A 144,179-nucleotide genomic window follows, 5' to 3' on the forward strand; every position below is an offset into this window, starting at 1 on the left:
TCACAGCAGTTAATACATGTTAAGTATTAATAGTACTACTGCTAGATATTTGTATAATGAAACAAAGGAAGTCAGAAGACAGTGGGATAAAACAGGTGAAGTACCAAAATGTTATAAATAAAGATCAATCAGGAAGTCTATATCTAGCAATGCTATCTTTCAAAAATGAAGGGAAAATAAAGACTTTCTCGGATAAACTAAAAGTGTATATTTTTCTCAAAGATCCAGGTGTACCTGGATCCAGGAGCCACCTTTGCCCAGCAATGACCTTGATATAACACAATTTATTGCCATCTTTTCCTTTCCAGTCCCGCTCTCACTACTCCTTCCCAGAATTATCTCCCAAATACCTGCAGATAATTTCTTGTCTTATCCGGGGCAATGGATCTAAGACAAAGGCATTCCCCAGAACTGAGGATCAAATACTTCTCCTTCAAACCAACATGAGTTTGCATATGGCAGGAGAGATTATTAGAAAGGCAAGACTGGAGCCCAGTGGGTATGACTCTCCTGTGTTCTTACTTGGATCACATTGCCAGATGGTCAGTTGGCACCAAAAATGCACTAGATTAACAGACTGATCTTGAAGAGCTCTCCAGCTACATTTACAGTTACTGGTACCTGCTCACCTTTGTTTTACTGTGTGGACATAAGGCTAGGACTCCTTACAGTACTAATGAGGAAAGATCTCTAGTGCTTAAATCCTCAGTCTGTGACTCAGTAGATATCTCTGGACCCGCCTCAGTTTCCACATCTAGAAAGAGAGGATAATAATTCCACCTTCACTAAGTTACTGTAAAAACAAAATGAACATCATATAAATAAAAGTACTTTATAGATTGTAAAAGACTTAAGAAAACATTGAAGTTGCCACAGTATATTCATTAAGGGTATTAGGAGTAAAGCTACCCGAGTCCAACTTACTAGATGTATAACTTTGGGTAAATCGCTCTTTGTGCCTCAAATTCCTCATCCTTTAACAGGGACAATAACAATACCTACTCCAGAGGGTTCTTGAGAAGATAAAATGAGGTGATGCGCATAAAGAATTAAAACAGCACCTGAATCACAGCAGTTAATACATGTTAAGTATTAATAGTACTACTAGTAGATATTTGTATAATGAAACAAGTTATTAAGTACCTAAAAATAAGCAAAGCTTTACACAGAAAGGATTGGGTCATTGTATTATAAGCAGCTAACGTTGCCTATCCTGGTGAATACAGCTATATACTCAGATATGTATGATACCAAGCAGTATGTAGAAAATGTTGGTGGAGAGTTGGAGTTGAGGTGGGCAGGCACTGAGGGATGGTTTCTGTCTTGGTATATGAAGATGCAGGGGGTAAGTATTTTAGTTAGTAAGAGGTACATAAGCAAAGTCACAGATATGGGAGTGTCCTGGGATTTAAGGCTAGACTAATGTGTTGGATTCAGGTTGTGAAGAGTCCAGAATGGCAGGACCTAATTCTGGATTCTCTCTGGAGTGCAGGAGAGAGCCACTGAAGGACTTTTGAGCAAAGTGATATGAACAGAGCACCACATTAGGAAAATTAATTTGATGGTGGTTTGTGTAAAACAACAACAGTGGGCAGCCTTAGATACCAAAAGATGATTGGGAGGAAAAGTGTGGTACTCCAGTAGTGAAGGGATAAGGGCCTGAATCAAAGTGGGGAAGTGGCATCAGAAAAGTCAAGACAGATGTGAGAAGCATTTTGTTGAAGAAGTCAAGAGGGTGAGTGGTTCTTTATGTTTCACTCACAGGAAAGAGCTTACCTATCTGTTTACTTCAACACATAACAAGCAATATACAAATAACCAGAGATTTGTACCCAGCTACACAGAAGACTCTTGAGAGTCCCTTGGACTGCAAGGAGATCCAATCAGTCCATTCTAAAGGAGATCAGTCCTGGGTGTTCTTTGGAAGGACTGATGCTAAAGCTGAAACTCCAACACTTTGGCCACCTCATGCGAAGAGGTGACTCATTGGAAAAGACTCTGATGCTGGGAGGGATTGGGGGCAGAAGGAGAAGGGGACGACAGAGGATGAGATGGCTGGATGGCATCACCAACTTGATGGACATGAGTTTGAGTGAACTGTGGGAGTTGGCAATGGATAAGGCGGCCTGGCGTGCTGCGATTCATGGGGTCACAAAGAGTCGGACACGACTGAGCGACTGAACTGAACTGAACACAGAACATTTATCCTTATGGAACACTTTTGTGGGGGTTGCAAAAGGTCACCTTTCCACTAGAAGGCTGATGCTTTATCTTTCTAAAGTGCTTTGAAAAGTGACCTGGAAACATAAACAATGAGTTAATAATAGATAGCGGCAAGTGCACACATTCCTTGAGAAGTAACTATTATTTATGAACTATCCATGAAGTTAGGTTGATCCTGTAAACATTACTACAGAATAGTCTGTGAGAAGTACCATTATCCCTGTTTTACAAACGAGAACATAAAGACACAAAACAAGAGTTTTACAAGCTCCCTTTAGAGATCCAATCCATCCTTCCAGTCTGAGCTGGCATGTCATCTCTCCCTGAGAACTTTTCAGAACCGAGAAGCAATATGAACTCCTGAACACTTGTTTAGAGTCTTTCGTGCTATTTAGAGTTTGTATTAGATTCATTTGTGTGTATGTTTGATCTCATTTATTGCATCGTAAGTTTCTTTAAGAAAGAGGCTATTGTAGCCATCTCTGTATTCCCCATAGAGCATAGTCCTAGTGCTGGACACATAGTAGGCAGCTCAATAAATGTTTGTTGAATTGAGTGACATATGAACACTAATAAGCCCTTGTCTGCTTTCTGTGTGTACCTGTGTGTAGTTGCTCAGTCGTGTCCGACTCTTTGGGACCCCACAGACTATAGCCTACCAGGCTCCTCTGTCCATGGGATTTTCCAGACAATAGTACTGGAGTGGATTGCCATTTCCTTCTCCAGGGGATCTTCTCAACCCAGGGCTCGATCCCAGGTCTCCCGCAGTGTAGACAGATGCTTTGCAGTCTGAGCCACCAGGGAAGTCTCTTGTCTGCTATGGGTATGTTTATTTGAATGTGTAATTGGTAGTTTCCCCATGGATCCCTTGAAGAGTGTGTTGATACCTTAGCTGCTCTTTGAAGTTCTGGTGAATTTAATTAAATGTATAATCTTTATCATACATTTAATTAAATGTATTTAATGTAATATACATTTAACAGAGGATAAGATGGTTGGATGGCATCACTGACTAGATGGCCGAAAGTGAAGAAGAACTAAAGAGCCTCTTGATGAAAGTGAAAGAGAAGAGTGAAAAAGCTGGCTTAAACCTCAACATTCAAAAAATAAAGATCATGACCTCTGGTCCCATCACTTCATGGCAAATATATGGGGAAACAATGGAAATAGTGACAGACTTTATTATCTTAGGCTCCAATATCACTGCAGATGATGACTGCAGCCATGAAATTAAAAGATGCTTGCTCCTTGGAAGAAAAGCTATGACAAACCCAGACAGCATATTAAAAAGTAGAGACATTACTTTGCCAACAAAGGTCCATCTAGTTAAAGCTATGGTTTTTCCAGTGGTCACATATGGATGTGAGCTGGACCACAAAGAAAGCTGAGCACCGAATAATTGATGCTTTTAACTGTGGTGCTGGAGAAGACTCTTAAGAGTCCCTTGGACTGCAAGGAGATCCAACCAGTCCATCCTAAAGTAGGTCAGTCCTGAATAGTCATAGGAAGGACTGATGCTGAAGCTGAAGCTCCCATACTCTGGCCATTTGATGTGAAGAACTGACTTATTGGAAAAGACCCTGCTGCTGGGAAAGATTGAAGGCAGAAGGAGAAGGGGATGACAAAGGATGAGATGGTTGGATGGCATCACCAACTTGATGGACATGAGTTTGAGCAAGCTCCAGGAATTGGTGATGGACAGGGAAGCCAGGCGTGCTGCAGTCCATGGGGTTGCAAAGAGTCGGACATGACTGAACTATTGAACTGAACTGAATGATACATCTTTTCATGGCAATTTTGCCTCCTCTGCCCAAAGAGATGCATGAACACGTCCTGAATTTTAAATACCAACGTGTTTTCCTCATTACTAGTGAGAGTGAAATGGCAATCCACTCCAGTGTTCTTGCCTGGAGAATCCCAGGGACGGGGGAGCCTGGTGGGCTGCTGTCTATGGGGTCGCACAGAGTCGGACATGACTGAAGCGACTTAGCAGCAGCAGCAGTGAGAGTAAACCTTCATAAATTTTGTTATACATTTGCCTAGTTTTCCATTTACCTGAATCAATGTTGCCTCTATTAGACTGCATATTCCTGAAATTCAGGGATTTCCATTTTTTTGCCTTGTCTTACAGAAAAATGCTGCACAAATGCATATTAAATGCAGAAAAATATGATGCTGATGTTGGTGGTAAATACAATAGAACTGACAGGCTATTATATTGTCTTGTTTCAATAAAATTCTCTCGATCCTGAGGTATATCTGCCTGATTCTTTTCCACTTCAGAAACAATTTAATGTACAGTCTTTATCTCTGCATTTCAATTTTAAGAACTTTATGTGTGCTGATTTGTCAAGCAAAACTTTTAACAAACAACTCCTGGAAATTTAGAATACAGAATTTTGAGGCATTCATTTGCTTTTCTTGGCATTTACTTCCTTAAAGAAGTCAAGAAATTACTGAAGCATGACTTTTTCATTCCAAAGACTACATTGGCTATCCTTAATCAAGCTGTGCTTTTCTCAATGTTCCCCATTTAATCTCCTAAAATACTTCCTAAGACTTTGCCCCCCACAATGGAATCAAAACTAAATGGTCTGTAATTTCCTCAAGTGTTCCCAGATCCTGTTGTAAATAATGACATTGTGCTGGCCACTTTCCAGTCTGAATGAAGTGACCTTGTAAAAATGTCTGCTCACTCTTCTATAATGTCTTTTTCTACTTTCTGTAGGGCTCTTGGATACGGCTTGGCAAACAATACCTATTCCAAGAAACACCATTCTTCACCTCAGTCATGTTATTTCCTTCATATAGGCAGTGCTGTATCCAGAGCTAAAGGACTATGTTTAAAGTTAATTAATATTTTAAAATAAGGAATTATAGGTGCACTGTGGCAGAAGGCCAGACCAGACGACCTATGAAAATCTGAATCGACAGAAAGAAAATCTATTGTTGTTTTGTAAACTCTAAGAAACTGCTAAACTTTCATTCAGATAGCTTTTATTGTAATCATATTCAATACCTCTTTTTTTTTTTAAAGGAAAGAAACCATTTCCTACTTTATAATACAAATGCATTTAAAATTATTTATTTGAGGCTAATGAAAAAGGAGGATTTCACCTTATTAGTAAAGATATTCTGAACAATTATGTTGCATTCAAATGAGAAATACATGATGTTCTGGTCGTCCCCATGGTTGCCCTCTGCAACCCCCATAGGTCAAAAAAAAGAAAAAGAATTAGGACATCTGGCAAAGCCCAGGGAAAAGCAGCTAAACTCACTGAAGGGACAGGGTACTTCTCACATGAAGACAGACTAAAAATACAAAAACCTATTAGTGTGAAATAACAAAAGCTGAAAGGGGAAGAGGTAACTGGGACCTCTGCTGAATTCCCAGCTATGCCAGACCACCAGCTCAATGAGCTAATTAAAATCAGAAACCCCATTTTTTGTTTATGGCTTACATGTATACAAGTTTTATAAATTACGTACAAGTACTGCAACTAAAAGTAGTTTAATAGATAAAGATACTGGGAATTTTCAACCAGATGGCAGTGATTTTTTTTTATTATTTTAAGAAAAACTAAGGGGTAATCAACTTGGGAGAGTATTTTGAACTTCAGAAATCAAACAAAACTTAAGGATATTTTTAAAGAAGAATTTGTAGAGTTAGCAGATAAGACAGCAAAATTTTTTCCTTTTAACATAGGAGCAAAGTAACAGTTATTCTAAAAAGTGGTTGTTCGGTTTTGATTTTGAGTAAAGCAATTGCTTCTGCTTGTGCTTTCGTAACTATAAACATCACATGCACTAGTGGGGGGTCACTGTGTACACATTTACCTTCCCTGGCATTGTTCAGCTCTAGCAAACACCTACAACACAGTATGCTCCATTGTAGGAGACTGGCAGCGAGGTCCCATTTAATTAACTAATTAGATGGCTACATCTAAATTAGATCTTTTATAATGCTTGTTGAAACATTGCAAATTAATTTTCTTACTGGCTATGACCATCATTTGCTGCTATCACAGTATTAAGAGATAATGCCATGCACAGTAGGAAATCTCTATCGGCAGAAAATGAACATGGTCATCCTTGGATCACCAATTAGGAAACCTATTGTGTAGCAAAAACATCATTTTCTATGCTGTAATATGATCAAATAACCATTAATTACCTTCACTAGTGAGAATTACCTTCTTTGTTGGAGAAGTATTGCATTCCATATTATAGTTCAAAAATGTCAGGAGAAACCAGCAACAAAAACATCAATTTCTAAAAATGATACATGTAATCCAAATCATATTAACCTAACATACTCATGTCGGGTTAAATTAACATAAGCTTTGTTACTGAGCCTGAATAATATAGCTTACCTCTTATCCTAGATGTATTGATTAAATAGGTCATCCTCACCTGCCTACAAATACAAATATAATCAAACTGTACTGTTCTCCAGGGAGCCAAATGGCAAAAAAAAACCCTGATAAATATCCAATCCAGATTCATGATAACTGAGAGCCTGTTACAAAGACGACAGAATGAAGATAAGCAAGTCCCTGGAGCACGCATGTGTGTGTGTCCATCTGTGTGAATATACATACTTCCTATGGCCAGATTCCAGGAACTTTCATGAAATTCTCAAGTCAATCTATGACGGACTCCCCACAGCTCCCATCCCCAGCAAAGTGCACGGCTTTAGAAGGCTCATGTGTAAGCAGTCACTACTTGGGTACGATAGCAGTACTTAGCAGCCATGAATGAACCTGAGTGCTGACGACGTTAGGCCTCAGCCTTGCTCAGCATGGTTGTTACAGCTGCAGTGGGTGGGGGTATAATGTGATAGTCAGGAAAGGCAGCCCTGAATTAGGTTGCCAGGGTTTGGTATGGTGTGATAGTCAGAAGAGGCAGCCTTGGATTAGATTGCCAAGGTTTGGTTCCAAATCCTACGCTTTACAAGCTGTATCCCCTTAGCAAAATGCCCAAATTTCTCTGTGGCTCAATTTCACTCATCTGTAAAATATCACTCACTTAAAAGTTTGCTGTACCTACATATATTCTCAGGGGTTTCTGAGATGGTAAAACCCCTGTTGTGTTGGTGATCTACACAACAGAAACCATAAAATGAAATACTAATAAATTTGTCTATGCAAAAATTAAAGTCACTGTGGGACTAAATTATCAAAGCCAAAAAAATAACATAAAATGATATCTTTACTTAAAAATAATCCTGCAGGGCAGAGGGACAGCAGTAATGCAGGAAGAGCTGGTAGTATGTGAATTCAGTTTGTCTATATATTGATAATGGTGGGTATTCGGCCCATAAAAACTTATTAATCTACCCTATTTTTGTATACATTTGAAATTTTCTGAGATAAAACATCTAAAAAAAAAATAAAAACAAAAATACCACAGACAATATCAGAAAAAATGATGACAAATTAAGGGGGAAATGTTTGTAAGGCATATAATAATAATGGGTTAATTCCCCTAACATATAAAGAGCTCAAACAAACTAATTTTAAAAGGCAAAAAGCCGACATAGAAATAGAACCAAAATAGAAAATAACCCAATTACAGAAAAAAGGGAAAACTATATATAATAATAATATATACATCATTTTATCTTTATAAAACATTTAATAGTATTGCTAGTATTTAAACTATTTAAACTCTAAATTAAATTTTAATTAATTTAAATATTATAAATGTAATTTATATTTTATGAAAGAAAATTTGATTATATTTAAAATTATCAAGTAATGCTCATTTTACTCAAAATAGGAGAATTACAAATTAAAACAACAGCAAAAATCCATTTTTGACCTATCAAATTGGCCAAGACCAGAAAGCTTCATAATACATTGTGGGTAAGAATATAAAGTAGAATAACTTCTTTGGAGACCAATTTTACAAAATCTGTGAAAAGTTAAACTGTACATTCCCTTTAATGCATCAATTCTTTCCAGGAATTAGCTTACAGACATACTCACACGTGAATTAAAAGCAAAACATCTAAGGATATTAAATATAGGTGTTTGTAATAGTAAAAGATTTGCAACATCCTCAATATGTATTGGGAAGGAACTGGTTAGAGAGATTACAGCACATCCATATAATGGAATACAAGGAGGCAGTTTAAAAGAAAGAGAGTCCCAGAATATGAGTTGATCTTTAACACATTAAAAATGAAAAAAAAAGAGAATAGCATATTAGTACATGACCAATTGTGTAAAAAATTATATATTTATAAATATATATGCTTCCATATTGGAGAAGGGAATGGCAACCCACTCCAGTATTCTTGCCGGGAGAATTCCATGGACAGAGAAATCTGGCAGGCTACAGTCCATGGGGTCACAAAGAGTCAGACATGACTTTGTGACTTTCTCACACACACACACACACACACGCTTCCATATACACAGAATAGGGCTGTCTAGAAGGATATACAGAGAAGGCAACCCACTCCAGTACTCTTGCCTGGAAAATCCCATGGATGGAGGAGCCTGGTAGGCTACGGTCCATGGGGTCATGAAGAGTTGGACACGACTGAGCAACTTCACTTTCACTTTCATGCATTGGAGAAGGAAATGGCAACCCACTCCAGTGTTCTTGCCTGGAGAATCCCAGGGACGGGCTAGCCTGGTAGGCTGCCATCTATGGGGTTGCACAGTTGGACATGACTGAAGCGACTTAGCAGCAGCAGCAGCAGCAACAGGATATACAAAACAACAACAGCAGAGGTTGCTTCAGGACAGGAGAAAGCAGGTAGATGAAAATACAGGCAGGGAAGGAGTCCTACCTTCACTGTCCACCCTTCTGTTACTTTAAACTGTTACCATGTATTAGCTATATTAAAAAAAATGTATATTTTTGCATTTAAGTGTTTAAAATTGAGTTGGCATGTAATAAATGCTCTGTAAATGTTATTTGCTTTTATTATTGTTACTTCACTTTTACTCCAGCCTCCGTTTCAGGTCTTACCTTCCACTACACCATTGCGCATACCTTCTTACAATACCAAAGTCAACAATAACTAGGCATCTGGTCCCATCACTTCATGGGAAATAGATGGGGAAACAGTGTCAGACTTTATTTTTGGGGGCTCCAAAATCACTGCAGATGGTGACTGCAGCCATGAAATTAAAAGACGCTTACTCCTTGGAAGAAAAGTTATGACCAACCTAGATAGTATATTCAAAAGCAGAGACATTACTTTACTGACTAAGGTCCGTCTAGTCAAGGCTATGGTTTTTCCTGTGGTCATGTATGGATGTGAGAGTTGGACTGTGAAGAAGGCTGAGCGCTGAAGAATTGATGCTTTTGAACTGTGGTGTTGGAGAAGACTCTTGAGAGTCCCTTGGACTGCAAGGAGATCCAACCAGTCCATTCTGAAGGAGATCAACCCTGGGATTTCTTTGGAAGGAATGATGCTAAAGCTGAAGCTCCGGTACTTTGGCCACCTCATGCGAAGAACTGACTCATTCGAAAAGACTCTGATGCTAGGAGGGATTGGGAGGAGGAGAAGGGGATGACAGAGGATGAGATGGCTGGATGGCATCACTGACTCGATGGACGGTGAGTCTGAGTGAACTCCGGGAGATGGTGATGGACAGGGAGGCCTGGCGTGCTGCGATTCATGGGGTCGCAAAGAGTCGGACACGACTGAGTGACTGAACTGAACTGAACTGAACTGAAATGTGCCCTGTGCTTTGCTATTTCCCTACTTATATTCATGTGCTTACCTCCTCTTTGAAATTCCCTTTTCATCTTGTCAAAATTCTACTTACCCTTCAACTCAAATACTGCCTCTTCCTTAATTATATAACGGCTGTGTGATCTTGAGAAATGTATGTAACTGCTTAAGCCTTGGTTTTCACATCTGTTAAATGGAAGGTAATAGAAATCGTAAGGATTAAATGTGATAAGACAAGTAAATCTGCTTATGCATTCATCCAACATATAGTTCTTCATCACCTATTTTATGCAGGCATTGTGATATGCACTAGGGCTAGAACTGTGAAAAAAAAAAATTGATAATATCTTTGCCTTTGTGAAGCTCATAGTCCAGAAAAGAAATTTCCAGTCTTAATAGATGCTATGGGACAGGGTATGAAAGTTCAGGGGAGAGGCACCTACTGAAAAAATTCAGACCTGCAGGGGAGAAAGAGTTGAGTTGGAAGACCCGACAGCTTTATGAAAGCCACCACCTAAACTAGTTGGAAGAATGGGTACTAGTTCCAATAAAAGCCAATAAGATCCTTTTGACCCTAGAAATCCTTCTGATAGAGGTTAGAGAAAGGTTTTGCTGGTTCACACAGCCACAAGTTGAATCATTTCTCTATCAAGAATTTGTTTGCCCTTTTCCCCCCACACAGTAAACAAATAAACAAAAAGTAAACAAATAAAAAACCCACCTCTGAGCCAAAAATGAAAGTCTGTGATTCTCCAAGGAAACCGGAAGTAAGCCTAGAGGTCCCCACATGACATCCGTAACCACGCCCTGCTGAAACAATAGATGAGAGGCTTTCATTCGTTTTGATCAAGTAGTATGAACTGGAGATATGATCAGGTTTCACAACACAGAGAATCGTATGTTGTCCTAATGACCCCTGCCTGGGTAGGTGAGGAGACACCAGGAGGCCTCAGTCTGCCTTTGGAGAAGGGGGCTGCCCAAAGCCTCTCTGAGCATGTGCAAGGCAGCAGATTTATGCTGCCCTCTGCTGGTGAGCAGCTTTACTGCAATTTTTTTTTTTTTTTTTTAACAAGGGCACTAGGACCTGAGTAGGTAGACGATTGCCACATTCCCAGAAACCTGAAAGAGAAATAATCTGCTAAGCTTAGAAGCTGAGGAGGGTGGGGCTTAGATGAGAGTGGAGTGAAGGACAAAATAGGCCAGGAGAAGCAGGAAGACCACACACCGGATATATGTCATAATTAGAATCCAATATAGCTCACAGAGTTATCTGTGTATTTGCTTTGTGGAGAGAAATTTTCATTTGAACTCTTGTGACATTCAAGTTGCTTAGTACTGAATGCATTTTGTGATGTATTTAGAAAATGCATTTCACTAATGCTTCCCTAATTCATGGAGGCTGCTGTTTTACCAGTCACCATGATCCTTAATCAGTAGAGTTGTATAGCATGTAGATAGTTTGTAAAAGTGCTTAATAAAAATCATTTAATTCTAAATTACATGAGTGCACTTAACCCTAAAGATATTAAAACTGATTGTTTGATGTATTGCCATGAGTAGGTAGAAATTCAAAAATAAAAGCTTCCTGCACTTAAATCAAAGAGCACCAAGCTCATAGCCACTCAGTACAAGCACATGCATCAGTGTCATGAGGCTGAGCTATGATAAACTCACCCATTTTAGGCTTTTAAACTGTAAATATGAAGTACTTGAATTTGATCAGTGATGAGATACATAAGTGAGTTTTTCCCGAGCAAAGCACTGTATGTGACCTGATCGCCTGTTAGAATCCTGTGGAGATCACCTGTCACTTATTTGCAGTCGTAGTGAGGGCAAGCAGTGGTGGGGCCAGCCGCTGGTGTATGGCAGGGCTAATATGAGATGCTTGTCCACACTCTAGCCTAGAGGCAGTTCTGGTCTAAGTCAATAGGAAGGCAGGTATTTTCACTGACTTCACTTTTCCCCTTGGGATTTCACCATAACTACATTCATACCTGCTTGATGCCTTTAGTACAGCCCTCAGCACAAGACTATGGCTGTGAGAGAACTTAATTGTGGGCTTGATTATGGGTCAAAAATAAATTTTGGATATCCCTATCCAATTTGCATTCGTCTTAACTAATCCTCCAACAATTTGCTACTTTTTTCTCAAGTTGTCTGGTTAATATGATGTCATTAATATAGTGAACCAATATGATGGGTGGAATATCCTCATTTTCTAGGTACCTTCAGATTACATATGGCAAAGAGGGGAAGAGTTAGCGTTAAGTCTTGACCAAGAAGGTAAATGTACACTGTTATCTGTCCCACACAAATGCACACCACTTTGATCTCACTGATCAGATCACTGGGTTCATACCATGTACAAGGCTGTGCTAATCTCCCCTAGCAAGGATTCCTCATCAAGCATAGCAGCTGCAGTTGACACTACTCTTTGATTTTGTCATAGTCCGCTGTCATCTTCTAGAATTCAACTATTTTTTGTATGGAGCCAGACTTGGGAATTAAATGGAGATATGATGAGGACTGGGCTTCCCAGGTAGCTTTGTGGTCAAGAATCTGCCCGCCAGTGTAGGAGATGTGGGTTTGATCCCTGGGTTGGGAAGATTCCCTGGAGAAGGGAATGGCAACCCACTCCAGTATTCTTACCTGGGAAATCCCACGGACAGAGGAGACTGGCAGGCTATAGCTCGTGAGGTTGCAAAGAGTCAGACACAACTTAATGATTAAACAACAAATGATGAGGACCACTGCCCCTGGATCCATTATATCACTAGTTCAGTTCAGTCGCTCAGTCGTGTCCGACTCTTTGTGACCCCATGAACCGCAGCACGCCAGACCTCCCTGTCCATCACCAACTCCCAGAGTCCACTCAAACCCATGTCCATCGAGTCAACGATGCCATCCAACCATCTCATCCTCTGTCGTCCCCTTCTCCTCCTGCCCTCAATCTTTCCCAGCATCAGGGTCTTTTCAAATGAGTCAGCTCTTCACATCAGGTGGCCAAAGTACTGGAGTTTCAGCCTCAACATCAGTCCTTCCAATGAACAGCCAGGACTGATCTCCTTTAGGATGGATTGGTTGGATCTCCTTGAAGTCCAAGGGACTCTCAAGAGTCTTCTCCAACACCACAGTTCAAAAGCATCAATTCTTTGGTACTCAGCTTTCTTTATAGTCCAACACTCACATCCATACATGACCACTGGGAAAACCATAGCCTTGACTAGACAGACCTTTGTTGGCAAAGTAATGTCTCTGCTTTTTAATATGCTGTCTAGGTTGGTCATAACTTTCCTTCCAAAGAGTAAGCATCTTTTAATTTCATGGCTGCAATCACCGTCTGCAGTGATTTTGGAGCCCAGAAAACTAAAGTCAGCCACTGTTTCCCCATCTATTTCCCATGAAGTGATGGGACCGGATGCCATGATCTTTTCTGAATGTTGAGCTTTAAGCCAACTTTTTCACTCTCCTGTTTCACTTTCATATCGCTAAGGGTGACATTAATCTCTGCCATTCTCCCCAGGATGTGATGATGCTGTTGACTTATAGCTTGATAGGGGAGGACGCAGGTTCAGAGGCTTCCTCTTGGCTTTTCCAACTGTGACAGATCTTACTCCACAGAAGAATGAACCAAAATGAAGGTTCCCAAATATGTTCATTACAAATATACATTCAATGACTAGCGAAATGACCACTGGCTAGATCTCTGTTCTTGGTCAGGACCCATTCTTTGTCTGGTTTTAACACAATCTCCACTAGTAAGAGTCATTCAAATACTTCAGGTATTAGTATCAATTGAAATCTTGTGTCGAATTGTCATCAAAATGTCTGGGAGTGGGGAATTCCCTGACAGTCCAATCACTAAGACTCCATGCTGCCAATACAAGGGGCAAGGCTTTGATTCCTGGTCAGGGAACTAAGATCCCATATGCTATGCAGCACAACCAAAAGATTTTAAAAGAATTATCTGGATGTTCCCTATTATCCACTCTACAATTACCTTAGTGAATTGCCATTGGTCCCCCTGGGGAAGCGGATCATTATTCTATGTACCAGTCACGGTTATACGGGGTCGTAGCCTCCGGTTCAATGAATGGATTCAGGATCTGAGAACCGGCTCAGGTCCAGAAAGTTGGCAAAGGATCACGGCTTTTTGTTTTATATTTGGGTGGCTGCTCTTAGCCTCTGGATTATTCATCCTTGATTTAAGTGTATAAATTAAGAACTATCTTTGTCAGCTGCCCATCCATCCTGCCCCTTGGGAACATCATGTTCTATAAACTATCTTTCTAGCTCTCTGAACTTCAGACCAGGCTGGCTGCCAATCCAACCTGACTGCTCATTACAAGAACTACGGTCATCTTGCTGTTGACAGTTAAGTGCCACCATCTTGCCTCTCTCTGTATTTACAGGATATGATCAATCCCATTCTACTATGGCCAGTTTTATAATAAATTGTCTACCATGAGCCATAGCCTACAGAAGACAGCCATCCCTGAGCTTCTCAAAAATGCCAGTGGCCTCCCCACCAGCACATAGCTTTATCACTTTGATAAATAGTGTCCCCCAGACCCCATCCATGACTGCTTATTTCCAGTCTTAGCATATCTGTTCTAGCATGCCCCTTTCTCTATGTATTTGATTCCATCTGTCATGGACTTCACATTTAAATGTGGGCTCTTGCTTTTTCCAGGCTTCTGTTGTGGCTCAACTGGTAAAGAATCTGCCTGCAGGGCAGGAGACCTGGGTTTGATCCCCGGATTGGGAAGATCCCCTGGAGAATGGAAAGGCTACACACTCCAGTATTCTGGCCTAGAGAATTCCGTGGACTGTACAGTCCATGGGGTCACAAAGTGCTGGACACAACTGAGTGACTTTCACTTTCACACTTTTTCCAAGCTTCCTAGATCACACTAGCACTGTCTCCTGGGGTCCCTGCCAGGAACAAAAATCTATGTCCCTGGTGAGTATCCTTTTATTGACAAATTCTTCTTTATCCAACTTTACATTCTGCCCCACCTTTTATCCAGAATCTTTAGGCTCCAATCACATAAAACCACCCTGGCTAGGTCCCAAAGATCCTTCTGCATCTAATTCCTTTCCTCCCTTCCAGGCCTAGTGCTTCCCCAGCACTTGGGCTGTACTGTGACTTGATCCTAGTGATTGGTCTGGTGGCCAGGAGGGAAAATGAGCATAAATCCTCCGTAGGATTTCTGAGATCTAGCAGGCAGAGACCTCTGTATAATCTTTGGGGGATTGTGGGAAGGAATACTAGCCTTTAGCAGTAAGGAGTGGCTCTCTTCTGCAGTTTAGAGGGTTCAGACTCCTCTGTATATTGAAAGTTCTTGAGTACAGTGACCCAAGTGTCCCCATCTCAAGTCCCAGGATCCCAGTCCTTCTCCACCAGGACCCTGACCTTAACATAGGAGACTTGCTGTGGTTAAGAAGTCAACCTTCTCCTTTTACCCTTAAAATTAAATCCTAGATCTGATCCTCAGCATTTTCTGCCCTCCAGCTACAAGAACAATCAAAGAGGCCCTCTGACTTTCACAGTTTGCCTTTAATTGGTGATAATTTATTTCTGCCTTTCATTGTCTTTCTCTAAAGTACTGATAATAGCCAGCAATAGTCAACCAATTCTATAGTCTTTGTAAGGAGCACTTTTCCTATTCCTTGACAACGCCTAAGATTTTGTACCTGTCGGTACATCCCCTTCCACTGGCACCTGCTCCAGTTCACTAGCTGTAAAAGTTCTAACAATCACATTAGTATCATGCCAGGCCTATCCGTCCTTCACTTAGCACCAGTCATGGGATCCTAATTACCAGCTGGACAGTTCATCAACCAACCTCAAAAGCCTATTGCAGTTTCCTAGGACCATTCCTGGTGCCAACTGTCTTGGGTTCCTGAGAATTAAACCCTGAGGTAGAGATTTGCTTGCAGGATGTTTATTGGGGAATTTATCAAAACAACACCTATAAGAAAGTGAGGGAAGCAGGACTGGGCAGAAGAGAAATTAAACTGCAAGGCAGGTGCCACAGAGACTTCCGGCAATCCTGTGAGATGTGCTGGTGCTGGCCAGGCCCTTCTGAGTTATTCCAAATCAAGGCAAAGGGTTCAGGGCTTTGCAGCACTGCACTGGGTGTGGACTGGCCCTGGGAAGGAGGTGGAACACTGGGCAAGACAGCATCCTTTGGCCAGGTCAGGATTCCTCCACAGTGACACTATTGCATTTTGGACCAGATAATTCCTTGCTGGCTGGGAAGAGCTGTTCTATGTATTATAGAATGGTTAGCAACCTTCCTAGCCTCTACCTACTAAATGCCAGTAGAATTCTCTCCCTCACCACTGGTCAATCAAAATCCCTCCAGACATTGCCCATGTCTCCTAGGGGCATAAGTACTCCCAGTCCAGAGCCACTGAACTGAGGGCATTTTACACAAGGAATGCAGCTGTGAGCCATTGGCAGTCAACAGCCCAGAAAGTGGGGAAAGAGTACCTGGGTCCTGAAGGAGGCACATCCACCCCATGCCCCAACCAGCCAATAAATGCAGGAGGGAAACACAAATTTCAAATAATGCAAGGTTCCAACACTTTAATAACTAAATCTTTAATCCATTTGTAATTTATTAGGGTATGATGTGAGGCAGAACACTAACTTCATTTTTTAAATTTCAATTAATTATGTAATATTTTTAATTGACTAGGTCATCACTTCCTTGCTTATTTGAAATGTTCCTCATCATATTGTAATCTCCAGTATACACGTGGGTCTGTTTTTTAACTTCTTATTCAGTTCTGAAGATCATGTATCTATCTTGGTACCAATACCCTGCTATTCTGAAATTATGAAGTTAGTTTTCTTTTCAATGTAAGTATATTGTTCTTCAGAATTTCTTGGCTATTATCACCTATTTATTGTTCCAGATAAAACTTAACATTAACTCATAAATACCCTAATCTCCAAAAACAATTATTTGAATGTTTATTAAAATTGTATTACATTTATAGGCTATTTCAGAGAGCGTTGACATATTCACAATATGAAGTTTTCCCTCTAGGAGCCTAGTATTTTGCTCCAATTACTCAATTTTTACTTTATGTACTTCAGCAAAGTTCTATAGTTTTCTTCAATACAAATTCTGATGCCCATTCTTGCTTGTGTGTGTGTTGGGGGGTCACTACTGTGGGTGAGTTTTTCTCTTATGTACAATAACCTCCACTTATTTTTTGACATGTTTGATGTTTTACCAAAAATGATTGATTTTTATATTTGTACTGTTTATCTGTTCATTTTACTGAATGTATTAGTCTAATTGCCTTTAGTTGATTCTTTAAGGCTAAAGAAAAATATCATCCTTCCCTTTGCAAACTTTCTACATCTTTTTTTTTTCCCCTTGTGCATTGCCTGGATTCTTCAGAAGACCACCACCTTTGTTTCCTTCCTGTTTAAAAAGAAGGCCTCTAACATTCTTTTATCGTTAAGTTTGATGCTTGTAGTCTCTTCCTGATAAATACATCATTTTATCAACATTTTCATCTCTTTCTAGCTTATTATGAGTTTTAATTAGCATGCATATTAAATTTGATCAATTGCCACTGGGATATTAATAAACTCATTATTGATCTGGAAGGTGACTGGCAGAGTACTACTCATACCAGAAGTATACTGAGCATTATGTTGGGAAAGTAATTACCTTTCTGTCTTTCTCAAACGCCTACCAGATATAAACCCCAAAATACGAAAGAGCATGTACTTCAACCTGAACACTAGTGGGAAGGAACTTGTAAGGAACACGCTTGGGAAGGATGGAGAAAGGCGACTGTGCAACCACAGACCCGTTTGAGGGCAAAGGAACACCAAGAGATACAGGCAGGAGTATCAGCAGCCAGAGATGAAGAAAAGGGGTCAAGTTGCAAGAATATTATTTTGTGAGCACACTGGCTGCCTGGTCAGGGAAAGGGCCCTGGGGCTAGCTGGGAGAGAACCTGTGTGCATTTACCAGGGTGTTAGATGATACTGTGGCAGCCACACATAGTGCAAGTCCCGAAATAACTGGTAAATTTCAAAACTCCAGCTCCCCTCCTGAGCCTTAGAGTCCATGTCTGGAGAAAACAGACTTAGAAATTGAGACTAAAGACAGCCTTCTCAAGGAAACAGCAAATGAAAAGTGAACTTTCAAGGAAACAATGTAAATAAAATACCTGTGGGCACCACTAAAGCATCTTTAGCTGAAGCTCACTTGAAACGTAGGCCTTTAGTATCTTGCTTACATTTCCATTTACTGTTTATACTTAACCTTTCCATATACTGTCAGTACTTAATGAATTTGTACCTTTCTATGACTAGGTTATGCAATCTTATGAGTTTCCACAAATAAAGAAAGAAAGAATAGCTGTTATGTTTGCAGGGTGAACAAATATCATTTTTACCTCTTCTATGAAAAATATAAGCCCTAAAAATCAACAAATAAATGAACTATGACAATAATAAGTCCCATACTACCTAAGCAATCTATAGATTCAGTGCAATCCCTATCAAATTACCAATGTTTGTTGTTTCTTTCCCCACAGAATAAGAACAAAAAATGTTACAATTTGTTTGGAAACACAAAAGACCCTGAAAGACCAAAGCAATCTTGAGAAAGAAAAACAGAACTAAAGTAATTAGACTCCCTGACTTCAAACTATACTACAAACTATACTACAGTATTCAAAATAATGTGGTACTGGCACACCAAAAAAGAAATATAGATCAATGGAACAGAATATAAAGTCTAGGGACAAACCCATACAGCTATTAGTTGAGCCACCATAGGACAACTAATCTATGACAAAGGAGGCAAGAATACACAGTGGAGAAAAGACAATCTCTTCAATAAGTGAAAAGCTGGAAGCTACATGTAAAATGAAATATTGAACACTCCCTAACACCATACACAAAAATAAACTCAAAATGGAATAAAAATCTAAATGTAAGGCCAGACACTATAAAACTCTTAGAAGAAAATATAACAAAACTCTCTGACATAAATCACAGCAATATCTTTTTTGACCTACCTCCTAGAGAAATGGAAATTAAAACAAAAATAAACAAATGGAATCCAATTAAACTTAAAAGTTCTTGCACAGCAAAGGAAATCATAAAGAAAACAAAAAGACAACTCCCAGAATGGGAGAAAACATTTGCAAATGAAGCAAATGACAAGGCATAATCTCCAAAATATACAAACAGTTTGTGTAGTTCAACATCAAAAAATCCAGTCAAAAAATGGGCAGAAGATCTAAATAGACATTTTCCCAAAGAGGACATACAGATGGCCAACAGGCACATGGAAAGATGCTTGACATCACTAATTATTCAGTTCAGTTCAGTCGTTCAGTTGTGTCCAACTCTTTGCAACCCCATGAAATGCAGCACGCCGGGCCTCCCTGTCCATCACCAACTCCCGGAGTTCACTCAAACTAACATCCATCAAATCGGTGATGCCATCCAGCCATCTCATCCTCTGTCATCCCCTTTTCTTCCTGCCCCCAATCCCTCCTAGCATCAGGGTCTTTTCCAATGAGTCAACTCTTCTCATGAGGTGGCCAAACTATTGGAGTTTCAGCTTTAGCATCAGTCCTTCCAAAGAACACCCAGGACTGATCTCCTTTAGAATGGATTGGTTGGATCTCCTTGAAGTCCAAGGGACTCCCAAGAGTCTTCTCCAACACCACAGTTCAAAAGCATCAATTCTTCAGTACTCAGCTTTCTTCACAGTCCAACTCTCACATTCATACATGACTACTGGAAAAACCATAGCCTTGACTAGACAGACCTTTGTTGGCAAAGTAATGTCTCTGCTTTTTAATATGCTGTCTAGGTTGGTCATAACTTTCCTTCCAAGGAGTGTCTTTTAATTTCATGGCTGCAATCACCACTAATTATTCAGTTCAGTCGCTCAGTTGTGTCTGACTCTTTGCGACCCCATGAATCGCAGCATGCCAGGCCTCCCTGTCCATCACCAACTCCCGGAGTTCACTCAGACTCACGTCCATTGAGTCCGTGATGCCATCCAGCCATCTTATCATCTGTCGTCCCCTTCTCCTCCTGCCCCCAATCCTCCCAGAGTCAGAGTCTTTTCCAATGAGTCAACTCTTCGCATGAGGTGGCCAAAGTACTGGAGCTTCAGCTTTAGCATCATTCCTTCCAAAGAAATCCCAGGGTTGACCTTCAGAATGGACTGGTTGGATCTCCTTGCAGTCCAAGGGACTCTCAAGAGTCTTCTCCAACACCACAGTTCAAATGCATCAATTCTTTGGCACTCAGCCTTCTTCATAGTCCAACTCTCACATCCATACGTGACCACAGGAAAAACCATAGCCTTGACTAGACGGACCTTAGTCAGCAAGGTAATGTCTCTGCTTTTGAATATGCTATTTAGGTTGGTCATAACTTTTCTTCCAAGGAGTAAGTGTCTTTTAATTTCATGGCTGCAATCACCATCTGCAGTGATTTTGGAGCCCAAAAAATAAAGTCTGACACTGTTTCCACTGTTTCCCCGTTTATTTCCCATGAAGTGATGGGACCAGATGCCATGATCTTCGTTTTCTGAATGTTGAGCTTTAAGCCAACTTTTTCGCTCTCCTCTTTCACTTTCATCAAGAGGCTTTTGAGTTCCTCTTCACGTTCTGCCAGAAGGGTGGTGTCATCTGCATATCTGAGATTATTGATATTTCTCCCGGCAGTCTTGATTCCAGCTTGTGTTTCTTCCAGCCCAGCATTCCTCATGATGTACTCTGCATATAAGTTAAATAAGCAGGGTGACAATATCCAGCCTTGACACACTCCTTTTCCTATTTGGAACCAGTCTGTTGTTCCATGTCCAGTTCTAACTGTTGCTTCCTGACCTGCATACAGATTTCTCAGGAGGCAGGTCAGGTGGTCTGGTATTCCCATCTCTCTCAGAATTTTCCACAGTTTATTGTGATCCACACAGTCAAAGGCTTTGGCATAGTCAATAAAACAGAAATAGATGTTTTTCTGGAACTCTCTTGCTTTTTCCATGATCCAGCAGATGTTGGCAATTTGGTCTCTGGTTCCTCTGTCTTTTCTAAAACCAGCTTGAATATGAGGGAGTTCACGGTTCATGTATTGCTGAAGCCTGGCTTGGAGAATTTTGAGCATTACTTTACTAGCATGTGAGATGACTGCAATTGTGCGGTAGTTTGAGCATTCTTTGGCATTGCCTTTCTTTGAGATTGGAATGAAAACTGACCTTTTCCAGTCCTGTGGCCACTGCTGAGTTTTCCAAATTTGCTGGCATATTGAGTGCAGCACTTTCACAGCATCATCTTTCAGGATTTAAAATAGCTCAACTGGAATTCCATCACCTCCACTAGCTTTGTTCATAGTAATGCTTTCTAAGGCCCCCTTGACTTCACATTCCAGGATGTCTGGCTCTAGATGAGTGATCACACCATCGTGATTATCTGGGTCGTGAAGATCTTTTTTGTATACTTCTTCTGTGTATTCTTGCCACCTCTTCTTAATATTTTCTGCTTCTGTTAGGTCCATACCATTTCTGTCCTTTATCGAGCCCATCTTTGCATGAAATGTTCCCTTGGTATCTCTGATTTTAAATCAAAACTATAATGAACTCACATCAGTCAGAATGGCCATCAGCAAAAAAATCTACAAACAATAAATGCTAGAGAGGGTGTGGAGAAAAAGGAATCCTCCTACACTGGGAATGTAAATTGGTATAGCCATTATGGAGAATAGTATGGAGAGTCCCTAAAAAACTGAAAATATAACTACAATATGATCCAGCAATCCCACTCCTGGACATATAGAACCATAATTTGAAAAAAATATATGCACCCCAATATTCTCTGCAACATTATTTACAATAGCCAAGATATACAAACAACCTAAATGTCCATCGCCACGAGTAAATAAAGAAGATGTGGTACCTAGATATAATGGAATATTATTCAGCCGTTAAAAAGAATGAAATAGTGTCATTTGCAGCAACATGGATGGATCTAGAGGTTATCATACTAAGTGAAGTCAGAGAAAGACAAATATCATACAATATCACCTATGTGGAATCTTAAAAAATGGTACAAATGAGCTTATTTATAAAACAGAAATCAAGTCACAGATGTAGAAAACAAATTTATGGTTATTAGAGGTGAAGGGAGGGGTCTAGGGATAAATTAGGAGACTGTGGTTAACATAGACATACTAAGACATGTGAAAAAGATAACTAATAAGTGTAGGGTAAGGGAGTTAGAGAAGGCGAGGTTTGGAAAAAGAATGAGACCGGCACTTTACAGAAACAGATCACCTTTAATGACGCGAGAAGGGGCAGCAGTCAGATTAGTGAGCTGCTGCACTAACCCAAGAAAAGAGTAAGTATATATAGGCATATATGTGGAAAGCTACTGTCTTAAGGGGGCCTGTTCCTCTCCAAGGTTGTTCGGAGTAGTTATCTCTTAAATGGATGGGGCAAGGAATTCTGGAGATCAGCCAGAGTCTGGACCAGCTGGGAGCTGGGCATAATCAACCTTAATGTCCTTTTTTTTTTCCCCCTTCCAGTGAGAGTGCTCTTTGTTTTGCACAGAATGGTGGGGAGGATCTGGAGGGGAGTTTTAACTCCAGGCTATTTTGAGCCATGTAATTTTCCTTCAATAAGGACCTGCTGTATAGCACAGGGAACTCTACTCAATATTCTGTAAAAACCTATATGGGAAAAGAACCTAAAAAGGAATGGATATGCATAACTGCTTCATTCTGCTGTACACTGGAAACTAACACAACACTGAAAATCAACTGTACTCCAGTTTTTTTTAAAAAATGCAAGCCAGCCTGGTCTTTTCCTCACTTGGTGAGGACTCAAGGCAGCCAGGAAGCTCTGGGAAGGCTGGGACACCTCCACTCTGGTTCTGTTCATTTTATGCAACTGTGGTCAGGATTGCAAGAGGGAACTTAGGAAAGGTACTGGAGGAAGTGAGCTTTAGAGTCCCTAAAAATGCCTTTAATAGAAGGAAACTGAAGCCTCTCAGAAACAAAACCCTTTATCAACTCTGCTTTGGAAGTCCTCATAAGAAGACTTTTTGTGTTCTAAAGTGGGGGATAATAAGCAAACAAGAAATCCAGTGCTCCAGCTATGATCCTGGGGCAAGAAACAAGGGTCATGGAAGAACCAAGTCAGTTCATAATGTGCCTCTCTAAATATCTCCGGCAATCATCTCCCCTTCCCATCTGAATTTCCACCACCGTACTTCAGACCCTGCTCACTTCTCACCTTACTTATTCAACAGCCAACACTGTACAGGCTCAGAAGACCTTTCCCTGTCCACCTGCCTTGGGTTCTCCCAGTGTCTTTCTTCAGTACAGACATGATCAGCTCACTGCTTAACTAACCCCATGCCCTTACCTGCAGTAGCATTTTCCCAAGTAGGGTCTGCATTAGTCACCAGGGGTGCTGATTTTAAATGCTGATTTCAAGGCTTCGCACATCAGGATCAAAGTCTCTGGGTGTGTGATATTTTGGAAAGCTCCCCAAGTGATTCTTCAGCACATTATGATGAGAGGATTCCTGAACTACAGCCTAAGCGCATACTCCTCAGGGCAGGAGAGATCCATCCTCAGAGCCTCATCTCCTCCACTCATTCCCCATTTTTATTGTTAGAGCTGCAGGCAGCTGAATTACATGTGTTGTGTTGAAGCAGGCCAGGCATGCCTCACATCTATCCTCTTTATAATCGCTGCCTTCTTCTCCTCGGACTGCTAAGACCCCTGTGTATCCCACTCCCTCTCCCTTGAAGCTGTCCCTGACGATGCCTCCACCTGGATGTCTTTCTTTCCTTGGGGCTCCTGAAGCACTGTGCACACTCTCCTCTTCCAGGACTCACCCCAGGCTACTGCTCTATAAATACCTGCCTCTCCCCTAGACTGGGAGTGTCTGAGCTGAGTTTGGGTCTTATCTATTTCAGCACATTAGCTGCTCACTGACTATAATGGTACTCACTCCAGACTACTGCTGTCCAACTGAAGCATACACGAAGGCATGAATATAATTTTTAATTTTCTAGTAGCCGTCATGAAAAGATTAAAAAGAAACAAATGAAATTAACTCTAATCATATTTTTTAACTATGTAAAACATTACCATATTAACATATCCACATAAAAAACGATTGAGGTAGTTCACTTTTTTTTTTCTTATACTACATCTTTGAAATTTCACTGTGTATTTTTTTACTTAACATATCTCAAAACAGGCCAGCCACATTTCAAGCATTCAGTTGGTACATGTGACTGCTGCTGCTGCTGCTAAGTTGCTTCAGTCGTGTCCGACTCTGTGCATCCCCATAGATGGTGGCCCACCAGGCTCCCCCGTCCCTGGGATTCTCTAGGCAAGAACACTGGAGTGGGTTGCCATGTCCTTCTCCAATGCATGAAAGTGAAAAGTCAAAGTGAAGTTGCTCAGTCGTGTCCAACTTCTAGCAACCCCATGGACTGCAGTCCACCAGGCTCCTCTGTCCATGGGATTTTCCAGGCAAGAGTGCTGGAGTGGGGTTAGTGGTTCCCATATTGGACAGCACGATTCTGCAAGGAGATGAAACCAGTCAATCCCAAAAGAAATCAGTCCTAAACATTCATCGGAAGGACTGATGCCGAAGCTGAAGCTCCAATATTTTGGCCACCTGATGCAAAGAGCTTACTCACTGGAAAAGACCCTGATGCTGGGAAAGATTGAGGGCAGGAGGGAAGCAGGTGACAGAGGATAAGATAGTTGGATGGCATCACCGACTTGATGGACATGTTTGTGCAAGCTCTGGCAGTTGGTGATGGACAGGGAAGCCTGGTGTGCTGCAGTCCAAGGGGTCACAAAGAATCAGACACAAATGAGTGACTAAACAGCGGACTAGAGAGGATGCTTATCCACATCTATGTGGGAACTGCTGCACATAAAGAAAGCTACAGTCGAGTCCAGGGTTCATCCTTGGTGGTTGCACGGCACTGGAATGGTTTTTCCAGGACCTGGTTACCCTAGGTCTCCCTGTGTGCTGCACAGAGCTGTGAGACCAGGTCTGGCCATGAGGGTCCTGCATGTGAGCTGTGCCCGGCCAGCAAGGAGGCTTCAGGACCGTCAGCAGCCAGCAAACCTTTGCTACGAGGCATTGAGCTGAAATGCACTGTAATGTGCTCCTTTCGGGAATATTAAAGTTGTCAAGTGAGAATGCTGAGTTCTTTGGCGTGCAAAGCCACACCCTCCATGCCATCATCAGGAAGGCTTGGGTCACCAAAAGAAACCCGCAGAAGAGTAAATACAGCTCATTTGTAGACGCCTGGGTAGAGGTAAGCTCCAGATATCCACGCCCTCTAGGGACATCATTCCATCTGAGGGAGGAGACTTTAAAAAAATGTCTTAAGCAGGAAACTTAGAACACTTCCAAGATGCAGGCTGTTTGTCTTGCTCAGGCCTGTCTGCTGGCTCCCTCTAACTCAGACGCAGGGAGTGTTTGCTGGGCCCAACCTCTACTCTCTTGGGGTCAGAAATAAGAAAATGAGTCTCTGTCTCCTGACCCCACACTCTAGTGACCTCGATTGAGAAGCCTAGTGCCAGCTGGCACCCAGAGTAGGGTAGAGCCAAGTAGACTTGGCACTCCCAGCCTGGCACCCTCTCGGTGGGCAATAACCCAAAGCAGTATTTCTCCCTGCTCCCCCCTTGTAGGCCCTACTTTCAATTAAAACAGTCAGGTACACAAATTAGCATCAGAACCAAAATGGTTTCCTGGGAAACTAATGACAAAAATCCCAGTTTTAAAACACTTTCTTTACAACCTAGAGAGCAAAGCCATGCCTTTCACGAAAACAAAAGCCCTGAGCCAAAGAACTCCATCTCATAAAGAAGTGTCATTGACCAAAGATTCTGGAATAGATGAAAAGTGCTATTGGAAGCTTTCAGGACATGCTTTATGTCATTTCCTATACCTTGCTCCCATATAATCCCTGCCCACCATTCACTCATGCCTATTTTCCCTGAAGTGAAATGTTTCCTTGTTAATTTCTTTTCCCAGCAGTTCTTCTTGCAAGAAGCTGAACCCTTTAGAAAGTAAGCAGATGAGGATGGTCAGATATTTTTGCCCTCATCAGGTAGAGAAGAGTCAAGATCATACCTCTAACCATTAAAATATATTGAATCTGATACAATATCACATTTCTAACCATTAAAATACACTGAATCTGATTCAGTATCATACCTCTAACCATTAAAACATACCCCTAGAAAATTATCTGTGAAAACTTTGCCAGTAATAATACCAATGTGCATTTATGCAGTGATTAATAGTTTATAAAATGCCTTCACATATAATTTCCTCAATTCAACTTCATAATAGTTGCAGTAGAAACAACATGTTCCGCCTTTATGTGAGGTCTTTCCTAGGAGAGACCTAGGAAGGATGAACGAGCTGAGAGCTTTCTGGGTGCAGACTTGTGGGATGAATAGAAAATATACAATTAAAATTCACGTAAACCTCTGACAGAGGTACACATCATGCTATGTGAACACATTAAGAAGGGCCCTCAGTGAAGAATTTTAATATCAGATAATCTTTTAATCTGAAGAAACTACACTCCTTTATAATGGGATTTCTGGAATCCTAACAAGCTAGTAAGGGAGGTATTGCTAGAGAAGAACACCCAAGGACCCGGGAATTGCACCGTGCTGGCTGTGTCTTTTTACCTGGAAGGTATAACTATAGTATGCATGTAACATGTATGTATTATATATGTAGTGACAGGATGAAACTAGAGTAGTGTGGTAGTCATAACATCAGGTATGGCTTGAAATGGACAGGCTTGATTCTTTCACGTTATACCACGTTCCATGTGCTCTTAGCCTTGGATTCCCACAGTCTAGTGCTAACTTCTGAATGTAGCCACTGCGTAAAATATTTTACAATTCCCCTTTACTGACCTTTTCTCCATATGTCCTTCATCTTTCCTCTTGTTTTCTAATTATAAAAGTAACACCCATATATACTCATGGTAAACAATTCAATATTACACAAATATGAAATTTCAAAATGAAAGTCTCCCACAGTCACTCACCTCAAATATTGCTTCTACTTTGGGGGAATATCCTTCCAAGGTTTTTAAAATATATGTATTTACATATATATTTTAATAGGAATGAGACCATATTATGCATAGTATTTAACAACTTGCTTGAGAAATAGCTCTTTTAGAGATTGTTCCATGTTTGTATAGACTGAACAATCATTTCCCCTTTATGGATCATAGCCTTGTCATGGCAAACGGGCTTGGGTAACTCAATGAAGCTATGAGCCATGCCATGTAGGGCCACCCAAGATGGATGGGTCAGAGTAGAGAGTTCTGACAAAATGTGGTCCACTGGAGGAGGGAATGGCAAACCACTTCAGCATTCCTGTTGCAAGAACCTCATGAACAGTATAAAAAGGCAAAAATACATGACACTGGAAGCTGAGCTCCCCTAGGTCAGAAGGTGTCCAATATGCAACTGGGAACATCAACATCTTAGGAGTCAGTGAACTTAAATGGACAAGAATGGGCGAATTTAATTCAGATGACCATTATATCTACTACTGTGGGCAGGAATCCCTCAGAAGAAATGGAGTAGCCCTCACAGTCAAAAAGAGAGTCCAAAATGCACTACTTGGGCGCAATCTCAAAAATGGTAGAATGATCTCTGTTCATTTCCAAGGCAAAGTAATCAACATCACAGTAATCCAAGTTTATGCCCCAACCACTGATGCTGAAGAAGCTAAAGTTGATGGGTTCTATGAAGACCTACAAGACCTTCTAGAACGAACACCAAAAAAAAGATGCCCTTTTCACCATAGGGGACTGGAATGCAAAGTAGGAAGTCAAGAGATACCTGGGGTAACAGGCAAGTTTGGCCTTGGAGTTCAAAATAAAGCAGAGCTAAAGCAGGGCAAAGAGCTTTGTCATGAGAACATATTGGTCATAGGAAACACCCTTTTTTTAACAATACAAGAGATGGTTCTACATATGGACATCACCAAATGGTCAATACCAAAATCAGACTGATTATGTTCTTTGCAACTGAAGATGGAGAAGCTCTATACAATCAGCAAAAACAAGACCTGGAGCTGACTGTGGCTCAAAAATCAGACTTAAATTGAAGTAGGGAAAATCACTAGGTCATTCAGGTATGACCTAAATCAAATCCCTCATAATGATACAGTGGAGGTTATCAATACATTTAAGTCATTTTATCTGGTAGACAGAGTGCCTAAAGAACTATGGACAGAGGTTCATAACATTGTACAGGAACCAGCAATCAAAACCATCACAAAGAAAAAGATGCAAGAAGGAAAAATGATTGTCTGAGAAGGCTTTACAAATAGCTGAGGAAATAAGAAAAGCGAAAAGCAAGGGAGAAAGGGAAAGATATATCCAACTGAATGCAGAGGTCCAGACTAGCAAGAAGAGATAAGAAGGCCTTCTTCAATGAACAATGCAAAGAAGTAGAGGAAAACAACAGAATGGGAAAAGTTAGAGATCTCTTCAAGAAAACTGGAGATATCAAGGGAATATTTCATGCAAGGATGGGCACAATAAAGGACAGAAATAGTAAGGGCCTAACAGAGATAGAAGAGATTAAGTAGAGGTGGCAAGAATACATAGAAGAACTATACAGAAAAGGTGTTAATGACCTGGATAATCACAATAGTGTGGTCACTCACCTAGAGCCAGGCATCCTGGAGTATAAAGTCAAGTGGGCCTTAGGAAGCATCGCTACAAACAAAGCTAGTGGAGGTGATAGAACTCCAGCTGAGTTATTTAAAATGTTAAAAGATGATGCTGTTGAAGTGCTGCACTCAATATGTAAGCAAATCGGAAAACTCAGCAGTGACCACAGGACTGGAAAAGGTCAATTTTCATTCCAATCTCAAAGAAGGACATTGCCAAAGAATGTTCAAACTATGATACAGTTGTACTTATTTTGCATGTTAGTAAGGTTATGCTCAAAATCCTTCAAACTATGCTTCAACAGTACATGAACCAACAACTTCCAGATGTACAAATTGAATTTAGAAAAGGCAGAGGAACCAGAGATCAAACTACCAACATTTGTTGGATCATAGAGAAAGCAAGGGAATTCCAGAAAAACATCTACTTTTGCTTCACGTTAGTCTTTAGCATAATCAAGGAAGCATAGACATGAAACAAAGGACTAGTTCCAAACTGGGAAAAGGGTACATCAAGGCTGTATATTGTTGCTATGCTTATTTAAGTTATATGCAGAGTACATCATGCAAAAATGCTGGATTGCATGAAGCACAAGCTGGAGTCAAGATAGCTGGGAGAAACACCAATAACCTCAGATTTGCAGATGATATCACTCTAATGGCAGAAAGTGAAGAGGAACTAAATAGCCTCTTGATGAGAGTGAAAGAGGAGAGTGAAAAAGCTGGCTTAAAACTCAGCATTCAAAAAATTAAGATCATGGCATCTGCTCCCATCACTTCAAGTCAAATATAAGGGGGAAAAGTGAAAGCAGTGACAGATTTTATTTTCTTGGGCTCCAAAATCACTGCAGATGATGACTGCAGCCATGAAATTAAAAGACGCTTGCTCCTTGGTCTCCTGACAAAGGTCCATATAGTCAAACCTATGATTTTTCCAGTAATCATGTATGATATGAGAGTTAGACCATAAAGAAGGATGAGCACTGAAGAACTGATACTTTCGAACTGTGGTGCTGGAGAAGATTCTTAAGAGTCCCTTGGACTGCAAGGAGATCAAACCAGTCAATCCTAAAGGAAATCAAGCCTGAATATTCACTGGAAGGACTGCTTCTGAAGCTCCAATACTTTGACCACCTGATGTGAAAGCCGGCTCATTGGAAAAAAGCCTGATGCTAGGAAAGATTGAAGGTAGGAGGAGAAGGGGATGATAGAGGATGAGATGGTTGGATGGCAGCACTGACTCAGCAGACATGAATTTAAGCAACTCTGGGAGATAGTAAAGGAAGGAGACCTGGGGTGCTGCAGTCATTGAGGCTGCAAAGAATCGGACACGGCTTAAATGAATGAGCAGCAACAGCATTCAGTTATGACTGCATGGCTATCCACTGTATAGATGCACTATAATTTATTGAAGTAACTTTCTACCGATAAATACTGGGCTGTTTATATAATTTTTCAGTCTTATGAATAATGCTGTAATTAATATCCTTATAAATATTCATTAGCATATTGGTTTGCGTATTTCCAGAAAATAAATTTCTAGAAGTTGATAGCATATCCTCAATAAGGGCGAAGCTTTAAGATCTAATAATAATAAATTCTGAAAATATTTTTGGTCAAGATAAAACTTGACAATAGGTGAGGAGGAGAGAGATTTATTGAACGGCTGCTTTGTACCAGGCATGGTGCTAAAAGCCTGCATTATCTCATGTGTTGTGCTGTGTTTAGTGGCTCAGTCATATCTGACTCTTTGCAACCCCATGGACTATAGCCCGCCAGGCTCCTCTGTCCGTGGAATTCTCCAGGCAAGAATACTGGAGTGGGTTGCCATGCCCTCCTCTGGGGGATCTTCCCAACCCAGGGATCGAACCCAGGTCTCCCTCATTGAAGGTGGATTCTTTACCATCTGAGCCACGAGAGAAGCCCAAGAATACTCGAGTGGGCAGCCTATCCCTTCTCCAGCAGATCTACCCAACCCAGGGATCAAACCAGGGTCTCCTGCATTGCAGGAGGATTCTTTACCAGCTGAGCTACCAGGGCAGCCTACATTATTTCATAACTCTTTGAAATTCTGAACACTGCGATTCATGGGGTCGCAAAGAGTCAGACACAACTGAGCGACTGAACTGAACTGAACTGACATTATTATTGCTATTTTAGAGAAGAGGAAGGTGCAGTACAGAGGCTGAACTTTTCCAAGGTTACACCATCAGCAAATGGCAGAACCAGGATTGGAACTTGGGTCTTTCTGATTCTTTCTACTGTCTACCACTGCCTCTAAGTAGTATAACATCACATTGCTGGCTTCTTGGTTTAAACTTCAGTTGACTCTGAAAAAAAAATCTCAAAAATATTTTAAGCAGTTTCAGAACTGCTGAAATAAATATATATATCTTCTCAAACTTATATATCAAAGACATTACTCCTCGGAAATGTACATTTTTCACATGTTAATTATAAAATATCTCATTAATTTAGTCTCTTCTTTTTCCTTTTCTTACTGAATAACAGTGCTCTACATAAAAATAACGCATCTAAAAATACATACATTTCTTTGTTCTTAAATCCTTCTGCTCTGGGTTTATGCAAATTCTGTTGTTTAAAATAACAGTAAGGAAGCAAGCTCGTTATGAAGCCAATTTAGCTACGTGCTTCATTGTACTTGAGTAGAACTAACTTGTCATCTATAGGGTCTATTCTTTGCTTATTAATTACCACCTCTTTTTTTTTTTTTTTCACCTGCTTTCGAAAAACAGGACTTCCCTGGTGGCTCAGTGGTAAAGAATCCACCTGCCAATGCAGGGGACATGGGTTCAACCTCTGCTGTGAGAAGATCACAAATGCCTCGGAGCAACTAAGCCCATGCCCCACAACTATTGAGCTGTGCTCTAGAGCCCTCGTGCCATAACTCCAGAAGCCCCTGTGCCTAGAGCCCATTCTCCACGAGCTCCACAACGAGACAAGCCACTGCCATGAGAAGGCCATGCACTGAAGCAACAGTAGTCCCTTCTCCCCAACTCTCCATAATTAGAGATAGCCCACACAGAGCAGTGAAGACCCAGCACAACCACAGCTAAATAAATAATAACAAAAAGAAAGAAAACCCACAAGTTCTATACTCTTTTTAAGTTTTTTTTTTTTTTTGCTGGGGCAGTTTCTTCTGGAAACAAAATACACAAACCATGAGACAAGATGGTTGGGGGAAAAAAGTGAAACCAGGAGGCCAAAAAAATTAATAATACTCAGATACTCTTCTCTAAATAGTGGTGTCTCGATTGCTTCATTTTGGATTGTCAACTCACAAGGCAATAGCTATATTTTCCATTGTACTATTTCACTCATAAATGACTTGCTCATCAGCACCGGGTTTGCCCTCTGGTCCAGACACCATCCTTCTCTACTCTCTTTGCACCTTCTGCATACTCCCATCAATTCAGTTGTCACTCCCAGGCTTCCCCATCAGACTGAAGGTTTTTGATAACAAAGACCAGCTCTCTGTTATCACTGTGCCCTTGGTTCCTGGCAGAGGACCCAGCACATGTAAATGCTCAGTAAATATCTGTTGCTTGAATGAATAACCTCCAAAGCATTGCTTTCCCTAAACTTTCTACCTGACACAACTTCAGTCAAAGAAGCAGACTCTCAAGGTGGCCTGATTTAAGGCAGGGATGTACAGTCACAACAGAGAATTTCAGGAAACTCAATGGCAGCTTCCCCAGATGTAGCCTTTGTTTTTATCTTTCACCAGTATTAACCCAGAGCTCAGTTCTTTACAGTCCCCCTAAAGAGATTCATTCACACCACAAGCATTAGTAGTCAAAGTTGACTTCACTGAAGATTCTGATCAATATTAGGGAAGGGCGGACTCCTTAACAATCCTGATCAAACACCTCTGCTCCCAAAGGTTCTTTCTTCCCCAGCATGCTTCAACCTCATAAGCCTCTTTCCTGTATCACGCAGAACAATGTAGCCATTCCCCAGCTTCTGTCTCCAAACTTCCACGCTCACACCTATCAGAGCCCACAGTAGATGCAAGCCTTTCAAAGATGGTGGGCCAGTGTGCGTGTGTGTTAAAAATAACATTTTCCTCTTATATCAGCATTTGCAGTTGTTAGTATTTAAATTTGATTTTCATATCATTTTAAGCAACCTAACATAAGCAAAAATCATGCCTTTTCCAAGTGTACCATTTTAAAAGTTATCTTCTACCTTGCCACTCCAAGGAAGAATTAGTAGTTCCTTGGTGACTCCAGCTCATGGGTCAAGCAAGGCCCTTCCCACTCGGCTCTTAGACTGAACTCACCCCATCATCTCTTGCTGCTTCACAGTTCCTAGTCTTTGGTAAAAGGACCCCCTGGCCCGAGGCCCTGAGGTCACCACTCCAGCTGAGGCAGAAACTTTTCTCACCTGACAGCTGGCGTCTTCCCACTGTGGTCTCCAGGAAATTGTCTTTCCCTTATTAACTTTGATCGTTATAATGCAATTATCATGCAATTTATTGACCCACTACAATGTGCCAGGAACTGTGCTGAGCACTTCTTATATGTTACCTCATTTAATCTCTAGGACCACCCTATTAATGATGATGATGGTGATTGCTTTTATCTCACAGATAAGAAAACTCAGGTTAATAGAAATTAAGTAATTTGTCTAAACGTGAACTCACAAGGGGCTTGAATGCAACAATGATTCTAAAGCCTGTGCATCAGCTTTGCCTCCATGCTCTCTTGATCCAGTGTTACCTCCTTACAACCAGGGCAATCTGAACATCCCCTCCTACCTTTCCCTCTTGTGTTGATATCGGCTACTTAGAGGTCTTAACCTTACCCTTGCCCTATAGACCACCTGCGACCTGGTCGACTGTCTTGCTCTTAACTCAAGCTGTGTGGTTTCCACCCTGGCCATTGGCACAATTGACTCTGGACCCGCATTTTTTTCCTCCTTTTCTTCCTTGCTGTGGCCTTGGTTGATTGGCTCCCATTTTTTTGTTCCTCTTTTTTATTCTTACCAGTTACTAAATCTCTATTGAGAAACATAAGGTACCTAACTTCATCTACGTCCAGCCTAAACCTAATAAACTTCCTATTTTTCTTTATTAGGCCATCTTTGACAGTTCCCAGCAATTCCTGAATGTCCCCCAGTACGTTTTTGCTATTCTTAAAAATCAATAATTTTTATTGAATGTTATTAAGAAAAGATCTCTCAGTCATATTGTTACATGAAAAAGGCAAAGTGCAGATAAGTGTATATGCTATAATACTAGCATGTAAAAAGGATTTTAAAAACTACTTGGTTTTGGTCATTTGGGGGTGAAATGAAGATTTTTACTGGGCAAATGAGGCACCAGGATGGAAAGAGATTTCACTATATATCTTTTATAATTCGTGGTGTTTAAACCATATGAATTACCAATTTTAAAAACAGATGAGTGATTTAAAAAAAAATGCAAGCAGCCTTTCTGGTGGGCAGGAGAGGGTGTTATCTACAGTTGCAGGTAAGCAATAATAAAAAAATAATAAAATAGTTTTGAGAAAGAACACAAAGAACCTGTTCCAGAAGAATGTCCAGTGTAACCCAAAACACCCAGCATTATTGGCCATCTGGGCAATAGTCTGAAAGTAATCAGTTGGTAAACGGAACATACTGATACAGCTGTATGTGTCCTGCTTCTTGAACTGCACATGCCTATAGGTCAGAACTTTCTCATTCAGGTAGAACTCCATAATGCTTAGCAGTAATAGGTAAAGATTGCCACATAGATTCGCTTTAACTCTAAGAGGAGCAAGAAGCTATTTCAGCATGATGTGTTGAGTCCTAAAAACTCACAGGATCTTTTGGGGCACAGTAGAGTTGATATCAACTCAATCTCTTCTTAATAGGATGAGACAGAGGGCAGTCTGTGCCCTCATCCGCATTCCTAGGCTTAGTCTTAGAGAACAGATAACCTGCCCCAGGCCAGCTCTACCCAGCTCCCAACACAAGTGACAAGGAAGCTAGACTTGTTAGCTTTGTAACGTCTTAGGGTAGAATAAATTCCTCAAGGCCATCCTTAGAAGTGGCTGGCCTTCTTAGTTTTCTTTGGTTTGCAGATAACCAAGGGTTGACACCCCCTGTCCCCTACCCTGAGATCAGAATGGGTTGGACATGACTTCAGGCTTCTCAGCATTCAGATCCATGTCCCCGGTGACCAGAGCAACCTGAACATCCCCTTCTACCTTTCGCTCTTGTGTTGATTTCAGGTTACTTAGAAGCTTTAACCTTACCCTTGCCTTACAGGCCACCTATGCCCTAGGTGACTGTCTTACCCTTAACGCAGGCTGTGTGGTTTCTACCCTAGCCATTCACAAAGTTGACTCTGGACCCTTCTTTTTCCTCCTTCTTGGGAGCAGGATAAATGGCAGCTCTTATAGCAGTTTATGTCATGTGATGCTCATAGCAGATGGGATTTCATCCGGATAGTATTTTAAGCATGATTTTAGAATCTTAAAGTGACTAAAAACAATGGGAGCAATGTGAAGCTAACTTTCAGCTTTTGCCAATTCTAAGAGCTGTAGACAACCTCTAGTCGATTTGGTGAGTCCCAAGTTATTCCAGGGTGGGATCACATGGAGACTGGCAGCGGATATCTGGGCCCTTTCATTCCAGGAGCCTAAGTCTGAGATAATTATTACGATATCTGATCATCAGTCTGACTTTTTATGTTTTTCTTTTAAGAAAGATTTTAAACACTAAAAAAGAAAAAAATCTTCTAAATCTACCTTGGGTTGCAGGCAGGTAGTTGATCTGGAGAATGCTCTCAGTAACAAAACCTGTGAGGGAATGAGGGAGGCAGAACAGGGCGAAAGGAGAGGCTGAACTTAACTAGTCACAACAGACTTCAGCTGACTTCACCTGGGGAGCTTTGAACCTGGGGTGGTTTTTCAGAGCTTTTTAGAACTGAGATAAGAGGGTCTCCTATCTCTGCATAGACCAGGCACTGGATACAGGCTACCAGAGGGAGGGATTGTGAGCTGCTGAGGTTGCTCCCTTAGGCTGCAGGCAACTCCTGAGGAAAGATTCATCTACAGGTAGTCAGCAAGGCAGAGTCCTAGCAGCTGAGAGAATAACTACCTCAGCCCTCCCAGGGGACCTGGGTGGTGCGAAGTAGCACCTACTACATAATCAAACACCAAAATGAATACCAAAAAATGCATCACAGCTCTGACAGTTAGTCCCAGGGAATAAGGTAGTATGAAATTTGATGGAGCCATGTCCTGGCTGAATATGTTAGGAAAGTTCTTGAAGCCATAATCGTCTGTGTATGATTACCTTCTGACTCTGAAATTGCCAGTTCAGTAAGCAAAAGGAGGCTGATTAAAAGTCATCTATATTCTAAAGCCCTTAGAGGCAGGGCCTCTTGGGGCCAATTCAGGGAATTCTTACTAGAAATTCTTTGGTATTTTTTCCATTTCTGTGCATTCCCTGAGCAGGTGGCCACTACCTGCAGCTGATAATTACAGGCCTTATGTATGCTGCACTGTGAAAGGAATGTGTCTGTGTTGCCAGGGCTGATGGGGAAGTACACAGCATATGTTTGACCCTGTGAAAAGGGAAAAATATCCTATTGTTATGGGCTATAGGGTTTTCAAGGCTGCTATCCATGGCAAATGTTCACCATGCTTAAAGGCTAAGGGCCAAGCATACAACCTTTCAAAAGCCTGTCAGCAGAAAGTCCATTCACTGGCAGCCTTGGCTGTCCCAGCGATCGGCAGGCAATCAAAGCCACATTGTGTTCCCCCTTTGTAAAACGGTAGAAGTTCTATGCTTCCACCACTGAAAATATTTAATGTTGGACCTTTATTTTCCAATGATAATAGTAATAATAATAATAACAGAGAAAATGTTGCCATGGACTTTGTGGATAAAAATGGATATTTGGATCTTCGGTAAAACATTTTCTCTTCTGCGATGGAGCAGGGCCGCCATTTTGGCAATAGCTAGGAAAACAACCCAGCAGTTCTGGGCAGGAATACTGCAAAAGTTCGGCTGAAATTACAAGAAGAGTTGAAACAAGGGATTGGCCCCAACCTGGGTAATTATGTCCCTTTCCTTTTATTCCACTTCCAACTCACATCCACTGACAGCTGGCAAACAGATATTTACTTGATGATCATGAGGATTGAACCATATCGCAGCATTATATTACTATCACGAGAACTGTTTTCATTATTGGTCACTGAGATCATTTATAACAAGGTGCTCATAATCTAAAAACTGGGTCACAAAGTGATAGTAGGAGAGAGTAGAGTGACTGTTTTCCCTTATGACAGTAATAGTTTTGGTCCTCCTGATTTCAAAAATGATTACTTGCGAATAAGCTTAAAAAAATCACAACTTATTTGTTCAATCATATGAACATTTTGGTATTAGAGACAAAACTGTAGAAATAGAGGTTACCTCCGAGGTTACTGATTACAAGTTCAACTTTTACAGATGAGGAAGAGGCCAAGAGAGACAGAATTTGGCAGGGTCTTACCTTCAGAACAAAGATCCAAGCCTCCTGAACCCCTGCTATCTTCTTTCCACTGGAAGAAACACATGCTCTGGTTACTATTGCATGTCTATGTCAGTGGCAATTTTTTATTGACTAAAAGAAAAGGAAGGCCTAGATGCCTTTTGACTAGAACAAGTTTAGGATTGTGTCCTATGTCCCAGAGAAAACTGGATTTGAGACTGTGAAACCCAGCTTGACTTGAGCTGATTATATAGTAACTTATGAAGCTTGTCAGCATATAATCAGCCAGGCTGGGAGTTCCAGCATTCTGGGGTTTAATATCACTGTGTCCAGAACCCTTGCAGACCTTAGAGGGTGGTATGACAGCAGTACCCAGTGAGAGCTCTAAAACCCCTAATAGATATGGATACACTTGACGATTCAGTGTCCCATTTGTTCAGATTCCCACATAATGGCACACATTCACAAACTGATGACTTGCAGACATTCTCCTACAAAGAAGAGTGGAATCATTGTGTTCTGCTAAAGCGAAGCCAACAGATCTGGCCCTACATACTCCAAGGTCCTAGAAGAGTGGAAAAAGCCACTAGAGAAGTCAGAAGGCAAGTCACTTGTGTGAAAAAGCTCCAATTTTATAAATGTAGCCTTGCAAGTGGTATAGAGCTCTTCAAAAATAAAGCATCAGCCTTTCTTACTTTTATTTCACAAGGCTTTTCCATGACTGCTGATTGCTGGGGATGGAAATCTATTTCCCAATTCTTTATATGTCTTGAAAGTTTCAGTGTGGGCGTGGAGGTATGAATGCAGATCAGAGATCTCCTTTAGAATGACTTGCAGCTCATCCTAACTAGTCCAATGCAGGACATCAATATATGTTGATTTGTAAACAATGTGTTTCTTTCTTAAAATGAGGGTGTTGCAGATCTGTGATGCCAGGACCTACCAGCTGATGGCTGGTGCAATACCAATTGAGTTCATGTTAAGTCTGAAAATGCTGCCTTCATGTACACCTCCTTTCTGAAAGGCTGTATGTAGACCCTCACAAATATCCCTTCATTTTCCTTCCCTTCTTGCTTAGAGATCTTCATCATGGTGGGTCTCCGTATGGAAAAAAAGAGATCCCTGAGAGAGTTTCATGACTTGTAAGCGTGAACCACAGCCACAGACCTTTCAGCTGTACCTGAGTTAGGGATGGAGTTGGGATCTTGGCATTAGGTTTTGTATTAGTTATCTAAGCCCACTGTAACAAAGTACCACATGCTAGGTGGCTTCAACAACAGAAGTTTATTGTCTCGCAATTCTGGGGTTAGAAATCTAATATTAAGAAGCAGGACTGACTTCTTCTGAGGGTTGTGAGGAAGAAATGGTTGCATGGGTTCTCTCCCAGCTTCTCCTGGGTGGGTGTGTGTGTGTGTGTGTGGGTGTGTGTGTGTGTGTGTGTGTGGGGGGGGGGTGTGTGTGTGTGGGTGTGGGTGTGTGTGTGTGGGTTTAAACTTCCCCTTTTTCAAAGCACAAAGTCATTTTGGATTGGGGCCTACTCTAATAACCTCAGGGGCTTCTCAGGTGGCTCAGTGATAAAGAACCTGCCTGCCAATGCAGGAGACGCTGGTTCAATCCCTGGATTCAAAAGATCCCCTGAAGAAGGAAATGGCAACCCACTCCAGTATTCTTGCCTGGAAAACTCCACATGGACAGAAGATCCTGGCGGGTTGCAGTCCATGGGGTTGCAAAGAGTCTGACATGATTGAGCACACAGAGGACTGTGACCCAATAACCTCATTCTAGCTTGATTACATGCAAAGATCATATTTTTCAAATAAGGTCACACAGGTACTGGGGCCTGGAACTTTAACATCTCTGGGGAGGGACATAATCCAGTTCATAATTGGGCTTCTAATGTAGATCCAAGCATTGGATTGAGCATATATAGTGCTAATCTCTCCCTCTTTATGCCATCTCACTGGGAGCTTCTTCATTCTCCAGCCTGGTCTAACTGTCCCCTGGATGGGCTTTCTTTTGGAAAGCTTAGCCCTATTGGCCTAGGCTGGAGTGGAGCTTCCCTCTGTCTACTGAGCTCCTGGGCCTGCTGCTCAGAGTGTAGGCCTGGATTTCAATGCTTCTAATACACAGCATCTGCTTGGGCTTCTGATCCCAAATTTAGATAAATTGTCTATGCTGCTGGTCCTTTACATCTAAATTTGTAGACGAGGCAATATTAGGTAAGGGTTAACAACATAGGCTCTGGGACTTCCCTGGTGGCACAGTGGATAAGAATCCTCCTACCAATGCAGGGCACAAGGGTTCCATCTCTGCTCCAGGAAGATTCCCTATGCCATGGAGCAACTAAGCCCATGGGTCAAACTACTAAGCCCAGACTCTAGGGCCCACAGGCCACAACTACTGAAGCCCATGTGCCCCAGAGCCCATGCTCTGACAGCAGGGGAGCCACCACAATGAGAAGCCACAAAAAAGAGCAACCCCACTCACTGCAACTAGAGAAAGCCTTCACAAAGCCCCAGAGACCCAGTGCAGCCAAGAAAAAAAGAGAATCTAGGCTCTGAAGTGAGACTCCCAGCTCTGAAGCTTAGATGTGCCTCCTGGACAAGCTGCTTAAACTGTCTGTGCCTGTTTCCTCATCTATAAACCCATCACTCCAAGGGATGTGAAGATGATAACATGAAATAATTCATGTAAAGTACTTAGAACAGTGCCTGGCACATAGTAAATGCCCACAGAAGGGAGCTGCCATTATTATTAGCATACCCCTGGTACAATAAGCTAGTCTTCATTCTTGGAGAGGAAGGGAGGGCAACGGTGATGGGTCAAGTGGTAAATAGAGAACTGGGCTCCAAGGACAAGCAATGGAGGAATCAAGCCCTTGAAGGGCAAACATCTACATGGAGGATGGGAGGAAGCCAGGACTCATCAATAAAGGAGTAGATGAGAGGGCACCAAGGGGTCCAGAATTGTCTGGGCAGCAGACTCTGAGAGGCAGTCAGGCAAAGAATCTGGAGCAATAGGTCAGGGTCTGTTGTTTGTATCCTCCACTGGAAGCAGAATGATCGCAGAGTGTGGGCAGGCTTAAGCCTCAGCAGGCACAACCCACACAGGGAGGTAGACCAGTAGTACAGGATGGGTGGATGGGAGGGTGGGTAAGCGTGTGACATGGGGAGGTAGACCAGTAGTACAGGATGGATGGGTAGGAGGGTGGGTGTGTGTGTGAGGGGGGTGTAGGCTCAGTGGGGGGGGTGGGGGTGTATGTGGTGTGGGAGGTAGGGGTGTGTGTGTGTGTGTGTGTGTGTGTGTGTAGAAGTCACCAAGAAGTTCCTCGTCCTCTCCCTTCAAGCCTCTCCTCTGGTTTCTCAGTGTCAAGTCCATGCCTTTCATCCAGAGCAGCTGCCGCCACCAGTAGAGGTGCTCTGCTTGCAAAATTCTCTGTTTGGTTGTCACTGTTTGGCTATTACCCCACTGCAAAGGAACAACTCAACAAATGAGTTTAAACTATTCGCTTTTCAAATATTAGGTTAAGGCTATCTGAAGTTTGATCAAGATATGGTGGATAAGAAATCACTGCCCCTCCTAAAAATTTAGGTTATGATTCAAGTGCTCTTTCAAGAAGCAGTTCAGAATGTTGACTGTATGCATTATCCCAGTGCCCAGCAACCGCAGCATAACTGCATTTCGTCAGCCTTTAGTGATGAAAGATGTGTAAGGGTGAAGCATTTGGTCATTCAAAAAAGCACCAACCTTCTCCTGACCCTGCTGTTCCTTTAAGGCACCACCCTACCTCTCGCTTTCCTTCTACCCCCAAATTGTTAAGAAGCTAGCCCATACTTGTTTCCACTACCTCACCACCCAAATCACATTGGACTGTATAATCCTTAGCTCTTTGCATCCTCACCACTCAGCTAAAATTGCTCATCGCAAGCTGTCATTACCAGTCGCATCACCAAATCCAATGGCTGCATAACAACCTTTCACCTTCCTGAATTCTCTGCAGTATTGGGTATATTTAAGAATTTTCTCCTCCAAGGCTTCCATGACGTTGAGCTGCTCTGTGCTTCCCGTCTCTGACGGCTATTCCTCTGGATCCCTCTTTAACTAATTTTCCTGTCTTCTTGCCCTTCTCCTCCCTCTTGTACCCTCTCTTTGGCTATGTCTAGTTCATGGGATACTGAAGGGCCTCCAGACAGTGCGTTGTTGGAAACAGAATAGCCAAGGCTAGGTATGTTTAGCCATGGGATTGTGCAGAATCTCCTAGCAGGAAATGAGAGCAGGCATTAGCCCAAGCACCAAAACAGGAGGAACCAGCATAGCAATGAAGTGATGGGGTGCCACACCTAGATGCAAGGCAGGACAGGGGATGGGCACCAGGATATTTGACCACAGGACAAAGGAAGGGTTCAAAGAAGTTTTAAGCTAGCATGATTGAAGAAGCTTATTTCTGATGGTTGTTTATAGTTGCTTTAATGGTGTTTCTGATCTCTCCATAGGGGTTAGATATCCCTCTTATACATCCCCCATCAAGACCATATTGCATTGGATATGGCGTATTGTGTATTTAGTAGTCTATATCCTCCTGTGGGGCTTCCTGGATGGCTCAGCAGTAAAGTATCAACCCGCAATGCAGGAGACACAGGAGACATGGGTTCCATCCCTGAGTCAGAAAGATTCCCTGGAATAGGAAACAGCAACCCACTCCAGTATTCTTGCCTGAGAAATGCCATGGACAGAGGAGCCTGGTGGAGTACAGTTCATGGGGTCTCAAAGAGTCGGACACAACTGAGCCCAGCATGCACACACACACACATCATCCTCTGGTAGACTGAAAGATCTGAAGAGCAAAGACCATAGATATTTTTACCATTGTATTTCTAACACCCAGACCAGTGCTTGTCCCATGCTGCTGCTGCTGCTAAGTCGCTTCAGTTGTGTCTGACTCTGTGCGACCCCATAGATGGCAGCCCACCAGGCTCCCCCATCCCTGGGATTCTCCAGGCAAGAACACTGGAGTGGGTTGCCATGTCCTTCTCCAATGCATGAAAGTGAAGAGCGAAAGTGAAGTCGCTCAGTCGTGTCCGACTCTTAGCGACCCCATAGACTGCAGCCTACAGAAAGGGCCAAATAAATATTTGTTGAAAGAGAGAATTAACTAAATTTTTAAACTTGGAAATTATGGGAAAGAAATCATATGTAAACCAAGAAAAATCTGGACAAAGTACATGCCATATAGTCACACAGCATCATTAGCGGTAGGCTGCAAATTCCATTCTGAACTACCTAACAATCAAAGCAAAGGAAAAAAAAATCAAGTTAAAAATTTGATAGTACCTACAGGATTTAAAAAGAAAAGTTGCTCAGATGAAGCATAACCATCCCTGTATTGGCTTAAAAGAAATGTCCCCATGAAGTCTTCCAAAGGGTTGCTGGCTGAGCTACAGACAGTGTGTTCTAGGAAATACCTGTATTAAATACAACAGTAAATTCTTTAGGTCTATTTCTTTAATGTCCTTCAGTATAGACTAATTAAAGTAATTCTATGACAGAGAGACTAGAATAATGTAGCCAAGTACCCAGAACACCGATGAACTGACTTGATCCAAGGATAAATTTAGAATATCTAGAATAAGGTATGTTGTGAGGAACATGAGCAGTCCTTGTAATATGATTACAACAAAGATCTCTGTGGCCAAGTATATTTGGGTAATGTTGCATATCTTTATTAGACCTACCCTTATAGATATTTATAAGTACATTAACATGTGCTAAATGCTCTAAGAAGTCCTTCAGTAAAGAAACTTTAATCCAGAGTTTTACCAAAATAATAATTTGGTCCTTTCATTATATACTACCTGTTTACATTTAAGGGAAATTTAAAGATGACACTTTGGGAAACAATCATATAAGGAAATTATAGACTACATGTTTTCAGGCAACTCTATGTGAATATTGTTTTTCATTTCTTAAAAAAATTCTGTTTTATCAAAGTATAGTTGATTTACAATGTTGTATTAATTTCTGCTGTTTCAGCAAAGTGACTCAGTTACACATATATAATTCTTCATCTTCTTTTCCATTATAGTTTATCACAGGCTATTGAATATAGTTCCCTGTGCTATACAGTAGGACCTTGTTGTTTATCCATCCTATATGTAATAGTTTGCATATGTTAACCCCTAACTCCGTCTCTCCCCCTACCTCCTCCCCACTTGGCAACCACAAGCCTGTTCTCTATGCTTATGAGTGTTTCTGTTTTGTGGATAAGTTCATTAATGTCATATTTTAGATTCCACACGTGTTATTACATGGTATTTGCCTTTCTCTTTTTGACTTACTCCATTTTATAATTTCTAGATCTACCCATGTTGCTGCAAATGGCATTATTTCATTATTTTTTATGGCTGAGTAGTTCTCCACTCAGAGAAGGCAATGGCAACCCACTCCAGTACTCTTGCCTGGAGAATCCCATGGACGGAGGAGCCTGGTAGGCTGCAGTCCATGGGGTCTCAGAGTCGGACACGACTGAGCGACTTCACTTTCACTTTTCACTTTCATGCATTGGAGAAGGAAATGGCAACCCACTCCAGTGTTCTTGCCTGGAGAATCCCAGGGATGGTGGAGCCTGGTGGGCTGCCATCTATGGGGTCGCACAGAGTCGGACACAATTGAAGCGACTTAGCAGCAGCAGCAGCAGTACTCCACTGCCTGTATGTACCGCATTTTCTTTTTCCATTAATCTGTCAGTAGACATTGAGGTTGCTTTCATGTCTTGGTTACTGTGAACAGTACTGCTATGAACACTGAGGTGCATGTATCTTTTCAAATTATAATTTTGTCTGGATGTATGCCCAGGAATGCGATTGCTGGATCATATTATAATTCTATTTTAAGTTTTTAAAGGAATTTCTATACTGTTCTCCATAGTGGCTGCACCAATTTACATTGCCACCAACCGTGTAGGAGGGTTCCCTTTTCACCACACCCTCTCTAACATTTGTTATTTGTGGACTTTTTAATGATGGCCATTCTGATCAGCGAAGTGGTACCTCATTGTAGTTTTGATTTGCATTTTTCTAATAGTTTGTGATGTCAAGCATCGTGCCTATTGTCTTCTTTGGAGAATTGCCTATTTAGGTCTTCTGCCCATTTTCTGATTGCATTGTTTTTTGTTATGAATATTGTTTTTCAGCACTAAATTCTTAAGTAAGAATCTGCCCACAGAGTGTTCTAAGTTATTTCACCTGGCAACAACATGGGAGTGCAGATATTTTGTACTGTCAGATACAAATGGACTATTTTGCTTTGACAGTCATCTAAATGACAGGTCATCCCAGGAAAGTAAAAGCTCCTCATCAATCGCTGTGCCCACACCCTCCCTAGGGAAGGCCCAAAGGCAGGATAAATATTGTCTTCAGAAACAGTAATGACTCCCATCTATTTTAAAAACCAGCGACATAACCTAAATTATCTTAGTGGCAAGCAATCTGAAAATCAAAGTTAGTGTGAACTGCAGTAATGGGATTCTAGAAGTAGTGAGGAACTCACTGCTATTGCTACTGAAAATAACTTCCAAAGATTATCTTTCCAGTGACTCCTCTCTTCACAGGTTAATGGGCCAATAACTCCAGCTGCTCGACTTTCTCCACTGAAACTAAGATTTAAATCACTAGATCACAGAAAAATTATACATTAAATACATTAAATGTATTTTTAAAATGTATTGTGGGCAGGCATACTTCAGACTAACAATAGTGGCTAAGTGTAATTTCTGTGGCAAGAGGGAGCAGAAATGAATTTTGTGTCCTGGTATATTCCTTCTAGGCAAATGCAGTATGTCAGAAAAAACTTTAACTAAATGAAGGGACCAGAGATTTTCAGAGTCCAAATCACCCAGCCTAAATGGGAGAGAGTCCTAAGAAGGAAGAGGAAGACATACCTTTGTTTCTTTTTTCTGTTACTAATCTCCTTAAAATGTCTAAGATATTTCCCACCCTAACTTACCAGGTTTTGTAAAGCATCTTATAAACGTATCAGATAAGTGAGCTAATATCAATTTCACATTTCATTCTGGAGTTCATTATATTTTTGGCAGCAAGTTTATCTCCCTAATTATATTTTGCTTAGGTTGAAATTAATCTTAATTGGTGTTTCCTGTGAACACACTGAATAGGAAGCAGGGAAATTTCCTGAGATTAAAAGTTGACCTTGAAGATTCACATTCACCAGGGATGACCTATTCATGCCTATGACTTGACCTGTCTGATGTTTTAAGGGCTCCCCAGTCATCATTTCCCCTCCAACCTCTCTCCTGAGCTAAGCAGTGCCTCCCATAAATGCTTCCTCCATCCATCTGTGACATGTGCAAGGAGAGTTCATCTTTCCTACCATCTGTCACCTCTGCTCCCTCCTCCCCATAATCCCAGCCGCAGCGATTCGAACTACCTCCCGACCAACTGCCCAACCAAAATCTAGAGACCATCCCAGACTCCTTGTTCTCACCACTATCTTTCTTGAGACAAAAACCCAAATTCCTTGATAAGACTTTGAAAGGCCTCCATGGTCCAGCCTAGTGTTTCTCGATGAAGGCCCTGTTGGCTTTGTTGTTGTTTAGCCTCTAAGTCACATCCAAGTCTTCTGCAACCTCGTGGACTATAGTTTGCCGAGCTCCTTCTTCCATGGGATTTCCCAGGCAGGAATACTGGAGAGGGTTGCCAATTCCTTCTCCAGGGGGTCGAACCTGTGTCTCCTGTGTTAGCAGGCAAACTCTTTCCCACTGAGTCAGCCGGGAAGCCCCCTATCGGCTTTGAGACACAGCAATTTTCCTCTTTGTGCACAATATCTTTCTCAGTAACAATCCTTAATCACCATGACAACCAAAAAAAAAAAAAAAAAAGATCTTCACAGTTCCTAATGCTCCTTGTTGGGGTCACAAGTCTAGCCCTCTCTAGCTTTCCAGCCTCATCTCTTGCAAGCTCCTCCACAGACTTGGCATTTCAGCCACACAGGACGATTCGCTCTTCCTGAACATGGTGTGCTATCTCAAGCCAAGCCTCTGGGCCTTTGTATGTGCTGTTTCCTCTGTCTGTAAGGCCCCCTTTCAGGACCTCTTCTTCTTAGACTGGTCAAAAGTCTATACCTCAAGATCCAGTCCAAACCCCTTTGTCCCTGTGAAGTCTCCCAGCCCCACCTCAACCACAATGACCCATCATCTATGCAAACTTAGGTGGGAATTATTCTACGTTTCTCCCCTTTGGACATGAAACATTCTTCTGTACACCAGAAACTAACATAACGTTGTAAATTAATTCTACTTCAATAATAAAAAAAAGATGAACCAGACTCATTAGATTCTCTCTCTCTCATTTCTAGTAAGAAAAACAAATAGAATGAGCTGTTTTGTATTGTCAGGAGCTGCTATCACTGAAAGATCACAGGGAGAGATGAAACCAGGAGGAGGTTACAGTCAAAGTCTGTGTGGACCATAAGGGGCACAGAGGACGGAGCAGAGTCGTACTGGGAGCACACAGCCTGGGCTCCTCTCCACCATCGTCCCACCAGTCCTGGCAGCACGGACAATGATACTGGGAAACCCTGAGAAGAAGCACAGAGGGAAAGCAGGGTACCAGGAGAACTGAGCAACAGAGTTACTCCTAGGGCAGGGGTGATGCTTGCCTCTGATCTGCCTCCAAAGACCTTTCCAACCCCAACTGTCATAGGTCTGATTTTTCTGCAAGGCACTGACCAAAAGGGAAAGGCAGGCCAAAGGCAAAGTCTGTTTCTTCGTTCAGCTTCCACTGATCACAGTCATCATGGTCTCAGGCAAGTGTTTCTGGAGCTTTTTCTTTCTCATTTATATGATGGGAATTTTAGTATCTGCCCTGCCTGAGGTTCTTCTCAATGATTGACTGTATGACCTTGAGCAAGTCATTTGGCCTCTATGAGTCCAGTTTTCCCAATTTAAAAATAAGATCTATAAAACCTACTGCACAAAGAAGATACAATAATCAAAATAGATAATACATTTAGAAAATTATCTTGTAAATTGGTAACTGCTATATAGATTCTTTGCCATCTGGGGCATTAGGGAAGGCCCAGGAATACTGGAGTGGGTAGCCCTTACTTTCTCCAGGAGATCTTCCCAACCCAGGGATCGAACCTGGGTCTCCCGCACTGCAGGCAGATTCTTTACCATTTGAGCCAACAGGGAAGCTCATATGTGTATACACGTGGCTATTATAATTTCCTTTTCCCAGGAAATGGCAAGTAATGTCACAGAAGATATTTTTAGATATTATATATTCACGAGCATTATTCTAAAATCTTACTCAGTTGTACTTTCCTGGTGTTACTTAAATCTTAAACCTCATTTTATACTATTTTGTAACTGAAGCTTATCATTTAAGTTCAGCAGTCTGTCAAATAACGGACTGCTAATACTTCCAAAAATCATTATCACTTGCTTTTTATCATCACATTTTGCATTTAGATTCCTTGAGACCCAACCTTAAAATAATAACAGATGTTTATGGTTCTGAGCAGAAATGCCACGGAGTGATGTGAATACAAGCTAATGATTTATTGTCAACAGATGCCTCACATTTGATATTTTGCTATATGGAATATAAAGGGGGGAAAAAAGTATGATATAGCGGCCGTCTTAGGTAACTCACATGATCCGAGAAGCCTGCCTCCCTTCACTCTGGTGGGAAACCTCTTTAGCGGTAAATTCCAGAGGTGGCTTGTAAGAGATATTCCTACTGAAATATCAAGTTTCTCACACTTCTTCCAAGTCATTAACAGTATGAGCCCTACTTATTTTATGTGCATTTTACTTCTTTTAAGAACTTGAGGTGATATAGGCACACGTACACCATGAGATCACAAGTGAAATGAATAAGGAAGTAGAAGTAAAGGGGTAAGTAACAAGGGTTAAAGAATAAGATGAAGCTGGGAGTGAATGATCACACAGTTTCCAATGTCTTCAGTTTCACTGCTATAGGGCAGAATGCAATTTGTATATGGTTGTTAGGAAGATTTGCTATTATTTCCACATTTTGTGTACCGGTGTACCCTCAGTTAAGAAAATAACTAGAATTTATCCACATTTTTCCCCTAATTTTGTTCCTATATTCCTAAAAGTAGACCCTAGCTGATACTACTATGAGCATTTGGGTCATTAGGAGTAAATATTCTTTTCAATTCTTCTGTATTTAGTAAACATGGTTGATGAATTGAACTCTGATAATAGTCTCAAGTCACCAGAATGACATTCCCTGGTAAGGGTAAAAGAAATGTGATTCTGTCAGTTGAATAATTTGATTCTCCCAACGCATCTGGCCAGTGTGCCCAGAGCTCACGATTCCTGACATGGGGGTATTGTGCTCTGCAGAGCAGATGCCTCTGTGCTGCCCAGGCCACCTTTCCTAACCCACCAAGGCTCACAATTGTGGCCATAGGGTTAAAGGTACCGTAATGGCAATGTCCTAGGAAGCCACTAGGTGGAAGGGATTTTTTTTTCTTATTTCATGAAACCTTTTTTTTCTCAACCTAAGCCACCTCCACAGAGGACAAGCATTTTAAGTGACTTGTCTTCATTTTTTGCCACTGTACCCTCCAAGTAAGTTTGTGGTAGTTGTTGCTTTCTCTTACAAAGAGACTCATTTTACGGTACCAATGAAACTATTTGCAGGGCAGGAATATAGACACAGAGGTGGAGAACAGACTTGCAGACACAGCGGGGGAAGGAGAAGGCGGGATGAACTGAGAGAACAGCACTGACATATCCTACCCTGTGTAAAACAGCTAGCTACTGGGAAGCTGCTGTATAGCCCAAGGAGCTCAGTTAGGTGCTCTGTGATGACGGGGAGGGGTAGGATTGGGGTGCGTGGGAAGGAGGCTCACGAGGGAGGGGATATAGGTATACTGATAGCTGATTCATGTCGTTGTACAGCAGAAACTAACACAACATTGTAAAGCAATTATCCTCCAATTAAAAAATACATCCTATGATAAACCATTATGGAAAAGAATATTTTAAAAAGATGTATATATATGTATAACCAAATCACAATGCCGTACAATAGGAGTTAACTTCCATAAAAACAAATAAGGAAAACAAAACAAACAAATTTTAAGAACCCTACTGTATAGCATAGGGAAGGCTACTCAATACTCTGTAATAACCTATATGGGAAAAGAATCTGAAAAAGAATAGATGTATGTGTATGTATAATTGAATCACTTTGTTATATACCTGAAACTAACATAACATTGTAAATCAACTATACTCCAATATAAAATAAAAATTTGTTTAAATATAAAAAAGAGACTCATTTAAAGGGCACATCGTAGCATTCTCCCCAGTTACCTGAAAAAGTGCAAACATTATATCTGAAATGAGCAGGGGTAATTATCCTGATCTGCTTCTCATGTGTTGGAGCCATGGTCAGGACAGTCTGTTGGGTTAAAGTCCAGCAGACAAGTAGGTAGGTAGATAGGTAGGCGGGAAGGTGGGTGGGTAGGAGGACGTGTGTGTGAGAACGAGAGAGATCTGGGAAGATGGGATCCTCATGGCCAGGGGATCAAGATGCAGTGGAAAACTGCCTCAGGGTATTTATTACCAGTGTGTTCAAGAACACTGACTAATGTGCATAGTATTAAGTAGCAACATGAGGATAAGGCAAGAGCAAGTAGCCAAAGATTTATTCTTCAGCGAAGGAAAGGAGAAGTGAAAGATGTTGCCCACTACTTGTACTCCCTTCCCCAACAACATTAAGAACCCTAAGGCAGCAGCAAGGCTCAGAGGAACTGTCCTGTATTGTAGTTTGGTTCAGTGTGAGGGTTTAAATCCCAGTCTAAGGAAGCTTTATCTAACTTGTTCAGAATACAGGCAGTTTCCCCAAAGTTCTGCTCTACATCCTAACTTTTTACCTTAATAGTGGTCAACCTACCTCTTTAATAAAAAAGGGGGAATCAGGAGGGGGAATTAGTGGAGTTAATGGAAATGGAATGGCAAGGCTGAGAAATGTTCAGAGCAAAGATTTCTGCACCCTGTTGAAAGCTGGTGACACTTCCTTAAAAATTCACAGCCTCCCAGTTCACCTGATTGAATCAGAAATGACTAGAGGACTTTTTTTTTTCCAATTTAAAAAAATCGTAAAAATAGAGAATATACTCTTCTTATTTTTAATAACATTTGACAAGCTGAGTGCACCTAGAAGGGTATTTGAATATTGGTTTGAGATGCTTTCATAGAATATCTTGGTTTTAAAATTAAGACAAAGATGTAGAAGGTACAAGAGAGAAAAAGCATATAATGATTCTCACCTCTGGCCCCAGCAAGTGTCCTGATGACTACCTGCCTCCCTTTCCCTTCTGTAAAAAAAGGGGACCACGTGCTGACCTTATACAGTAGTATCAAGGTCTGTTGACTTTGGAACACTTTTAAGTAGCAGCCTAAGCTGTTTTCTGGGAGAGAGGTGGTATTATCATTACTAAGGGCTTCCCTAGTGTTCTTGCCTGGAGAATCCCAGGGATGGCGGGAGCCTGGTGGGCTGCCGTCTATGGGGTCGCACAGAGTTGGACACGACTGAAGTGACTTAGCAGCAGTAGCTCAGATGGTAAAGAATCTGCCTTCAATGCAGGAGACCCAGGTTCAATCCCTGGGTCAGGAAGACCTGCTGGAGAAGGGAAAGGCTACCCAATCCCATAGTCTTACCTGGAGAATTCTATGGACAGAGAAGTGTGGCAGGCTATAGTCCATAGGGTCTCAAAAGAGTCAGACACGACTGAGTGACTAACACTTTCACTTTTCATCATTACTAAGACCCTAAAGCCCCTCAGGACCAACATGAAGGGCTGGGGTGGGAAGCGGTCTACTTCTTCAGGGAAGGCAGTAGAGAGGATTCAAGTTGCGGCTGATGTGAACAGAGTACCCAAGCCAACCTAGACATACTTGGGGCTGAGGTTTATCCAGAAGTCTGATACTTCAGAAAGCTGCCCTGAAGCCGTTGCCAAATCAGAGTCCTGAGTCCTGTTGAATTCAGGGTTGTGGCAAGTCAAATGAGCCAAGACACCAAGTCCAATGAGGCTCACTTTGTATGAATGTCACTGTGGGTAGCAGAAAACAATCTCCTCTCTCCTTCTGCTTCCAAGTATGGGAAGTGGATCTGGCTAAGCAACAGGAAGAGGCTACAAGGAATTGGGGGAGGGAAGGGGGGGAGGCTCCTGTGCAGTGAGGCCTGTGCAGGGATCAGCTTAATCTGTACCACTGGAGACTTTCCCACCACAACCTGCATCTGGCCAGTGTGCCTTGCCTTTCTCTGTTTCACCTCACAGGGGTACAGTGCTCCTATATTCTCAAAGCCTAGGGCAGGATAGGGGGCATCCAAAAGCTGACCACAAGCATCCAAGAGCTCACTCTAGTCAGAGCCTGCAGGCCACTGTCATCACAAATGTGTTGTCGCTCAGTTGTGTCCGACTCTTTGTGACCCCATGGACTGTAGCCAACCAGGCTCCTCTGTCCATGGGATTTTCCAGGCAGGAGTACTGGAGTGGGTTGCCATTGCCTTCTCCAGGGGATCTTCCTGACCCAGGAATCTAACTCAGGTCTCCCGCATTGCAGGCAGATGCTTTACCCTCTAAGCCACCAGGGAAGTCCAAAAGTCATCACAAAGAACACCAGTTATCATGGCTTATGATCACCACACCTAAGAGGGATACAGAAATAGCCGAAGGCAAAATGCTTGCTCTGTAAGAGTTAACAATCCAGCTAGTGATGAGGAATACAGCAGAGACCACAATCTAGGACCATGTAAAGTCAATGCAAGGGGGTTTCCCAGGTGGCACTAGTGGTAAAGAATCCACCTAGCAATGCAGGAGATGCAAGAGATGCAAGAGGTGTGGGTTCGATCCCTGGGTTGGGAAGATTCCCCTGGAGGAAGAAATGGCACCCCCCCTCTAGTATTCTTGCCTGGGAAATTTCATGGGCAGAGGAGCCTGGCGGGCTACAGTCCATGGGGCTGCAAACAACTGGGCACAACTGAGCAACTGAGCACAAAGTCAGTGCCAACAGTGCAAGCAGGCTAGTCCATACACGCAAATATGAAATGAAGCGAATCACAGGAAAGTTCCCTCGAAGGTGTAAGTTCTGAGCCATGCTGTGGAGGAGGACTCAGATGGGGGCAGGGGACTTCTTGGGGCCAAAAGAGACATTGCCAGCATGAAATAGAGGAAAGCTGAGGGTGGGGGTTCACCCTGCCATGGCACAGAGCAACTGCTTCTGGGGTGGAATCAAAATGGACCCTAGAAATGAAGCTCTAGCCCTGCTGACCACAGATTCACAGGTTGAAGCCAGAAGCAGGAAGGGTCTAGGCAGAGTATCGCCCAGCATTAAGCATAAATAAGAGTTCTGTAGCTCTTTTTGGCCTGGTGAAGTGGGAGAGAGGTCTATGTTGAGAAGCAATAAAAACGGAGGTCACTGTGCAGTTAGAAGGCAGACCTGGTTAGATGAATTTTGATTTTAAATGACTGACAGCAGGAAGCCCCTGGAAGTTCCTGAGAAAACAGTGATATGATGCAAAGAGGTTTAAAGAAGACTATTCTAGAGACTGTGTCCAGTGAGTCACAGAGGAGAGACTATGTATGGGGCTGAGGTGAGGGGGCACCAGTTTACAGGCCATATCTGTAGCTCCAGAGTACTGCTGTCTGATCCTAAGGCAAGTTTGCTGATTTGGAACTAAAATACAGTATTAAGCTTCCTGGTCTATTACATTAGGTGTCAACATTTCAAGTTAAAAAAAAAAAAAAGATTGATGCAGTCTATTAAGCTTTTGTCTCAAGATATAGTTCACAATAAAACAAACAATACCAACAACAAAAATTACTGAAATTGAGGCCTTTCGGTGTTATCTATCCCTTGGGTCAGATTAAATGTTATTATAGGGCTTGAGTTATCCAGAGGGGATAAATGACCTCACAAAGAGATTACAGGCTTGAATTAAGACAGAGTTCTACCTTTGCTGGTGTTAGCAGTATTTTGGTCAAAAGTAGTATTATTTCAGGAATAAACCCTGAGCAGAGAATTTACAGACAACTATATTCTGTATATGCAATCAACCAGTCAGACACCTTGTCCCTGTGGTGTGGTACACAGCCCATTGACACTTAGCAGGCCACAAAAGCCAAGGATATTATGATGAGGGCATTCAGTGCCTGGTTTTGCTTAGACTAGTGATTCTCAGCCTGACTGGGCATCATAATCTCCTGGGAAGCTTTTCAAAAAGGAAGGATGCACAGCTTATACCAAAGGATGGAGCCAACATTTGTCTCTATCACTTTTTTCTTAGCTTCCCCACATGCTCCAGTCGTGAGCCACTGGTTTAGATTGTGAAGCTGAAATACGCTCACATAAAACACACGTGTGTGGGGGCACACACATAGACACACACACCTTCTGTGATAGCCTGTCAAGCTTACACATTTTTTTAAATTTTTTTCCACAGACAGAAGTGGTCACAGATACTCTGGGATTATCAGGGTATCAGAATCTCTAAATCAGTCCATTAATAATAAGATCAGTCTCCAGAGTTTTCTTAAATCCAGTCCTAATTGATTATATAGTACTTTCCCAACTACCATGGTGTCTTAAAAAGCAGTTTTCCTAAGTGAAGATGCAGTCAGCTAGAAACAAGACCTGGAGCTGACTGTGGCTCCTTATGGCAAAATTCAGGCTGAAATTGAAGAAAGTAGGGGAAATCACTAGGCCATTCAGGGATGACCTATATAAAATCCCCTATAATTATACAGTAGAAATGACAAATAGATTCAAGGGATTAGATCTGATAGACAGAGTGTCTGAAGAACTATGGACAGAAGCTCGTGACATGGTACAGGAGGCAGTGATCAAGACCATCCCCAAGAAAAAGAAATGCAAAAAGGCAAAATGGTTGTCTGAGGAGGCTTTACAAATAGCTGAGAAAAGAAGAGAAGTGAAAGGCAAATGAGAAAAGGGAAGATATACCCATCTGAATGCAGAATTCCAAAGAACAGCAAGGAGAGAGGAAAAAGCCTTCTAAAGTGAACAATGCAAAGAAATAGAGGAAAACAATAGAATGGGAAAGACTGAAGATCTCTTCAAGAAAATTAGAGATACCAAGGGAACATTTCATGCAATGATGGGCACCATAAAGGACAAAAATGGTATGGACCTAACAGAAGCAGAAGATATTAAGACGATGGGCAGGAATACACAGAAGAACTATACAAAAAAGTTCCAATGACCTGGACAACGATGGTATGATCACTCACAGAGAGCCTGGCATCCTGGAGTATGAAGTCAAGTAGGCCTTAGGAAGTATTACTACAAACAAAGCTAGTGGAGGTGATGGAATTCTAGCTAAGCTATTTCAAATCCTAAAAGATGATGTTAAAGTACTGCACTCGATATGTCAGCAATTGGAAAACTCAACAGTGGCCACAGGACTGGAAAAGGTCAGTTTTCATTCCAGTCCCAAAGAAGGGCAATGCAAAAGAATGCTCAAACTACTGCACAATTTTACTCATTTCACAGGCTAGTAAGGTAATGCTCAAAATCCTTCAAGCTAGGCTTCCACAGTATGTGAACTGAGAACTTTCAGATGTACAAGCTGGATTTAGAAAAGGCACAGGAACCAGAAATCAAATTGCCAACATCCGTTGGATCATGGAAAAAGCAAGGAAATTTCAGAAAAACTTCTGCTTCATTGACTATGCTAAAGCCTTTGACTGTGTGGATCACAACAAACTGTGGAAAATTCTCAAAGAAGTGGGACTACCAGACCACCTTACCTGCTTCCTAAGAAACCTGTACACAGGTCAAGGAGCAACAGTTAGAACCAGACAAGGAACAAACTGGGAAAGGAGTACATCAAAGCTGTATATGCCACCCTGCTCATTTAACTTACATGCAGAGTGAAAAGTGAAAGTCAAAGTCACCCAGTCATGTCCAATTCTTTGCAACCCCATGGACTATACAGCCCATGGAATTCTCCAGGCCAGAATACTGGAGTAGGTAGCCTTTCCCTTCTCCAGGGGCCTCCCCAACCCAGGGATTGAACGCAGGTTCTCCTGGTGGATTCTTTACTGTCTGAGCCACTAGGGAAGCCCTGTATGCAGAGAACCTAATGTGAAATGCCAGGCTGGGCGACGCTCAAGCTGGAATCAAGATTGCCATAAGAGATACCAAGAACCTCAGATATGCAGATAGTTCAGTTCAGTTGCTCAGTCGTGTCCACTCTCTGCGGCCCCATGAATCGCAGCACGCCAGGCCTCCCTGTCCATCACTATCTCCCGGAGTTCACTCAGATTCACGTTCACCGAGTCCATGACGCCATCCAGCCATCTCATCCTGGGTCGTCCCCTTCTCCTCCTGCCCCCAATCCCTCCCAGAGTCAGAGTCTTTTCCAACGAGTCAGCTCTTCGCATGAGGTGGCCAAAGTACTGGAGCTTCAGCTTTAGCATCATTCCTTCCAAAGAAATCCCAGGGTTGATCTCCTTCAGAATGGACTGGTTGGATCTCCTTGCAGTCCAAGGGACTCTCAAGAGTCTTCTCCAACACCACAGTTCAAAAGCATCAATTCTTCGGTGCTCAGCCTTCTTCACAGTCCAACTCTCACATCCATACATGACCACAGGAAAAACCATAGCCTTGACTAGACGGACCTTAGTCGGCAAAGTAATGTCTCTGCTTTTAAATACACTATCTAGGTTGGTCATAACTTTTCTTCCAAGGAGTAAGCGTCTTTTAATTTCATGGCTGCAGTCACCATCTGCAGTGATTTTGGAGCCCAAAAAAATAAAGTCTGACACTGTTTCCACTGTTTCCCCATCTATTTCCCATGAAATGATGGGACCAGATGCCATGATCTTCGTTTTCTGAATGCTGAGCTTTAAGCCAACTTTTTCACTCTCCTCTTTCACTTTCATCAAGAGGCTTTTGAGTTCCTCTTCACTTTCTGCCAGAAGAGTGGTGTCATCTGCATATCTGAGGTTACTGATATTTCTCCCGGCAGTCTTGATTCCAGCTTGTGTTTCTTCCAGTCTAGCGTTCCTCATGATGTACTCTGCATAGAAGTTAAATAAGCAGGGTGACAATATACAGCCTTGACATACTCCTTTTCCTATTTGGAACCAGTCTGTTGTTCCATGTCCAGTTCTAACTGTTGCTTCCTGACCTGCATACAGATTTCTCAAGAGGCAAGTTAGGTGGTCTGGTATTCCCATCTCTTCCAGAATTTTCCACAGTTTCTTGTGATCCACACAGTCAAAGGCTTTGACATAGTCAATAAAGCAGAAATAGATGTTTTTCTGGAACTCTCCTGCTTTTTCTATGATCCAGCGGATGTTGGCAATTTGATCTCTGGTTTCAGCGAATTCACGCTGGGGAGAAGCATTATAAATGTACAAAGTGTGGCAAACCTTTAATCAGAAGTCACATCTTACTGAACACCAGAGAATTCATACTGGAGAGAAGCCTTATAAATGTAAAGAATGCGGAAAAGCTAACACCACACTTATGGCAGAAAGTGAAGAGGAACTAAACAAGCCTCTTGATGAAAGTGAAAGAGGAGAGTGAAAAAGGTGGCTTAAAACTCAACATTCAAAAAACTAAGATCATGGCATCCAGTCCCATCACTTCATGGCAAATAGATGGGGAAACAATGGAAACAGGGACAGACTTTCTTTTCTTGGGCTCCAAATTCACTGCAGATGGTGACTGCAGCTATGAAATTTAAAGATACTTACTCCCTGGAAGAAAAGCTATGACAAACAGCATATGAAGAAACATAGTCATCACTTTGCCGACAAAAGTCCAGATAGTCAAAGCTGTGGTTTCGCCAGAAGTCATGTATGGATGTGAGAGCTTGACCATAAAGAAGCCTGAACATCAAAGAACGGATGCTTTCATACTGTGGTGTTGAAGACTCTTGAGAGTCCCATGGACTGCAAGGAGATCAAACCAGTCAATCCTAAATGACACCAACTCTGAATATTCACTGGAAGGACTGATGCTGAAGCCCCAATACTTTGCTCCCTGATGCTGGGAAAGATTGAAGGCAGGAGGAGAAGGGGGTGACAGAGGATGAGATGGTTGGATGGCATCACTGACTCAACGGACAAGAGCTTGAGCCAACTCCGGGAGACCGTAAAGGACAGGGAAGCATGGTGTGCTGCATTCCACGGGGTCGCAAAGAGTCAGACACGACTGAGCGACTGAACAACGAAGTGAAGAAGAGCCCTCCCTCACCACCCAGTGGAACACCTGGAAGCTCTTTTCCTTGCTGTCCTCATTTTAAAGCCAATACTTCATTTGCTTTCTGTCCTCCACTCAGCAGTATTTGCTAAGATTCACATTCCTCGTTGATTTCTTCCAAAACATAGAAAGGGGAGAAGGGAATTGTTTCTAGAGCCTGTGGGGAAGAAGTTGCCTCCTAGGAATGAAATCACAGAAGAGCTCCTGAATTCCTTGAGTAATCGCCATTGAATAAAAACACAGAGGGAAGCTAATTTAATTAGCGAGTGATGCCTTGTCCTAGAATAAACTTCTTGGACAAGAAAAGGCACAAGTCCTGTAAGGGCTGGTGCCTAGACTGCCAACAGGGAAAACATTGGCAAAGCTTGCAGTCTGCCACCCAAAGGGCAGTGGTTGCTCACTTGAGTATTTTTTTATTGAAAAAGAACCAAAGCGTTAGGCTCTTTTAGGACACAGAGTTGTGTTCACAAGATAAAGTACACTGATACAACACGGAGAAAGAGAAGGGATAAAAATATGCTTCAAGGAAATGGAAGTCTAAAATCCAAAGGTGAAGAGCTTTAGAGAAACATTTCACATTCTGACTTTTAAGTGAATTGAAAACAATTCTTGAAAGAAATGCATCTTGAGAGAGCACTCAGTGTAGAGCAAAGAGTTCTTACAAGACAATTTTGGAGGGAAGGTGGGGTTGCTTCTTCAACTTCTAATGTGGTATCTTGCATGTGATCAGTTCAGTTCAGTTCAATTGCTCAGTCATGTCCGACTCTTTGCGACCCCATGAATGCCAGGCCTCCCTGTCCATCACCATCTCCCGGAGTTCACTCAGACTCACGTCCATTGAGTCCATGATGCCATCCAGCCATCTCATCCTTGGTCATCCCCTTCTCCTCCTGCCCCCAATCCCTCCCAGCATCAGGGTCTTTTCCAATGAGTCAGCTCTTCGCATGAGGTGGCCAAAGTACTGGAGTTTCAGCTTCAGCATCATTCCTTCCAAAGAAATCCCAGGGCTGATCTGCTTCAGAATGGACTGGTTGGATCTCCTTGCAGTCCAAGGGACTCTCAAGAGTCTTCTCCAACACCACAGTTCAAAAGCATCAATTCTTCAGCGCTCAGCCTTCTTCACAGTCCAACTCTCACATCCATACATGACCACAGGAAAAACCATAGCCTTGACTAGACGGATCTTAGTCGGCAAAGTAATGTCTCTGCTTTTGAATATACTATCCAGCTTGGTCATAACTTTTCTTCCAAGGAGTAAGCGTCTTTTAATTTCATGGCTGCAATCACCATCTGCAGTGATTTTGGAGCCCAAAAAAATAAAGTCTGACACTGTTTCCACTGTTTCCCCATCTATTTCCCATGAAGTGATGGGACCGGATGCCATGATCTTCATTTTCTGAATGTTGAGCTTTTTCACTCTCCTCTTTCACTTTCATCAAGAGGCTTTTGAGTTCCTCTTCACGTTCTGCCATAAGGGTGGTGTCATCTGCATATCTGAGGTTATTGATATTTCTCCCGGCAGTCTTGATTCCAGCTTGTGTTTCTTCCAGTCCAGCGTTCCTCATGATGTGCTCTGCATAGAAGTTAAATAAGCAGGGTGACAATATACAGCCTTGACGTACTCCTTTTCCTATTTGGAACCATTCTGTTGTTCCATGTCCAGTTCTAACTGTTGCTTCCTGACCTGCATACAGATTTCTCAGAAGGCAGGTCAGGTGGTCTGGTATTCCCATCTCTTTCAGAATTTTCCAGTTTCTTGTGATCCACACAGTCAAAGGCTTTGGCATAGTCAATAAAGCAGAAATAGATGTTTTTCTGGAACTCTCTTGCTTTTTCCATGTACCAGCAGATGTTGGCAATTTGGTCTCTGGTTCCTCTGCCTTTTCTAAAACCAGCTTGAACAGCAGCGAGTTCATGGTTCACGTATTGCTGAAGCCTGGCTTGGAGAATTTTGAGCATTACTTTACTAGCATGTGAGATGAGTGCAATTGTGCGGTAGTTTGAGCACTCTTTGGCATTGCCTTTCTTTGGGATTGGAATGAACACTGACGTTTTCCAGTCCTGTGGCCACTGCTGAGTTTTCCAAATTTGCTGGCATATTGAGTGCAGCACTTTCACAGCATCATCTTTCAGGATTTGAAACAGCTCCACTACAATTCCATCACCTCCACTAGCTTTGTTCCTAGTGATGCTTTCTAAAGGCCCACTTGACTTCACATTCCAAGATGTCTGGCTCTAGATTAGTGATCACATCATCATGATTATCTGGGTCATGAAGATCTTTTTTGTACAGTTCTTCTGTGTATTCTTGCCACCTCTTCTTAATATCTTCTGCTTCTGTTAGGTCCAGACCATTTCTGTCCTTTATCGAGCCCATCTTTGCATGAAATGTTCCCTTGGTATCTCTCATTTTCTTGAAGAGATCTCTAGTCTTTCCCGTTCTGTTGTTTTCCTCTAATTTGCATTGGTTGCTGAAGAATGCTTTCTTATCTCTTCTTGCTATTCTTTGGAACTCTGCATTCAGATGCTTATATCTTTTCTTTTCTCCTTTGCTTTTCGCCTCTCTTCTTTTCACAGCTATTTGTAAGGCCTCCCCAGACAGCCATTTTGCTTTTTTGCATTTCTTTTCCATGGGGATGGTCTTGACCCCTGTCTCCTGTACAATGTCACACACCTCATTCCATAGTTCATCAGGCACTCTATCTATCAGATCTAGGCCCTTAAATCTATTTCTCACTTCCACTGTATCCATAAGGGATTTTATTTAGGTCATACCTGAATGGTCCAGCGGTTTTCCCTACTTTCTTCAATTTGAGTCTGAATTTGGTAATAAGCAGTTCATGATCTGAGCCACAGTCAGCTCCTGGTCTTGTTTTTGTTGACTATATAGAGCGTCTCCATCTTTGGCTGCAAAGAATATAATCAATCTGATTTCAGTGTTGACCATCTGGTGATGTCCATGTGTAGAGTCTTCTCTTGTGTTGTTGGAAGAGGGTGTTTGCTATGACCAGTGCATTTTCTTGGCAAAACTCTATGAGTCTTTGCCCTGCTTCATTCTGCATTCCAAGGCCAAATTTGCCTGTTACTCCAGGTGTTTCTTGACTTCCTACTTTTGCATTCCAGTCCCCTATAATGAAAAGACATCTTTTTTGGGTGTTAGTTCTAAAAGGTCTTGTAGGTCTTCATAAACCTGTTCAACTTCAGTTTCTTCAGCGTTACTGGTTGGGGCATAGACTTGGATAACTGTGATATTGAATGGTTGGCCTTGGAGATGAACAGAGATCATTCTGTTGTTTTTGAGATTGCATCCAAGTACTGCATTTCAGACTCTTTTGTCGACCATGATGGCTACTCCATTTCTTCTGAGGAATTCCTACCCACAGTAGTAGATATAATGGCCATCTGAGTTAAATTCACCCATTCCAGTCCATTTTAGTTCGCTGATTCCTAGAATGTCGACGTTCACTCTTGCCATCTCTTGTTTGACCACTTCCAATTTGCCTTGATTTATGGACCTGACATTCCAGGTTCCTATGCAATATTGCTCGTCACAGCATCGGATCTTGCTTCTACCACCAGTCACATCCACAGCTGGGTATTATTTTTGCTTTGGCTCCATCCCTTCATTCTTTCTGGAGTTACTTCTCCACTGATCTCCAGTAGCATATTGGGCACCTAATGACCTGGGGAGTTCCTCTTTTGGTATCCTATCATTTTGCCTTTTCATATTGTTCATGGGGTTTTCAAGGCAAGAACACTGAAGTGGCTTGCCATTCCCTTCTCCAGTGGACCACATTCTGTCAGACCTCTCCACCATGACCCGCTGTCTTGGGTTGCCCCACAGGCATGGATTGGTTTCATTGAGTTAGACAAGGCTGTGGTCCTAGTGTGATTAGATTGACTAGTTTTCTGTGAGTATGGCTTCAGTGTGTCTGCCCTCTGATGCCCTCTTGCAACACCTACCATCTTACTTGGGTTTCTCTTACCTTGGGCGTGGGGTATCTCTTCACGGCTGCTCCAGCAAAGCACAGCTGCTGCTCCTTACCTTGTACGAGGGGTATGTCCTTACTGCCACCATTCCTGACCTTCAACGTGGGATAGCTCCTCTAGGCCCAGAAAAATGTTTACTGAATAGAACATTATTTCAGTATAGATTGGGGTCATATTTTCACTCTCTTGAATTTGAAAAAGATACTCAGAATATTAGAGTTGATGCTTTGATCTTGATATTATAAACACCTCATCCAGAGTCCCAGTGTTACTCTATTTAGATGGGATGAGCAGCTCATGGTGGGGATGGGAGGGATGACACTGAGTTTTGCTGCTAAAGTTGTCCTCTGTAGTGGGCTCTGAATAATCTTGAACAAATCCAAGGGTTTGGGGGGCATGGTTTGGAAGCCTCCAATCTAGCACCTTTGTCTTTATAGGTGTTTCCAGTGTTAATCGCTCAGTTGTGTCTGATTCTTTGTGACCCCATGGACTGGACCCCACCAGGCTCCTCTGTTCATGGGATTCTCCAAGCAAGAATACTGGAGTTGGTTGCCATTCCCTTCTCCAGGGGATCTCCCAACCCAGGGATCGAACCCATATCTCCTGCAGTGCAGGCAGATTCTTTACTGTTTGAGCCACCAGAAAGCCCATTTTTATAGGTAAGGAAACAAATTCAGAGTGTCGGAGCTGGAGCCAAGTGCTCTTTCCACCACACCAAGGTGAAGTCCTACTAGAAGGTCCGTTTCTTTTCCATGCCTGTGAATGTTTTGTCCTGGGCCTGTGATGCACAGTGAAAGAGCACGAACTGGGGGTCAGACATACCTGGGTCTGAAGGTTGACTCTATACTTATTCGCCCTGTACTCTTGGAAGATTACTTAACTGCACTGAGCTTCCACTTCACTTACCAAGTCGGGATAAAATGCACATTTTAGATCTTAGCCATGTACAGTAAGTGCCTGCTGTATGACCTGGGCTCAGTATATGTTAGTGCCCTCTTTCAGGCAAGCAATCGAATATTTGAATAAAGTGACAAGAGAGGTGGAAGGCACTGTCATAATCATAATAATACCTAGCACCAACTATTTGTCACATGCTATTCTTGGTACATCACTTATGTTAACTCATTCAATCTCAAGAACATCCCCATGCTGGAGGTACTATATTTTATCCCCTTTTTACAGGGAAGGAATCTGAGGCACAGATGGGTAAGATAAGTTGTTTAAGGTCTCACAAAACTAACACATAGGTAAGTTAGTATTAAATCCCAGCAACATGACTCAGAATCATGCTCTTAATCAACATAACATATCTGGGCAGGATAGGAGACAAGGGAAGACCAGAGTAGAGATATATGGGAGGGGTTTGGTCCATTTAGGTAATTGAACCATGAAGATCTGGCATTAAAGGGCGTGTTTACATGGAAAGAGATACCTAGGAACAGGTATCTCAAGGTTCTAGAGCGAGAAACTGAGCTCTCCCTCTTTATATATACATAAAATTTGGGCTATTTCATATAAATATATATATGTATATAAACACACATACCCACACACACACACACACATATATATATGTTACACTTTCATGCATTATCTAATCTCCACAACAGTATCCTATGAGACAGGGCTGATACCCAGAAGGTAAAATAACTTGCTCACAGCCATATGCTTTCTAAATCATGTTGCTAGTAAGTGAAACAGCTGGTGGACCCTTACTGCTGCATGGGTTCCCAAGCATTTTTTTCCTACACCAGTTATGAAACTACTTTTTATAACCCTTCTCTACCTTCAAAGGATTTGTTACCCACCAGCATTGAAGTCAACTATAGTTATCAGTGGGCATGTAATTCTTCACTTGTGGCCTTTCAGGCTCTTTTCTAAGTTCACAAATGACATCTTGGTCTTTTCCTCCGCAAGAAGAGCCTCTCTCAGGGGCCCACAGCAACAACTCTTTAAACATCTGACCTCTGCCCTGTCGTCACTCTTTCATATAGCACCACAGTGGTGCAAATCAGCTCCCCTGTCCATAAACAACTGCACTTGTGAGGCAGAAATGACTACTAAAAAGAATGGTGGAGACCCCCTGTTGAGCGCTCTAATAGGCTCGGCCAGGGACCAGGGAGAATTTCTATCACATCCATATGTGTCCTCTTACGGGGTCAGCCTCATGCAAACAGGCACAATACCAGCTTCAGATAAAAGCCAGGGGTGATACTAAACTCTTTATCCCAGGAGAAGCCTTTCTCAAAAGGCCACCATATTCTTGATTAGGGCCAGCAAGCCAAAGGGGAGGAATGGATTTGAGATTTTTTTTTTCATTTTTAAAACTAGTGAAATTAATTTGCATACACTCCCCCAGGTTTTTTGTTGTTGTTGCTGGCTTTTTTTTTTAACTGGGCATTTTAATTTGGAGACTCAAAGTGAGGGGATCATCTTTACTCACAAAGCCTCTTCCTTTCACCACACAGAGTATAGCAGGAAGCGTTCCTGCTGTATACTTTCTGAATGAGGCAGTCAAGCTAAAAGCCCTGCGTGTTTATGACTCGAGTGATCAGAGGCCAGGTTTCCAAAAAAGTTTTTGAAAGATAAAGCAAATTTTTTTGCAGCCTGGTTAAAAAGAGTATTTTAAAAAGAGTATTTGTTTGCTACGTACGGTGTTAATGGTGATGACAAATTGAAACCCGAGTGACATCTCCATTTCTATGGAACACATGAAGCAATTCCACAAGGGCATTTTCTATGTGGATTCTGTTTTCTTTTCTGTTGCCAATGAGTGTAATTTTACTTGTCGTGTGTCAAAGTTTATACTCTTGCTTTAGAGCATCTCTTCAACTTGAACAGCATGAGTGAAATCACCCAAGTGTATGGCCTCACTGGTAATATGGCTTTCAAAATATAAGCCCTTCTCCTTTATACCCCTTGTCATTAACTGGTAAATTACTAATTTATTTCCTATTAGAATTTATATAGTTTTCAGCAATTAAGGAGAAAGGCATAATTGCTGACAAACCCAGGGCACTATTTAAATCACTTCCTTGTTGACAACATATGTCTCTTTCCTTAAACTGAATGTCACTGAAATCTGATTTGTGCAGAACCCTTGCGGACGAGCGCACTGCACCTGTCACCTGGGCGCTAGCATTCTGCTGAGGATCAATTTACATAACCTCATTTAATGGTTCATAAATCATACCCATTAAGCCCAGCTAACAGGAACCGAGGGTTCTAATTTATGCTGCCTTTCATAGCAGAAAATTGGGAGGCTGGAGCCTGTGGATAAAGAACCCAGGTCTTGCCTTTGATTGTTGATTGTGATGGTAAATGTATGGATGATGAGAACAGATTTTCACTTTATTGATTTCCTGCCAAAGCACAGCATGCTTTATTGTGAAAAGGCGCCTTTTGGCAGCAATGCTAAAAGTGGCAGTTGTTTAGGAGCCCTTTGCCAAGATGAGGTCTAAGACAATACAGAGTGGTAAATACTAAAATAACATCAATCTGAAATGGTATTCTTTGGAAGGAAAAAAAAAGCATCTCTAACCTTTTGGAAATCAGTGACCTTTTCTCCTCAGGAGCACCTCCTCCCATCACTGACCCCCCAACCCCAAAACATGTGAAGCCAAGAACTGGGACAAGATGTTTTTAAGAAAAGGAAAAAACAATGCTTTTCCTCCCCGCTTTCTTAAGTTACTTGCGGATGGAGTCTCATGCAAAATAATGCAGATGTCTAGAATCCTTCAGATAATGCCATTTCAGCCAGCATGCTCTACTGGGCCAAGTTTACAGCCTCTGCACTCTCTCCCTCTGCCATGTACTGCTTTTTGGGTGAATACCCAGAAACACCATTTTTCTCTCTATTTCATTTTTCCCCTTTAGGTCAAGATATTGTATCCAACTATATATAGTTCTCTGCAAAATGCAATATATAAAAGGTCATCTCACAAGTGCTTGGGCTGGATTTCAAAATAGCAAAAGTGGTCCTAAGATCATTTCCCAGATGAAAAACATCTCTTAAGTATTGTTGAGGCATATTGATTCCTTTCTCTCATCTTAGTTCTGCCCTATAATGGACATTGTATACTCTGATTTTACCTCGTTCTCAAAATCTTTGCTAAACATGGTGATTTTTTTTCCCTGTAAAATGTAGTCTCTTCTCCCCACCCCCTTCAACTCTCTCCTCAAGGCAGGGTTTTCTGAAACACTTGTATTTAAAGTTGTGGGTGTTGCTGTGGAGGTTTATTTAGCATGAATTAGTCCACACTATGGACTCCTCTCACTCCCATCTCTAAATTTTAAAGCTGCCATGTAGAAAACCAGTCGGAGCTAAGCGAGACAGTCAAAAAGCTTGGCAATCATTCTGTCTGCTTCTCCATCCAACATGAAATGTCTCCTGCTTTGTTACTGGTCCTTCTTCATAAGGGGAAGAAAAGAAATCAATAGCATCAATGTCTTTTCTACTACCTGGGAGGGTTTGTCCACAGTTAGATTCACAGTGCCACTAATAGAATGTAAGTGGACATGGTTCTTTGCTCTCCTGGCAATAGAACTCTCCTTTCCCAGGGGAACCCATTCCATAGGATGATGGGGTTGACCCTGCTCCCAACTCTATCCACAGGGAAAGACTCACAATGTGAGCCTGGCCAGAAGGAGGGTAACTGTGCCCCTTGTACAGCAATCAGTTCAGGAATGGTCACTGGACACAATGCCAGGAGTTGTCTGGAGCTGTTGTCAGTAGAGACACTCTCTGTTCTCTAGAGGTATTAATCCGTGGATAATATCTGGATAGAGTGTCCAAGAAACAGAGGGAGAGTGACCGAGTTTCACAGATGTCCTTTGGGCCCCTGGATCCAGCCATGTCTGAAGCCCTCCTCTAGGCTTGTACCACATCCTGGTGGTGCCACAATATCGTTATGTACCACCATCTTGGCCATATTTTTAATCTATTATAGGTTGCCAGACAAGGCCCCAATGAAAAGATGATATTTATGTAAAGACCAGAGGGAATGAGCCATGTGTGTGTCTTGGGGAAGAACATTCCAAACAGGAAATAAGCGCAAAAACCCTGAAGTGGCAGGAGGAGGAAACTCAGGAAGCAGGAGTAGGGGGCCCACGTGGCTGAAGTGGGATGAGCAGGGTTGAAAGCACGGAGTAGGTGAGCTCAAAGTGATCATGGGGAGCAGGGCCTTGGAGAGAGCTTTGAAGGCCTCTGAGTTTTACTCTGAGTCAAAGGACGGTCCACTGGGGTTGGGGACAGTTGAGCAGAGGAGTGACATCACTTTACTTATAGACTAGAACAGGCTCACTCTAACTGCTGAGTTTTGAATAGACTAAAGGGTCAGGAGGAGAAGGGAGAAGAGTGAAAAATAAGCCCAGAAGATAATTTGGAGCCAGTTTGTGAAAGATCTAGAATGCCCAACAGTGGGCTGGGGTAGTAGTGAGTTCTTCCAAATTCGAACCCAGCATTTCTTACCATCCATAGCGGAAGTAAAAGAAGACGGGAAAGGAGGACTAGTTTCAGTCTGTGAACCATATTCACTATTTCAGAAAGTTAAACTAAAACATTAAGTTTCTTTGCTTTTGCTTAGAATTACCCTATTCCTGAGGATAGATAATCTTGGCAGCTGCTGCCGCTGCCGCTGCTGCTAAGTCGCTTCAGTCGTGCAACTCTGTGCGACCCCATAGATGGCAGCCCACTAGGCTCCCCCGTCCCTGGGATTCACCAGGCAAGAACACTGGAGTGGGTTGCCATTTCCTTCTCCGATGCATGAAAGTGAAAAGTGAAAGTGAATTTGCTCAGTTGTGTCCGACCCTTAGCGACCCCATGGACTGCAGCCTACCAGGCTCCTCCGTCCATGGGATTTTCCAGGCAAGAGTACTGGAGTGGGGTGCCATTGCCTTCTCTGATAATCTTGGTTAGATCATATTAATAGGCAACTTCGCTTGATTGTCGCTGGCATCTTAGGCATTTCTGGTATGTGGTTGGGATACTTGGTTCTTTATCAAACCTAGAGGCCAGGCAGTCTCTGCACAGAGACCATTTCACAAAGACAGGGATGATGCGGCCACCACAATTATGAGATATATATGAACAAACAGGACTTAACTATACTTTCTTAACTTCATTGCTTTTCACACTGCAAATTGTTAATCTTATAATATTACTGTGCAACCCTTATAACCACTGATTACTGATGAAACTTAATACTGAAGTGCAAATTATGCTAACACTTACAAAATGCTGTTTCATACATAGGCAGGGTGAAGATGAATTGCTTTTAGTTTAAAAGTAATAATGAAAGACATAGGTCTTGTATTGTAACTCTTTTTGGACTTGGATTTGGTACAAGTTATAAATAATAATGTTCTATATTTTGATTTTTTTAGTTGACATATGGTTCTGGCATCATAGGGCAAAAAATGAGGGAGAAGAAAATTTTCCCAATTTTGAATTTTGAACTTTTCTATAACCTATTTCTTCGAGTCATTAATCTGGAATTATTTTTCAAGCAAATGAAATTTACAAGGGTCATAAACATTCAACAATCAGAGATTAGTTGATACATTATGGAACATCTGTAGATGGAATATTATGTAGCCATTAAAATGATATTGTAAACCATTTACCGAGTGAACAAATTTAAATTGTAAAACCACAGACATGACATGATTACATTTTTTAAATATATGTGTATATGTAAATATACACATGTGCTTATCCAAAAATAGGAAGAACAAAGAAAAAAATCTATTAAATTATTTCAGTGTGGTGAAATATAGGGTCTATATTCTATATGTGCATCTACATTTTACATTTTATATAATTAGCACGTGTTGTTTGTATGACTTTTTACTGCTTGACATAGAATCAAAGGATACATAAATACGGCAAAGTTACTTTTTAGACCTGACATCCTAATTTTGGCTCATCAGACAAGATGGGTTTTCACAAAAGGCAGCCTGAGATCCTTCCAAGAGTTTCCTTGAACTACTCTTTCTGTTTGGGGTTTGACAGATGTCTTTTGGTCATTTGGAACACCATTTAACATCATCAAGGACTGGGGTTCCAATAAATCTAATTTGTAACCTGATCTAAACATTTTCAAAATTATAAATCATGGCAGTCATTAAGAGCCTTCTAGAAAGTGTCTTTTTCAAAGCCACTGATTCAAAACATTAGAGTGGGTAAGGAAGGGCTGACAGTGATGAAGGAGAAAAAGAATTGTTAATGGAAATTATAAATGAGCAACTTGGGAAATAGAAATCTTTTCCTTCTGATCTTATATGTTATAAACCAGTGTAATAAAATGTCAGTAAAAATATTTGGCTGCATCTAGATTAGAACCCTTCAAAACTTTTATTTGGGAGGACTTTTAATAACAAGAATTCACTTACATCCCATGCTTTTGAATTGGAAGAATTAAAGTTAAAATGGCCATACTACCCAAAGCAATCTACAGACTTAACGCAATCTCTATCAAATTATCCATAACTTTTTTCACAGAACTAGAACAAACAATCCTGAAAGTTATATGACCACAAATGACCTAAAATTGCCAAAGAAATTCTGAGGAAAAAGAACAAAGCTGGAGGTATAACCCTCTCAGGCTTCATACAATTTTACAAAACTACAGTAATTAAAACAGTGTAGTACTGACACAAAACCAGACATATAGATAAATGCAACAGAAATAAATGCACCCACATATGCTCAATTAATCTCTGGCAAAGGAGGCAAGAATATATAATGGAGAAAAGACAGTCACTTCAGCAAATGGTGTTGGGAAAGCTGGACAGCTGAATGTAAAGAGGTGAAGTTAGAACACTCCTTCATATCATATACCAAAATAAACTGAAAATGGCTTAAAGACTTAAATATAAGACATGACACCATATAACTCCTAGAAGAGATCATAGGTAAAATATTCTCTGACATAAATCATACCAATGTTTTCTTAGGTCAATCTCCCAAGGCAATAGAAATAAAAGCAAAAATAAAAAGTAGAACCTAATCAAACTTACAAGCTTTGCACAGCAAAGGAAACTACCAACAAAACAAAAAGATAACCTACAGACTGGGAGATGATATTTGCAAATGATGAAACAGACAAGGGATTAATTTCCAAAATATACAAACAGTTCATACAACGCAACAATAAAAAACCAAACAATCCAATCAAAAGGGCAGAAGATATGAACAGACATTTCCCCAAAGAAAACATCCAGATGTCCAGCAGGCACATGAAAATGCTCAGCATTGCTAATTTGTGGTGGTGTTCAGTCGCTAAGTCAAGTCTGACTCTTTGCAACCCCATGAACTGCAGCACACTAATTATTAGAGAAATGCAAATCAAAACTACAATGCAGTACCATGTAACATGGGTCAGAGTAGCCATCATTTACTAGTAGATGCTTGAGAGGGTGTAGAGAAAAGGAACTGTCTTACACTATTGGTAGGAATGTAAATTGGTACAGCCACTGTGGCAAACAGTATGATTTTAAAAACCTTAAAGAGAGTTATAATATGACCCAGCAGTCCCACTCTCAGGTATAAATCCACAATAAAACATGGACCAAAAGGATACAGGCACTCCAATATTCACTGCAGCACCGTTTTACAATAGCCAAGACATGGAAGCAACCTAAGTGTCCATTGACAGAGGGATGGCTAAAGAAGACGCAGTACATATATACAATGGAATATTTGTCATTGTTTTTTAGTCGCTAAGTCATATCCAACTCTTTTGCAACCCCACAGACTGTATCCTGTCAGGCTCCTCTGTCCATGAGATTTCCCGATACTGGAGTGGCTTGCCATTTCCTTCTCCAGAGGATCTTCCTGACCCAGGGATCAAACCTGCATCTCCTGCTCTGGCAGGTGGATTCTTTACCATTGAGCCACCAAGGAAGCCCCTCAGTGGAATATTACCCAGCCATTAAAAAATAATGAAATAATGCTATTTGCAACATGGATGGACCCAGAGATTGCCTTACTGAGTGAAGTTAGCCAGAGAAAGAGAAGTATCATAGGATATCACTTACATTGCCAAATCTAAAAAGAAATGATACAAATGAACTTATTTATGAAACAGATACAGACTCAAACTTAACAAATTTATGGTTACCAGGGGGAACAGATTGTTAAGGAGTGTGGGATTGACATGTACACACTGCTATATTTAAAATGGATAATCAGACTTTGCTGGTGGTCCAGTGGTTAAGAACCTGCCTGCTAATACAGAGGACACTGGTTCGATCCCTGGTCCAAGAAGATTCCACATGCCGTGGGGCAACTAAACTCATGTGCCACACACTACTGAGCCCATGTTCCAGAACCTGTGAGCTGCAACTACTGGGCCCACGTGCCTCAACTACTGAAGTCCATACACCCTAGAGCCCATGTGCTACCAGAGAAGCCACCACAATAAGAAGACTGCCCACCGCAACTAAGTGTAGTCCCCGCTCCCTGCTTATCACAACTACAGAAATCCCGCACACACCAACCAAGACCCAGCAGAGCCAAAAATTTATAAAATGTTCAACTTAAAAAACTAAAATGGATAACCAACAAAGACCTACTATATAACACAGGGAAGGTCAATACTGTGTATTAATAACCACCCAAATGGGAAAAGAATTTGAAATAGAATGGATACATGGATATGCATAACTGAATCACTGTGTTGTACACCTGAAACTATCACACCATTGTTAATCAACTATACTCCAATACAAAATAAAAAGTTGAAAGAAAGGAAAGTTACATGCACACTAATGTTCATAGCGGCACTATTTACAGCAGCCAAGCCACGGAAGCAACCTAAGTGTCCATCAGCAGAGTAATGGATAAAGATGCAGTATATATACACAATGGAATATCACTCAGCCATAAAAAATAATGAAGTAATGCCATTTGCAGCAACATGGGTCGACCTAGAGATTATCATACTAAGTGAAGTAAATCAGACAAAGACAGACAAATATTATATCACTTATGCATGGAATCTAAAAAATAGTACTTGTGCTTAGCCGCTTAGTCACGTCTGGCTCTTTGAGCCCTTGGCACTGTAGCCTGCCAGGCTCCTCTGTCCATGAGATTTTTTTTAGGCAAGAATACTGAGTGGGTTGCCATTTTCCTCCTCCAGGGAATCTTTCCAACCGAAGGACTGAACCCACATCTCCTGTGTCTCCTGCGCTGCAGGTGGGTTCTCTACCCGCTGAGCCAAATGAACTTGTTTATAAAACAGAAACAAACTCACTGACTTGGGAAACAAATATACAGTTACCAAAGGGGAAGGTGGGGAGGGATGAATTGAAAGTATGGGATTAACAGATACATACTACCTTATACAAAAGAGATAATCAGCAAGGATTTACTGTATAGCACTGAAAACTATAGTCAATATCTTGGAACAACCCACAATGTAAAAGAATATAATTACATATATATATATATGCATAACTGAATCACTTCACTGTATACCTGAAACTAACACAGTATTGTAAATCAATTGTACTTCAATAAAAATAAAGTAAAAATTTACTTCCCTTTCCCTTTGCAATAGAAGCACATTTTTAGATTTAGACTTACTGATGGCCTTCTTTATTCACAATCCTATTCTTTCCCATCTGCCAGATCTGGAGAGTATAGTCATGAGGTCCTCTGGGCAAGAGGCTAAAGAAGTACATGTAGGCCTGAGGAGCTCAGCTGCATTTCAGGAACAATGCAGAAATGTTTCATATGCTTCATTCTCACTCGTGTGGCTTTTACTTAGAGCATTAGCAATATGTTTGATATTATCAAATAAATAAGATTCTATCAATATATCAATACGGATGTTATTTCATTAGTGTTGATTCCCCTTGATCATGGAAATGCATTCCTTCTCTTTAGGGAAGGATTTTGGTCAGCTGATCTCATCAGAATGTAGAAGTCTGACAACAGTGAGTTATCTGTATTTCTTTTTTTAAATCAAAGTAGCCCTGATATCATTTAGCAGTTGGATTATATGAAAAATCCCAACACAACATAGCTCTTCTATTGAAATTGGATTGATTTCTTTAGAGACCATCTGATCTCTAAAGCAGTCTGTAAAAAATCCTCTGGACCTTGAAAGAAACCAAAATTAATGGATTTTTTAAAAAATCTAAGCTTTCAGTTTTTTAGCATAAAGATTTCTACTCCCAGTAATTTGCATCTAAAAGCAAAAATCAAAGTGTACGTGTCTGTACATATAAAAAAACCTAGTACTCTGTTCTTATGCTGAACTTTCTGATTTCTCTATTTACTAAAGAGAATCACCATATTTTCAAACATGCTAAAATTTTCTTTGAAATATCTCATCAACCTATAAACCCAAAGTTCTCCCAACTGCATACACTATTTTTAAATGTGCATAGTTTTTGCAAAAGGAATTGCCATGTGCTTCCCATGTTTACATACAGAAACTCATTAACTATCTCTCCAAAACTGTGTCAGGGTTCTCAACTTGAATACATATGTCTTTATCTTAAAGCAACTTGAAACCAAAGCATGAAATTTTGTACTTTACAGTACAGAATGATTATATTATGGTGATGATTCAAGTTATGAAAAGACTTCTTTTAGGTTTTTTTTTAAATTGGTGACTCTCTCTAAAAGTTTTAAAGCAATTTAATTTGCAAACACGTTGTACTTTTTAGAAATACATATATTGTATGGAGCTGCTGCTGCTGCTGCTAAGTCGCTTCAGTCGTGTCCGACTCTGTGTGACCCCATAAACGGCAGCCCACCAGGCTCCCCTGTCCCTGGGATTCTCCAGGCAAGAACACTGGAGTGGGTTGCCATTTCCTTCTCCAATGCATGCAAGTGAAAAGTGAAAGTGAAGTCACTGAGTCGTGTCCAACCCTCAGTGACCCCATGGACTGCAGCCCACCAGGCTCCTCCGTCCATGGGATTTTCCAGGCAAGAGTACTGGAGTGGGGTGCCATGAGCAACATTTCCCAAATCTTGAACTTTTGTTTACCATATTTTGGGCTATATCTACACATCGTTTGTTCATTATTTACTTTATGGTTCTCTTTAAAAGGACTTTAAACCAAATTACTCTAGTTACTGCTTCTTATCTAAGACTTATCCTAAGAAACAATATTCATGTTTAATATATTGATCATTAATTTTTCTGATACAAAATAAAGTTATAGCCATTAAAATAAATATCTTTATGTATATGTCCTTTAAGACCGGTGGTAAATGCATCCCAGTTTGAGAATATAGGCATCAAGAAGTTACAGTATCTCTTTGATAGCAAATTGTATGTGTCAGCTTGCCTGGGCTAAGAAATGCCCAGATTATTGGTAAAACACTAGTTCTGACTGTATCTGTGAAGGTGTTTAAGTAAAGAAGATGTCTCTTACCAATGCAGGTAGGCGTCATCCAATCCATTGGGAACCCAAGTAGAATGGAAAGACAAATTCTCTCTCCTTTAGTGAGCTGGCACAACTGTCTTTTCCTGCTCTCAGATGTTACACATCAGTGCTCCTGATTCTGAGGCTTGCAGACTTGCACTTGTAACAGCAGCACCCTGCTTCTCAGGTCCTTAGCCTCCAACTGAGTTATACCACCAGCATTTTCGCTTCTCCAGCTTTCAGACGGTGGGTTGTGGGACTTCTTAGCCTTCATTTTGGTTAAGAAAGGGAGGAAAAAACAAAATTAGATATACATTTGCTTACACTTCTCTAAAGAAACTATAAGAAACTAATCAAAGAATTGATCAAAAAGGGAGATGGGGAACAGGGTGGACAGAGATGAAGCGATGATCAAGTCTTTTCAAGGAATATACTTTTATTTAATATTTATTTTTGAGCTATGTGACTATACTGTCTACTTAAAATGAACAAAATCCAGCCAGAGATTAAGGGAAAAATAAGACTGTGTCTTTAAGGGGGATGGGAGACAGGAGGCAGCACAGTACTAGTCATTTCATCACAAGGTGAGGGAATTTTCAGACAGCCGTTTTGATGGGCAAGATGTGGCCAGTTACGATCTGGAGGTTAACTTCAAAGTCTGATGAGAACCTATTTGGTATATTACCAGATGCTGATTCTTGTTCCCAGTCAGGCATTTGGGACACAAGATGACATTTAACATCTGGGATACAGGTTACTGATCTGCAGCTCTGGGATGCATAGAACCTGGGCCCTTTTAGCACCTGTAGTTGGTCCCAAGTTACAGTTCTAGATTAAGGCATCATTACCCGTGGTTTTCCCTGTTACCGCAACAGCCCTAGGGGGCCTACTACTACTGTGGCTTATGTACTAATACATCTATAGGCATAAAGGGGTTGGAAAACATGATTCATATCTGTAGGTGTATATGTTATAGATACATTCAAGTCTTGATTATCCACAAGTAGAACTGTCCAGGTGGCAAGGACAGGGTCAGTCAGGAGTCTGGGGCTGGGTACAGAAAATTTGGATTCATGCACGTAAAGGACAAAAAAGTGAGCATACAGAGGATGGAGAGAGGAAGAGGGCCAAAACCAACCGGAAGTGTGCTGCCTCTCCTTTCACTAACCTGAATAGAGAGATCAAACAGAGGCCAAGAAATTTTAGGGCTCAGAATGATATTAGAAATAAATTAGTGGGACTGCTTCAATTTACAAACAAGAAAACTGAATATAAAGCCTCTGGGTGGTAGGTGGGGGGCGGTGCATATATGTACACAGATGTAACATGTATGTGTTATCTACTCACACAAAAATACACCTCGGGATGCTTTTCTGTTTCTCAGGCTTCATCTATACTCAGGTTTCTTTAAAATTGTATTATCCGCTCATTCTCTTTGCTAAAATGAGCCAAGAACAGCAAGCATCCATGTCCATTTATTATTTTGAAGCAATCACTGTGAAAATGGTTTCCTTTACCTCTAGAATTCACCCCCTCCCCTCCAAAAAATCTGATGATGACTGAAACCAGTAATGACTATTTTCTGTTTTCTTTTCCCTAAGTAATTGACCATTAATTATAATATCAATAGGCAGTGGGTAAGGAAAGCAGACCCATGTTAGGGCTATATTTCATTTGTAACTGTTTTGTATATATCATAAATCTCTAATATTGGGCTATTGTCACCCATGATGAATTATTGTAAGCATGTCAGCACATGGTGGAAGTCAAGTACATTCAAATACTACTCAGTCAGAATTGAATTTGGCATGATAGTCTCATAAAAGGGGGCTCAATTGAGAGTTTCCACTTGCCTGCTCTAAACTTGTCACTTGTAGGTGCTAAAGAGCTTGTTGTGTTGGTTTAATTAGTCAACAAATCGGTCCTTACTTGATTGCGTGGTCGTATCACATATGTTAACACTTCAGTGTTTGATGGAGATATTAACAAGTGACAAGAGTCTCTTGGTCTGTGGACTTTAAAGAAGAGAAGCTCTTCTATATTATTTCATTTGGCCCTGCCAATATTTATTAGATCATGCAGCCCGCAGGCTGCCAGTTAAAGAAAGACAACACAAACATTTTTCAGGGTTATGCTCATCAGTATCCCAAAGAAGGGTCACTGAACAATCGATGGGAGAAGAGCATGAGTAAGATAAGTGTTTTCTTCCACCGCTTACAAATTCATTATTTGATACAGTTTGCTGCAGACCTCCTTTGAGCTTTTTTCACTTAAAGATAATTTATGACAAGAACAGAGAGGTTCTTGAAAATGCTATAGCAACTGAAGCTGAATGATACCATGCTGGTGCAAGACGCCGAGTCACCAGAGGCGGGTAAAGAGGAGGTTTGCATTTATATAAAATAAAATAAAAAAAACTATTATTTAACATTCATCCATGGTGGATAAAATTATCCTATTAATGGTCCATAAGAGATTCAAGGAAAAAGATTCAATGAAATGATTATTCCCCAGAGTGGGAGAAGGAGATAAAAAGTTGGTACCCTGAAAGTTTGCAAAAGACCCGTCTATTCACTTTTTCTATAGCAGAACAAACAAAGAGCCGTACTTGCTTTGAAGGACGGGCTTCACTTGTTCTGTCACCATTCCGTTATGGCTTTTATCTGTGCCCTGGCAAGAATCAGTCTCCACGCCATGGGCAGGAATGATGTAAAGCCTATGAAACAGAGCCATCAGGTACTTCATTTTGGTTGGATGCTGGTTTGCAAAAAAGTATTTAAATAACTGTTATCAGTTCAAAAATTGCCAGCAGTGACTTAACCAGTGAATATGGCAGGATAAACAATTATGAGTGAAAGGTTTTCTGTGAAGACTCTCTAGTGGAAACTTTCATAATCTATTTTCAGCTGTCTTAGGAAACTGAAAACCCAAAAGATCCTTGTCTCTTTGCCTCACAAAGGCTAAAAGTTGCCATTTCTCACCTTAGAAGAGCTCATACTGATGTATGATACTGATATTGATGTATTCAGTATCTAATTATGTGGTGGTCACCATCTTGGTTCAGCTTCCCAGGTGGCGCTAGTGGTAAAAAACCCACCTGCCAATGCAGGAGACTTAAGAGATTCAGGTTCGATCCCTGGGTCAGAAGATCCCCTGGAGGCGAGCATGGCAACCCACTCCAGTACTCTTGCCTGGAGAATCCCATGAATGGAGGAGCCTTGTGGGCTACAGTCCACAGGGTCACAAAGAGTTGGATGTGACTGAAGCAACTTAGCATGCACGCACAAACTTATTGGTCAGAGACCAAGCCTATCTCTTCCTTAACTACCACCAACTGAAACCCCATGGGCCTGGCCTAAGTGTTCATCTACTGGTCAGCTGACAATTGTCTCGAAGCTTTGGCACAACTCAGGCAGGGGGTGGGACGGGTGGGAAGGTCGGGTGGGGTTGGGGATTGCAGTTAGGGTGGTGGTGCTACACGTGAAGAGCTGCAAATTTGGAGAGCGTGAGCAGCCCTGGCTTAAGGAAAATTTAATCTAAATAATTAAAAATACTCTTCAGATAGTTATAGCATCTTCCTCCCTGAGGCTCTCCATTTTCAGCCAAGCCCTGGGGCTGGAGTAGCTGCAGTGTCCATGACAAAGCCTTTTCCACTCTATGTCTGTGCAAGAGAGTTGAAAAGAGGAAACGTTCTCTTTCTTGCTTACTTTCGCCTCAGCTTTTGCTTAGCCTGCGCGCCAAAGTCACCTTTAGACTGTGATTCAACTTCATAACTTCCTCAACCCATCCCCCACCATCACAAATGCTTTCTCAGGAGAGTTACAAATCCATCCACTCCCAGAACCAGCCAATCGGGTTTTGCTGGGAAGCGGGCCTTCAATGAATGCTCGTTGATTAATTGATTGATTGACTAGGGTAAATTATGAGTGTTAGTCTACCCAATAGAAACAAAAAATAATCTGACAGAGTGACAGTGTTAATAGTGAAAGGTTAAAGGGGGCAAGATGGGGTGTGCTGCGGGTAGCACAAATTGACGTTCCGAATGTGAAGGCTTTGACAGACTATTTTCTTTTGAGGAGCTGGAGATGGGAAATGGGTTGGGTGGCTTGCAAAAGACATGGGTGCTCTCAGGGCAAGAATTTTCCTGCCTGAACTCTGAAGAAAAAAAAATAAAATAAAAGAAGAAAGGCCAAGGATGCAGAGAATGAAAAGCCCATTTGATGTGAGGTGAAGAGGAAGGGTTAGGAGGAGGGGAGGCGGTAGTGAAAGCTGTTACGAGGGAAGCAAAGGAAGCAGGAAGGGAAGCAAGACCATGTGTGACTTAATTTAAGGCTCAAACTCCCGCAGCTTCCAAGTTTTGCTATTACCACAATGCGATAAAGAACAGCCTTTTGAAAATTATTAGGAAGAATGGAAACACAAGGACCTTCCTTCCTACTTTTTGTAAATTCTGTAAGATTGGGATTTCATATAATCAAAATGGATTGATTTTATAGCTGGGAAAAAATGCAGAAACAGAAAATTAAAAGATAATTCTCGGGGCTGTGACTATTTTCAAAGAGGAGGAAGCATCAGCCTTTGAGGTCTAATGATATAATAATGAGTTGGGACTATTAAGATTTTTTTCAGTTCATTTAGGAATTTTCACCTTGGCTTCTGAAATGGTTTGATCTCCGTAAGGGTATCTACTTTCCCAAAAGTTGTCATCTTATTCTTCAGTTCTGAGAGATTGTTACTTGCTGTTCCGGTCATATAAAATCATTTCCCCCTGTAATGGCAGAAAACCCTTATTTCAATTGTTTTTCTAGTCCCATACCCTCCACAGGATGGGAAACTGTTCCTAAAAGTGAAATGGGCTGACAGAAAGCAGACTTATGTTGCCTGGGGCCGGGGATGAAGGGCAGGAACCTTCTGCTAAAGGGGACATGGGAACTTATCGGGGAGATAGAAATGTTGTCTATCTTGATTGAGGCGGTGGTTATATGACTGTACACATGTGCCAGGATTCATCAAATGTACATTTTAAGTGGGTGAATTTTATTGTATGTAAATCATACTGCAATAAAGCTATTTTTTAAATAGCTTTATAAATGAAGTGAACCAGAACTTTTTTGAGTGATCATTTTACAAGAGCATTCCAAATTCTGGAAGCTTTCAGGAGGCTTCTCTTTTCAAATGTCCTCAAACTGGTATCAAGAGATGTGTTAGGTTGAAAAGCTAAAAAGACTTTATCTACTTAAATGTCATCTTTACATGAGGCTTAGTAGAAAAAGAAGAAAAACATTTTAAAATCACAGATTCTTATTCAGTAATTCTTGTGGTTCTTTTCTCTTTTAATTTTCCTTGGAGGGAGGTATCGTCATTTGGGTACTGATATTTTGATTAAGACAAATATCCGCCCATTCATTAAAAGTTTCTCTCATATAAAGGAATTCAATTTTTTTTTTTGATTGGTGCTAGACAGACAGAAATAAGCTGCCATTCTTCCATTTGATAGCCAGACGCTGCCAGTTGTAGCCAGGGCAGTCATGCTGTTAAATTAGGTCTAATGAAGGAGTAATTGCTTTAGATATAGTGAACCATTTCAAAGAAAACAAGGATTCTAATTGATTTGCAATTTGTTTGGCACATTGCATTGTCTGCGGCTATTGATTAGTCTTCTGGATTTCACACTGCATGTGTTTCCCTTTATTAAGGGAATAACAGGTTGCTGATTACTTTCTTTCTGGGTTTAATGTAGCGGTTAATGTCTACTTTGTTCTTGTGTCATGTCACAGGCGAGAGAGGAATAATAGGCAAGTGGGTGGCCCTTTGCTAAGCGACTTCCCTGCTGCTCTGAGCTGTGTGCTCCGAGACAGGCTGAAAAGCAGATCAAGAGAAAGGGTTAGAATAGCAGGACTCACAAGTTAGGGCCTGAGTCAGGCTAGACCCGGCTGGCAACTTGGCTTTCCCCTCCCAGTCAAAGCAGAGCAGGGGACGAAGCAGCTGGTGGTAGATTTGTTCTTGTATCATTCGATTATTTGGAGACAGGATATGAATCTATGCCCATTGTTTTCTCTAATAGGTGGGCTCACTAAATGGGCGCAGGAGGAGAATATTTGAGGCTGAGGCCTTTGGGTTCATTTAACCCTTTGCAGAGTGACATTTTGTTGGCACCTGGAAAGCACTTGCTGCCGAGGTGTCGATATGATCATCAAAATGGCTCTTATGTTTATACCAACTGCAGGGGAGGGAGAAAAAGTTCTCAGGGCTGCAGTCATTTCATTGCCCTTAAAGCACAGCGGGAATTATTAGCTTACCCTGGCGCGCCCCTTTGTTTTCCTAGGGCTTTGCTCCTCCAGCAGATACTCATTTAAGGCGAATCCACTGCTTTCTGAAATGTGTTTAGCAATGGTGCACAGAGCAGGCTCTCACTTAGCGGATCTAATCCTTTCACGGCTCAGCTTGTTAATGTAGCAAACTGCTGAAAATGGGAAATGGATTCTTTAATGAGACCGGTTCCTTCGTGGCTTTATTCTCCCAGTTCAACCCTCAGGCATTCATTCATTCGAGTCCCCCCTCTGCCTGGCCCCACCACCACAGACCCTTCAAGCCAGGATCAGACACCCCCACTTCCCACCCAGCAAGGCACCTGTTTTCCAGCATGCAATCCCCCATCTCTAGGCCCCTTGCCTCCTTACGACCTTCCCAGAGCCCTTGGAAGCTCACAAATAACAAAGGAGTGTGGGCAGTGAAAGGTTCCCTTTTCTCTGCAGTGGTTACCTCCTTCCTAAACCAGAGCCCATCTTCTCCTGAGCTCCCAAGCTCACCAACAAGGTGGGAGAGGGGAGCAGCATTCACAGGAGCAAATGCCCAGGGATTGCCTCTAACATATCAAATAAACACAATTTTGTTATCTGACCCAACATATTTATACACTTGGTATTTTTTATGTTGAAGAAGGAAATGGCAACCCACTCCAGTATTCTTGCCTGGAGAATCCCATGGACAGAGGAGACTGGTGGGCTACAGTCCATGGGACATGACTTAGCGACTAAACAACAACACTTTTATGTAATATAGTTTTTGTGCCCTATTGGCTTTTACACTGATCCTAATTACAAAGGGTTTGAAAATGGAGCCAAGAAGTGAAGGCAAACTTGGGCTCTAGTCTTAACTCTTTTTCTTTTACCATTTATACTCCCCTGGGTCTTCCTAAAGACTTCATACTTAGCAATCACACTTCCTTGAAACAATTCTAACCAACCAAAATTCAAGTTAAGAGGAATATTAAAAGCAACTTGGAATTCATAACAAGTCAGTCTTCAGTTGGAAGCAGGCATTGAGAAGACAAAGTGAGGAGAGTTCTGCCTATTTTGCTCTGGAGACCACTGATGTGGGAAAGTAAATTATATCTGCATGAGCTCAGATCTTCCTTTATTCCAAATTCACAACTTTTTCTTTTGTGTGTGCCGTAGAATCCTCTGGCAATCTGATGAAGCCTGCGGATCTCTTCTCAGAATGCTTTTACATGCATTAAATAAAACACTCAGGATTACAAAGAAAATCTATTATACTGAAATAAAGTTATCAAAAGATTTAAAAAGCAAATTTGTATACAAGCAATTCTACGATGATTTAATGTTAATGAACTTACTGCTTTAAATATTAATAATAAGGTCTATGCACAAAAGTAGCAACTCCTGTAATTTTTTAGTCATAAAGAGTACTGAAGTTTTGAATATCGATAATAACTTTAGTGTGTTATTTTTAAAATCCTGTGATTTCTATTGGTGACACAATCACAGGTGCTGATAGTCATTACTTTTGTTGCTTGTATCTATAATTGAAAAGGGTAATAAAAATAAAGGTTCATTTTTTCCCATCCAAATTAACAGACTCCTGTATTCTATCCACAAACCCATAGGAGCCCTGCCTCCTGAAGGAATGGCCTCTTTTAACGCTCCATTAGGTGCCCAGCAGCCTGCCCTTGTAGCTGTGGGGACAGGAAAAAGAGGAAAAATGGGCCCAGTTTGTGGTGCTAGGATCTGACTGCACCATATGTATGACTATATGGAATTTCATGGAGTATAGACTCCCTCCATGTCTTCCTTGATTTTGGCTCCACCCCTGTACCCGCCTCCTACAGAACTCAAGTCTAGGCCATACATCAGAGACACATGGAAAGAGAAGAGCCGGCAAAAGCAAAGCAGAATAAGCACGCAAATGGTGCCTCTCTGCACGAGATGAGTCCGATTATAGACATGCAAATGTATAAGATACAATTCAAGAAATACAATCTGGGGATTGGTAAGATATGAAAGTAACAAAGTCAAGATATTATCATGGAGAACTTAGCGCACATTGAGTTAACTAGGGTTGACAGATTTAGCAAATAAAAATACCAACATTATGCAGAACATACTTAGACTGCAAATTTATTTCTTGCTTATCTGAAATTCAGATGTAGCTGATTGTTTTGTGTTTTAGCTGGGAATCCTGAATTAAGGTTTTGTCTAATGCAAGTAAGGAAAAATGTAAACAGTGACAGATTTTATTTTCTTGGGCTCCAACATCACTGTGGATGGTGACTGCAGCCATGAAATTAAAAGATGCTTGCTCCTTGGAAGAAAAAGCTATGACAAACCTAGACAGCATATTTAAAAGCAGAGACATCACTTTGCCAACAAAGTTTTGTATAGTCAAAGCTATGGTTTCTCCAGTAGTCATGTATGGATGTGAGAGTTGGACCATAAAGAAAGCTGAGCGCTGAAGAATTGATGCTTTTGAACTGTGGTGCTGGAGAAGACTCTCAAGAGTCCCTTGGACTGCAAGGAGATCAAACCAGTCAGTCATAAGGGAAATCAACCCTGAATATTCATTAGAAGGACTGATGCTGAAGCTCCAATACTTTGGCCATTGATGCTGGGAAAGATTGAGAGGAAAAGGAGAAGAGGATGACAGAGGACGAGATGGCTAGATGGCATCATTGACTCAATGGACATGAGTTTGAGCAAACTCCAGGAGATAGTGAAGGACAGGGAAGCCTGCAGTGCTGTAATTCATGGGGTCACAAAGAGTTAGACACGAGTTAGTGACTGAAGAATCACAAGGCAAGTAAATCCAAGTGTAGATCATAATTGAGTGACGGGAGAGAACTTTCATTTTACTGGTCAAAAAATCTTGAAATAAACAGTGGCAAGTTTTGGGTGATTTGTTTTCAAATCAAAAAAGATTTTCAGGATGGAAAGGGGAATAAAGAGAAGGAGGAAATTCTCTGGCCGTTCAGTGGTTAGGACTGGGCACTTTCAAGCCCTGGTCAGAGAATTAAGATCCTGCAAGTCTCATGGCATGGCCAAAAGATAACTGGGGGAAAAAAAAGTTAATAGAGGAAGTTAAGAAGTGAGGAGGAGGAGTGAGGATGAAACAGGAGGCAATGCAGAGTTATCCTGGCTGAGAATCCTGGGCCAGGTGGCTTCTGGCAGGACCTTACTCAATGACATCTTCCTGTCTTATCTTTTGAAATCAACAAACAAAACCAACACGCTTGGGCTTGGGCTTCATACTCATAAGACATAAAGGAACCAAGGCTGTTGGAGGTCAAGCAACTTGTAGGCAGCTGCAGATCTGGGATTCATACTCAGGGCTGACACACCGAAGACCTCATGCTTGCCACCAGACCCCACCACCTCTAGCAATTAATAGCCTGGGATTTGGTACCTCGCTGCTCCTTCCACTTCTGTTTCCTATAGAGGATTGACACTGTCAGGGCCAGGAGGCTTGCGTCATGTGTCAAATACCATGAAAGCCCCGCTCTCTGGAGGCCTTTCCATTGTCCAATAGGGAGTAATTAAATGAACCAGCTAGAAATCCCACTTCCTGAGAAGGAAGAGACAGGCTCAGTCTAGTTCCTTATTAACAACAATGGCAGCAACACCACACAGAGTCCCATCACGACAGCATAACCCAGACTTTGCTTTACTCTCTGGTCATGGGAATTCTGGGGGCTTCCCCTGTGACTCAGTGGTCAAGGATCCGCCTGCAATACAGGAGACACAGGTTCTACTCCTGGGTTGGGAAGATGCCCTGGAGAAGGAAAGTCAGACCACCCGCTCCAGTATGCTTGCCTGGAGAATTCCATGGACAGAGGAGCCTGGCGGGCTACAGTCCATGGAGCTGTAAAAGACTTAGTGACTAAACAACAACATGGAAATTTAGACTTTCTTTTTAATTGGTGGATCCATCTCCTTATGATTTTTTGGCTTTTATTTATTTATTTGGCTGCACTGGGTCTTAGTTGCCTAATGTAGCATGTGGAATCTAGTTCCCTGACCAGGGATCGAACTGGTTCCCCTGCCTTGGGAACCAGGAGTCTTAGCCACTGGACCACCAGGGAAGTCCCTGGACTTGGAGTTTTTAAATTGAGGAGGGTGCACATTCAGACTCCAAGAGCAGCCTGTGGACCCGGGTGCTCTGAAATGGTTCACCTTTCCTAGGCTGGTCCCATATCCCAGAGATGTCGGGCTGCCATGCTCTGCAGTCCTGAGATAGAGCCTCTATAAAAGAACGTGTTATTACATGAATTCCTTTTATGCTGCAGAACACAAGGGCAAAGGCAGTCACAGGCACGCCTCAGACACTCTCTGTGGAAGTCCACACTTGCTGTAAATCACCTGTGGTGGTGCTGCTGGGTCAGCCCAACCAGGGCCCGCCGTCCTCGCCAGGCAGCACGCCTGTGTTTAAAGCTGCTGCAAGGAAGAGCTTCCCTGAGTGAAGTCTCAACCACCATCCCATGCTGATACTCAGATATTTCCCTGCTTTTAAAGGCATTTTCTTTCACTTTATCACAAGTGTCATCAATAGGTTATTTATATTTTGAACTCTATTGAAAAGGGGATTATATCAGGACATTTAATTTTAGTTAAGAAAATATAGAAATTACTCCCATGTATGAAAAGCAGTGCTCTAAAATGAAAGAAAATAGTTCACTTCTCACTGTCACAGCAGTAGCACTGGTAAGTACTTCTAAATTGCTCCACTTTGCTATTGTCTGAGGTCCTTGATAAGCATTCCGCATTTTAAGCTTTATCTATTTCCCATCATTAAAAAGCTCATTAGTTAGTCAGCATACTGGTACTTTCTTTACAGTTCACAAATTCAGATTATAACCTTATGGCCTATAAATGGTGCCACTCATTAGATCATCCAAAACACTAGTGTAGAGACTTTTAATGGGTAAGATTTAAAATCAGATTTCCACATTTAGAAGTCTCAATAAAATCCTGGACTGCTTAATGTTTTATTGAGAGACATAAAATCAATAGTATTTTATTGTATGACAGGACTCGGCGTCTCACTGAGCTATTGCAATGTTTAGCCTGCGATCAACACTGCCCAGATAGTACCTAAATTAGGATTAGGACATATGGACTTAGTGAACCCAAGCCTAAAGTTTTGATGCTAGGTTCTTTTTTCCCTGCTCTAATATAAGTGGTATTTCCTGTTTCCATAGTGGTCAAGTTTTGCAATGATGTCACCCCTCATATGGCTTTATTGTGAAGTCAACATATCTTCAGGATTTGGGCAGTCTATGAGAAGCAGCCCACTAGTCACTGACTGATAAGCCATGGATCAGGTAAGAACCCAGTGGCCTCCATACCTAGGGAACCTCAAGATGTGCAGAACATTACTAAGGATAAAACAAAATGCTGGCTATCTTGACCTGAGATCAGTAATTGAGAGGAAGGAAAGAGAGTGGCAAAGAGTGCCTTGGAAAAATGGAACCCATAGACAAAGCATTGTTCTGTCACCCTGGCTTGAAACAAGGGGCAAATGCAAACTTACCAAACTACGTACTGAATGAAAGAGGAGGAAGCTAAGTGCCGATGAACACTGGGAACACCACCAAATGACAAAGAACCAAGAGCAAACATTTTCTGAGGGTCCCTAGAAAATACAGACACACACCACACCCCTACATCCTCTTCCATGATATTCTTCTTTCTACTTGACACTTTATCCTAAAGTGGATACCATCGATCTCAATGGACTCATAATACATTTCTACTGCCATCATTCCCTAAGGTGACCTACCCAACTTCCACTGCCACCCCATGTAATAGTGAACTACATCCCGGTGTACAGTGTGAGAGAATGAGGCTGAAGGATGATGGCAGAGCTGCGTGCAGGTGGTGGGCAAAGGTGGGGTGGTTCTGGTTACAATCTGTGAGGCATGGCATTCCCTGGTGAAGTGCTCTAGGCTGGATCTAAGGCTTCTTATGCTGGAGAACTTGAGGAACTATGATTTCTGTCCTATGCTGCACTTGACAGATAGGCACATAAGTAATTTTACCAAAAATAAACTTGACTGCTTACCGCACTTACAAATCTAAATTGAGGAGAGTAGTCTCTTTCTTGGCTTCTTAGCTCCCTGTTCTTCCATTTTCTTTAATCATCCCTGAATATTCATTGGAAGGACTGATGCTGAAGCTGAAACTCCAATACTTTGGTCACCTGATGTGAAAAGCCAACTTATTAGAGAAGACCCTGATGCTGGGAAATACTGAAGGCAAAAAAAAAAAAAAAAAAGAAGCAGGTGGCAGAGGATGAGATGGTTAGATAGCACCACCGACTCAGTGGACATGAATTTGAGCACACTCTAGGAGTTAGTGGAGGACAGAGGAGCCTGGTATGCTGCCGTCCATGGGGGTCACAAAGAGCTGCACACACATGACTTAGTGACTAAACAACAACATACTGACTCTTAACAGTTTCCCTTTCCTCAGCTATCCCTCACCACCAGGTAGCACTGGTTCAATAATTTTTATTCACTGAAGCCTGTCTTTAAGAATCTTCTGTGATGCCCAAGTCCCAGGGTTGCATGGGCCCTCACCCCTTGAGAAGCATATATGACTGTTTTCTAAATACCAGCCTCTCCCTTGCCATATCCCTCCCTGCCTACTCTACCACCTTCTGCATTCCACTCTCACCACAATACTGTGCACACACAGCCCAAAGACACCAGCTTCAGAGTACAATTCCAGGAAGTCTAGGTACTATTCCCAAGTCTACTGGGCCTGCCTCTGGGAACTTAAAACTATGTTCTAACACAGTGTGGCTTGGCATCTGTAAATCAATAATAATAATAACCTAAATACTGTTAAGAAGCCAGCAGTGAAAAACAGTGGGGGTCACGGAGAATGAAGGTGGTCCACCTGCTCTAAGCCAGTGTAGCTCCTCTATGGAAGCTACAATTGTTCTTGTGTGAAAAAAGGACAGTCCTCTTTGGGAGATGCCTCCTTATTAGAACATACATTTCCTTAAACACATTCCCCGACTTTATTGCTATCTTTCTTATGACCTTGCTACACCACTGAAAACATCATCTCTACATCTTGGCCAGTCTCTCAAGCTGAGGCAAACCCCTTAAAATCTTTAGCAAAACATTCTTAAGCTCTGGCTCCAAATTTCCCTTGGTCTGCTATTTTTCAAGAATCTTAGCTTGTGTGAGGCTCGCTTTATACAACAGCTATGTTTTTGGGAGTGGGCAGTACAATTTCTGTGGTTAGAATTCTGTTTCAGGTATACCAGAGGAGCTCACTATACCAACAACCAATTTGATGAGTTATCTTGTAAAGCAAAAAATTCAACGCCCTTCTGTTTTGGAGAGGAGATTTTCTTAAGCCAAGGTACATCTCAGCACCCTCACCTCTTTTGCTGCCTGACCAGGAACATCTGGGACTGGGTGAGGTCTCACCTCAGTTCAACTCGGTAGCAGGTTGTTCTCTGGATGTTTGATTCCTGCCTACTTCACTCTTCTGGGCAGACTCTGCTCATTCCAATTTCCTCCCATTTAAACAAACAACACGTTGCTATGTTTCACCACCACAAGTCTGGCCCCAGCCTCTGCTCACCTCCCTGACCTCTCCTCCGAAGCCTGGCCCTCCTCAGCCTCTGCAGCCCACAGCCAGCCCCAAGGTCCGATTCCCCAGGCTTATCCTCATGTCTGCAGAAGCCCTTCTGAGCCCCAACAACCAGCTCATACCCTACACAGATAGGGTCTCAGCACTTCCCAGAAATCTGCCTGTTGGGCTGCACCTTGCAGGTCTATCAGGCCTGTCCTTGCCCAGCTCCAAGACCAAAGAACAAGCTTGGCAACCAGTGACAGAGATATCAGTGGTTTAAAACTTAGGGGGAGCTTACATGTCGGAAGCAGGTCCTGAAGCAACACCTCACCACCCCCGGGTGCTGCAGGTGGCCAGGCTGCGGGCAGAACATGGTGGCCATCCTCGCTCCTCGCAGCATGGGGCGGTTACCAGTTGGGGAAATTGATATCAGATTGATGCATCGGTTACTGTGGAAACCAGCAAGCTGCATGCCCCTCACCAACCCTTTGATAAGCATTGGAGAGTTCTGAGCTAAAGCTAGGATAATCACCAGCTGAGGCAGGGGCAAATAGGTAAGGGTCAGTCAGGTGAGTAAGGTGTAGGTGAAGCAGGTTCTGGGCAAAGCAGGGATGCACAGAGAGCAAGAGAACAGCCATCTTGGATGGCCTGAACTTCCACCAGAATTTTGCCTTTCCCATCACTGCATTTTAGAAGTCAGGGCTACAGCAGGTGGTGTTTCTTCCTATTATTCCGAGTTTCTGTGGACAGCAATCCATGTCACTCATTCACACAGTAAAGCAGCGTGTTACAGCCCAACACCATAATGAAGTACAGAACACACGATGATAGCTCTTAGCCTGGCCATGTCCGTGCTCTAAGAGGCAGCCCTCTTATCAAGAGGCTGAAAAGGCCCTCCAAACTCAGGAGCCTAGGAGGGAGGGACAGGACAAAGCCTGGTCTATGCTGGCTCTGTGTTAGTTAAGACACCTGGCACAGAAGGGCCATACAGAGTTATTGTCTATGGAAGCCATAGAAACCCACTGCCCTTGGCCTCCAATGCCCACCACTCCTCAATAATCCAGTTCCCTGACATTAAATGTGCAATGACTCACAGCTGTAGAGAAATAGAAACTTACCTACCGTATGTATATTTTGCATGGGTTTGCATGACAGGCAGAATAATGCCCCCCTCCCTGCCCAAAGATGTCCCCCGACCCTGTGGGTGGGTTACCTTACACGGAAGAGGAAACGCTGCAGATATGACTGAGTTACGGATTTGTGATGAGGAGATGATCTTGGATCATCCAGGTGGGCCCAGTGTAATAACATAGACCCTTAAAACTAGAGACTCTTTCCCACTCATGGTCAGAAGGAAATGTGACTACCGAAGAACAGTGAGAGAAAATGTGGCTCTGAAGAGACACAACCCAAGGAGTGTGGGTAGACTCTAGAAGTTGGAAAAGGCAAGGAAAGGAACGTAGCCCTGGTGACACCTTGATTTTAGCCCAGTGTGACCCCTTCCAGACCTCTGATGAGAAGAGCCAACTCACTGGAAAAGACCCTGATGCTGGGTAAGAGAAGGGAGCGACAGAGGATGAGATGGTTGGATGGCATCACTGACTCAATAGACAGGGGTTTGAGCAAACTCAGCGAGATCCTGCAGGACAGGGAAGGCTGGAGTGCTGCAGTTCATGGGGTTGCAAAGAGTTAGACATGACTTATCAACTAAACAACACTAGGAAACAAACAGTCTGGAAGAGTAGTTCGCTGAAGTCGTTGCCACAGTTTATCTTACTTAAATGCTACAAGAGCTTTCATCACATCTCACCTCCCAGAGGTCTTCTGGAAACAAATTACTCCCTTGCTGTTTAATTTTTCTTTTTCCCTTCACATGTAGGCTGAGGCTTCATCAGACTTATTCCACTGGAAGGCTCCAGCAATACTATCTCAGTGCATAGCCCCCCAAACAGGAGATCAAACCAGTCCATCCTAAAGGAAATCAGTCCTGAATATTCACTGGAAGGACAGATGCTGAAGCTGAAACTCCACTGCTTTGGCCACCTGATGAGAAGAACTGACTCACTGGAAAAGACTGATGCTGGGAAAGATTGAAGGCAGGAGGAAAAGGGGATGACAGAGGATGCAATGGTTAGATGGCATCACCAACTTGATGGACATGAGTTTGAGCAAGCTCCGGGAATTGGTGATGGACAGGGAGGCCTGGAGTGCATGGGGTTGCAAATAATCAGACACAACTGAGTGACTAAACTGATAGCCCCCAACAAGCACAATCCACACGGGATGCTACATTTTCTCCCTCAAAAAGGGGAGATGGAGGGTATCATGTGGGGGGCAGCGAATGTATTAACCAAAGACACGCTTCAGGGAAGAATTAAAAGAAGATGTTTTGACTAGCTTGACTGTGGCACTTCATCCCCAGAGTCATTCCCTTAAGTCTAAATTGCCGCTGCCTGGGTAGTTTTCCCTCTAAAAGCTCCAGGGATGCCGCGTGTGCTGCCCTGGAGGAAGGCCTGAGGGGAGAAGACAATAGCTGTGAAAGAATCAGAGCTCTCACCCCTAAACACTCCCCTCCCCAACCAGGAAAAGTTAAGAAAACCACCAAATGTGGCCTCAGAAAAATGCCTAGTCAAGCAGTTGTTTCGTCCCTGCCTGTTGAACATTTGGGTTGCCCAATGCAAATGTTAAAGCTGTGTTCAAACCAGAAAAAATAAAAATAATAAGCTGTCAGAATAATTACTAAGAACATGCAAGGATTATACAAAGTAAACTGCAGCCTGCAAAAAAGAGAATTGCATGTTAGCTAATTGTTAATTTTAGCAATCGCAGTGGCTAATTACCACGGCTCACATTGACTATTAGCTTGATGCCCCAGCACCTGCTTTCTCCAATGAACAGATTTCTTCATCGCTAGCACAGGAGCAAAATGTGTAATTATTGGCCATCATTGGGGCGATTTTTCAGTGATTCTTTTGTGCGATGTGAATAAAGCATAATGACATATTTTATTAGAGGGCAAATAGCTGTTTGTTAATGGAAATGATTTGAAATCCAAAAAAAAACTAGAAGCTAGGAGCATGTTTTCGGTATCAGCATGAATTCAAATGTATTTTCTTTTAACTCTTTATAAAAGGAGCATAGAAATCAAATCTAAACTGAGTATAATATATTTAATGATATGTACAAACACAGCATTGATTAATTACCTCAAATGCTTTCACTGGTACACCATTTATTTTGTTTCAGTCATGTGTTAAATTTTAGTATTTCATATTTAAATTCTTATTTCTTGGTCCGAGAGTCTTGGCGAAGCTGACCTGCGTCACACCTCATTTCCTGGAGAACTCTTTTCATTGGTATACACGGCACTTTGGGAGAGCTCTGAAAACCCAGGCTCGTTACTTTGAGAGCTGACGTACCGGCATCTCCCTAAAAAGATGGCCATGAATTAGGTTATCAACACCCAACTGTCAGCCACTGGGTGGATTGTATGTTGTAAATAAGGTGCCCTGAGGATAAGACTGGAACTCTTTCAGACTTGGAAATGACCTTCTTTTCCCTTTCATGACAAAATTAATAGATCTACTACTGGAATCTATTAAATAATAAAAGCAACGTCCATCTTCAGCTAAGGGATATAAATGACCATATAAGAGTACGTATGTATGTGTGTTTACTTATCTACTCGAAAACAGTACTTCCATTGGTCATAATGCAACATAGCAGGGTCTTTTCTTTCAACTCTGTCCCCGACAAGGTTCTCAAACCTCTGTCTAGCCTCTGTTTTCTTCTCCTACCCCTACTCCCAACCAATTTTTATGTTCTTATAATGGATAATAATTCTAATTATGGTGCTATGAAGTTTGAGTATAAAGTCCTCTGAAACTCTCAAATGCATAAAAAAAAATTCATTTAAGAGTGGATTCATGAAGAATTAATACTAACATGATCAGCTTACCTTACCAAGCTCAGGGGTAAAAAGCTGGTTTGGAGTGTTTAATTCCACCACATATTTATACCTTATTTGTGTGTCTAACTCTGAACACCCTGTGCTGAATTCTTCCTAAACCATGACACAAGAAAAGGCGCCTCTCGTTCTCCACAGCAAAGATTAAAGGGCTGTGCTTGAGATGTGTTTGCCGAGCTTTCGTCACTCCATTCCACTCAGGTTGGATTATGAAAGTTGTGTATTTTCAAAGGTCACTGGAAGGCAACCCACCTCTGTTTCCTGAGTGTGGAGAACTGGCTCCTAATTGCCAGGCTTATTGTTTTATTACCACTGTTTACAAACAGGGAGAAACTCCCTTGAATGGGCATGTCCCTTTCTTACCACATGCCTCCCCACTAGTTTGAGATGTAGATAAGTTCAGTATTCAGGTTCACTGTTTGACCCATTAAACTGGTATTGAGGTATAATTTGTGTGTTTTCCCAGTACCGTTGCACATAGAATGGGGTTCATTTCCACACGTTTGAATAAATTTATCCAGTTCAGTGAACCTGTTGTGAGGCTCAGCAAAACTCAGTAGGTGGCTTTAAAGTCCTGTAATTAGCCCATTACAGAAAATCTGTACTTTGGATTTTTGCACATTGGTTAATAAGCATAACATGCTTCATATATAAATAACATTACATTAAATGATGCAATATAAAGGAATTAAAGGCCAATGGAGTTAAACAAAATACTTGAAAGAGACCTCAAATTAGCATGTTTAATTCCAACTCACTGCACAGGAAAAGCCTCTGGCTCTTACTGTACAGCGCTCCCCACGAGCTCAGGATGACGCCGGCTGTGCGCGAGGGGCCGGGCTCTCTGTCTGCGTGGCCTAGAGTCATCTGTCGACTCTGTTATGTTCGGGGTGGGTTTACCTTTACCTCATTTCCTTTCACTTCTAATTATGGACAAGGAGACGAGTTGAGGGGACAGAAGAAAAAATAAACATTAAAAAGAAAAATAAAAAGATCTTCACCTCTCTGTGGAATGAAATTCTATTTCCATTTAAACATCAAATAAAGTGTAACAGTAGGGTAAACCTGCTCCAATGAATCAAGAACAAGTACAATACAAAGATGAAGTCACCCTATAGTCATATAAAGAGTAACAGGAAAAGAGTTGAACTACCACTCCACAGAGAAGGTAAGCTTCCTGAAACCAAGAACCCTGATGGTCTTTGCCTTTATATTCCCCCTCCCCCCAACCTCCACCAGCAGTTCCTTCATTCATTTATTCACCCCACTGTTTATTGAGCACCTTCTGCATATCAAGCACAGCAACAGGTTTTTGGAAATGGTAAATAAAAGAAACTGTAGAAAAGAAATTGACTAGTTAGCCAAAAATCGATCCTGCAAAATTAATTCATCAAATGATCAAATATTGAATCACTAATTTGTCAGATTTACCAAATGTAATGATCAAAACAAGTTTAACTATTTACACAGTTTTTATAGGATAGTCTTAGTTGGTTAGTTTTTACTGGCTTTTTATAAAATCATGTTGAAGAACCATAATGTATCAAAACCTATGGATACTTTAATCTTCTCATAGACAAATTTTATATTCATAAAATGTTATATTTTACCCAAAATTTTAGTTATTTTTTAAAGAAATATTTAGCCTTACACAGATTTCTTTAACTAGTCTACAGTTTTGTCAACTCTTCAGCGTTCTAGGATTATTTTTGTCAGTTTCCTAAGACGAATATTGGCTTCAGTATATGATGCTGTTGCTTCATTATTTCCAAGCTCATTTCTAGTTTTACCTACCATTTTAGTATTTTTAGAAATTTTAACCAAGGTTTAAATCCTTTTTTGTAAACTTCAGTTTTATGGTAACATGTAAATCAAATTTAAACTTCAGCCATTCATTTGATCTTGCCAATCCCTTATAAGCCTCTTGACTTCATTTATGCGACTTTGAACACGTGCCCTTTTATTTTAGATTTTTTGATGCATTACAGCCAGGTAAAAGTACCCTAGTTTTCCCTTGCTAGAAAATAAAAATTGAATCTTCAGTTCAGTTGCTCAGTCCTGTTCGACTCTTTGTGACCCCATGGACTGCAGCACACCAGGCCTCCCTGTCCATCACCAACTCCCAAAGTTTACTCAAACTCATGTTCATTGAGTCGGTGATGCCATCCAACTATCTCATCCTCTGTCATCCCCTTCGCTTCCTGTCTTCAATCTTTCCCAGCATCAGGGTCTTTTCCAGTGAGTCAGTTCTTCGCATCAGGTGGCCAAAGTATTGGAGGTTCAGCTTCAGCATCAGTCCTTCCAATGAATATTCAGGATTGATTTCCTTTAGGATGGACTGGTTGGATCTCCTTGCAGTCCAAGGGACCCTCAAGAGTCTTCTCTAACACTGCAGTTCAAAAGCATCAATTCTTCAGCATGCAGCTTTCTTTATAGTCCAACTGTCACATCCATACATGACTGCTGGAAAAACCAAAGCTTTGACTAGATGGACCTTTGCTGGCAAAATGATGTCTCTGCTTTTTAATAAGCTGTCTAGGTTGGTCATAGCTTTTCTTCCAAGGTGCAAGCATCTTTTAATTTCATGGCTGCAGTCACTATCTGCAGTGATTTTGGAGCCCCAAAAAATCAAGTCTGCCACTGTTTCCATGCCATGTATTTGCCATGAAGTGATGGGACCAAATACCATGATCTCAGTTTTCTGAATGTTGAGTTTTAAACCAACTTTTTCACTCTCCTGTTTCATTTTCATCAAGAGGCTCTTTAGTTCTTCTTTGCTTTCTGCCATAAGGGTAGTGTCATTAGCATATCTGAGGTTATTGATGGGGATCCCCGGCAATCTTGATTCCAGCTTGTGCTTCATCCAGTCCAGCATTTCTCAGGATGTACTCTGCATATAAGTTAAATAAGCAGGGTGACAACATACAACCTTGACATACTCCTTTCTTGTTTTGGAACCAGTCTATTGTTGCATATCCAGTTCTAACTGTTGCTTCTTGACCTGCATACTTCGAATTTCCATAATTGTTTAATTTTTTTCAAATATAACCATAATTAATAATCTTTTTACAATTGCTCAGGCTTCCCTGATAGCTCAGTTAGTAAAGAATCCACCTGCAATGCAGGAGACCCCGGCTGGTTGGGAAAATCCCCTGGAGAAGGGATAGGCTACCCACTCCAGTGTTCTTGGGCTTCCCTTTTGGCTCAGCTGGTAAAGAATCTGCCTGCAATTCGGGAGACCTGGGTTTGATCCCTAGGAGAAGACTCCCTGGAGAAGGGAAAGGCTACTCACTCCAGTATTCTGGCCTAGAGAATTCCATGGACTGTATAGTCCAAGGGGTCTCATAGACTGAGTGACTTTCGCTCTTACTATCACTTACAATTGCTTGGGGGCATGGTAGACTTTTGTTTCTAGCGATTAAATTTTTAAATTTCAGCATTACACATAGGATGAGATTGTTTCACTTGACTTAGTTTCCCCATATTTCTGAATATCATTTAGGATTCCTCTTTAAACATTTTTACATTCTTTCACCAATCCTTCAAATGGCGTATTACCTTAATTTTATATGACTAGCAATTAGTGTCTACGATCCCTGCATTTCATGTGAATTCAGTTACTCTGAATTCCTCTTCAGCAATTTCATACTTAAAGGAATGAATGTCAGATTTGGGGTACTAATCTCTAAGTTTTGGTTACTGGTTATTAATTACTCTTTCTTGAGTATTTGATATATACTCTAAAAGGCTAAACCATTCTATAATCCCTAGCTTTTAACAATCCAATATTCCTTAAAATGCTTAAAATTCCTTAAAATTCCCTAAAAAATTAAAACCAATCAACTAAATCTTCACAGAAATCATCAAAAGCTTTTAAAATATTCTCTCCAACACAACTGGCTGTATAATTTATAACAGAAAAATAACTTACTCTGTTGAACTGGTATATTGCTAAATGTAGCAATAACTCCAAAAACTGGACTTCAGCAAATTATTTTTATAAGTGACTCAGAGCTAAAAATAATGAAAAAACAACAATAAAACAGCCTGGCCCTTGCCCTCATGGAGCTTACAACTGAGACAGGCATGAATCAAGAATCCTATTTCCCAGGTTAATGATATCAGGAAGGCATATTGTGGGGGAACTGCCTCATTAGGGAGGCCAGGTCTGGAAGCAGAAAATTAACCAGGCAAAGCTGAGGGAAAGCGGCCTTCCAGGAAGACAGAAAAGTGTGTGCAAGGCCCACACCTACAGCATGGATCTGGAAGAGGCCCCTATGACTGTCAAATGAATGATCTGCTGTTTGAGACTTCAGATTCAATGAGCCCTCCCTCAGAGAATGATCCTCCTCGAAGCTAAGGGGTCCTTTGACCTGCCTCCTGCAGAGTGTGTCTGGGAGGCCTGCCCAGCTAAGATCAGCCAGGGCACAGGTGTGTGCCCTCTCACCCACACAGGGAGGGCTTCTGTGTCCCTCACCCCACCCTTGGTTCTGTCTCAGAGTTTCCCTAGAACAAGCTTTTCTTGTTGAAGAGCAAGAAACTTACTGGCAGTAGCTGAAGGCATTGTCAGCCGTCACCAATTCTCCAAAGACAAGCATTCCTAGAGACTGTTATTAATTAGCTTCATCCTAAATAACCTCACAGAACATCAGCTCTTGCAGCACTTGCCTGATTTTCAGGCTTATTTTCTCAGAATTTACTTCTCTGATGAGGGACACGAGATTCCCTTCTGGGGGTGGTCTGAAATGCAGAGTGCAGGAACTCACCCCAAACTCACAGAATCAAAATTTTACAGGAAAAGGATCTGGGTCTTTTCGTTTTAATAACCACACCCCCTCCAGGTGTTGGTTCAGCAGGTAAAGAATCTGCCTGTGATGCAGGAGACACAGAAGATGTGGGTTCAATCGCTGGCTCAGGAAGATACCCTGGAGAAGGAAATGGTACCCCACTCTAGTATTCTCGCCTGAAAAGAATCCCAGACAGTCGTCTGATGGGCTACAGTCCAAAGGGTCTCAAAGAGTCGGATACGACTGAGCAACTAAGCACACATACAGGTAATTTTACATCGTAAAATTTGAGAACCACTAGTATGAATGTTCAATAAATAAAACTTGAAGAAAACATTGTGGCAGGGTTTACCAGATGGGTTTTTACCTGTTACTTTGAGTAATTGTTGGTTTTTCTCGTGCCTTCATGTTGGAAAATTTGGGTTGGGGAAAGGGCATTGCTGGTCTTTCTCTCCTAACACCAAGCCAAATGCTTCTCTGGGAGCTCTGTTCTGGGCTCCATGTATCAGCACCGATTTGCTTTGCACACACACTGGGGCTTAGGGCATCTGGATCTTGGCATATCCCAGGCTGAGAGCCACAGCTCCTAGGTGGGCCAGGGTAACATCTCTTTCACACCTGAGCCCACCTCCCTGCATCAACTATTTCCATGTTCAACTGTGGGACAGCACCTTCCCAACAAGAGAAATGTCTGTGCCCTCACTCAGCGTCCTTCCATTTCCTAACTGCCCCCTTGGACCACCCGCAGTGTATAAATTAAGTAGAAATGAGATTTCTAGGTAAGCTATTTTTGGTTGACATCCATAGCATTATTGCCTAGAGCCCCTAGAGTTTGGTTTGCTCTGGGTAAGCAGTTCCCATAAAGGTGTATAAACACCCACTGAGTTCAAGTGTTCCATGGGAAGTTCACTTAGGAGAGGAGTTAAAGAAAACTGCGAAGCTAGAGAAAAGGAAGAAGTATTAAGAGCTCAGATTATGGACTGAAACAGAACTTGGTCATCCTCCTGCTCTTTCCCAGAATTGTAGCATATAAGTGGGAAAGCCATCCAGCTGCTCAGCTTAGTTCCCACCCAGTGACATGGGGGTAATAATAGCTTCTCCCTCATGTCATGTTGAGATGATCAAATGAGACAATGTTTATAAAGTCCTCAGTACATCTGGCACACAACCCTCAAACATTTTCAGTTAGCTTTCATAATTTTTAAAATAAACTGACTAGTCCTGCCTGATAACCTGAGTGGCAAATAGACATTATAGAGTTTATCTTTAACCAAACAAGGGTACCAAGTGAGAAAGCCCATGATGTCACCTATATTACACACAACCTTCTTGCCTTAGAAAGAGGGGCACTTGTAGGAATCTGGTTATTTCTCAAGGAATGAGGCACAACAGAAGCACAAGGGACTTTCTGTGTGTGTACCTGAAAGTTTGGGGGCTCTTTGTTTACAGCTCTTCGCCATCAAAATGGGCTTTCCTGGTGGCTCAGTTGATAAAGAATCTGCCTGCAATGCAGAGGACTACCTGCAATGCAGGAGACCTGGGTTCTACCCCTGGGTCGGGAAGATCCCCTGGAGAAGGAAATGACAACCTACTCCACTATTCATGCCTGGGAAATCCCATGAACAGAGGAGCCTGGCAGGTTACAGTCCATGGGGTTGCTCAAGAATCAGACACAACTTAGCAATTAAATCACCACCAATGATAGATCAACAACAAGGATCTTGCAGGTAAAATTTATTCACTCAAGAGGTATTTATTGTATACTCACAATGTGTAAGGCACTAAATTGGTTTAGACTGGATCCTCCCAAGACGCCTACAGTTACTCAGGGTGACGAAATATATAAAAACAACAGAGAGGCTGAAAGACAAGTTGCTTTCACAGTTCAGAAGAGGAACAGATTCCTTTTTAGTAGGACAACAGAAAGCTTCATGGAGGAGACAGCATTTAACCTAGGACTTGCACGAGGAAAAGGAATTAGACAACCAGATGTGGGAGTGAGGAGATTCCCAAAGAGAAGGCCCACTGAAGTCAGGAGGTATAGACAGAAGTCAGAAGAGATACAGAAAACAGAGTCATCTATTAGTTTGAGTGAACTACAATGAGATACTTTTCACTGAAGTTTCCCAAGGAAACTCGAGGTGTTTACTTGGAAGTTCTCTAGGGAAACAAGAAAGCTTCTTTATTAAGATAGACAGTTAAAACAGGAAGCACCCCCTACATATGTATTCTACTCAGTTTTTAAAAGAGGTTATCCCTTGGTAAGGACTTCCCTGGTGGCTCAGATGGTAAAGAATCTGCCTGCAATGCGGGAGACCTCGGCCCAATCCCTGGGTCAGGAAGATTCCCTGGAGCCCCGGAGAAGGGAGTGGCTGCCCACTCCAGCATTCTTGCCTGGAGAATCCCATGGACAGAGGAGCCAGGAGGACTATAGTCCACCGGGTCGCAAAAAGTCAGACATAACTGAACGACTAAGCATGCACATGTCCCTTGGTAAATATTCCAGGTGAAAATATTGTCATTAGATTTTTACGGCGATGATATAAAACCTCCAATGATCCAGAGATTAACAGTTTAACATACAACAGATTTTCACCATTTGTGCCATCCTTTTTTTCTTTATTTTAATTAACTATAAAGCACCCCCACCGCCCCCCCCGCCCCCCGCATGTACCTCTCAGGATGTGGCGAAGATTTTGTTAGTTGATCATGGCATGAACTATCTCATGAAAAGAATTATCCAGTAGCGCACTCATTGGTCCTGCAGCTCTGTCCTTTGTTTCAACAATATATGGACAGAACAGACCCCAGGGACACCCCTTGCTCCAGCCTCAGACCACCCTCCATCCTTTTCAACAGTTGCAACCTTCAGAATCAGCCAATCAACCATCTTTGGCCACTGGAACCAGCCAGTTCTCTGAGCTATGTTCCTTATTACCGATCACCATGAGCTTCCAGGTCATCAGAATTATTCCACCGAGGTGGAGGCCACCGTCAATATACACCTACAGGCCTCCCATACCTACCTCTCTCCAGGCTTCTGTTTCCACCGGGAGGACCTTTTCCGTGAACTGGGCGAGGAGAAACGCCAGGGTGCCAAGCATCTCTTGAAAATGCGAAACCAGTACTGCTGCGAAGCAGTCTTCCAGGACGTGCAAAAGCCATCTCAAAATGACTGAGGTAAAACCCAGGACACTATGGAAGCCGCCATGCCCAGGCAGAAGGGCCTCGACCAGGCCCTTTCAAATCTGCGTAGCCTAGGTTCAGCCCACCCGACCTCCACCTCCGATTTCCTGGAAAGCCGCTTCGTGGAAGAGCAGGTGAAACTCATCAAGAAGATGGGGGACCACGTGACTAACCTCTATAGGCTGACTGGGCTGGTCAAGTATCTCTTTGAAAGTCTCACCCTTAGGCAGGACTGGGAGCCTCCAAGCCCAGCTTCCTTCGGGGAGACCCTCTGATGTCAGGGCTTCTGCTTGAAGCCTCTCTGTGCAGCCAGGAGGCAGTCTTTTTAATCACCGTGGAGCCCTCTCCGAAGCCGTGGACCAAACTGAAAGAAGTTTTTTGCGGGGGGAGGGGGAAGAATTACCCAGGTGATCACCATGATTAGAACATTTGGAATTCCCAGGTGGCACAGAGCTAAAGGATCTGCCTGCTGATGCGGGAGTCGCAGGAGATGCGAATTTGATCCCTGGGTCGGGAAAAACCCCTGGAGGAGGAAACGACAACCCACTCCAGTATTTTTGCCTGGAAAATCCCATGGACAGGGGAGCCTGGCAGGCTGCAGTTCACAGGGCTGGGAAGAGTCAGACACAATTTAGCGACTGATCACGCACACAGTATGAAAATGCAGTTGACATGTCTGTGTTCTAACATACCAATATATTACACTGTTATTTTTATAACCCTTGCATGTACCCCACAAAGACAGGAATGAAATTTTACCCTTAGTCCACTCCACTACATTGTTCTTTAGGAAGTCCAGTAGAAATATTTCAGGAAGGAATAATTAGAAAGAAAAATGTTAGCACTCACAGTCTTTCATTTTATATATACATGTTTTTTTTTAATATATATATACAATTTTAAAATAGATTAATTCTTGCAGTCAATTACCTGGGTCAACTATAAATCATCTTGAATGGTAAAGCTCCAATTGTGACTTGTTATTTGTTCCATTAGTTTAAAAAAAAGAGTGAAAATAGAACAGAAATCAGGCACAATTCTTTCTGGGCAGCCGCTATGCAGTTTGTTAAAGTTCTTAAGCATGACCTTTGGGCAAAGGCAATAATACAATGACCCAGTACCCTCCCTGGGGCTTGTTGTGAGAGAGTGTATCAAACAAGCCTTGTTTGTAAAGTGATAGAGGCCTGGTATCTGCTGCTCTGTGAGAACATCATTTACCCAGATTAGATTAACAATAACTAATTGGGGCTATTTCCAATTTTGCAGTATCACAGGTTGGATTTAACAGATGAGCTAGGTCATTTGCTAATGAGTTGCCTTCATTATAGCATTTGGCAGAGGAATTTTTGGCATCACTTGATGGTCTGAGTAAAAAGTCGTGTGTGCTTAGGTCTTAGGTAAAATAAAAATTAGGAGAGACTGTTCTTTCCTTTAGCTAAAAAATAATCCCAAAACATAATTTTAAAGACCAAAAAAAGTTATTGAGCTAGAAAAGGTGCCTAGGAAAATAATAAAATTCTTGAAACTTATATTATATTGATTATATTAATTATTCAAACTTATATAGAATACTTAGAATATGCAAATAAAATGTGTGAAGGATGGAAATAAGAAGAAAGGACTCAGAAGTGTGAAAGAGAACATATAAGAGAGCTGCTGAAGTAGTTAAATCTGGTCAGAGATCTCAGGAAACTGGTCAGTGGGTGAAAGAAACTTCTTTGAACATCTAGGCTTTAAATGATTATATATTATCTTAAAAATTTCTGGAATAACTTTTGACACATTGTTCAAGTGCTCTTGTAGGGTTTGCTTTATTATTATTTTTATTCATGATGAGCTTACTTCAAATCAATTTTTGCAAGCTGTTGGATTACAAATGATAAGTAAAAAAAATAAATACATAAAACCCCATAAGAAAGCAGTTGGAGTGGGGTGGGCTAAGGGGGATTAAAACAAAATATTTCACTGCTCTGACTTTTACTCATTCCTTTTTTATAGTCTACATCCTAAACCTCTTAGAATCTCTCTGCAGATTTCATAATTTCAGTTTTACCAAACTCATCCACCTTGTAATTATGAATAGATGGACGCAATTAACTGAATCACTTTGAGAGAAGGAAAAAAATACCCTATTTAAGGCTAATTAGATGAATCATGAATGCCTGGAAGAATGCATTTCAATAAGGTGAAAAACTTTGGATAAAAAATTAATGAAGTTTCCAATTGCATTTGACCACAGAGAATATTGATAAACATTCATTCCATGCAGATGATTAAACTGTATTGATTTAGAAACTCAAAAGTATCAACACCACCATTGCCTCCAGAGGAGACCTGATTGCACTTACATGTCACATTCATAAAAAACATGGTGCACTAATTGGGAGTCTCCCGCCATCTGCACACTTGCTTCCAGGCGCACATGAAATGATCAATGGGAAAGCAGGGTCAGTCCAGGCAGACTGTGAGTGAAATTAAAATAATAAAATGTCTAAACATTTAACTGCAAATAGGAAATCTTTATACCCACCCACACCCTATTCTGTAGCATAAAGCTAAGGCACAATTATTCATATACCTCGAGTAATTTGCAGGCTCCATACAAAATCTCATTTAAAATAAGAAATTGCTATTTCTGCACATTTATTCCACCAAATGCCAGCTAATTGCTGCAATGGCCATTATAAAGAATAATTTTCGCTTAGTGAAAAAAAAAAAAAGGAATGAAGAGAACATTTTCTGGTTTTGTTCCACTGCGAAGGCTCTATTCAGTGAATGCTGAATGCACAGCGTTTCACTGCTACATTTATTATGCTAAGAGGTCAAGTATTACACAGCATCTTGTATTACGCTTTGCATGCTAAGTATTTCACTTCACAAATTGACCCTCCGGTGTACTTACTACATAATGCTTTAAAAACCCAGCTAAAACGCAGGACAATTAGCAATACTTTCACTCCCAGTGAACAATGGGGACACCAATGTAGGTGATTGCATTTACAGTGTAGCTTTCTTCACAAAACATTTTTGACACATTAAGGTACTTTGGAATTGTGCAGTACCAGTCCTCTCTTGTGAATGGCTTTCCAGCATTTGCAGAGAGAAACAGTTACTGTATGTTAGCGCTTAATTGAAAAGAATTCAGCCGCGGCCTATGAAGCACCAATTAGGGTGATATTATATCATAAAAAGCTGTAATATCCATTTTCAGACTTGTGCATCAGCCAATACAAAGTAGGACACAATTAAAAAGGTATACAGTTTAAACTCTTGAAACTGTTAAATTTAATTAGGAGTTCAGTATGGGGGAAAAAAAAGTGGGGGTGGGGTAGAGAGAAAAGGAAGTTCTCTGCAGAGCCCGAGGGCCCACAGGCGCTAGTTGCCCAGGAGGACGGCAGAAGATGCTCCTTCCTGTTTAAAACACCTTTAGTTAATACAAGGTATTTGCTTTGCCCCGTGACTATTTCTTCAGGTCAGATGAATATTCATGCTTGTTGTTGGGAAGTGCTGCTTTCTAGTAATTCTGGTATCTGCTGGTGCCTGCAAGGGAGAGAAGGCAGAACCTGCTCTGGCCAGGGAAGTGGGAACCCGGTATTGATGGGTCTCTTGCCCACACAGATCAAACACAATTAAAAGGGAGTTAAATGGATTGCTTTTCACGAAGAAATTCACAGATAATTGTGAAATAAAATGGACATGGCCAGATCAGTATAAGTGTCTTTGCAGGCTTGGCTCCGAATGTAATGTTTAAATATAGGAACCTGCATGAAATCCCACGTTGAGGTGACAGCCGGCAGGTAATTATCAGTAAAACAACATTATCAAAGTTCTAGTGCATAGCATGTTTGATGGACTGGAGTGCTTCTCCTTACAAATCCCACTAATATCCATTTCAATCTGTTTTAATATGTTCACAAGTTGGGGCTTATTTTGAATTCCACTGGGTAAATGAGGACAGTACACTTTGAATTTGCATACTATACACTTTTCTTTCATTTATAGAGGGTTTCCTGGGTTTTTTTTTTTTTTTAAGGAAACTGCTAACATCCAGGATCCAAAAACATTCCTTCCTTATAACTAGATTGAAAATATAAAGTAGCTTGTTTATTCATTGTATTTGTTCCATTTGAAGGTATATAACAGATCTAAGAAAAATGGTCTTTATTATGTTCAAAGAAGAAAAAAAGTGATTTTAATGATTTATCAGTGATCATGCAATTTTCTAAGGTTTCCAAGTGTTGAAAGGTTAATTTATTATTTTTCAAGTCTGTGTTTGAAAACTGCTGGTAAAAAGTCCTCATCTCTGATTTGGGGAGGTTTCTCTTCAATCCACAGGTCACTCCAGGCCTTTTTAAAGTTCCACCTCTATCCTGTCCAACAAATAAGCAAAGCTGAAGTGACATTTTATTGATGAGACAAGTTTGGGATGATCTAAAACCAGATATTCCATGTTCCCTTCTTTCTCAATCAAGTCTTCATGACCTTTAAAAAAATCAGCAAACAGAAAAGAGGTATCCATTAAAAATCCAAGGATGCTCCCCCTCTCAAACCCACTCTGAGTCCCAGATAGTTCAGAAGACACAGTCACTACTTTGGAGCAATATCTGATATTCACTTTTGTTTCTAATGCTTTGAATTAAATTAAGACATTAATAAAATAGTGATAGTATTGTGGAAGTCTGCAGTAAGGTTACATTAAATTGTACACACTGGTTTTGTTTTATTGGTTGTACATATAAAGAGAGATATTTTTACTGGAGATTCTGCCTTTGAAAGCTGGGTCAGTCAGCAGATTCTAAGGTAGTACTGGTATGAAGATGTCTTCTCCTTTAGTGAAAGTGGAACCAACACATTTGATGAATGTGAGTAACATGTAAGGAATTTTAAGGGATGTGATAATGCTTGAGAAACTACCTAGGAATTAAATACTGAACAGTCTAGATTCTAGACCTCTCTGCTGCTAAGTCGCTTCAGTCATGTCCAACTCTGTGCGACTCCATAGACCGCAGCCCACCAGGCTGCAGCCCCCCTGGGATTCTCCAGGCAAGAACACTGGAGTAGGTTGCCATTTCCTTCTCCAATGCATGCATGCATGCTAAGTTGCTTCAATCATGTCCGACTCTGTGCGACCCCATAGACGGCAGCCCACCAGGCTCCTCTGTCCCTGGGATTCTCCAGGCAAGAACACTGGAGTGGGTTGCCATTTCCTTCTCCCTAGACCTCTCTATCCAACCCAATTTCTGTGTTAGATCTCCCTTCCAAAATGAACAAGATGGGAGGTTCAGTTCATAGGTTTCAATGACAGTTCAGTAGCTTGTTGTATTAAGATTCTTCTGAGATGACAAGAGATTTTACAAATGTTTTCCTGAGTTCATTTTCTGACTAACGGTATTTCCGAAATTCTCACCCTCTGAGGGGGCTGATAGAATTAAGTATCCTATGTGGTCTGAAACTGATTTGATGATGAAAATTGCTACTGAGATACTGAAAATCTTTTTTTTTTTTTTAATGGAAGACAAATGTCTCTTCCTCCACTAATCAACTCTATCAAAAAGGTACAAAATGGCTTAGGTGCCTGTACCTCACTTTTCCTTTCATTGTAGTGTTTTATCTTTATATCCAGAGCTCATTCTACCCTACTACTCAAGAAATCATCAAATGTTCATTCACTATAAGTGCCCATCTATACTATAAAAGTAGTAGGAGAAATAGAAGTATACCAGTTGACTTGGGGACATCTTCTGGAGGCATTGCCCAGTGAGAGGAGTATATAATATGATGCTATTTTTCAAAAAGGAAAAAAATTAAAGGCCCCCAGAAGCCCATTCATGGGAATGTATATATATACATATTACTGTGTACCTATATATCCTTACACAGGATTACATGATCGTAGATTAAAAATATGCAAAGATGTAAGCTAGTTTGATAGCAAGGGTTGTGTCACAGGTAAGGGTAGCAGGAAAAGAGATGAGAAGGAAGGAGGTATGAAAAGGAAAAGGAAAAAATAGTCTGCACAAAACCCCAACATTTGTGCTGTAATCCCATTCATTTGTTAATGCAAAGATTTACATATAATGTATGCATGCATGCTAACTCACTTCAGTCATGTCCGACTCTTTTTCCAGGCTCCTTTGTCCATGGAGGGCTTCCCGGCTAGCTCAAATAGTAAAGGTTCTGCCCGCAAAGTGGGAGAACCTGGGTTTGATTCCTGGGTCGGGAAGATCCCCTGGAAAAAGGCATGGCAACCCACTCCAGTATTCTTGCCTGGGTCGCAAAGAGTCAGACACAACTGAGCAACTAACACTTCACTTTTGTCCATGGGATTCTCCAGCCAAGAATACTGGAATGGGCCGCTCCAGGGGATCTTCCCGACCCGGGGATCAAATGTATATGTACACATAATTTCTAATTATAATAAAAATACAAATTTGATGGTATAAGAACAAATGAAACATTCCAACCTAATGGCACTGACTATGATTTAGGCTTTTAGATTGAGGGAAGTCAATCAGAAAAGTCCTCACCTAGCTCAGTCTCCAAAGTTCATTACAGTTGCTATTAGCTAATCATTGCTTATTAATGGCTCATTTTTATTTAAGGGCTCTTTTTTTTTTTTTTTTCTCTTTCTGGCTGTGTCGGGTCTTAGCTGTATCAAGCAGGATTTCCCGAGTTGTGGTGTGCAGGCTTAGTAGTTGCGGCACATGGCATGTGGGATCTTAGTTCCCCAACCTGGGATCAAACCCTCACCCCCTGCATTGCAAGGCAGATTCTTAACCACTGGACCACCAGGGAAGTCTGTTCGTAATTTTAATAATGATGCTTTCACTTGCGTTTTCTTCTAACTGATAAGCCAAGGCAAAGATTTGTAGCAGAAATTGACAGACATCTGGACTGGATCTTCCATAGAAACGTTAAAACCACTTGTTTTGCAGCAAAGTAGACTCAGCGAAGCTGGGAACCTGGCTGTGGCCTAGAAATTTTAATACAACTGTTTTTCTTTAATTGTGGACTTTGTTACCCCTGCAAACCATTTTCAGCCTCTAGTCAACCATACTGCAAGCAGAGATGCCCTAAAACAATTATTTTTAAAAATTGTTACAAAGCAATTTTCAAAAACTGGAAGCTCTTATTCTTAATAACAGGTATCTGATGTCTCTCAAGGTTGCCCAACATTTCAAAGTAGTGAAGATGCCAGTAAAGAAACTCATCGATTTCTGGTTCCCATCACTTGCCCCTGATTATTTGCCTAGGCTTCTACAACCAAACTGGTGAGACGGAGAGAATACGTGTCAGACGAATGCCCGCTCCTCAGTGACTTGAGGCCAGTCACTTTCTCTCCCTCCAGCCTCGTGTCTCATGTGTTCCCTAACGTAAGACCTCAGAGAAGCCTGTTCTTTTACGTAATAGCATTTATAATAACTTGTAGTTATATTCTTACAGGTTTATTTGTTTAACCAACAGTCTTCTCCACTAAGACATAATCTCTATACAGATAGGGACAATATACTAGTACCCCGACACCCAGCATAGTAGCTGACACATTTGGTTAAAACCTCACTGATTTAATTGGTGAGTGAATATATGAGAAAAGTGATCTTAAAGTATCCCCTTGATTTTTATAGTTTATGATCCTCTAAATGCATGAAACTGATTTTTTTAATTGGACCATAATTCCATCATTCTCCTCAAATATCATCTAGTAGATTAAGCACCTAAGTGAGCTTGGTTCTTTTCTGCACATTTGCTCTGAAAAACAAAAAAACAAAACAAAAAAACTTAGACCTATTCACAGTAGTCCCATATCTCTGTAGGGGGTCAGGAAGATACCATTTCTGCTGACTTTTGTTGTATCTTAACAGAACTACAATTAGTGCAAGATAGATACTTGTTGTATGTCCAAAAAAATGCTCCACCTTCTCTTGTTATTTTGTTTCTGGATCTTAAAATCCTAATAGTAATCAAAGCATTCCTAGAAGGAAAGGATTCCTAGGGGGAAGAAGACTTAGAATTATCTAGTTCAGTGATTGCAAGCCATATTTTAGAAGTGGAACCCTATTTTATGAAAAGAAATTGTCTGCATAAATTCAATATTTCTACGTGTTAAGGGAAGGGAGAGAAAAGGAAAGACAGAGAAGGGAGGAGGAAGAGAGGAAGGAAGGAAACAGAGAAAGAAATGCTCTGTCCTGGTTGCTGTGAGAAAGGGAACTCCTAGCCCTGCCCCTCAAACTGCTTCCTCCACCACCTTGGGTTCCTGCTGCACCACCCTCTCTGCCCTCTCCACCTGCCCTGCTGGTCCACAGTGTCCCTTAAGGTACCATTAAGACCAGTCATTACAAATAGCTTGAAAGCCACAAGTTAGAACAAATACCTCCTTTTTTAAAATTTATTTTTAATCGGAGGATAATTGGTTTACAATCTTGTATTGGTTTCTCCTTTTAACAAATAAGGAAACTGAGACTTAATGGCTGTCACGTTCCTCTTTAGTATTCCAAATCCTTCCTTCCAAAAGTCAACCCCATTTTCTTTTTGTTTCTTGTTAGCAAATTACTCTGTACATTTATCCCCAAGATAATTTTAATGGACTCCAGATCATCATGGTTCAGCAGATTCTTCCTTTTAGGTAAACCACCATAATTTAATTTTACTCATATAATTTTATTTCAATGAAATTTTCAAAAATGAAAATTTTTTACATCTCATAGGCACTGCTTTCCTATTACAAAAATATACAATTTGTTTTCAAATAAAAACAACGTTGACCTTTATAATCACAAGTCCAAATTTTAATCATGTTCATTATGAAGATACAGAGAGAATTAAAAGAAGGTATCATTTAATATTGTCAAAAGAAACAAAGATCTCCTTATCCAAATAAAGAAGATGTAGATATGGTTACTTAACAAAGCAAAAGCTACGTCTACCAAAGCACAGACATGAAGTTATTGATCTGGACTTGGCACAATGACAAGCTACTCTCAAATCTTCCTCTTTCCAATTAATGTGTCTCTCTTGAACTGATTGAAAGCTGTTTGATAAGTATACTTTTTTCAAGATGGTGTGCTCGGTTGGGGGTCTTTCTATTAAACTGAAATTCCATCATTAGCTTTGACTACTACCAGCTGCTGTATAAATTCTGTGTTGATGTAGACCTCCACTGGTATTCCAAATATTGCAGGTGAATCTCTGACTCCAAAATCCTCAATCATGCAGTATGAATAATTAATAACTGATAAATGCAGAATGGAAAGAGCTCTCATTAGAAGAAACTGTGCTAAGTCGCTTCAGTCCTGTCTGACTCTTTGCAACGCTTGGGCTATAGCCTGCCAGGCTCCTCTGTCCTCTGTCCATGGGATTCTCCAGGAAAGAATACTGGAGTGGGTTGCCATGTCCTCTTCCAGGAGAAGACACTGTAGTAGGGTCTTAATCCCATCTCAGCTCCTCAGAACATTGAACTAAATAGGACTTTAGTTGTGGGCGGGGAAGGGGGTGGAAAAGGCATTTCTAAATCTCTCTACTTCCTAATTTTGCCCTATACCTGACCAGAAATGGAAACATTAGGACACAAGATGAAAGGATTTAGTTTTGAAGCAAATTTAAAGACAGAATCCAGGATTTAGCACGGTCCAACTAATGCTTATGTGAGCATGCTAATTCCTGACCAATTCCAAAGAATTTAGGGCTCATACCAGCCATAATTGTTTACCCTTCTAAATAGTTTACAGTTTGTCATTATTTTAACACAAAAGTGAAACTTTTCCATTGATGAATCTAATAATATATTTATGAGATAAATGGTAATAATGCAGGACAGAAGACTTTTAGGAAAGTTCTTTGCAATGGTGAAATTATAAAAAAACATCTACTTTATATATGAGGTGTGCCTAGTGAGACTTTTCCTAACTATAGTTGGTATGTTCAGGAGATAAGTTTTAAGTCATGATAAACTTCAATCTGTGAAATAATAAAATATATTAAAATGAACCATGCCATGATAGTACAGTGGTAGACAGCAGACTATTCTGGAGCTCAATTTCTGAGCCCCAATTTCCTCATCAGTAAAATGGGAAAAATATCAGTATCGGTCTTATGGGGCTTCCCTGGTGGCTCAGATGGTAAAGAATCAGCCTGCAATGCAGGAAACCTGGGTTCAATCCCTTTGTTGGGAAGATCCTCTGGAGAAGGGAATGGCAACCCACTCCAGTGTTCTTGCCTGGAGAATCCCATGAACAGAGGAGCCTGGTGGGCTACAGTCCATGGGGTTGCAAAGAGTCGGACACGACTGAGTGACTAAGCGCACACACACACACACACACACACACAGAGGCTCGTGAGGTTCCTTCAAGCACTGAGAGAGTACCTGTGTGGTAGTTAGCATAGCACAGTGTATTCATGATTATGTAATTCATGCACAGGCATATAACTAATAAAACAAAGTTGAAAAAAGTTTAAATCTAATATGGATGGACAAACAAAAAAATGTTAAGTACCAATCCATAATTTGTGTTTTACTAGCTGATCATTGTGAGATAGTAACCTGTAAGATAAACTGCATTAGTATTATTCACCAAACAACTGACACAACTTGTAACTCCCCCTCAGTGGATGAGTATTTGATGATAATTACCTCTTATTAGTCAGTGGTAAGGATGACTGCATACCCAGATAATCAAAAAACTCCTTTTCAGACCATAGGTTCATATTAACATGAAGCCAATATAGAGGAGAAAAAAGTTCTTTCTAATTTACTTCTACTACACTCGTAGCTGAAACACAGTAAAAACAGGTATAGATTAGACTCAGGAAGAGCAAGAAGACTAGGTAAAAGGATTTACTGTTCCACGGGAAGAGAATCTGCCCAAAAATGAAGCCAGTGCGTTTCTTTCAGTGAATATTCTTATTGGCAACACCTCGGCTTCTGATGACTGCCTTATCTGTGACGGGCCGCTGGAAGCAGTAGGCAAGCACCATCTCTGGACTTGGCACAGACAGTGAGACAGGGAGGGGTCTTGCTTTTCCCTCTCCTTGGGCCTGTTCTGGGTAGATGGAGTATCAGCTTTCATGCCTGTGATAATATGCTAATATGTTCACCCACATTAGATCTCTTCAGGAGTGAGTTATAGCCTGTCTCCTGTCACGGCCAAGAATGGAAGGGCCAAAACCATTAAATGAATAATAGTAAGCACTCACTGGAGCTTCCCAGGGGGCGCTAGTGGTAAAGATCCACCTGCCAATGCAGGAAACGCCCTGGGTTTGGGAGATCCCCTGGAGAAGGAAATGGCAACCTACTCTAGTATTCCTGCCAGCAGAATCCCATGGACAGAGAAACCTGGCAGGCTTCAGTCCATGGCAGGCTTCAGTCCATGGCAGGCTTCTCTGTCCAGGGGATCACAAAGAGTCGGACAGGACTGAACGTCTGAGCACCATCGCTTTAAACACTCACTATATGTTTTTTGTTACTATCAGTGTTATCTTTATCTCTGGCAGGAATGAGGCAGACCAGCAAGGATTTGTTCCTAGAACCAAGAATGGGCTCTCTCATGTCAAAGAGGCGGACCATCATAGGATACCTGCAGTGGAGGGTGGTAGGCGAAGGTCTGGTCCCATGAACACAGTACCTGCAGTTGATGGTGACAGACAGGCAGCAGATGGTGTCTGGGAGGGCAGATAGCCACAGGCAGGGCCTGTGCTTTCCAAACACGATTCCAGGGAGACAGGAGATCTGGTAGTGCCACTCATTACCCCTGATGATAAAGGGCAGGATTAGTCTGAGACTTGAGGCTGGGAGACAGGAAAGTGACATGGGAAAGGTGGGTCAAGAGGGAAATGGGGGAAGAAGTTAAGGAACCAAGAAGGGGGTTACAGTGCATTTCTGAGGGCAGTCGCTTGGTATTATGAACTGGAAGAGAGGAGGAAATAGGTTATAATATAGAGTTTTAGAAGGAATGAACAGGCTCCACGTTTGGTCCAGGTGAACACTGGATGTCCCAGCTGGTCCCCACTGATCTTTTCTCCCTTCAGTCTATGTAATAAATGTTAATTCGGTCCTGATCCTTCAAATGTGATTGCCCTAAACTCATTGGAGGTCCATCCATGTTGTAGTTTTAACAGTTTAGGTAAATCTTAAGTATGCATGTCTCTCTTAGACCATAAACTTTTAGAATATAGGGATCAGATCTATATAGTTCTTTCTGAATGGTGACTATGTGAAAGCCTTTGACTGTATGGATCACAACAAACTGTGGAAAATTCTTAAAGAGGTGGGAATACCAGACCACCTTAATCTGTCTCCTGAGAAACCTGTATGTGGGTCAAGCAGCAACAGTTAGAACCAGACATGGAACAATTTGGACTGGTTCCAAATGGGAAAGGAGTACGTCAAGGCTGTATATTGTCTCCCTGTTTATTTAACTCACAGACTACATCATGCACAATGCCAGACTGGGTCAATCACAAGCTGGAATCAAGATTTCTGAGAGAAATATCAACAACCTCAGATATGGAAGTGATACCACTCTAATGGCAGAAAGTGAAGTGGAACTAAAGAGCCTCTTGATAACGGTGAAAGAGAAGAGTGAAAAAGCTGGTTTGAAACTCAACACTAAAAAAAAAAAAAAAAACACAACTAAGATCATGGCCTCTAGTCCCATCACTTCATAGCAGATAGAAAGGGAAAAAGTGGAAGCAGTGACAGGTTTTCTTTTCCTGGGCTCCAAAATCACTGTGGATCGTGACTGCAGCCATAAAATTAAAAAATGCTTGTTCCTTAGAAGAAAAACTATGACAAACCTAGACAGCGTATTCAAAAGCAAAAACATCATTTTGCCAACAAAGATCCATCTAGTCAAAGCTATGGTTCTTCCAGTAGTCATGTACAGATGTGAGCTGGACCATAAAGAAGGCTGAGTGCCAAAGAATTGATGCTTTCAAACTATGATGCTAGAGAAGACTCTTGAGAGTCCCTTGGACAGCAAAGAGATTAAATCAATCAATCCTAAAGGAAATCAACCTTGAATATTCATTGGAAGGACTGATACTGAAGCTGAAGTTCCAATCCTTTGACTACCTGATGAGAAGAGCTGACTCATTGGAAAAGACCCTGATGCTAGGAAAGTTTGAAGGCAGAAGGAGAAGAGGGTGGCAGAAGATGAGATGATTAGATAGCATCACTGAATCAATGGATATGAATTTGAGAAAACTCTGGGAGATAGCAAAGAACCAGGAAGACCGGCATGCCGCAATCCATGAGGTTGCAAAGAGTCGAACATGCCGTAGCAACTGAACAACAACAGGAAACAACTGAACAGTGTGTAACATTACAAACAAATAGATGATTAGTATTTTAAATATAAGGAAGAGGATGCTCCTTACAAAATATACAGGATGAATGAGTCAAAAAGCCCCCCACTTTGGTGATAACATCAGTGGGACTTGAAAAGTTAGTGCTGTGCTGGTGAGAAAACAGCTGTATCACGTTCAATCGTTAATATGAAACTAGCTTTCTTCTTCCTCTGAAAATGTTTAACATGTAGTCTCACTTCTAGAAGCCTGGTGTAGGGAAATGATCAGCAACAGGAACAAAGATTTGTTTGTAAACACAGGAGCACCTAGATGCCTAACAGTGGAAAAATGGCCAAGTGAAGTTTGGTATATCTGTAAGGTGGAACTGTCTAGCAGTTATCAAAAATCATAGTCAAAATAGTAACATTAAAATAGCAAGTGAAAAGAATATATGCAGTATGTTTTCAACTATATTTTTCCAAAAGCATAGAAATATTGGAAAGAAATATACCAAAATGCCTTAAAAATCAAAAAAGTAGGAGACAGAGAGGAAGTGATAGCAGAGAAATGTTTTGAGGGTGAGCGGTGAGCGAATGGGCGCTAGGTAAAGGGAAACTCAGGCTTTAAACACCTACTGTGTGCTGATTCAGCTTTAGGGTCACATGTCTAGCTATTCAGTGGACGCTCCCAGCTTCTTCCAACCTCAAATTCAGCATGTTCCAAAGTGAACTCATCTTCCCCCCAAAACTACCCTAGTTTCATGTCTGTGTTGGTAAATGGGACCACCACCAAATCCAGACACTTTTGAGCTTTTGTGACTTTTTTTTTTTTTTTGGTCAGTACTGCTCAGCTTGTGGGATCCTCGTTCCCCAACCAGGAATGGAACCCAGGCCCGCTACACTGAAAGCGTGGAGTCCTAACAACTGGATGGCCAAGGAATTTTCCGAGCTTTAACCAGTCTTTCCTCTCTCCCTCACCCATGAGGCACTCTCCTTGTCCACTGTGGCACTACGTTCAATTGATAACCTACCATCACTCTCCTGTATGCTCATTCCGCCACGGCCCCACCACTGTCTCTAGTCTATCCTTTGAAATACAGTCCAAGAGATCTTTCTGATGTGCAAGTCTAATTATGTCAGTCTTTTCTTTAAGACTTTTTCCATAGATTGCTACTTTCCCTAAAATAAAGTCTAAACTTCTTAATGCGGCTTGCAAGATCCTCTTCAAGTTCATTTTCAACACGCCCCTTCTGCACACCCCAGCCCAGTGATACTTCCTGCTATTCCCCCCTGTAGGTACCCTCTTCTCTCTCTGGCTGTTTGTGGGACTTGAAACACCATCTCCTAGCTTTCTGGTTAGACTATTTCAAACCTTTAGATCTCAGCTTATCACCATTTACCCAAGCTCAGGTTAATAACCTTCTTATGTTTAAGCTGTTCTCCATGGGTCTGCAGTGCCTGGCAAAATCTGGCACACAATGTGCTCTGTATTTGTGGGGCTAATTCACATCACCAAGAAGTTAATTTATCCAAGGACATATAGCCAGTAAATGGTGAGTCACAATTTAAGCCTAAGTCTCTCTCATAGCACACTGAACAGAAAATGGGGCCTCTTGGGGAGGTGAATTTAGACAGCAACTACTCTAGAGTTGATACTGAGGAGGGCTCATCATGGGCCTGCCCAGTGCTATTCTAAACCCTTTCAAAGTATTACCTCATTTAATCCTCCAACAACCCTACAAGATAAATAGAACTATTAACCCAGAAATTCTGGAGGGGGAGACAGAGTTGCCTAAGCCCAATCAAAGAATCAGAGAGAACCAGAGGAAGGCTTTTAATCCAGGAGTACTTAAGTCAAAGGCCAGGAATTAACCATCATTTTATCACTTTAGTGTTAATAACAAGTTTTAGGACCGGTTTTAGAGAAAAGCAAGTTAGGTAAGATGACCGAAATAGAGCCTTCTCTAGAGCTTGCCATCCTATTACACATACACACACATGTGCACACACACACACACATGCACGCACATGTCTTGGGTTGTATCTCACATGTGCTTGGTTATAATGCTTGTGGAAGATGCCACTGTTGTGCTTTTTGGTTCTATTGAATACAGCAGCATCTTACAGATACAACCACATCTACTGTACACTGGAGGGCAGAGTTAGGGATACTTGTCTTCTTTTTGCTTATCCATATTCTCTAGTTTCCTATAACACATATATATTGGTTCAGTTCAGTTCATGTCCGACTCTTTATGACCGCATGAATCACAGAATGCCAGGCCTCCCTGTCCATCACCAACTCCCGGAATTTACCCAAACTCATGTCCATCGAGTCGGTGATACCATCCAGCCATCTCATCCTCTGTTGTCCCCTTCTCCTCCTGCCCCCAATCCCTCCTAGCATCAGAATCTTTTCCAATGAGTCAACTCTTCGCATGAGGTGGCCAAACTGTTGGAGTTTCAGCTTCAGCATCTGTCCTTCCAATGAACACCCAGGACTGATCTCCTTTAGGATGGACTGGTATTGGTTACAGAGTGATAAATGAAGCAAAATTAAACAAGGATAAATATCCTCCAGTCAGAGTTGGTACTCAGAGCTCTGAGGGCTCAGTCCTCCCAAAACCTTCACCTTCCTTGAGCATAGGATGGAAATGCTAAAAAAGAATCAGAGGACCTCTGGTACAATTTTCCTCTTTTGCATCCTCTGCTTTATCACTGAGCAAATGGATAGATTCAATACCTCATGAAAGCTTTCTCTGTGCATCAAAAACTCCAAGCTATAATGTTAAATAGTAACAACAATAATAATGTGTCTGAGGCTTATACAAAATAAATAGATTGGTTGTTGAGTGACTACTGACCCAAAATAAAAGGCTTTAAACAAAATGCTTCTCAGAATGTCACTCTATTTTCCATTTCCTCAGTGTAATCCTAAGTAAATTATACTGTAAAAATCATTTTTACTATATATAAAAATAAATTAAAAATGGATATATAGACCTAAATATAAGACCTGAAACCATAAAACTCCTAGATGAGAACATAGGCAGAACACTCTTTGACATAAGTCATAGCAATATTTTTTGGCTATATCTCCTCGGTCAAAGGAAACAAAAGTAAAAATAAACAAATGGGACCTAATTAAACCTAAAAGCCTTTGCACAGCAAAAAGGGAACCATCAACAGAACAAAAAGACAACCTACAGAATACGAGAAAACATTTGCAAATGATATGACTGACAAGAGGTTGACAACCAAATTATACAAGCAGCTCATACAGCTCAATATTTTTTAAAAAATTTAAAAATGGGCAGGAGACCTGAATAGACATTTTTCCAAAGACATACAGATGGCCAACAGGCACATGAAAAGATGCTCAACATTGCTAATTATTAGAGAAATGCAAATCAAAACAAAAAATAAGATATAATCTGACACCTGTGAGAATAGCTATCATCAAAAAAATCTGCAAATAACAAATGTTAGAGAGGATGTGGAGAAAAGGGAACCCTCCTAACATTGTTGGTGGAGATGTAAATTCATACAACTACTATAGAAAAACAGTACAAAGGTTCCTCAACAAAGTAAAAATAAAACTACCATGAAAGTGAAGTCGCTCAGTCATGTCCGACTCTTTGCGACCCCATGGACTGTAGCCTATCAGGCTCTTCCGTCCATGGGATTTTCCAGGCAAGAGTGCTGGAGTGGGTTGCCATTTCCTTCTCCAGGGGATCTTCCCAATGATCCAGCAAATCCACTTCTGGGTATATATCTGGAAAAAATGAAAACTCTAGTTTGAAAACATACATGCACCCCAATATTCATAGCAGCACTATGTACAATAACCAAGACATGGAAGCAACCCCTCAACAAATGAATGGATAAAGAAGATGTGGTGTGTATGGCTGTCATAGAATATTACTCAGCCATAAAAAAGAATGAAATTCTGCCATTTGCAACAACATGGATGGACCTTAGTGAAATGAGTTAAAGACAAATACTGTATGATATAATTTACATGTGAAATCTAAAAAATACTACAAATGAATGTATAATAAATGCAAAACAGAGTCAGACTCACAGATACCGAAAACTAACGGTTACCGCAGAGGAGAGGACGCGGGGAGGGGCAAAATCGGGGTATGGGATTAAGAGATACAAACTATACAAACTACTATGTACAAAATAGGTGAGCAATGAGGATATACCGTATAGCACAGAAAATTGTAGCTATTAAATTTGAATGGAGTATAATCTGTTTTAAGACTGAATCACTATGCTATACACTGAAACTAACATAATATTGTAAAGCAACTATACTTTTTAAAAATTTTATTCTTATACACAAAAGCTTTTAGTAAGTTTTCTTTTAAAGGCATATAGAATTGGGTTTTTTTGGTTTTTTTCTTTCTTTCTTTACTCAACCCATATACGAACAATACTCATGTATAATAATCTTGTGAACCAAGTAGGTATTAAAATTTTTAGGGTCTGAATTAAAATCTCTCTAGGACTTTCCTGGTGGTGCAGTGGACAAGAATCTGCCTGCCAATGCAAGGGACGCAGTTTCCATCCCTGGTCCGGGAAGATTTCACGTGCCGCGGAACAACTAAACCAGTGCGCAACAACTTCTGAGCCCGTGAGCCACAGCTACTGAAGCCCACTCCCTCTGGGCCCATGAGCCGCAACTACTGGGCCCATGAGCCACAACTTCTGAGCCCATGAGCCGCAACTACTGAGCCCGTGAGCCACAACTACGGAAGCCCACTCGCCCAGGGCCCACGAGCCACAGCTACTGAGTCCGTGTGCTGCAGCTACTGAAGCCCGCACGCCTAGAGCCCATGCTTTACAGCAGAGAAGCCACCAATGAGAAGCCCATGCACCACACCAAAGAGCGGCTCCTCACTTGCCACAAGAGAACCACCCCCCCCCGCCCCCGCAAAAGCAACAAAGAGCAGCAGCAGCCAAAAATAAATACATAAATAAATATTTTTAAGTCTAAAAAAATAAAGTATCTCTTTAACAAACGACCTCCTGTGTGTCTCTTTATATCTTGGCCATCATCTTCATCTTCATCATCACTGCAAACGTCTAGATGGAACTTGAAGTTTACACATCATTTCTATACAAGTATCTCTCTCCATACTTGCCCCACTAAGCCCTCCTTGTTACTTAGGAAGAAACTGAGGTTCATGGAGGCCGAAGGACTTGCTTAAAGTACACAGCTGCTTCAATTACAGAGCCAGACCTCAACCTCAAATCTGACAGCTCTACATTTGTTCTTTATTCTACCACACTGCTGTTCATTTCCTTACCATAACATGCTGTTCACCATGACATGCTGTTCATGCTACCGGTGGTGGCTTTTGGCTTGACCTGAAAATTTTAAAGTAAACCTTTGAGAAACTGCCTTTACCACAATCCCTAGAAACCAACCCAGGCATACAAGCTTTGTCAGGAAAAAAACCCTCCTATCTTATTTCATATCGGTCCACCCTTTTAAATATAGCGCTAAACCTTAAGGACCTGCCTTTGAAAATTCAAAATTGGCAGAGAGAGAAAAAGAAGAAAGTAGGTTTTAGAGAGTTTTCTCTGTATTACAACTGATGGGAAGGCAATGTTTATCTCTTTCCAATCACTAACATTTAAAAAGTTCTTTGAAAACAAGCAGTATGAACAAAATGTTCTTTTGGGAAGAGGCTAATACAGTCTTGTCTGACTCTTTGTGACCGCATGGGCTGTAGCCTGCCAGGCTCCCCTATCCGTGGAATTCTCCAGGCAAGAATACTGAAGCAGGTTGACATTCCCTTCACCAGGGGATCTTCCCAACCCAGGGACTGAACCCAGGTCTCCTGCATTGGAGGCAGATTCTTTCGCTTTTGAGCCACCAGGGAAGCCCTTAGGAAGAGGCAAGCTTAGGCGATAGAGGGTAAGGCAATACACAATAAAAGAAGCAGACGATGGTGCTAGAGGGAAAGTTTGGATTTCGGGGTTTCAAATGTGTGAGGCATCTTGCCTGAAGAGTCAGAACATAAGAGCTACAGCGTATGTCTGCCTAAGCATGTTGCATGTAATGTTTGGGGCATATTTATACTAAAAATTTTTCAGTGTTTACATGAAATTAAATGTAATTGGGCACCCTGTATTTATCTAGCCACCCTACTCAGGGGCTGGTCCCCAAGGCAGCCTTGAGCCAGGTACAGAACATGCTTGTTTGGAGACATTCCTGATAAGCCAAGAGCTAGAGCTCAGCTGACATGAGACATCTGAATTAAGTCCTTGGTTGTATATATACGTCTATTTCATGTGTTTTATCATCCACTTGGACCTTTTGTCTTTGACTGAAAGTCTCTATAAACTGTGCCTGAATACCATGGCGTTAATCACAAGCCTCCTGAAGTATTTTTATATTGTGTGAAATAAATGCCCATATACTTAGAAGTTGAAGTAAGAAATACTCACCACAATAGTTAGCTAAAATTACAAAGGGAGTATAAATTAAGCCATCATTTTGTTAAAGTGTATATTGTAAGTCTTAATTCCTCCATGTTCTTAGATGTGTGTTTGTGTAACTGTTGTGTCAAGACTTTCACTGATAAAGTATTTCAATTAGCTGGTAAAAGAATACATTTAAGGAGTTACAACTGATGTACATTTGGGCTAAATACCTATAATCAGAGTTGTTTCTCACCTGAGTTGCTCTTACTGATGCTATGTTAACAAGTGGCCCTGATTGCCGGCAATAGCTCGCTTAACATGTTGATGTTTGCGTGGTAATCACATAAAAATAGTGACTCACTAGTACTTGGAAAAAGAACCTGATACTAGGTTTAGGCTGAATAAGTTATAAGGCCACTTTGTCATCTCCGGAAGCCTTATTCCCAAGTCACCGGGATTTTAACATGGGACTGATTTGAGGTCATTTGAGATATTAAATGATTCGGGGTGGGCAGAGGGGCGTTGAAATAAGCTGGTGAACTGAAGGTGCTGAGTCACCTGCTTTCACACTCACCCACCCCCCATGTCTCCAGCCACTTGCCACTAGCTCCCGGGGTAGCCAGGGCTTATCACTTGGGTGTAATCTTACAGACGAAAATGGCTGAAATGAGCCAAAAAGGCAGGAAGAGGGGAAGCTGTAGTAGTCATCGTCATTGACATCGTAGTGAGGAAATTTTAGGGCAGACATGTTCAGGGAAGTAAAATCTCCTTCATCCACCAGCAGTCTTTTTTGTCCCTGGGTGGTTTGTGTGATGATTATATCACTCTTCAACAATCTCCTACCACTGTCTTTTATAATCATGAAATTACCATCAACACTTTTTTCCTCACAAGCTATTTATTCTCTACCTCATTTTTTCATAATCTCATAATCTCAGTTCACAGAAATGACCAAAGAATTCTCAAGATCTAATTCTATCCTGCTGCTTTTCCCCAAATTACCTTAATGTGGTATTCTGGGAAATTTAGGGAGCACATGCTTGTCAAAGAAAAGTAGCATTTCTGTGGCAAGGCAAGTACTCTCTCTTCTTTGTAACTCAGCATAAGACCTGTATTTAAAAATTCAAGAAGAAAATGTTCACATGGCTCAATTTCATGACTTCAGCAGGTCAACTCAAGGTATGGGCAAATTATGTCTTTCCTACAAAGCCATCTCGGGAAACCTGAGATGGCCATTCTGAACAGCCTGGCCTCTAGAAAGTTTAAAGAATGAAATCTATTCCATGTCTTACATATGTTCCATGTTTATAAGAAATTTCATCACTGAGAACTTTGTAGAGAGTGAAGTTCTTCCTCCTAGCTTTGCTAAATATAATTTCCTTGAGGTAGTGGGTCTAACAATATGGTAAGAAAAAGTCAGTGGTCTCTAAAAAGGCTACTTTCTCTTGTTCAGAGTCTCCTTGTCCAGTCCCAGGTAACAATCTTTATCCCAAATCAATGTAGCTAAGCACTTCCATGTACCTCCAGAGAATGCAGAGCTTTTATCTTATAATACAAATATACTTAATATAATTTTGAATAGACAATACATTCACATAGTACAAAAGTTAAAATGACAATAAAAAGGCATGCATTGAGAAGCTGTGCTTCACCCCTTTTTCCCATCCACCCTACTAATTCCTGATGCCCCCTAGAGGTAAGCATGTGCATTAGTTTCTTTGGGGGTCTTTAAATATTTTTATGCATATTCAAGCAGACATTATTAATTCTCCTATATTTTCCTATATTTCCTATCTCATTTTCCTATATTTCATATACAAAAGGCAACACATGCTATACATATTCTGCAGCTTGCTTCTTCCATAGGGAAATACACCCTAGAGATGATTTCCTATTAATAGATAGTGAGCATTTATTAAAACCCGATAAAGCATCCTTGTCAACAGACACTCAAAATGTTCCTTAACTCTTACCATCACAAACAATGCTTCAGTGAACAACGCATCTATGTGTCCTTTCATACACATACAGATATATCTGTAGGATACATTTCCAGAAGTGGGACTTCATAGAACTTTTATTAAATACCTCCATCTTACTTACCAAAGAGTAGTCTGTACTTCAGTTTGTAATCTTTTCACTATTTTATGAGCTTTTGGAAGGCATGAGCTGTGTTTCATTCATCTTTGTATCCACAGCCCCTCCATAGCACCTAGCATGTTAATGCAGAATACAAACTAAACTTCCTCGCGTAACTATATCTTTAAGAACGTTAAAGTAACCCACAACTTAAAAGGCTGAAATCTAGGGTGTAAATTAAGAGGCACTTCCAAGTTTCTATTTAAGGATAAAAATGGGACTTACAAGATGCCAGGCCAGATGAAAATATTGAATAAGGAGTAGAAGTTTCAAGGATAAGGATGTGTCTTCAAATCCAGTGACTGGGACACGTCACTTAAGTGTTCTGGGCTATTTGAACACAGAGACACTGAATAGTAAATGGGGAGGATTTCTGGAGGAACCCTGCCTGCTGAAGGCCAGTCACGAGTGACTGAGACCAGCCCTAACTTAAAAGCCCAGCCCAAGATGCAAAAAAAGAAAAAAATGTTAAGTACACAGCTGGCTAAGAACTGAGCAGATAAAGCAACTATACTCCAATGAAAATTAATTTTAAAAGAATCTGAACAAAAAGAGAAGTTGTGTTACGGTGTGTGTGTGTGTGTATTTGATGTGATTCTTATTCTCCTCCATCTCCACTCTCTTGATAGCCTGTGTGAATGACTCCTGATCCTACTCTGTGACCCCTCTACATTTGTCAGGAAGACTGCCAGCAAGTTGCGGTGAAAGCTCAGACCTGGTCCTAATGATGGCAGCTGTACCTCCCAGCTCATTCCCTCACCATCCCAGGGCTGCCCCCGCCCAGCCACCACTGCCACGCCAGCACACAGCCCACAGGAATGTTTTCCTTCTCCACTAGGCCTTCACGTACCATCGCAGCTGCCACTGAACAATGTAGAAAAGCCACACCTGAAGAGACAGGATGGCGGGCGAACGTGCCACACACAGAACTCCCCTCAGCCCTTGTCCAAGTACCTGCCTCTCAACAGTGAGTGAAAAGTAACTTGAAAGACCTCTCTGGTTGTATCAATAATGTAACAATATCATTCAAAAATTGTAAATGTGTTTTTATCTAGCACTTTTACTTCAAACAATTCTACCAAAATTTATAAAAGTTCACAAAATACATGTTTGCTAAACTATTATTTGAAAAAGAAAAAAGCCTAAAAGAAAACATTTGAAATATGCACCAATATGTGTACATTAGATCCATAATATCATATTATCTGACACCCTGTGCAACTGCTAGGAGAATGGGGTAGACCCATGAATAGGGCAACATACAGCCAAAATACATTGCTAAGTGAATAAAAGGAAGTTCAGAAGAGTAAATATATTGTATGATGTTACTTGAGATTTAAAAGAGGATACACTTGCTTATGAATAAAATAATGTCTGTTAGAGGCCTCCCTGGTGGCTCGGTGGTAAACAGTCTGCCTGCCAATGCAGGAGACACGGGTTCGATCCCTGGTCAGGGAACTGAGATTCCCACATGCTGCAGAGCAACTAAGCCCATGAGCTGCAACAATTGAGCCTGTGCTCTAGAGCCCTGAACCCACGTGGTGCAACTGCTGAACCCCACTTGCCCTGGAGCCGGAGGTCCGCAACAAGAGAAGCCACGGCAGTAAGAAGCCCATGCACCATAGCTGGACAGTAGTCCCCACTCTCCACAACAGAAAGAAGCCCGAGCAGCAACAAAGAGCCAGCACAGCCATAACTAAATAAATAAAAGCATTGTTTTAAAAGTGTCTGTTAATATATATGAGAGGGAGTTTCCTGGAAGTCCAGTGGTTAGGACTCACTGGCTTTCACTACCAGGGCTGAGTTCAATATCCCGTCAAGGAACTAAGATCCTGCAAGGCATGCAGCAAAGCCAAATATATATATATATAACTATTATTAACAGTTATTCACCAGGGAATGGGGCTTCCCAAGTGGCACTAGTGGTAAAGAATCCACCTGCTAATGCAGGAGACATAAGAAATATGGGTCCAATCCCTGGGTCAGGAAGACCCACTGGATTAGGAAATGGCAACTCACTCCAGTATTCTTGCTGGAAAATCCCATGAGCAGAGGAGCCTGGGGGAGCTCCTCCTATACATTCCATGGGGTTGCAAAGAGTCGGACACGACTGAGCATACCAGGGAATGGGATTGAGGGGGCTAGGGGGAAAGAAAGGAATATTTTAAAACTTTATATCCTGTTTGTATTGTTTTCATAAGTAAAAAGTTTTCTCACAACCAATCTATTATTTCTTAGGTTGTTATGGTATATAGATTTGATGGGGTTTAGCGATCATTTTTGAAATTTTGGTTATAGTGAATAATTACCACTTTAAAAATCCTCCAAGAGAGTTCTGTGTGGCTGAGGGAAAAGCTATGGTTGATCTCAGTTGAGGCTCACAGACACAACTACAAGTTGTGGACGTACACTCAAATCCAAGTCACACAGAGAGGTAAGTGAAATTTCCTGTGATTTCAAAAATCCAGGTGTTGAGCTTTCAGATTGTTGATGAGATTAGCAGCAATTTTAATATAACTCGATCACCCCCAAACTTAGAACTGACACTTGCCTACACTCATCTTTCAAGGGATGCATTTTAGCTTTCACATTGTGTTTGCAAGGAGATTTCCCATGAAGTTAACTTTAAAAATTATGAAAAAAAATTGATCACATTTTACAAAATCAAGGAGAAGTGAGGAAGAAAAGATACTCCCATATTATGCACGTGTCCTGTTGCTAAAGAAGAGACTGCTCAAGGCAGACATACACCAAGCAGTAGGTTCTGCAGTTTGGTTTTTCAATTCCTGATCAGTGGAGCCATTCAATCAGTTTCTGTGTCTGATCCTGAAGAAAGAAAACCTGAGATGAAACAAGAAAAAGAGAAAACGTCAAAGCAAGAAAAAAATTGACAGTACAACTGGCAGTAGATCCAAATATAGGTTCCCTTGGGGCAAGGCTTTACTCAAGAAGCTTGAAAGTAGCAACATTTCATTTGGAATGTCAATTTCCAGGTAACCTACCTTTTCCAAGATTTTCTGTTGCTGAGATGATGACATCTTTGGTTACTAATCTAACCAAGTTTTCCAGTGTCAAAAGTTTTATCAATTAGTCTTTCTCTCTGCAATATAGAAAAAGGAAGTTGTAAGGTATACATTAATTTAAATGCTTTATATGATTCTCCTTTTCTCTGGAATAGTATTTTGTGTTTGCAAATGTACCTACTTCTCTTGGTACTAACATGGTAGGTCTATAGTAGAAGCTAAATAAGACAGACAAACCAAGCAAACAGACAATTCAGCTTGCTGTAATTATAACCACATCTAGTTTATGGAAGTAATGCAAGCCTGAAATTCACAAACAATTTTAATAGATCTTTAGAACCAAAGCATACTTTTGAGTTTAGCCCCAAAACTAGCCCAAAATCTTGCCTTGTTGCTCAGTCAGTAAAGTCTCTGCCTGTGATGCAGGAAACCCAGCTTTGATTCCTGGGTTGGGAAAATCCCCTGGAGAAGGAAATGGCAACCCACTCTAGTATTCTTGCCTGGAGAATCCCATGAACAGAGGCGCCTGGCAAGTTACAGTCCATGGGATCACAAGGGTTGGAAATAGCAACTAAACCACCACTACCAAAACTTTTGAGAACTTTCATTTTACAACTGAATGCTAAAGCACAATAATAATCTTTGAGATTAAAAAAAAAAAAAAAGCAAGAGACAGGTTGAAAGAACTCAGGAAGGAATAATAGAAATTAAGAGAAATAAATAAAACAGTAAATATATCAATAATTGTACCTTTGCCTAATTCACTTATTACCAAGCTATTGTGTATGCGTCCTCAGTTACTCAGTCATGTCTGACTCTTTGCAACCCCATAGACTATAGCCTGCCAGGCTCCTCTGTCCATGGGATTTTCCAGGCAAGAATACTAAAGTGGGTTACCATTTCCTACTCCAAGGGGCCTTCCTGACCCAATGAAGCAAATAATCTTCAATTATAAAAATGAGCGTAACCATTTGAGAAATGTTTACTTCCACAAAGTAGGTTCTAAGCATGTTTGGTAATTTAATTTTAAATATATGTTATTGTATTTTGGGGTTTTCAGGCACTGGCCTCCAATATTTAGATCAAGCAATCTAGAAATAAATTATCTTGATAACTAACATTAAGTTGTCCAAAGGCACATTGCTCAAATTATTAGAAAGATATGGCTGAAAGTATATTTTTGAACTCAATTATCCAGATAACTTGCACATAAATATCCAAACCAAATCCACAGAGTTGGGATATCTGTATATTCCATATACACCTGTTTTGATATACAATGTTTTTTCCTTTGAACCACTAATCAAGTTTATTATGTACAACTTCTACAATACAAGTCTATTTGCCCCAATGTCTTAGCATCATAGGACCCTCTCATCAGAATATTGGTTAGATTCCCTAGTGTGAATCACTTATCCAGTTGCTTGCCTGATTATTCATGTGTTTTTGAGATTTGTGAAATGCGGCAGATAAACAGGTTTATGCTGTGTGCAGCTTGGAGGGCAGCCAATGTCTGTCTGACTATCCAGTGTATTGACTCTCCTGCCTTAAATCTCTCTCATACAGAGAAGCTGTATTTTAAGTCTAAAATCAGTGTAGAATGCAATCCAGGAATGTCACTGCAGAAAACAGCAGGTGCTCATCCACTCATTTGTGGTGATTCTTGCAGAGAAGAAAGTGAATCAATGATTCACCCAATGGACAAAGAAACGTCACAGTGAATATTTGGAATAGAAGTCAAATGTGGGAAAAGAACATTCTCATCTAAAAATGTGCTCTTATTTTAGAAGGGAAAACCTCCCACAAGAAAATCAGGAATTCTGCTGAAGTGCTCTGATTGTACCTGCAGTAAGCAATAGCTCCCTTCTCCCTGCTTCTCCTGTTTTATTGCTTTTGTGTTGTACTTCTAAAATAAATATCAATAAATCATTGCAGTTAGATACTCTAATATAGACAGAAATGTACTTGACTCCCTACAGTCATTACAATTGGAGGGGACTCTGATTAGGATGCTTTACTTAATTAAGTGATATCGTCTAAAGAGAGTTCTTCCCTCCATTTTCTGTTTAACAGTCTTATAAAACACCAACAGAGGAAATTCATTCTGTTGTTTGCTTTCCTTATTGTAAATGGTTTCTTCTCATTCATAGTTTACAGAAGATGTTGTGATAATGAAACGGCTAATAAGCCAAAGGCTGTGGTTCAGCTACACACAGAGCCTTGTTCAAAGCAGCCCAAGCCACACTAGACTTGAGAACATTTTCTCTCTCAGCCCTAGAAATGTATTCTAAAATTTATTTTTACAGCATTTGTAACCTAAAATTAAGATGATTCAAAAGAACATTTTTTCCTGAGAAATCACACTTCATCTGGTCTATATAGGGTTCAGCAGAGATCTTCAAAATCTGTTTCTTTCGAAAAATAGAAAAAAGATGGGCAAACAATAAGCAGTCCTTATGTATAAGATGCTATTTGTGAGGCACTTTAATTTTACTGAAAGAAGTCATTAAATTTGGATTGCCAATACAAATATGATTATATATGTTTTCTAAATAAAATGTTATTATGTTGCAACTGAACTCATCCATTTATTGTTTGTTTACCTAGTGCTCAAACACATGTTTTATTCATAGATGTCTGGGAGAAAAAAATTTTGCTTGATAATCATACCAAGCATATTTAACAAAAGCAATTCTCCTTTTATTAGTGAACAAGTTTAAGCAGAATGATTTCATTTTTTTTTTCCATTTGGTTAATTCAGACTTGCAGAATCCTCAGTATACAGCTTTTGTTTCTCCGCCTGCTGGCTTTTATGCCTTTAATGTATGCATGCCTATCCACTGATGGGAAAATATCATTTCCTCCAAGTCTTCCTTTTTCCTTCTTGGCTGCACTCTCAGTTGATTTCTGGTTTTGGTTAGATTTCACTAGCTACTTCTGTCAAATCATATACAAGACAATCAAACTGATTCCCAGTAAAAAGTTCACTATCCTGTTGGAGATTTTAAACTCTCTTTCACTGAAGCAAATGAGAATTCTAAATATATTTACTTATCCCTTTAAAAATAAATATCTGTATTCTAAAATAAATTTAAAATGTTAGAAAGTAGCCAAGAAAGTGAAGATTTATTAATATCTATGAAATTGTTTTCATTAACAAATAAAACATATTAACAAATGTTTTTACATTTAGCAACTTTTTATTAAAAAGCAACATAAATGTAAACACTCTCTTAAATGAAAAAGCTTACAATATATATATTTTGCCATAACACAACATGTAGCTAAAATCATTTAATGATCTTAAATTTTTAAATTCATTTGAGTCTCAAAATATAAATATGAATATTAATGAATCACATACAAGGGGCTTTTAATTAATTTCTAATCTATTAAAGAAACTTTAAACCATTGCCAAGAACCTGAATTTATTCCTGGCTTATATACAGTTTGGTCATTTCTCAGGGGAAATAATAATAGCAGTAATAACAATCCACAATTAATAAATGAGTTAAATGACTCTAAGGTTTTGGTTTTAAACTGCATTACACTAGCCCTGCATAAAACCACTACCTGAAAACATTCTCAAGTTATATAGATTTTCTTAACTCCCAACTTTAATCAGCTTTACCATAGAAAACCAAAGAAAAACAATAAAACAATGTGTCCCTGGACATGTTACCCAAAATGAATTCTAGAAGTTGCTTGTAACTGCTTTTATTTTTTTTTAAGGAGGCTCTTTATTAAAGATTAACCTTACATTAGTTCTAAAGTTCATTAGATATTATTTTCTAATTTTGTAATGTAGATAATTTTTATAACAAAAAGTTTAGTTAGCCTATTAAACAAACTTCTTTATAGATTTTCTTAAAGCTCGTCATTTGAAAAGGTGCCTTTGTGCTGAAACTGAACATATGACATTCCTGTCCCCTAGGAAAAGGTTTAAAGAATTGAATAACAGTAAGTAAATTCTGTTAGAAATTTTAGTCCATCTTACCTGCATTTGTTTACTTTTTAAAAAACAAGTTTTAAAAATAAAGAAGATGGCTCTTTTCTTAGGACCTTAAGATGAATGAGAATTGCATCTAATGAAGTACCGCTGAAGAGTAGCTGCTGAGTCTGGCAAAAGAATGTGAGTCCCATTTTACATGAACCAATTATTTTTATCAAATGACGTTTCTATCTAAATTGTTTGCTTTAAGAAATAACAATGTTAGAGATAAACAGAGTTATTTTAATATGCGTTTTACAGCATTATTATTCTAATTCCTATAAATCAAATTGACTGCAACGGAGCTCATTTCAGGCTGTTATTTATTGAAACTGCTTTTCATGGAGCAGTGAACATTTGCAGCAAATGCTCCAAAGCTGACAAGCAAATAGATCAGATTTTTTAAATGTAAACACAAATATTGCTATGCATTTAATAGGCTCTATAGTTAGAAAAAAATTTACATCCTAACATAGTCTTTTCCTGTACTTGTAAGATGAGCATTCTAAAGTATTTCTCATCAAAGCTATCTGTCTCTGTAAAGCAGTAGAAAGAGTAAATTTCCTGGAGAGAACTCAGCTAAGAGACACCCTTGGTCGATCAAATCTGTACCAAGAAGAGTACAAAGAAAAACGAGAAGATAATTATTTGAAACTATTTTTTTTTCTTTCTACAGAAATAGATAATGAATGCTCAAGAAAGAAAATATTCAGCAAAAAGCTTTTTGGGGAGAACAGAGAGAAAAAAAAATCTTGTGTGATGTGATAGGAGAAAGTATAGAGATTGAAACAAAACAAACAAAAACAAAAAAACAGTCAAACTCGGACTGTATTCTTCTAAAGCATGTTTCCTTTCTGCAAGAGATGACTGCAGTCTGAGGAGTAAATTACTGCTGTCAGCGAGTTGCACTTTATAAACACAGGAGAAGGGATCATCCGATCCTTTGGAACACAATTCTCTTATTAATAGCACCAGTTTCAGAGCTATTTTTGCCTCTAAAAGGGGCACCTGCTAGACATTTACAAATTACCTTTAATAAGGGAGAAAAACTTATAAACCGTTGTCAAGATGTATATATTTCTGACCCCAGTTAAACATTTTTAACAAGCCATCTTACCAATGTTTTGAAGCACCTCAGTCGCCTGGAGGGAGCTCTACCTTTAATGTAAAAAGACAACAAAGAGCCGGACACACACCCAAAAAACAAAATTATAAAATAAAATCAAACATAGGACACACAGGGAAAACAAAAGGGAAACATGTTGTTTATAATGAACAAACCATGAACTTCATGAAAATATGGCAAAAGCAATATTTGTGCCTTAGCAGAACAATTCCTGATATATAATAAATGAAAGAAAAGTAAAACTTCTGAGTAGAACCAAGCATTGAATAAGCTGTAGAAATATAACAGTGTTAAGTACTGCATATTCTTTTAAGACAAAGTATAATATAAATGTTAATGCAGTTAACTTAGTTCAGCATTCTGTTAATATAAAAATAGCCATAATGTAGTACTTCATTATTTGTAATTAATCGTAAAATAATGACTGAACAGTCCAGGAGAATCCCGGTCATGTTTTACAAGTACAGTAATCATACATAAATCATATAAAAACTCAAATTCATGTTTTAAATGTTATTTTCAAAATCTATATTTTTTCTCTGTTTAAATGCATATAAACTCAAACTCCCCCAGCTTAAAAAAAAAAAAAAAAAAGTAACTAAGATTATCCTCCTAAAACACTTACAGCTCAACATTTGGGAATTTTCAAATCTTATTTTCATAGCAATAAAAAGTAATCATTGAAAAGAGCAACTGAAATATATCATATACTTTAATGACTCAAATATTTATTTCTAGTCCTTTTTGCATCAAGGCTGTGGGAAATTTGTATTATGAAGATCAGATGGTGCACTGATGTGAGAAATGTTGCAAAGCATTCTGTTGATTGGTTCTAATTAACTGCAGTGCTCTTGTGTTCTCAGTTTTAGCCGGCACACACTACACAATGCCTTTTATTTTGCTTTGAATGGATTTTTACTTAAAAACAGCTGATCTCAATATCCAAAGCATTTTGGCTTTTTTTTTTATCTCTTAAAATTTTCTTGCAATATTTTCTTTTCCATTTTAAAAGATAAATTTGAAAATATTTCTAAAGCAGAAAGTATAATCAGTTAAATTAACACCACTCATGTGGTCTTTCACATGTATTTTGCATGTTCTATAGTACGTGATTACATTCTCAAACCACATTTCAATTCCTCTTTAAAAGTTATACATCTGAGTGATGGTTGAAGCAGGAAATTCTGAAAAGCAGTTCAGAGCATGCTGCTAATTTTCAATTTTTTTATTTTTGTAATCAGTCTACTAAATAGAACAGAACTAAAACATGGGAGCATGAGCAAGAAATGGGAAGGATTCCAGAACTAAAAGTATTAAACAAAAATTCTTTACACTCACCTTTCTCTGATGATTTAAGCTCAAGCAGCCCTGACAGAGAGTGCCATGAATTCTCATCAACTTCACACATGTCATACATTTAAAAACATTTTGATTTGTCCTGGGCCCCCTGCATGTCTCTGGAGTACAGTAATAGTGCTGAGCTGTTTGGTAGGCACAAACCCTATGAACTCCCAGAGCCCTGGGAGATATATTACTAATGTAAACAGGCCCTGAAGTGGGGGAAGAAAAAGATCATTAAATAACTGGAAGCTTCCAAGGAAATGCAGACTTGAAAATAAGGAAAGTATTACTAGAAGCAGTGCATTTGCTATAATATTTAAGGGCCACAGGTTTATCCATACGTTAGTTTTCTGAGAATATGCAGTTATCTAACCTGAAAATCATTTTGGAAAGGAAAATCCACAACCTACAAATCAAGCTAAATTATTAACTTAACCTAGTAGACATTGAAGGTGATTAGTCATCTTTTTGTTCACATGAGGATAAGATGTGATTCATTTGAGCAGAAAGTCCACAGTTTCAAAACGGCTAGCAATATCCCGCTATTTCTAGGAGGAAAGCTGTGTTAAATGCAGTAAAATAAAAACAGAATTTTGCCCTAAAGAGCACATCCGGGATTATCTTCCGAATATTTATGTTCCCTTTAAAATTGTGAAAAATCATTCAGATGAAGTAAGAAATAAACAGCAGGAGAGGTTAAAAAGCGTGAAGTCACAAGTCATAGAACAATATCAATATAGTAGCCTTACAAATAAGTTACACTGTGCCCTCACTTTATGACTGAGAAAGCTGAGGCTCAAAGAGAGTAAAGTGACTCCCCCAAGGTCTTACAGAGACTAGGAAACACAACTGGAGACACAATGGGCAACACAATGTCTGTAACACCATAGAGCCTTTCAGCACAGTAACAGGACCGGCAGCTCAGGTGGATGTCAATCATACCATCAAGTAAAACAATGAGCAAGGCACCCTTGACCCTAAAAGGAATATGCAATGCATACAAAATTAACCAACCATCTTTACCTAGTGTCAACAGTTAGTTTTCTTTCAAAGGTGCCTCTTTGGAAGCGATCTTTACGCCTTTATTCTTTCCAGGGTTTGAAGGTTTCTATCTATTTAATGAAAGGTAGTTCTCGTTAGCACTCTTACACCAAGCAGGCAGGTAAAAACAATTATCATATGGTCTCATTGTCACTAATTTGTCCCCACTTCCAATCCATTGTCCAGTCTACTGACAAGATGGTCTTCTAAAATGCACAGCTCATTATGTCTGAATTTTTTCTGTGGCTTTCCATGTGCTACAAGATAAATCTACATTACTTAGTCTAGCATTCAAGGGTCTTCAAAACGTTTAGCCGGAACCATCCCTTCAGTTTTACTCCTGACACTCTCCTTACACTTTCTGCTTCAGGAATACAAACTAGGTATGACTCCCTAAACACAACATGCTCTTCATTGCCCCCAAGCCTTTGCACATGCTGTACCCTCCACCTGGGATGCCTGATAAACTGCTCTTTCTTCAAGAGTGAGCGCAAGTCTTAACTTTTTCTTCTCCTGCTGAACATAGATGCCTCTTCCCATGGGATTCCACTGCATTTTTGCACAGACCTCACATTACTCCACTCATCTCATTGAACTCTGTCTAAATATATGACTGTTACCCCAAACACATTGTTTCTGAGGTCAGAGACATAGCTTTTTCTCCATGCCTAGTACTTTGCCTTCAGTGAATATTCATTGACTGAATGAAAAAAATCAATAAACAAACCATCATATTTTTTTCTTGTCACAAATCACCTAGTTCTTCTATATAAGGTCTAAGCTGGATGTACAGTGACAACCGGATATTTGCGTCAACCTCTGTTTTTGGTTTCTATCCACTGTTTATTTTAAGCACAATTTTATAATCACCCTCTCACCATGCTGCTGCTGCTAAGTCACTTCAGTCGTGTCCGATTCTGTGCGACCCCATAGACGGTGGCCCACCAGGCTCCCCCGTCCCTGGGATTCTCCAGGCAAGAACGCTGGAGTGGGTTGCCATTTCCTTCTCCAATGCATGAAAGTGAAAAGTGAAAGTAAAGTCGCTCAGTCATGTCCGACTGTTAGTGACCCCATGGACTGAAGCCTACCAGGCTCCTCCATCCATAGGATTTTCCAGGGAAGAGTACTGGAGTGGGCCTCTCATCATAGAAAGCTACTTTTGGCATGAAGGTGGTGACAAAATATTAACTCCTATCTAACTGTGAACCAAGAGGAGAATTCTTGGGTAAACAGTGGGTCACCAATATTCAAGATATGGCATAGAAGAGTTGGTAAATGACAGTTCCTTTCATGGCTCCTTTTCTTATTAGAAACACAAGTTGAAGGACTATCTGTCACCCCCTAAAACTGAAAATGCTCATTTGGATAAAAACTGGAAGTGATATCAGTATCTTCATGCCAAGTGAGTGCTTTAAAAGAGGATTTTTAGTCTGAAACAAATGGAATTGAAATCTGAGAGTCTGCTTATTCAAGGTTCTATTACTGTTTAACTCCTTCCAGTCTTCCTCATCTTGAGAGAAAATGCTGTCCAGATACTAATGTCCTCTCCAAGCCTACTCAGCTGAAGTGGGGGACGTCCTTGGTACATAAGCACATATTTTGCACTTGAAATAATACCCTCACACTCATTGATAAAAGGCTTCATATTCAAAATAGAGAAGAATTTGCCAGTATGGTCTTCCCTTAACATGTATAACATCTTGAGCAGACTCCAAATCAATGAAGAGCGACTCCAGTAGAAGCTGTTTGGACCAATAAAAGGCACAGAGCATCCCAACCCTGAACCTACTTCCAATGTTTTGATTATTGCCCCCACTGACTTCACTACAGGGTTCCATTTTGCCCCAGAGCTACAGTCACTACTCAAACATGAGGGGTGCTCACTAAGGACTAGAAGTTGGGAACACAGTTAACAGCAGCCATTGTGCCTGCATAACAGATTCCTCCTGGCCTTTGACCACCTTCCTTAGAGCAGCCCTCGGTGGCATTAATATTAACAACCAAAGTGAGTTCTTGAATTATTTTCTGGTAGGTGAGACCACAAAGGCCAGTTCCTACCCCCACCCTTTAAGGAATGATAGGATTTGTGACCTTCTGGTCTCCTCACCACTTCAGAAGATGACTACTCTTTAGAATTGTAAAAGTCTTGAATGGCGGGTGTGCCGCAGAAAGTTTAAGGCTGGAATGTAAAAAAGAGATTAACTCTGTGGATTTTCCAAGTCATTAATTTTTAGGGTTCATCTTGTGTTATATCTAAGCTTTGGGGGGTTGTTTGTTTTAAACATTACAGCATTACCTAAAACAGTTTTCCTGTTTATAGGCAGAGAACTGTGTGAGTCAGAGATTTCTCTCTTGCTAACTGGCATAGAATGGGGACACTTTTCTGTCATTCTGAGTCAAACCCACATAGAATTTTAACAATTTTCTGTTCACATTTATAAAAAGGAAAAAAAATGTTAATAACACGCCTTTATTTTTATATTTACATATATCAGAAAAAATCACAACCAGGGATACAGTTTCATACATTTATTCATTTAGCAAACTTATTGAATAACTATTATTATTCAATAACTATTATGTGCCAGAACAACTATTATGTACACAGGTGTTGACTAACAGCAGATATACAAAACGAAAAAAAAGAATATGATTGTTTTGACTTTCCCGGTGGCTCAGCTGGTAGTCTGCCCGAAATGCAAGAGACCAAGGTTCGATCTCTGGGTCGGAAAGATACCCTGGAGAAGGAAATGGCAACCCTTTACAGTATTCTTGCCTGGAGAATCCAATGGATGGAAAAACCTGTTAGGTTACCATCCATGGGGTCACAAAGAGTCGGACACAACTGAATGACTTGACTTTTGCTTTCACTCTACAGCTCTAAATTCAAGAATGTGAATTGTGACTGTTATCACATCACATAAGCTTAAAATTTCCTTTTGTCCACTTGCTATCTTTTCTCTTGGAAGAAAAACTTCTCTGGCAAGAAGTGTTAGTCAATATGGAAAATACTCTTTGGCATAAATTCCAACTTTTAACTTAGAAAGCAAGAAAAAATATATCTATGTCTCCAACCTGGGTGGGACCAGTTGAAAGTTCCTCATAAACCCATAAACGGACATAGGCTTTGGTTTCCTTGAGGGTTTCTGAAATGAATCCATTACATTAAAATGGCTCTTAGTAGCAAAAGCAAGTAATGATTTGCATTATAAGCTAATAAAATGGGGGATTAGGCATATCTGTACAATCAGATCTTTTTTATTCACTTTTATAGAGATTCTCTCCCTATCCCTGCTTAAATGAACTTGGAAGATTATTCACCATTCAGTATTGTTTAAATTACAAGGCACCAAGCTGTCATCTGGTTTTTAAATATTTTTCCCCTTTAGTAATGTAGATGAGTAATGTCTACCTCCATTCTTTAAGAATACACTAATATAATGACAGTCTAATTTTGAAAAAAAAATAGTTTTTCTTAATATCTCACAGCTAAAGATTTCCTGACATATTAGAAACAGAATATTCTTCCAAAACACACTTTTCCAGCCATCTTGAACATTCGTAGTTCAGTGAATTGTACTTTTCATTCCTGTTCAATAAGTGCTACAAGTCCTCTCACAGAAGCAAATCTCCTGGAGAAGACTTCACTGATGAGGTCAGTGTACTTGTCCCGGTGTTAAGTCACTCAGTCGTGTCCAACTCTGTGTGACCCCATTGACTGTAGCCCACCAGGCTCCTCTGTCCATGGAATTCTCTAGGCAAGACTACTCAAGTGGGTTGCCATTCCCTTCTCCAGGAGACCCACTAGCTCAGTCATGGTACTCACCAGTAAAAGTGATGCCTTTATCGTCAATCATGATACTTATAGATCCCAGAGTCATTTCCGATGTAAAAGTATGAAAAAAGAGCCTATCCTGCAGACAAAGGGAACCTAGAAAGTTTTGTTTCACCCTTATGACTCTTTCACGCTATACTCCTAGATTTTACATCATCAAGGAAAGAAGGAGAGAGATGTATTTTGCTTTTGCAATTTTCCTATATGCCAAATACCTGCTTGTTTCAATTTAAGAAAGCAAGAAAATATTTTTTTATCTTTCAATTTCACTTTGCTCTGAAAGTTGAGTACTTAGATCTTATTAAATTAGCGACAATTTCTCTGGTAAAACAAATGTGAAAAACCAGAGGTTTGTTCTACGGACAGCAAATTATAATCCTCCAAATTTCATTAAAAGATCTTGATTTATTTTCCCCTCTACTATCTGATAAGGGACACTTTTCCCAATTATTGCTCCCTGTTAGTAACGAAAATCCTATTTCTGTCTGTGGCAATTTTCAAAACTGAAGCTATCAAAGAATGCACTTACAACTTACTTTCCAAGGAAACTGCTTGAGAGTTCCTGTACCTAAGTCACTTCTTAATATTCCCCTCCCTGACCTTCCTACAAATGAATTTTCCCAGAGGAATTTATCATATATATGAAGAATTTAGAAATGGACCTGCCTGTTGCCACTAAAGTTTTCCTGGTTCCTTCTAGCTACTAAGGGATTACATGACTGATTCACTCCTCTCCTTGTCTCCTGGCAGCTAAATGGGAATATTGGAGAGCTGCCAGAAGGGTAGGTAGCCAACCTGCTTGCCCTTGATTGAGCCTGCCAGCTTTTTAATAACAGAAGTAGGGTCAAGTAAGTGAAATCACAAACTGAGGAGAGTATTCTGAGAATGCAAAGGCAGTTAATGTCCTTCCAAACCTCAGATGGCTGGCAACCCCCGGCAGAATAATCTATGATTTGTGGCACCTGACCCTTCCACTGTGACTGTTAGCTGTGTATTCACTAGAAACATATTTACAGAATCTCTCCATTAGCAAAGATGCCTAGTGTGTGATTACCCAATTGGCATGGTCACACTAGGATTTTGATACAGTCCCTATTCACAAATGAAAAACTGCACTAAACTGCACACAGGTCTCATTTAAAGCAGGGATCCTCAATCAATAGATCAAGACTTCTGGTAGATCTCAAAGAGATTATCACAGTCTGGCTCCCCCTCCCTCCCCACCCCAAGACCACATTCCCACCTCCCCCCATCCAAAGGCAAGACAGAATCTCTTTTATTCCTTTGAACCCTTAAGAATTCTTAATAAAGTTAAGAATAATTAGCTATAAGAATTATCCAAAGAGATGAGACTGTTTAAAATAGACTCCACCTCAGAAAATACCAGAAGAGAAAACTACTTGTTTAAACTAGCTATCACTGCTCACATTTATGTAGTACTCTCAGCAAAGTACTTTTTCCTCATTTAAAATGTTTTATTTACAAAGGCAGAGCCAGGCTGTAGGCTGGCTTTCCTTCATTACTAGAATCAAATACAAAGAGCATTAAAAAAAAAATTTTTTTTTGGTCTGCGGCAAGTGACAATGACAGCACTTGCCATTAAAAAGTTTACTGGAAAGTTTCAAAAGTGGTATCTCCCTGCTCCCTTTGCAGATATATGCCATTGAGGTCTAGGTACCAGAAAATTCCTCCTGATTATATCCTACGTTGGCCGACTCCAGGGTGCATGAGAAAGGTGCAGCAGTCAGTTAGGGAACTGAATCAGAGTCACTGGGAGCAAATATGTGGTCGTGAATCAAAACAGAAAATTCCCGATAAACAGAAGTCACTGGTATATGTCTCCCAGATGAGATAATCTGAGTGACAAAGTCGCAACGGATAAATAAATGAAGGCGGTAAACTCACCACAGATCAAGAACTACTACTAAGGTGACCTGATCTGACAGATAGTAACCGCAGGCGACCCTGGGGGACCGCAGCGGGGTGAAATGCCCTGAGAATCGCTGAGATCCTGCCGGCCCGGCAGGGGATGCCCGGAGCCCCGCGTTCTGGACCGAGCCCGCCGGAGAGAGGCTGGAGGCCGCCCAGGGCGCTCCGGGCCTGGACGCTGGCCGGAGCCAGGCAGCGAGGCCCCACGCCGGCCGGGCCGGTACGAGGGCGGAGGAAGCCGTGGCGCGTTAGAGACCACCATCCCTCTCCCACGTCCAGGCGCTGAGGGGCCCAGTGGATTCCGGGGAAGAGGGGGTGAAGGAGCGCTCTGCACCACGCGGCGGTTGCAGTAACCGCGCCGCCTGGCAGTCGCGCCGGGCGCCGTAGAAGCATCGGCTCCACCTCGGGAAGCGGGACGCCGAACGCCGGACCCGACCCGCGCCTGCTGCCCCGAGCTCGCGCGGGGACCGGCAGGCCAACCGGCGCGGGTGGGAAAGCCCCGCGCTCCAGCGGAATGGAGGAGCCCAGTCGGGAACCTGGGGACGCCCCAAGAGTTTGGACGCCCCTGGAATCAGGGAGCCATCTCCACGCGGTTCTTCCCAGGCGACCTGAATTCAGCCCTGAGAAGCAGCTCCGGGCATTAGCATGGCCACAGGGGAAGAAAGAAGAGTTATTTACATGGGGGGAGGGGCGGGTGGGAGGACTAGGAGGAAACCTTGCCGAAAAGAAATCTCCCATCACCACCAAAACCGATCCTAAGAAGTCCTGAGGTTCTTCGCCTGGAGATTTCACTTTAAAAGCTGAAGAACAAAAAAAAAAAAAAAAAAAATTATTCCACTGCTTTTAATTGAAGTAAACAAAGTGCAACAAATCCTAACTCAAATATGATTGCAGTGAGATTAGGGTCTAATTGCTTAGGGTTCAGGTGGAATCTGCGGGCTAAATCCTACAGGGCCAATCTGAATTTCACAATCATTCTGTCAAAAGGAGAGCGATGAGAGCCCACACGCTTCCTAACAAGTCATTTTTAACAGTTACAAGCTTCGCACAAAGACCACACAGGGCGTCTAAGAGATGCAAATCTAATCCCTGGTCATTCTACAGGCCTTCAACAAAGATGTGCTAAACCCTAATAGAAAAGAAATCAGTTCTCTGTCACCAGCCCCTGGTAAAATCTATTAGAGAATGGACAGAGCCGCATCTACAGCAGTTGCTGCAAAGGTTAAGGACAAGTACAAATAAGAGGGACCCAGTTTTGTTTTCCGTGTGAAATATCGGTAGAAGCTAACCCCAAGTGAGTGACGGGATTCGATCCGTGGCTTCGCATTCATTTGAATGCTAGAAAATAATAATAATAATAAACACATACGCTTTAAGACTTTTGAAGACTCCATTTCTGAATTTTAGGAAATGAAACAAATCCCTGCCCCCACCCAAAGTTGGACGTTTTTGCCTCAGAAATTATCGAAGAATATTAACGGAGGAGAGAGGGAGAGCGCGCAGGTCCAGGAGCGAGGACCTGGGAGTCTGGAGCCGGCTGGCCGGCCTTTGCTCGCATGCGGCGCCTCTTCATTCGCAGAAAAAAATCCGACGGCGGAGCCGCAGTGGGGCCGGGGTCCGGGATGCGCCACGCCTCCGGCCACTGGGGCCGAGCAGTGGCCGCTGACCGCGGGAAGACTGGGCGGCCGCGCTCGGCCTGGGTCCCTCTCCTCGGTCCCTCTCGAGGGCTGGGGGAGGGAAGGGACGGAGCGGCCTGGTGCCTCACAGGCCAGGAAGCATATCAAATGTGCCCTTCTGCGGTCACCGAACACATGAGGTCCTCACGAACAGTGTCATCACGCTGATGTATTAAAAGAGTTAATACATTTCAGCTCAAATGTATCACACTGTGCGCGAGACCCTTAAAAAAGGGAGGGCCCCGGGGAATCCAGGGCCCCGGGAGAAGCCCGCAAGCCGGCTGGGCGAGGGGAGGAGGGCATGCCGGGTCGGTCACTGAGGGTTGGGGGGATTCCCTTCTCTTCCCGGCGGGGCAGAGACCCCGGGGACCCGGCCAGCCCTGGCCCCTTTCGCGGGCTGCGAGCGCCCCGTACAGCCGGGCGCGCCGGGGTAGAGCCTGGGGAGCGCTCTCCTGCACAGAAGTGGTTCTGCCCGCAGCGTGTCCTCCGGGGTCACGGGGAACCTGCCGTCCCCTGCGGCTCCGCCTTCCACCAGGGGAAGCGGCCCAGGACCCGATGGCAAGGGTTGCGGGGCGGCCTGGGATCCGAGTCCCAGCAGAATCGCCCTGCGGTCCTCCCAGGTGGCTGGGACTCCCTCCACGTGGCGCATCCTTCGAGGCTGCGCCGAAAGGACAGCGACGAGAGGGGGCGCTGTCCAACAGTCAGGGTCGGCAAGCATCAATTTTTCGGAAATCCCTTCTTCACTTGCAGGGAGGAGGGCTGGGGCACTTGTGCGAAGGAAAAGATTTTTATATGTTTCCACGGAAGCTTCCAGAAGCCGCTATTTCTTCACCGGGTGGTTCTGCCCTCTGCCACCACCCTTCCCCACAGCCTCCCCCCGCCCCCCATCAGATCTCTCGGAATTTGCTCCTCCCCGGGGTTCACAGCCCGGAGCTGGCCGGGTTGAAGTTGGGAGGCGAACTCCAGTCCCTAGCCCCTCCGCTCCGTAGCCCTTTAATTGGCTTTGAAGAAAGTCTCCATTCGTAAGATATGCCTGCAGGGAAGTAAAGGGTTGGTTGCTAGATTCGCCCCTCAGCTCAAAGACGGAACACCATACACAGACCTGTTCCCTCCTCAGCCCATTCAATGCCTGCCCAGGCTAGGCGTACGTATGCCTTAGATGGGGGCTGTATTCCTTCCTTCCCATCTACTGACATTAATTGAATTTCTCGGCGCTTGCTGCTTCTCTTTGCTTTCCTCATTTTTCTCGCTAGTCCTCTGATAGGCTGACCTTGGCCGTTCTCTGATCTCCTTACCCCCCAACTGGCCTCCCATATGGGTCTTGCTGGCTTTCATTCTTCATGACTTAGCGCATCCACTTTATTTGCTTTTCCTTTTAGTACTGACATTAGGAAAATGATACCGGATTGCCTATGAAGTAAAACTGCATCTGTAAGGCTGGAATTGGGCAAGTAAGCAAGGAAAATGTAGGCACTGAAATGAAAAAACGGAAAACGAGGAGGATGAGGAAACATGGAAAAGTAGATACTGAAGTCATTTTGGGCTATAAATACAAGAATATGATGTTTCCACAGGTGATCTTTGGGTCCTAAGGAGAGTCTCCCACATCAGCTTTGCGAGTTAGGGACAGAACTTCCTGAGTAAGGCAAGCTGAAGTTTCTTCCCCTGACTAGGATTGCTGCTGAAGATGGGCCAGCAGTTCTAAATGTATGCTTGGTCCCCAGGGAGGTCCAGGAGGCTGGGAAGGAATTATCACTCATAGAACAGCGCTCCTAGAAATGGTCTGTAGTCAGCGTATCTCTATGGGGCTGTCAGGTGGCTGAAACTTCTGGCCAGGAGTCTGCTCTGGCTCTCTGATTCTTTGGAGGGCCATTCCTGTGCTTTCCTTCTGACCACCCAGCCAAGGCCCTCAGGTGGATGAGCTACTCCCCTGTGCTGTACTTAGTCCCTCAAGTCATGTCTACTCTTTATGACCCCATGGACTGTAACCTGCCAGGCTCCTCTGTCCATGGGGATTCTCCATGCAAGAATACCAGAGTGGGTTACCATACCCTCCTCCAGGGAGCTATTCCCCTACACCTAGCAGATTGAGTCCTACTAGTCCAGCCCCACCCTCCCCTCCTGTCAGTTGTATGAGTTCCATCCTTCTGTTTGCAGAATAGGGAGTGTGGAGGCTCTCTGTTGTAGGAGGCCTGTCCTGCCCCCCACCCCTTGGCTCAGGGTGAACCTGTGCCTGAAGACCACTCTTGCTTATCCACAGAATGAGTGCTAGAGAGATGGCAGGGTAGGGAGGAACCTACAGAGTTTACAGCTGGTGTGTGTATGTGGGATGTCTTTAGATCTGTGTGGTCCCTATAATTTGACATCTGTTAAAGAGAACATTTCCCCTGGAGGAGGGCACGGCAACCCACTCCAGTATTCTTGCCTGGAGAACCCCCATGGACTGAGGAGCCTGGTGGGCTACAGTCCGTGGGGTAGCAAAGAGTCGGACACGACTGAGCAACTGAGCACAGCACAGCATAAAGAGAACACCCAGGCTTTTAGGATGAGTTTTGCAGAAAATTGAGCAAGCCAGCAGGAGCTGTACAGAATCTCCACCACACACACCCCTCCCCCCCACCTCCTTCTATGGGTTCTCCTGAGATCTTCCCAGAGGCGAAAATGCTTTGCAAGGACATCTAAAAACACAAAGCCTGCCTAAGAGGCACTATGTTGAGGAGGTTAATAAATTATCTCCTTGCAACATAAAAATGGAATCGACATTAAACATGCTATTATTAGACCGAGTTTCAGCCTAATAGAAAGTTCGTTAGATGTTGGTATCTGGGCAGAGACGACGGAATCTCTTTTCCTTAAGAACACTCTTCAGGGAAAAAGCAGCAGTCCGCTGGCTTTGTTTGATTTCACTTGTTCAGAAAAAGGTTGTACGTAAGATCGTTTTAAAAATCCCTTCAGGTTAGGGTTTGGATCATCGTCGTAACCCAGTGAAGCTAATACATTCACTATATAATCTGGGGTCAAAATACACGGAAAATTTCTTCTCAGCCGCACACCAGACTTCCTGGGGAGCTTTCCAGAAGGGGTTGGGGGCCGGGTGGGCAGGCGGCGCTCCGGTCTCCAGCTAGGAACCGGGTGGAGAGTCACACAGGCTTGGGGGTGGGGGCGAGGCTGGGTGGGAGGAGAAACTGGGGCTTTGGGCTGGGCCTTGTGGGTGGGGGAGGCCGCAGTGGGCGGGGTGCTGCTTTGCAACCGGGGTTGGAGGGGAGACCTGGGGGGTGGGGAGAGCTGAGGCCGCCTGCGGAAAGGGGCGGGGGGGGGGGGCGCGGTTTGCGGACTGCTGCTTCAAACGAGCCTGGAAACCAAAACTTTCTACAACGAAAGACCATAAAACAGCTTGAGATTTTAAGTGCCCACCCTTCTAGCTGAAACCGCTGACAACCAATACGAAACCGCGGGGTCGGGATGGGGGGGCTCGGATCTCTGGCGGTGAGGTTGGGAGGCCGCCGAGCCTGTCGCTGGGTTTTGGTGGCAGCTCACCGCCCCCGCCGCGCTCGGGAAAGACTTCGTGGCTCCAACCCGCGAATCTTAGCCCCAACCTCTTCAGGCAGCCCTTCCTTTGAAAACAAGGTTGAATTTTTCATCAAATCTTTTACCCGTGTACTCTTCACTAAATGATTGTTAACCAGCACCTAGGAAAAGCACTAACATGGTTTTTCTCACCTTTCTTGCCGGCTCCCAGCCCCGCCCCCATCATGGAATCTAGATATTCTAAGCAATTAAGCTATATATTCAACAGGAATATTCGATTAAAATACATCGGGACTAAAGGCTGATGCATAAGGTCTGAGGCTAGAAGAAAATATTTAGTGCTTGCCTGCAGATTCTGTCACCCATCATCCGCTCAGAAAGCGCTCTGAATCTTTTAGCGTGTCCGGCTCTTATGATTGCAAATGGCCCTGTTTTCAAATGGAAATAAGACTTGCAAACTGATTATGTGTATTGAATCGGAATCACTCACTAGATCCTCTTGTTTAAAATGTATTGAAAAAAGGATGATGGCTGCAGACCTCTGTAACCGGCTCCCTCTCTTCTCAGGGAGGTCGATCTATTTTGCAACTTTTTGCCATTTGAGCATGTTTAAGCTGGATAATTATGTTGCCCTTGTGTCACTGGCCCAACGCAAAGACATGGTACACACACTATCTCCTATTCTGCTCCTTAGCCCTGCTTACTAAAAGCATCATCCCCTAAACACCAGATATACCAAGACACACCACACACTCATCCACCCTGCCCCAATGCTTCCATCTAAAGACCAGCTCTAACCAGGGAGACTCAGCTGTCACAAACACCAACAGAACCTCACACACTTCCACTGGGCACGGTTGTTCCTTTCCTCTCCCCTCCAGTCTCCTCTCCTTCCTCTCTTGTCTTACCAGTGAACAAAACCACAAACACACAAAGCCCCAGCTTCCACAGACAGCCAAGCAACAGAATCTAAGTACTCAGCCATGCTGAGAATTTTCAACAACTAATTTTAGGTTGGCATGACATTATAGTTGATAGAAAACAGTTCATACAGGAAGGTTAATGTCAACTGTTAGGGATGCATGATGGTCCTTGTATGGGACCATCGATGTCAATGATTTTCTCTTTACACCCCTTCCCTGTCCTGTGCTAGATGATGGCTGTGGGTGAG

The 144,179-nt window shown here is 41.5% G+C and overlaps 2 long non-coding RNA genes and 1 pseudogene across 12 annotated transcripts in view; 1 reads left to right on the top strand and 2 right to left on the bottom strand.

The window, feature by feature from the left end:
- Nucleotides 1-629: 629 nt before the first annotated feature.
- LOC138929779 (uncharacterized) lies at nt 630-80,291 on the bottom strand. Its single transcript, XR_011445970.1, has 6 exons — nt 80,135-80,291; nt 73,845-74,103; nt 37,193-37,241; nt 10,641-10,729; nt 10,014-10,105; nt 630-754 (listed from the first exon to the last, which is right to left on the bottom strand). It is a non-coding gene; the product is annotated as an uncharacterized lncRNA (long non-coding RNA).
- Nucleotides 80,292-99,396: 19,105 nt separating this feature from the next.
- Nucleotides 99,397-99,933, top strand: LOC138423407 (ferritin light chain pseudogene; annotated as a pseudogene).
- A 1,517-nt stretch (nt 99,934-101,450) lies between these two features.
- The window catches only part of LOC138423711 (uncharacterized), a 46,949-nt gene continuing 4,220 nt past the window's right edge, over nt 101,451-144,179 (bottom strand). Inside the window, exons 1-9 of one of the 11 annotated variants that reach the window (XR_011250429.1) lie at nt 132,919-133,050; nt 132,023-132,111; nt 130,997-131,208; nt 129,650-129,690; nt 124,521-124,618; nt 124,268-124,359; nt 118,257-118,317; nt 111,277-111,402; nt 101,451-104,140 (exon numbers count right to left, since the gene is read on the bottom strand). This is a non-coding gene — a long non-coding RNA (uncharacterized lncRNA). Of the gene's footprint in view, nt 104,141-107,219; nt 107,408-110,285; nt 110,425-111,228; nt 111,403-116,541; nt 116,714-118,256; nt 118,318-124,267; nt 124,360-124,520; nt 124,619-129,649; nt 129,691-130,996; nt 131,209-132,022; nt 132,112-132,918; nt 133,051-144,179 lie in introns of those variants that run through there. The other 10 variants (XR_011250432.1, XR_011250434.1, XR_011250424.1 and 7 more) reach the window with 10 other exon arrangements.

The sequence above is a fragment of the Ovis canadensis genome, chromosome 18 (assembly GCF_042477335.2).
Source record: "Ovis canadensis isolate MfBH-ARS-UI-01 breed Bighorn chromosome 18, ARS-UI_OviCan_v2, whole genome shotgun sequence".
Taxonomy (NCBI): domain Eukaryota; kingdom Metazoa; phylum Chordata; class Mammalia; order Artiodactyla; family Bovidae; genus Ovis; species Ovis canadensis.